The sequence below is a fragment of the Ostrinia furnacalis genome, unplaced genomic scaffold, assembly GCF_004193835.3.
Source record: "Ostrinia furnacalis isolate ACB-3 unplaced genomic scaffold, ASM419383v2 OfSCF1475, whole genome shotgun sequence".
NCBI classification, from domain to species: domain Eukaryota; kingdom Metazoa; phylum Arthropoda; class Insecta; order Lepidoptera; family Crambidae; genus Ostrinia; species Ostrinia furnacalis.
In genome coordinates, this window is record NW_021131714.1 from 232,994 (window position 1) to 347,831 (window position 114,838).

A 114,838-nucleotide genomic window follows, 5' to 3' on the forward strand; every position below is an offset into this window, starting at 1 on the left:
ATAGGTATCATAAAATGATAAAAAAGCGTACACAACAACGGACGCTTACAATGATTCAAAAAGGAAAATCAAAACAACAAAAATAAAAAAGAAAATTCAGCATAAAGTTATGAAAACTCATTCGTAATTTAAAAAAGAAGAAGAAAAGGAAGAAAGATGCGGTGGCCAGATTCTTTAAACATTAGCGACTTTTTTTGTTGAATAAACATTTTGAACAGATTATTTTTAGAACATCCCCGATGTTGTTTTGTTTATTATGGAAATGAGTAAGAATTTGACTTACAGAAGCAGGTCGCGATGGTAAGCAACAGCAGTGGCAGGACAACGCGCATCTTGGGCAGCCGGCAGGGTACTGATACCGACTTCCTACGGGTGTGAACGTCCGCGTATCGTGCGCCGGCGCACACTGGCTATCGGCCCGCAACCACCTCGATACGGGAACTGGGTTGAATTGTCAAATGTTTGTAATTAAAGATCATTGAGTTGATTAGCTGTGAGCTCTGTGTCGAACGTGAGGTCGAATGGAAATAGGCACCCTACCTATTCCTAAACCCAAATACATAATGAGACTAAAGTACGGGTGTACAATTAAAAGGATTTTGGTTTTGCTTTTCTACGTTTGAACATAACGGTATAAAATTGATACCTAGTTTAAAACACTAAAAACACGCTTTTAATTACTGCACTAAAAGACAATCGGTCACTGACCTATAATGTTTGAATACTTACCTTCACCAAACATCTTAAAGGTAGCAGGAAGGCTCTGGACGCCTTCATGCATGCATGCATGCTTCATGATTCATCAGTGGACGTCCTATGGCTGAGATGATGACTTACCTTTAAGACAAGCATTGGGACATAAAACTCAAGCACCATACATAACTACTCTCATACAACGTAGATAGGTTAACAAGTTGTACCGTAAAACCATGGTAAAACTAACATTAACTAGGTACAACAACTTTTATCTTTATCATTTTGGACATACATATTGTGTGGAAAGTCAGGCTTCTATTGAAGTAAATTGAACTTAAGTACCTACCTATTCTTGATAGAAAAATAATAATTAAATATCCTGTGGGCGTAGGGATAGATGAGCTCGGCTCTAAGTTACTAGGAAATTTAATATTAAAAATATTGAACCAGGACTCGTCGCATATTAAAACGTGATGCGCTGATGCAGAACCGATCATATACCGGGTGTAAGTTTAGCAAAAAATATAATTTTAATCACTATTCCAAGCTCGGTATCATTCATCAAGTCTCTTGTTTTGATAATGAAAAGAGATCGATAATTATTCCTTCATTTATTTTATAATTTACAGTCGCTATTGTATTTTTTTACAAAGTTGCAACTACATGTAAAGGTGGTTTACACTACATAAGAGTATTTCAACAATAAACATTTTTATTCTGGTATTCTCAAAATGTCTTATAACAATATGTATTTTTTATAGTCTGGATCATTATACTGGAATAAGTGTAATGTTCAGTTTTCACCGGGTTGATTGATGAAACACAAAACGCTGACCTACAGCGTTTCATAGTTCGAATACTCTGTTTAAGGTCTAGGTACCATTCTGTCATAGTCATATTACAGCCTGTATTACCAGCACATTTATTACCCACGTTCGCAGAAATCGTGATTACTCTCCCAACAAATTTAAAATATTATCTGCAATAGCAGCTGCACGTAGGTGGAAATTTAATTTAGCAGAACTTATTGATTTCAGAAGAAATGAATATGAAATTATCAATTCATGCAAATAAAATGAGATCTGCTAGTTGATGATTGAATATCCAGGAATAAAACTCATCAGTTATTCTGATATTGGAAATTTTTAAAAGAAACTTCAATAGAATTCATCTCGCCCACCTTTATTAATTTGTCTAAGATCGGAAAGTTTTACAGAAATGCCTTTGCTGTGTGTATTTATAAGCTAAATACTCGTAGTTTGAATAATATTTCCCGTTTTTGTAACATTTTAATAATTTTTTTTAGTTCATTGAGATCATGTCTCTAGGTCGCATAGTTTGCGAGAATTAAGCGAAAAGCCTAAAAATGAGACCTTCAAACCCCCTCTCCCCGCCGGCTCAAGGGTTTTATAATGGCGGGGACTTTTGATATGTTCACTTCCTAACTAGTAACAAAGGTAGGTACGAAGTCAAAAATTGTATTCCAAACATTTCTCTCTACACCGTAAAGCATTCATTGGCTAGCCTATATACCTTAAGCGTATATACGAGTAGATTCGCGATCGTTTTCACGTAGGCGTCAAAATAATAAATCTGAAGCAGAGCTTAGCGCAGGAAATGTACTTCCGTTCCAATTAAGGCGAGCATTTCCGCTGCAGCTTCTTAAGATACCTAGTCTTTCAAGCTTGATCGAACTTCGCATTTCTCCAGAAGGACACTTGTTTGAAAATAAAATAACGTAAGTAGTGCTTTTATTTATTATTCTTTCAGTAACTTGTTTTGTGTGTGGGCGGGGCACATAGCTCGTAGAGACGATGGCCGTTGGGGCAGGAAAGTTCTCGAGTGGCGACCACGGGCTGAAAGACGTAGCGTGGGCAGTCTCCTACTAGGTGGACCGACGATCTGGTAAAGGTCGCGGGAAGAGCCTGAATGCGGGCAGCGCAGGACCGTTCATTATGGAAAACCTTGGGGGAGGCCTTTGTCCAGCAGTAGACGTCATTTGGCTGAAATGATGATGATGATGATGATGAACTTGTTTTATGTTACTGCATGAAAAAATACAATTGGGGTATTAATAGGTCTGTACTTGTACTTATCTTTACGACCTCTATCAACCCTTAGTTCTTTACCCTAAGGTAATTAATCAATGCCCATCTTATCAAACTTACTTAATTAAGATTCTAACACTCTTCATAGTTCTCCCTTCATTATTAATCATGCGAAAATGTTTTGGTGTACCGTTCAACCACAACACGTCTAGGTTCCGTAGGTCCGCTCGTAAAAATCCTGCCTAAAACATTATTTTCAAGGCTCCAGGTATGTAATAATAAACTTTGATATGTCTAGAAAACTGACCTACGAGGTTATCAAAATAAGTGCTGTATACAATGACATGATACGGACTGCGTTCGCTTTCACCTGACCGCATCGTGACAAACCCTTTGGGTGTTATTTTATTATAACTTCATTGTGTTTCAAGTGTGGATACCAAAATTTTGGTTGCTAACGAGTTTCCGCTTTCCTTTGCGAGGAAAATTTTTCTTTGGCATACCGTTGGCTTACATAATTTAGGAGGTCGTTTTGTTAACCAAATATGTTTTTTTTAGTTTCTTGACCATAGAGAGAATAAGAGAGCAGATAGTTGTACGTAGTAATGAATTAATGTTTATGGAAAAATAAGGACAACCTACCTAACATGTATTTTTACATGTACGTACTTATATTTATTTACGAGTTTCTATCCGTGGCTTATTCATTTTGCCATCATAAAGACTGACCAAAAATAAAACAACGTATTCCAGTTTAACATTTATTAAATGTAATTATCACAAAAAACACCAAGCCGTCAACATGGTATAATATTTATCAAAAATAGATTTGGCATACAAAAATATAAATTGCTTAAAAACAAAATTAAAACATGCGAGCTATTGTTGGGCAATTATTTCCAAATTAACGGTTTCACGTAACACTGTTATAATAACTGGTTTTTCAATTAATAGGCAGGTCGGTGTAATTATAAGGAAGTGCTTTTGTATAAAAGGAAAATGCATTGGTTTGGCGTCCGGGAAAATAGCTGTTATACAGTTTTATTTGAGATGTATAAATATAGAAATAATTGAGAGTTATTTATGGCTGCTACTGTGGTAACCACACTAAGAGCAGGTACTTACTTTATTTTAATTACTATTTAAACAATATATTATGAAAATACTCTTTACGTAGATATTGCGTCACGAATTTGTCATGTACAAGTTTCATGATCGTGTGTGTATTAAGCCTTACATTCTGAATTTTACAGCAAAAATGCTTCGAATAGGTGTCTGAAAATACTTTTTCGAGCTTACTGCTCATGTTATAAAATCATTCATTATTAAAAATTTTAAGCTTTCAGGCCGATATCTTTCTTTCAAGTAAAAGGCAGTACATTCGATTTGGATTTTCCGGGTAATGACAAGGAATTGGGAGTTTAATTATCCTTATTTCCAACTTCAAGAGTACCTAAAATCACAGCAACGATGGAGTCGAATTACAGTCGAAATGTGGCAACATTGTACTTAAGTCTATTAATTATATTGTTTTTGACATGCTACCGCCTTAGACCATCTGAGGAGTGGTATAGAGATTCAAGAAGGGAGCTCCCTCTCCCTCTTGCAGCCAGTTCTCTGGAGAGTAGTTGTTGTCCTTCTTCTCTACCACGTGGAAGGTGTACCCGTGGCGGCTGTTGGGCGACTTGTTGTGGGCGCTCTTGTGGACAACATTACCATGGATGAGGATGCAGGTACCTGAAATAAATCCGCAATCAGGTTACATAGACATTTGAAGTTATAGTTGGTTCTGTTCTGGTCGACGCGCGTTTGTAGCGATACAGACGCGATATACACAAAAATCGAACCAAATCTATACAAATATCATGTTCGTAGGAAAAAAGCTTTAAAATACGCCGTGTTCTTGGAGTTAAGGTCTGAGTTATTTCAAGATTCAAAGGTTTATTTCAAAGATCATTTATTTTAAACCTTGAGACGTACTCGTATAACGTAACGTTATCCATACGAGAGGCACCTTGAAAAGTGACTTCGATTCCGATGAATAGGTACATGATATTCTTTCGAAGGACAGGTTGACTACAAAGTCACTTTGAATACAGTCTGTCTCTAGTAACGTGTCTGTAGGTCATCAATATAATTTAAGCAGGTACACTAAATTTCGTGCTCCGAACATTCGCTATGTTCTACTGAACTGTACCTACTTTTTGCATGCCGTGCACCTTACTTTAGTGCGACTTTGACATGTTTTCAGTTTCTGGTTTTGTTAGACTGTCAGAACTAATGCAGCAGCTGCAGCGAAAGGACATTGTCAGAAACCGCCTAAAAAACCGCCCAAAAACATTAACCCATCATAATTATTTTCTATTTTTTTTAATACATTAAGCACCCTTTCATTCTAATGGACACTTAAGCATTGAAAAATTAAATAAATAAGTCTTTTAACGTTTATTCTATAATACTATTACAACTTCCGGACGTTTTGGTGCGTGGCATGGTCTAAAACCTATCAAGTTCCATAATTTTTGCCGATAAAATCTGTACGAGGCATTACCGTACTTTATTGCTGGGAGTCCATGTATAGTGATGTTCCTGCGGCCATCATAGACAATAAAATATCGATTTTGAAAATAAAATAAATCGATTAAACTGCTTTGAAGACTAGATTTGCGTTAAAAGCTAAAAAGATATTGACAGTTTGACACTATTACAAGAAGATATCTAAAGTGTCCAACTGGTCGAAGGTCGTAAATAAAATAAAAATAATTAGGACCATAAACTGATATTCATGGTATCATAACTGTAAAAGTGTCAGAATCCGATGTTGAATCCAATGCCAGTTGAAGTGTGAGAAACATATATAATCAAATAGAATTAGTAGATACATTCAAACTTCTTGGCATTGTAATAGACACACACCTTAGCTGGAAAAAACACATAGAACATATTAAATCAAAACTATCCAAATTTACTTACGCTCTTTATGAAATAACTCACAGTACACACACAGAAGCAGCATTAGCAGCCTACTACGCCTACGCCTATTCTCAATTAAAGTATGGAATTATACTCTGGGGAAACAGTACAGATTTCATTGACCTCTTTATCATGCAAAAAAAATGCATCAGAATAATAGCTCAAATAGACAATACGCAATCATGTAAACCCTACTTCATTAAATACAACCTACTTACCTTACCATCGATATATATTTATGATACATGTATATTTACTTATAAGAATATTAATAATTTTACAAAAATCAAGGACACCCATAATAGAAATACCAGACATAAGGATAAACTTTACTTACCTCAATCAAGAATTAAAATGTTAAATACCAGCCCCTACTACATGTCAGTGAAACTATACAACAAACTTCCTGAACACATAAAAACCGAACCTAACATTAAACGCTTTTCTAAAGCTCTGAGACAATATTTAATACCTAAATGTTTCTACTCAATTAACGAATATCTAACAACTGACCACCGAAAATCTCTCTAGATACTTTAATTTGTAATCTGCTTTATTTGTTATTTTTTAGCATCGAAGTATGCAATTATGTTACTTCTCATAATATTATGTATAATGAATGTATATAGCCACCTACTCTGTTGCAATACCTCCTAGGTCACTAAGTCTTAAGCCCATGTTTATGTAATTTCCACCATTACAAAAATTGTCACTTAGTACGCAATAAAGATTTGAATTTGAATTTTGAATTTGAATACAGAGCTGAACCCGAGTGAAGCTGAACGGGTCATATCGCACCTTCGGTAGAACAAGGGCACAATTGCACTTTTTGCAATTTTACAGGAGAGCTATTTTAAGATTTTTATTGGATTTAATATGGTCTAGCTCTGATAATATTCCTGTAAAGTGGTCCTTACTTAAGGTGCGATATCACAAACTTTTCATTTACTTTTTTTATTGGTTAGAAAGAAAAACATTTATTTTTTTGAAAGAAAGAAAAACATTTATTTTGGTTCTAACTTAAAATATAACACACAGATAACAAAAAGCAAATACAAGTAGGTAGTTAGAACCTAAATTGGCCATCGCTCAGCATGTGTCATGCTCTGGAGTAGTAAATAAAACCCAGAACATGACGCTGTTATTCTGCGGTGGCCATTTTTGGAGAGCTGGAATACTCGCCTATAATTAATTATTAACAAACATGGTTAGCAAAAGTTAATAATAGTGTTTCAGAATTAGACATTATCGGTGTTACCATACACCCTAAGCAATGGTTATTTATAGTGTCAGAGTACGAGCCGGCAGTGAACGAGGTGGAGGTTCCGGTGCTGAACCGCGACCTGTGCAACCAGTGGCTGGAGCACCGCGACCTCAACGTCACCGCCGGCATGATCTGCGCCGGCTACCCCGAGGGCGGCAAAGACGCTTGCCAGGTACGATTGCCTTTTTAAACTTCTTCAGGCTTAGGATGCACGTCGCGATAAACTGCCCTTAATGTCGCCATTTTATCGATTTCATCATCATCTTCATTTCAGCCATAGTACGTCCACTGCTGAACATAGGCTTCCCCCAATCCCAACCCCTTTTATCGATTTACGCGATACATTTGAGTATAGGTACTGAGTTTTTTCCGGCGTTTCTTCTCAGCACTTGCCATATGTTTGTCTCGAAGCGCTGGTAGGGCCCAAAAGATAAGGAGACATGTAAAGTGCCCCATAAGGGCTACCTTTTCTTTTTTTATTATTTTCTATTGACGTTCATAAGTGCCACTTGTGGTCTAAACTGAATAAATATTTTTGATTGATTGATTGATTTTGACGTTAAATCATCGATAAGATTTAACCACCTCGCGGATTCTAGCACGGCTGGTCCGCAACGGCTTCGCCACGATAGTGCAGCGCGGTGGGGACCGAACCCGCGTTCCCCAGATCTCTATTCGGCCAGTCTGGCACCGACTTCATTGGCCTTAGGGCGCGTCATGGCGAGCTTGTGATGACACGATGCGACGGGCGCAAATAATAAGATTGCTTGCTTAAAAATCCCGGTTACTGCAACGGGTTCACCGCAATAGTGCAGCAGCAGCGGGGACCGAACCCTAGTTCCTCGGATCTGTATTCGGCCAATCCGACACCGACACTATTAGGCTATTGACGCTTCCTTAGGGCGCGTCCACACTTCATATTGCGCGGTTGTGACGACGGAACGTGCGAAGAATCAAACATGTGAAACCGCCTTTTGGCATCCAAAGTTTATAAATGTTTCTTCCTACTTCTACTAATAAATCCTTGTTATCCATTTAACCACTTTACCTGTGTATCACAAATAAATGATCATCAAAGTCTACCAAACACAATAAAAATGTAATAAATTTCTTATTTTTGCTAATAAATTTCAAACTATGCTACGATAAATCTTAGCTACATAGAAATTAAGATTAACAGACATAACTCTTATTTACAGAATCTACGAGAAGAGACCCAGTTGCTACGGCTACGCTATTGACTTTTATTAGGATTTCATTGTGTGGCGAACGACGGATTGTTCAGAAGGAAAACATTCCAATAAAAAGATATCCTTGCCTTAGCTACTACTTCCGTACATTCTTGTTACATCACAAAACTGTTCCACACATTGTTTACATGGATTGTGTAGATTTCCCAAATACGATGTAACATCTCTACCTAAACAACTGCCCCCGGAATACTCACGATATCGCTTCTGTGTATTTTGCGCTTATCTGCGGATATAACATTTTCGTTCGCTCGCGAGTTCGAATCCGGATGACTAGAGAGCCCCCATCCGGATTCGAACTCTGATTCCCACCTGACTTTCTGTTCCTTTATCAAACCACCGGGTCATTTGCCCACTTGGCGGTCTTCTAATCATTTGAGCTGCTCAGGGTTCAATAAGTCGCCACTAATAACCCTACAGCGATAAACGACTGACAGATGCCTCAATCTCGCGGAATCCAATATCGTCCCGCCGACAGTCGAGTGTTGACTCTACTGGGTATTAGGGCTGTCAATATTTGACTCTTGTTTCTTCTTCTTTATTATTTTCCCGTTGAAAATGAAATTATAGCGATGCTTTTGTTATTTACCCATTGTTTTGATTTTCCGTTTATCAAAGGAGTAACTCACTTTCATTTTTGCTGTTGTTACGAGAACAATACCTGATACGTATCTAATTTTATCTAAATTGAATTTTTTTCTTTCTTCATTTTGAAGGTGGAAAGTGTGTTACGCAAGTGATAACCGCCTGAAATTATTTCGTAAGATCTCCACGCCGATAGACAATGTAACTATTTTCCGATTCGTATTAATTAATTTGCTACGTGAATTCGATAACAAACTTAACTCTAGTGAGGCTACCTACAAGTCATTGTCTAATTTAAGGGCGCCTGTAACTTAATTAGTTTCACAAAAAGTTGCCATTTGAACTCATTGCGAACATTACAAAACTTTAATTAAAATGTTTAAAAGGATCAAAAATCTCCTTTCCCAGCCAGCTGTCAGACTCAGCCCTACCCTCACTTCGAGACTTTACAAAAAAAAACAAATAAACGACTTTGTACTACAAGTTACCACGACGTTCCTCGTTAATTACGGCTCAGATGAAGAAAGCGTCTCGTGTTGTGACTCGTCGATTAACAAATTATAAATTCCCTTCATAAAAGTAAAAGGCAGCGCTGTGATCGGCTTTGTTCTCTATTGTTCAAGTGACGCGGTGGAAGGCTTTGTTTCGATTTAATTTGTTGCTTTGCACAAAAAATACGTTATTATATTCCCATTTTGAACAATCTGCGCCGAAATTGAGGAAACGAAAGTTGCGAAGTCATTTTCGTTTGGCCGTCAAACTTGCTTGAACCGCATTTGTATAAAAACATTTTGACTGACGCGTAAATAAAGGGGGAACAAAGTTTGCTAGAGGGAATTTTGCAATCTTAATTTGATTAAATTCAAAGGTAAATCGTAATTATTACGAACCAACCTTAGCACGCTCCACTTTATTATTCGCATATTTTCGATTTTCCGTCTTTTGTTGGAACTAAATTGGTGAAGATAATAACATTGTTATTTCCATACAAAATCTACGGGAGAGCCGCATTTGATTGGTCATAAAAAGGATGTTTTCCGGTACGCGGCCTCCATTCCAGAACCTTGCTGCCCCATCAGCCGTCAGTTCTGCGTACTATATGCCCTGCCCATTGCCACTTCAGCTTGCTAATCCGTCGGGCTATGTCAGCAACTTTAGTTCGTTTACGGATTTCCTCACGGACGTCCACCTACAAGGTGGACTGACGACATCGTAAAGGTAGCAGGGAAGCGCTGAATGCAGGCTGCTACCAATCGATCAACGTGGAAAGCATTAGGGGAGGCCTATGTTCAGCAGTGGACGTCCTATGGCTGAAATGATGATGATGATGATGATGATGATGATGATGAAAAAGGATGTCAATGACTAGCGTTTCAAGTACCCTACTGTTGTTCCAGGGCGACTCGGGCGGGCCGTTGCTGTGCAAGGACCCGGACGATCCGTCGCGCTGGTTCGTGGGCGGCATCGTGTCGTGGGGCATCAAGTGCGCGCACCCGCGCCTGCCCGGCGTCTACGCCTACGTTCCCAAGTACATCCCCTGGATCACCGACCAGATCCGCGCCTACAACGACGACCACGCGCGCTCCGACGACGTCTGAGCGACATAACCACGACAATAAATGGCTACGTATTCACATATCACTCGTCTATCGTGTGAAGTAAAGAAGCTGTGATACTATGAAATTCTATATTCGATTGTATTGTATTAAAAGTTTATCGCGTCGGATCGAACGACTCGGCCGTTTATTTCGGACTCGGTCATATACAGAACTCTTTGATATGTACGTTTAAGCCGTTCGGTTAAGTGGTGTAGGGTTCTAAAAGCTTTAGCCTAATCTTTTAGGAGATTTTTATAATGGTCCTTGATTTTTTCATTTCTATTACGTGTTGTATGTTTAGTGTCATATACCGTAGGGGTTAAGTGTATATTTGTTTGATGTTTGGTGTTAGTAGTTTTAGGGGAAAGTGCTTTTATAGATTAATGCGACGTTTTGTTTGGATGCGGCCGCTAACCCTCGTCCAAAGGAATGTCGATGACGTAGCGTAAGCGTCTCTTCCCGCGTGACAATAACACTCGTAACAGCTTTAACGCTTATACAACTACTGTTACTTATTAGGACAGTCATGACAATAAAGTTTGGGAAAACTTTTTAGTATTACTCGATGTTAAAATAATGACAATGATCATCAATGTAAATAATGACAATAAAGTACCTACTTACTAATGATGATTGTAACTAAATAATACAATCCTAGAAACAAAGGACAATAAGTATTTAATTTTTTGACTGTATTTATATGAAAAAGTAGAGTAAGCTTTGTTAATGTAACTATACAATGACAATAATACTTACATCTTAGACCCATAAATGATCTCCCCAAAGTAGATAGGTAGTAACATTTTTTAAACCATGAAATTTTTGATGACTTGAAGGAAAAATTAGTAAAATAGCTTTAATAGATTATAAGGTTAACACTAGTTTTAACCTAGTCACGTGACAATACTTAGCGGTAGTTTGAACATACTTTGTCCAGCTACGAATATTATCTATCTCTGTTAATTTTGTAATTGTGTATTTTTTATTAAATATGGACTCAATTCAGAATTGAAAGATCAAACTTTCGTGATGGTAGATGAAAATTATACTTATATACTTTGGATGTTTTGTAGGTTATTCGATGCATTTACCATTTATGTTGAATAAATTGTCGCAATGAATATAGCAGAGGCTATGCTCAAACATAAATAAAGTATACAGTATATTAACATTATGTATACATAATAAATATATTTAGATAACACGAAAGTATGGTTGTTGACTTCTTATGAGTCTTCTTCTAACTCGAGCTTTCTGATAGTGTTATACATAGAACAAATTTTATATGAGAGCCTAGTTAATTTAACAAAAAATATAATTATATCAAAATCCGTATTATTTCAATATTACGTCAAATAATAAATATTTATAAATGGTAAGAAAAATCCAAGATTTTAAAATTTATTTATTGTTTTCTGTGTAAAACACTAATGGTGTATAACCCTGTTAATCTTCAAATGTTTAAGTACGTTTGTTTTTTTAATCCTTCTGAGTAGTGAATTTAGCGACTGAGATCGTATCATGTAATATATTATTATTATTATATTACATAGGAAATGGGAATGAAATCTCATGATATGATAAGTACTCACAATAACATGGAGAAAGCAAGAAATCATAGCCAAATTTTCATATTATACAATTTATATTTCCTAACTTAATTAAATGTTTATGTAAAAAATGCAAATGTTTAATTTTGAAGGACCGGCTTCATTTTATTTTTTTATGATGATTTTTTTTCTGGCTAAGATAGGCCGGTCGGAATAACTAAAATGTTTTAGACTCACACACAACGTAAAACGTCACTTTACGTCAAAAAGAGGCTACATTCTCATTTCCATAACCCTTAGATTGTATAAATAAGTTAAGCTACAGACGATAGAATAATTACGATAGTTAGACCATAGATGTGCGCTTTAGCGTTCTATGACTTATGATGTTTGTGATCACCCTCTTCCACTATCCTCCGATAACTCCACGTTGGGTTCAATTACATATCCATTTTTATAGATCCCATTTTGTATAATTTTAAAAATTATGTTCAAGTATAAAACTATATTGTTACAATTTTATTCTTTATCTACCTTTACGACGATAAGTATACTTTTTACTTTTTTTAGGTAATTTTTATTTTATTTTTTTCTGACAAGTGATAACCCGTCACTATATTTTATTAATTTTCTTTTAAAATATTGTAAATGATTATATTTAATTTATGTTTACACACACATATCAGTTTAGAAATAACCAGAGACAAATAAATCCTAAATTTTGCTATAATTTTAAAGTAGATAGCAAATGTAAAGGCTGATATTAAAAGGGATGAAAGGAGTCATCTGAGCGAAATTGAATGTATCGGGAGTCTGGACCCATCATTACGAAAAAGGCTTACACGAGTATAAGTATTGTTTCCAAATTATGAAATAGGTATGCTTTTATATTACTTTTTACAAAAGCTACTTCCCTATTCATTATTTGGAATAATCTTCGTAATTTTTTCCGGTACCAGTAACGATTTTTCACCATGAATCCGAGTTACAAAGTCCTTTTTGGAAATGACGGGTTCATTTGCGTTATTGCTAGACAATATTATTTATAATGTGATGTAAAGCCTCCTCCATATACACAGTCTACTATCCTATTTCCTATAGATTTATGAATATGTTTTCTGTAGTATCGCTTGCGTCGATTTTTAGAAACAGTATAGCTCTGTTATATGTTAACGACGATACCTAAAGATTTATAAATAACATGAAGAAATGCATTGGTATTTGGCTTTATATAGAACATGTGTAGCGAGTCTATGCATGTTCAATTCTTAATGTTTATATGTACATAGTAGATGTACATGTTACTATGTATTCGGAAACATGTGTAACGATGATGTATCACATAATATATCGTATACCGTATTTGTAGATATATACTAAATGCTGTTTGAGAAACTCTTATCATGTAGACAATGTTTCGTGTTCAGAGCATATCTTCTTCGAGTCGCCGCGAGTGGCTCTTGCTCATAGGATAGGGAGAATATTATAGTGTGTATTTGTAAAGAGGGAGTCATACGTCTAGTAATTGTAATTAGCGACAATAAATATTTTGATAATGTGACATGAATAATTCTAAAACTTTATACATTGTCGAAGTGACGCTTGATAATAGAGATTATTCGCTACATTCCATTTTAGTTTCGGTTTGGACGGTTTATTTACGAGCTCTAACGAATCCATTCATGATACGTTACAGGCAAAAATAATGGTTGTGTAATAATTATAATATGTATAGAACTAACTGTAGAAGGGATTCACTGCTTAGTGCTCGCATTAATGTACTGGCCCCTAATCGATGTTAACTGTTGTAGGAAAATCGCGTATTTATTGCATAGAATTAGATAAATATTTTTGTTCTTGAAATTCTAACCATATCTTGAACTTGAAGCATTCCAACTGATCGATTCTAAAAACTTTATAAATTGTTTTTATTTAATAGTTGGAAACAAAACTTTTATGAAATTAACTATTGTCTACAATTAACAGAGAAAAACAATTATAAAAAATATATTTTCAAATGTTAAGAAAGTTTTATATGATGTTATTTAAAATTACGGTCAATTTTCTGTCAACGATTTATAAGGTTAAAAAAATGCAATTATTTCTCAATTAAAAAACTATCCTATCAATTGGAAAATAGCATGTGTGTAGATTATGTTTAGGTAGCAGCCTGAACGGCCTTAGCAACGTCATAGTCATTACCAGAACTTGTATAATAAGTAAACCTATTTTATACAAGGGGAAAAAACGTTTAACCGCTAATAAAATATAAAAATGGCATGTAATTTTGAGAGGAATAAAGCCTGGTAATGACTAACTCTAAAATATTAATAAAATTGTGCATTAGAGACTCTACAGAGACTAAAACACTATTAGACAATATTGTATCGGACAATAAAATTATACAATGAAAATTAACTACCATATACGTTGAATTTATTGAAAATTTGTATTTTTCCAACATGTAGGCTTATGAAGATCTTCGTAGTTTAGCAAATTGTCGTTAAGGTTCCTGGTTACAGTAATAAACGAGCGAAATTAAGATAAACTTGACAATAAATCTTTAATTTTAATGAATTCATAATCATGTTATGATTTATTTTTGAAAAAAAAAACCCTGTAAATATTATAACATTGATTTTATACATGTCTTATGTAACCTATACACTCGTTTATTACATTAATCTACATAAAAATGTATAATGTAGACACGTAATAGATACGCACAAAGTATTCTGTACTTACTAATGCCACTAGGGTTTCCGTTCATATACAATAAAGAAAAGATAACTGTGGAGTATATTTATATGTCGATGTTATACGGTAGGTGGACTCTGTCGCTTAAGCCTGGTCTCATCGCGATTTTATATAACGTATATAAGCTGGAAATGGTGTGGTTTAGTTCGTGAACGTGTTACTTTGCGGATGTATTTTTTGTATGAAAATACATTTGAACAAAAATGTCTTCAAATATTTTTGTTATTTCAAATCGTTTACATTTCTCAGAAAAACCGCAAAGTCACGCGATATTTATTAACTCATATCGCCAATAAAGCTTATTTTCTGTAATTACTTTCTACAAGTTGTAAAAAAGCATATTTTTCTATCGACATTTTCCAAGTAGATTTTCGCCAACAACTGTTGGATGTGACATAATAAATGTTAAAGACAAATCAAAATCTCCGGTGAAATTCATTCCTACCTATTTATAATTCCAATAAATATAATAAATATCCTGGTTTTACGTCTAATTAGATCGTTTTAGTAAGGAAAAGCATACTGTATCATAATAAATGTATACCACTTTAAACGTATACAAAAAAAAGGTGTATAAAAATTACCTTGTTTGTTGATTGCGATATAAGTTCAACATCCAGCGGCTGTTGGCGTTCCTTTCGAATTCTGAATGTGTTGGTGTTAGTTTGGTATCGCCGCGGGCGGTGTGTGTCGCTTGTACCTTTGATTGTGTAGCTTTTCGTTCCTGAAGCTTGGAAATAAATGATACAATAACGCGTGACGTTTTCTTCCAACCCTATACAAAACAGACAAATATTATTCTCAGTAACACACACTACACCCGGTATGGCGGGTAAAAATTATTAGAAAAATATACAAAACTGAAAAAAACGCTTAAAATAACACAAACAAAATCACAAAAAAGGTATAAAAAGTATTTGGTATGGCGGTATTGAAACACGTTAATTATTGCATTAATATTTTACTAATGGATACAGTAGTTACATTAATCAACAATAGGTATAAATAACTAGGCGTTAACCGCTAACTAGTACAAGGGTGGGTACAACCTGTCGATGCTGGATTTATTGGTGGGCCGAAGTTAGTGGCTGCATAATACTCAATCGTAAACCGTAATAATCAATATACACTAATTTGAATACAGTCATAGCGAGCTACACCCTGTATTTCACTTGCAAAAAAAATATTTTGTTGATGAAAATTATTATCACTATTCAGGATTCAATATTTATGATGGTATTCTGAAAAGAAATTCGAGCAGTATAATTTAGTTACATTTCGGCCCACATCGTTGCGTTACAATCCGTACTTTAGTTCCGCCTAATGGACTCGAATGCGGTTAGTAATCGATCGAATGTCAAAAATTCGAAATTCTTATCAACTTCCAAACATTACGTTACATCGATGTGTCTCATTGATCTCTTCGTTATTTTAAGTAATTACCAATATAATGCATATTATTTAAGATAAATTCACTAACAAAGTTTAACAAATCCGGGTTTCAAACTGTAGGTCAATTCAAATCAATCGATGTGACTACATTAAAATCAGCAAAAAACCTGTAAAAAATTGTTATTCGCAAAATAAAGTTTCGAACATACCCCCAAAAAATTAATTTGAACTTGTGAAGCAGTACTGTATATGAGATATCATTTCGCATTGTCTACGGTGCGTCAGAACTATCCGTGTGAAGCCTGTGGGGTCGCGGTCAGATCATACACAACATTCACATTCAGTCTTGAGTATTTTCGCTAAATTGACTAATCGATTAACCAGCGTCCATTAATTAAGATTAATTCACTAGTAATTGCAATAGTCGATACTGGGAGACGTTTCTGTAGAGAATTTATAAACACGTGGCATTATAAAAGAAAAAATATATCAATTCAAAACCAAACACCGATTAGTTAAAAAATCAAAATCATAAATATTTATTCAGTTTAGACCACAAGTGGCACTTATTAACGTCAAAATGTTATTTACATAAATGGGTGTTACTATGTATAATATGTATGTATAAAAAAAAAATGTATACAGGGTGTTTCTTGTAAGGTGTCAAGCCGAAGGCAGGTGATAAGTGAGGACTAGACCTATCGATTTCACCCCCATGTATGTTCTACGATTTTTCTTAGTTTAGAAGTTATCGTTAATTTTGTGATTTTTTCAAATTTCAGGACCTAGTGGCTTAATTTTTTTTTATCTTTTTTTTGGGTTGACTTTTCTCAGATTTCTTTTTTTTGACAGATTCCCTATTAAGTGCAGATATTTGAAAAAAATAATCACCTTCCTATCTTTGATGCAAGATACAAAATTTTTGCTAGAAACATAAAAAATATGCTTTTAGCAGAACATTCTAAAATTTTCAATTGAAATGTATGAGAAAAAAAAAAGAATTTCCATAGGTCCAAAATAATTTTAAAAACTGCGCAGTTTTCTAAACTTTCATAATAACACAAAAAAACATGTACTTAATAGGCCATTATTTTCTGTAATCGCTCCACTAAAGTGGTAAGTCGGAGATTCCGTTACATGTTTTTGACTTTCTTAGGACTAAGTAATATTTGCAATCCCCTAAGTTTACGTTATGTAGAACACATTTAGAGACAGTAACTGATTACAGAAAATAATGGCCTATTAAGTACATGTTTTTTTGTGTTATTATGAAAGTTTAGAAAACTGCGCAGTTTTTAAAATTATTTTGGACCTATGGAAATTCTTTTTTTTTCTCATACATTTCAGTTGAAAATTTTAGAATGTTCTGCTAAAAGCATATTTTTTATGTTTCTAGCAAAAATTTTGTATCTTGCATCAAAGATAGGAAGGTGATTATTTTTTTCAAATATCTGCAACTAATAGGGAATCTGTAAAAAAAAAGAAATCTGAGAAAAGTCAACCCAAAAAAAAGATAAAAAAAAAATTAAGCCACTAGGTCATGAAATTTGAAAAAATCACAAAATTAACGATAACTTCTAAACTACGAAAAATCGTAGAACATACATGGGGGTGAAATCGATAGGTCTAGTCCTCACCTATCACCTGCCTTCGGCTTGACACCTTACAAGAAACACCCTGTATAAGTAGTGTATCCGTCAAGCTAGCACCCATAACACAAGCATTAAGTTGCTTACTTTGGGGCTAGCTGGCGCTGTGTGAAATTGTCCAAAGATTTATTTATTTATTTATTTATTTATTTATTTATTTATTTATTTATTTACATAAAAAAAGAAAAGGTAGCCCTTAAGGGGCACGTTAATTAATGTCATTACGTTATTATGAAGGAGTATTTAACTTATTTATAAATTCCTCCATCAAAAGATTTGTAATTTTTGTTGCTCGCCAAAATAACTAAATTATATGGCTAAAAGGCCAAACAAGGTATGTCAAAACAAGGTATTATTGTACATAATTCGTTGCATCATCGTATGAACTCTTCTCCCAATATCGACTAGTGTTAAACTTTACAAACACGTAACTAACATTTATAAATATGTCCAACGCAAATGCGAAATTCCGCGAACAACTACGGGATTTCTGTGGTCGTTTATTTTATATAATTAGGTATATTATAATTAATTGATATAATGCAACTATGTATACATACAAGTTATGTGCAAAATAAAGAGAAACCATTTTAAACGTACATAATTCGATTTTCATCGTTCATTCATAATTATATTTACCAATTATTTTGTTTATTTAAAGTTGATTTATTCACTACCCACATAATATAACGTTTATATTCTAGAAATAAAAAGTATATCGGTAAATACATATAAATACGTCATTCTGGTTATGTTCATGCATTGAAGAAATTGTTTATTATAATGTTTTTGATGCATGAACAATTGAAGGGTTCTCAAATACCATCAAATTCATATTTTCATCTTTCGTAGAAGTCAGGAAACTCTCTCTAAAAGAAATATTCAGTAGGACCAGCTCCCAAATGCTCTTCGTGTATGTTTTGTCTGTCCATCTCTCCCACACATATCGAGAAGAGGATGGTATGAGTGCTGTCATGGCAGAGATATACAGACGAAAAAGGAATTTAAGTTATTTTCTAACTTCTTTGTGTGACGGCAGCACAACTTAAGCACTGTGGCACCTTAACGTAGTTCAAATAAGTGCTTATTAACGACAACAATTAATAGTCTGATGTGCTGTCGAACGTCACATAGAATTTATAATAACATAACGATAGAATTGTGGCAGATAACAAGTTGAAGTCAACATGTCACGCTCTACAATTGTAATCCTTCGCAATAATTAATAATCAAAATCATGTTTGACATAACACAATTCTATTGCTATAATTTTCTAATAATTTGGAGCCGTCAAAAAGGCATGCAATATACTTCACAGGTAAACTCTAAAATAATATCGCCTACAGACATTTTCACAACTTTGTGTCGAGGGAAAGACCTCTCTCAAAACACACTAAAGAACTAACAACTAAAGTATAATAATATCTACGTAATATATAAGTTCCATAATATAATAAAAGATAATAATATCTATTTATATTCAAGCCATTTTGTATCGGGCAGATGGTTCAAGATAAAATATCAAATATGTGTTAACAAACAAATATATAACACAATTTTTTCGCATATATCCATAACGTATAGCAATATAATATAAGATCTATAATTTTCACTTAAAGTTAATGATATGACGCAAGCGCAAAGTTTATTTTCATAATATTTTATATAATTATATTACCGCAAATGTTAGACATGATGTAAACAATACTATTTGGTAGCGATAATATCAGTCCAGATTAGCCTCTGTAATTAAAATAATACTTTAATTGATAATCCATTTTTATCACATTACAAATGAGTAAAAGATTCATCTGAAGATTAAATCTTTGGTATTATTATTACTGGTGAGATTTCAGAAAAACGGGGAAAACGGATATTTCATAAGCATAATAAATCTATAGAAACCATAAAATTACATGAGATTAATTTTAAAAATATCAGCTTAAGTTAGGCCAAAGTAGCTCGCGTAATTATAAACTAAAAATAATAGAAGTCTTCATAATTTAGCAGCATAGATTAGCTAGAATCTTACGATAAGAGTTCTAAAAAAATCCTACATACAAAAAGTGAGCTTTATATTTTGAACATCGCATTATTGTAGAAAAACAACCGTTATTCCCATCATTTTTTTTTCGTTCCTTTATATTAAGATTACTTTCACATCATTCTACTCGAAGATAAGACTTCTCCTAATCACACGATTAAATATATTATTTGTCTGGCAATTTTAACACTCCTAACACACGTGACGATTCGATGAATGAGACTTTATGGGAATGAGTATTAGGTTTAAAGTTGAAAGTCCAAGCAAACCGTAAGATAGATCTTAAAGACGAGAGGGAATGTACAAGGAAGACGAAGGGTCAAATATGCCCAGAAGGCCTAAGATGCGCGCCGCGATAAGCGGTTATCACGCCATTTTATCGATTTTACCCATACATTTTGACGTCGATAAAAGTTATCACGGCGCGCATCTTAGGCCTACAGAGCGGGCGCACAAAACCGACCCCTATAACAATCGAGATAAAATTCAAAAATAGATCTGTAGAAGAAACAACAGTGGAGTCAAGTTAAAATCTAAAAGTCTTTCAACATTCGCTGTTTCAGTTACCAGATGAATTTAGGCGATATAATTAATTTTATTTTCAATTCAATATTAATTATTGAAATCAATAGTAAATATCATATAAAACTATAATAAAAGCAACACTGCATACAAGATAGTTTTTCGTAAATAAAAATCTCTTAGCGATTTTTAAAACCTGCTCAATTGACTCATAAGTGTTATCAATTGACTGACCGAAGGGTATACACGCTGCCACACCGCGGCACATACTGCCCACGCCACTAGAAGCCGCCTGAAGTAGGAGCTAAGTATTATACGGGCCGCCACTGTCACTGTCGACAAATGAAAATTTGTCACTTTATAGGCCTGATTTTGCCATTGGCTAATAGGGAATATGCATTAAAACATATTGTTTAACAACTTTAAGAACGAAGGCTACTACAACATCAAATAAATGTATTTATACCTCATAAGCCGTCTCAATTTAAAGCCTTCATACATGAACACGCTCGAATCACCTTCCATCACTAAATTGATAAAAAACAAATGCATATTCCCTTCTAACGTGGTCGCCACTACCATTACACCGCTTACCACTTGTGGCTCCATATTAATCGAGCTAGTGGCCCACCGTAGGCAATACTTGGCCTACACTGGTAGTCCTACTTAAAACAAACAAGTGTGCGGCACTACTAAAGGCGAGTGGGCGTGGCCTAATCTAGCGGCCATTGTGGTCAAACATGGCCGCCACTAGCAGAGTAAATACAAATGAGTAGGTTATCTTCATAGAAACGCACCGGACGCGCGCGCCAATACGTATGCGGCGCGCACGCACACACTGACAAAATTTAGCGTGAATTAGCGGGGAGCCAGTCGTGGTTGCGCCGAATTTTGTCAGTGTGTGCGTGCGCGCCGCATACGTATTNGCGTGAATTAGCGGGGAGCCAGTCGTGGTTGCGCCGAATTTTGTCAGTGTGTGCGTGCGCGCCGCATACGTATTGGCGCGCTCACATACAAACCGCGCTCGGTGCGTTTCTATGAAGATGACCTACTCATTTGTATTTACTCTGCCACTAGCGGGCGCGGCACTAGAGGAGGGCGGGCTTACGGCGCTAGTTGGACTGCTGGATGGACGCGAGGAAGGCGGGGTCCACCGACGCCACCTTGGCCGTGAGGAATGCGTGCATGCAGAACAGCAGGCTCTGCAGGATCTGGCACTCCAGCTCCTGGAATGTTCAAATCAATCGGTCTTAGCTAAATCATTATTTTAGGAAGAGTTTATAAGTGGCAATGATTCTTGCACGAGTGACGAATAAACAACAGGTATAATAAACGACATAAAACAGCTTTAAACTATTGAAATAAATAAATTATCTAAAGCTTGGTCCGTAAGCACGTAGAATCCCGTCCAATGCCATACCAGGCTTTATCAAGTTATTTTAGCTACAACATTATGGCTGAAAACAACGAAGAATCATTTCAAACAGTTATAATCGTTATTATTTATGAATAAAAGCGTGTGTTTACCTTAGTTTCGATAAGTTTCGTCTCCGCGTCCTGGAAGTGGAGTTTCAATTTCGACTTCCCGTCATCACTTGAGCCTCGTAGTTGGGAAAACCTGCAAAAAGGTATCATTATAGTAAATAAATAAAAAAGTAAGAAAAGGTTAATCTAAAACATGTTTTAAGAAATTACACAATGGCTGGCAACAGACTGTCTTTTATTTTCCAATCCAAATACATATCCAAAAAACAGTTACACAGTACAGCGCTAGTGTACTTATTTTGGTACACATTCTAACATTTTCATGTGCTATGCAAGCTAGCCCCATTATAGATCACAGTCCGGGTGATCAAGGGACACTTTTTCCCATCACTGCAAACCCTGTGGAACTAGAATCGACAGCATAACCAATGGCAGGTAGCAAGTACAGAGAAAGTCGAACCACAACGAAATAAATCAAAAGAAAATTCAGGAAAACATCGTTTATTACAATAAAACATATATTTTTAGGACATCGAGTAGAGAATAATAAAACTTAAGCAAAGCTTAAAATTAAATAAAAAAAAAGATTTTATTTTATTTTCTTTTATTTATTTAACAATATTTCCATAGCATTTAATTGTACATAAATGTGCAGGAAGATACTAGTTGAACATAATCAGAATCATCATTTATTTGCTTTAAATGTGGTACAGAAGATGGATACATAAACCCAAAAAAAAAACCCAAAAAAGAAAAAAAACCTAATAAAAAGGATAAGAAAAAGAAAGTCAAAGTCAAAGTTTTTTATTTGGTACTTAGGCCCTTTCCAGGGCGCTTATAAACGTCCCAAATAGCTTGCCCTACCACCACTCCGGGAGAGAAGAAGTGGCGGAAGAAACTCGGTCACCTTTGTAAAAAAAAGGAAAAGAAAATAGGACACGTTCAAATTAATATAAAAGTCACTTCCAGTGCAGCTGCAAATCGGATAATAGATGACAAAATGATATTAACAGAGTAGATAGTAATAGTACTTCTCCTAATCACACAATAAACGGTTCAGAGTTTGACTGGCAGACCGCTGTGTTATTGTGGTGAACCCACTCGTAATACCTTATCACGATTATTGAATATATAGATATATAAATAGTTTATTTGCAAACAATTTTAACACACACATTATGTATAATTGAAACATAACAAAAAGAAGCAACTAAACAGCAGGAGACAAAGATGATAAGCACGTAAACCAAAACAAAAATAGCGTTTAAAAATGTTCCCTGCGTCAGATGTGTGCCGCAGCGATATAAAAATCAAAGAGCTCAGTGTAAATATTGCTCGCAAAAGAGCAGAACACTGATTTTCAGCTCTTGCTACAGAAAGAAACGCACGTGAACGGAATTCATTAGTTTAAAAAGTATGTCTATAATTTTATAGGACGTGAGTGAGGTGAAATTAGAATAATATTTAAGAGTGTAAAAAGAAGAATAATATATAAATTCTTGATTGCATAAATAATTCAAATTGATGTTTACCTGTAAGACCAGACAGGGGGCGCGCCGGGCGTGCCCTCGCTAAGCGAGAAGCCGCCCGTCCAGTCCAGCGTGAGGCCAGCCGCGCGCCCGCCGTGCACCACTGTGAATGTCTTTTTCTGGAACAAACATTATTCATTATTTATTATTAGTTATTGGCCTGTAAAGATAGTATAAGTTGGTCAAAATAAATAAATAAAAAAATCACGAAAAATAGATCTTAAATCTTATCCATGGATGGTTCAAGGTCACCAGTATCGCTTGGAGTTCAGGGTGATCAAAGTGGAATAGACATGGAAGGCCAAAATAAGATAAGTAAGTTAAAAGAATATTAGAAGAACAACTTTCATAAACAAAAAAAGATACATACTATAGGTTTTTTTACAAAAATAAAGTAGAATATTTGAAGAGTAATATTTAGATAAATAAATATTTACACAAAAAATAAATTATGCAATTTTTATCCCTTTTTGTTCCCTCTCTTTCCCTTCAGTCAAAAATCTTGCCATAAAAATATCATTTTAAAACGGAGTACTCAATACTCCATGCTACTACTAATCTGCTTTAAAAAAGTCATTGGGCATAGTTGTCATTGCCGTTTATGACAGAAAAGTCAAGTGATTTCTCTCAAAAATAAACGATACAAAACTATTACGATTGGACTATCTAAAACATTGAGAAAATCTTATATCCAGAAGAGTAGCGTAGCAGCAGTTGATAAATGTTTCGCGACATATCCCAGGACATGGACCCCGAGTGCCGGCACGTGTGCATGCTGTCGCAGCAGCCGCGCTTCCTCGACCTGCCGCCCACCGTGGGCTGCCTGCGCTACCTGCTGTGCCAGGTCGGTGCTGGTCTAGTAGGCTTCGCAATACCTACAAAAGGCAGATGTTGATGCAACATGCACCTATAGTCTGGTCCGTGAGCACGTAGAATTTTGTCCAATGACCCCAAGCTACCCATCCTTATCGCTCGCGCGTAATTATATTTCTATCGGGCTCGCACACTCACTGCGGGCGCCCGTCGCACAGTCGCAACAGCAATATAATTACGCGCGAGCGATAAGGATGGGTAGCTTGGGGTCATTGGACGAAATTGTACGTGCTCGGTGACCGGGATTTACAAATAAACCACAACTTGTGAAGACTACGACTACACTGTCAAGAGTGTAACGACTGAGAAAAGGGAGAAGTTGTTGCTACCCAGTTTACGGCGAAGTATAGTCTGAACTGTGTCAGTGATCCGAGCATTGTTTTCATAATACACGAGCGCGCGTCGTTCAACAACAACCTGATGCTAAAGGCTAAAGTATTATAGGAGTAATTAAAGGAGCGAAAAGTTCCTATAGTTCTCAATATCAGACCCATAATACAGCTCAATTCAAAAAAGACTACATCAATATTTATCTAGAAATTCTATTAAAAGCGTAGGCGCACACTGCTTGTCACGACTTCGCGACTTTGTCGCTAAATATGAAATTATAAGAATAGGCGTCAAGTCGCCGAGCTATAGTTCCAAAATACTTAACTGTCCTATCCATGACATTGACAGCGGGGCGCCACCGTCAATACCGGATCGCTGGTTCCGATTTTTGCCATGTTGGAAACCATATAGTTGAACGATGGTAGCGCCCCCCTGTCATTGAGTTTGGTGGGACAGTTCAGCTTGGGTCATCTATATCGCTGTCGCGTGTCACCCAGTCTGCGTATGGTGTAAATACTATCACATGCTCCCCAGATGCGCGAGCTCATGCTCCCGTGCGAGTGGCACCACGGCACGTTCAAGTTCATTCGCAGCAAGAAGAGCCTGCAGCAGGAGCGCGGCCGCCAGGTGGCGCTGGGCCACTGGCTGCTGTGGCACCCCTACAGTCCCATCAAGTACTACTGGGACTGCATGCAGCTCATCGTCTCCTATATACTCTTCCTGTATATACCCTTGCAAGTGTTCTATCACTGTGAGTTCTACGCTTTTATAGAAGTTAAGGTCAATAGCTTAAGGCTACAAACGCACTAGCGGTTAACTAAAAAGCAGCTAGCCTCCCCCGCGATTAACCGCTAGTGCGTAAGAGCGCTAAGGCAATCTTATGATGTGAGAACTGGTCCAGTTGTCAGACTTTTTTTTAGATACTGCGTGTGATGAAAGAGAGCCACAATGATTGATAGCAATGACAGCTTGGAATTATACCAGATATACCAGAGGCAAATGGCTGATTTGAACAACACTCCCCAAGCACACACTAACACAGCACGGAATAAAATTAAATGGTTTCCAGGTCCAAATCCCTACGACCCGATCATCCTGTTCTACGATGGGCTGGCATTTCTGGACATCTTCAGCAAGTTCATCACTGGCTACTGTCACGAGGACGGGAAGAAGGTCACGTTGGAGCGCAAGGAGATCGCCCGGTTGTACTTGAAAGGGATGTTCATATTCGACTTCTTAGCAGCTCTGCCACTACAATGCATCAAGATCTTTGACGACTGCAAGTATTCAACGCACACGATGTGGTTTGTCTTCAAACTTTTCAGGTGTGTGATAATTTTGTCAATTCAGCCAATGTCAATAATAACTTTTGTGAAAATGTGGAATCTTCTGATTTGTTTCATCTGGATTCCGTTGCAGCCTGATGTCCATGCGTAAGCAATGGCAGAACTTCTACAAACAAATGGGCTTGTCGTACGTGGCGTCTGTGGGTATTACTGTGTTCATGCGCGGCGTGCTGTTCTTCCACTGGATGACGTACCTCCTCTACCAGATCCCTTCGTTCTGCGCTCACTACTACAAAGACAATCTAGACTCGATATCCTGGTTCAAACGGCTCCACGTCACCGATAGTGCATCTACGACGGTGTTTCAGAAGTACATGTCAAATCTGTACTTAATCTGTGGCCTGTGCAACGGATCGAGTCATTACAGCCCGATGGCCGACTTTCTCATACCAGAAATGCTTGTCAACTCGGCTATGGGAATAGTCGGACTGATGTTCTTGACGTACTCATTTGCGACGTTACTACGATTGGCGATATACGGAAGATTCGAAGTACTGCTTTACAATGGCAGGCTGAAAGAGCTGACCGATTACATGGTATTCAAAGGTCTCCCGAAAACTCTGCAGCGGAAAATCCAGCTGTTCATTAACTACAAATTCTATGAACACTATTTCAATGAGCAAGCGATTATGAACACTGTCAACGAGCAAATAAAGCAGGATATAAATATGCACTGCTGTAAAAAATTGGTGATGAATGTACCGATTTTCCAAGATATGCCGATAGCACTGATCAATACGATTGTGTTTAGCTTGACGCAAGCACTGTACATGCCAGGAGAGGTAGGCATCTATCAGTCAGTATAATCGAACTTACATAGTTAGTTGATATGAATAAAAATCAATATTGTTTATTTTACAGACAATAATTAAATGTGATCAATCCGGGCAATCGATCTACTTGATATATTCAGGAACTGTAGCTGTTATCAACTCTACAGGAAGAGAAGTATGTTGTTGTATATTTGCCAATAAAAGAAAGGAGTTATAAAACATTAATTAAATTACAATTTACAGGTAGCTCATCTTCGCGACGGATCGTACTTTGGTGAGGCGGCGCTGTTGGACCCCGGAGTTCTACGCACTGTTACGATTATAGCCCTCGAGATTACGGAAATGTACAAGTTAGTGAAAGTTCCACTTTAAAATTAAAGCCCGGTCTGCGAGCACGAAGAATCCTCCCTTATCGCTCGCGCGTAATTATATTGCTGTCGCGACGGGCGCCCGCAGTGAGTGTGCGAGCGCGACAGCAACATAATTACTAGATGGGTAGCTTGGGGTCATTGGACAAAATTCTACGTGCTCGCAGATCAGACTATAATAAACTATCATGTAAGCTTGACTAGACATATGCAATACGAACGTCATGTTCACGCAGAACTTCGCTAATCAACTGACTTTACTTACACAACTTAAGCAATGATAGAACATAGGGTATTTCTTGTGGTGTCAAGCAGGTGTGAGATGGATGTCCATCTGTACATGACCCCCATTTCTAAAGATTATTTAATTAATAGATAATTAAAAATTATAATTTTTTCAGGCTCAGCACGAAAGACTTCCAAACGTGTCTGCAACCATACCCGCACCTCAAACGTCGCCTGGAGGAATCCAGCACCAAGCACAAGCGGAAAGGAAGACGCAGAGAGTAATTTGTTAGAAGCATTAGCTCAGTATAAACAGATGCAATAAACAGTAATGTAAGCCAAATTATTTTTAATTTGTCTACACACATAACCAAAACACAAAAACGTAGGCCAAAAAAATTATTTTAGGCAGGGCACATAGTACGCAAAACTGACGGCCGATGGGGCAGCAAGGTTCTGGAGTGGAGGCCGCGTACCGGAAAACGTAGCGTGGGACGTCCACCCATAAGGTGGACCGACGACATCATGAAGGTAGTAGAAAGGCGCTAGACGCAGGCCGCTACCAACCGGGCAACATGGAAAGCATTGAGGGAGGCCTGTTCAGTAGTGGACGTCCTATGGATGAGATGATGATGATGATGATGATGAGACTAAAGCCGGCAATACATGGACAGCTCGAGCAGTTAGTCATTGATCAACATACACGGACCGCTCTTGCAGTCAAAAGTCAACAGCTTGCAGCTGCCTGTGATAACTGCTCGAGCAGTTGGTATTAACTGCTCAACAAATCACAAGCGCGCGCGCCGTGGAATGAAGAAAGTGGGCTGAGTAACTGCGCGAGAGCTGTCGACAGCTTGAGCAGTCAGTGTATGGCTGGTGACTGCTTGACCGCACGATGAAAATTCACCGTGCTGTCGACCGCCCGAATCAGTTGCAACTGCTCGAGCGGTTCGTGTATGTGCGTCCATAGAACTCTGCAGTTCACTGTGCAGTCGCAGCTTGAAGCTGTCGACCCTGACTGCTTCAAGCGGTCCGTGTATTGCCGGCCTAAGTAACAGTATTGTAGACTAGCGACTAGTGATGTAAAATGAAAAAAAAAACAAATTAATTTTTTTTTTTTCAGTTTTTGAAAAAAACATGAAAAAAAGCTTAGCACCGTTGTTTTTGTTGTTTTTTTTTACTGCCTTATATTTTAGGCCTGAACATACTCGTTTCGGCATACTCAGGTATTTTAGTTGGTAATCACACTCGAAAAGAACACTCGAATAGCAGAATAACTAAATAATTTGATATTGAACTTTCTCCGTCCGTCACACACCCCAACTGCGCTAAGCCAACTACGTTCAAATAAACATAAACCTAAAGGGGGATTTCTCCGTGTTAAATGTAATTGATTTGGGTATTTCCCTTTCGTTGATGTAAAAATGTTGCCAATATATTCATGAAATCTTAGTACCACCAGGCCTGTTCATCTAGTTTACATCGAAAACAAAACACGCACGATGGCCCACCTACAGGATACTATTCGACAAGGCCTCACATACGAGCGAACATTGACTCACGCACGCGTATTTTTGTGTATGATGGAAGAAAATAAAGAAAATGGTGTACTAAATACTGTGCAGTATTTAACTGCCTAAATAATAATAAAAACACAGAATGTACTTTTCTAAGTTGCCTCAAGACACTGAGAGGTAAATAAGTAGTTAATATTATTCATGATAATTCATGCTAAATCATGTATTTCCTCCGCCATTTTCCGCAGTTTGGCACCTCACGTCACATAATTTTACCGAAGTCAGCCCTATAGCTTCGGCGCCGTGCCGATCACTGACGTTTGTCAACAAAATGGTGCTTGACTCTTGAGACAGGCTAACACACCATATTGTTAATGACATTGGGCATACATTATTTTAAATACCTTCGCGAAGTAAAACTTCTGTACGTAGTACTTATTATTATTCTGTGGTACCACTCAACCAGAAAAGTATAGCAGAGTTAAAAATAAACCGAAAACTATTATCTATGTATTCTTAAGTTATTCGTCTTAAAAGTTTTGGATTTCGTACTCTTGAAAAAAAACATGGTCCAGAAAAAAACATTTTTTTTTAAAGATAAGGAGACATGTAAAGTGCACCATAAGGGCTACCTTTTCTTTTTTTATTATTTTCTATTGACGTTCATAAGTGCCACTTGTGGTCTAAACTGAAGAAATATTTTTGATTTTGATTTTTTGATTTTGAGGTTTTTTTTTCACACCAGAAAAAAATCCGTTTTTTTGCAACACTACTAGCGACTCACCCCGAGGCGCACGACGGCGTTGACGATGTTGGCGGTCCAGGCGGCCTCCACGCGCAGCAGGTCCTGGCGCGTCTCGGCGCTGAAGTAGCGCGGGCCCGCGCCGCCCGGGCCTACGCCGGGGCCCACGCCGGGGCCCGCGCCGGGCCCAGCGCCGCTCTGCACCAGGAAGCAGTGCTGGCGCCAGTCCACCGTCTCGCTCTCCTTGACCGTGCGGAACATCGTCTGGTACACCTTCAGCACCTCCGGGCACTTGGTCAGCTCCGTGATGTTCATCTGGAAGATTTGTTTACGGTTAATGTTTGATTCATCAAACTAAAGCCCGGTCCGTGAGCACGTAGAATTTTGTCCAATGACCCCTAGCTACCCATCCTTATCGCTCGCGCGTAATTATATTGCTGTCGCAACTGTGCGACTGGCACCCGCAGTGAGTGTGCGAGCGCGATAGCAACATAATTACGCGCGAGCGATAAGGATGGGTAGCTAGGGGTCATTGGACAAAATTCTACGTGCTCCCGGACCAGACTATAGTAGCAAAGCTGATGGTGGGCTGGCTACATCACCAGAGAGCCTGTTGCAAAGTACTGATGGAACCTTGGGGCGAGAAACACCCATAGAATGGATCGAATTTTGACAGGACTAAAAGATGGCTTCAACTGACCCGCGTAATTAAAAAAGCTGAAATGAAGCATCAGCAGAATTCGAATATAATAAATTCTTATATCTAATATCTTTGAGATTTCCTCAAGAAGGATATTTTAAGCATCTAGTCTGGTCCGGGAGCACGTAGAATTTTGTCCAATGACTCCAAGCTACCCATCCTTATCGCTCGCGCGTAATTATATTGCTGTCGCGACTGTGCGACTAGCACCCGCAGTGAGTGTGCGAGCGTGACAGCAACATAATTACGCGTGAGCGATAAGGATGAGACTATACTTTATCTAAACAAATTCTCGTTTCGAACCGTGACGTCACGCTCGTGCACACTCACCGGCGGCGTGTCGAACAGCATGACGTCGGTGCCCTTGAGCACGAGGAACTTGGGCCGGTAGGTCTGCCAGGGCTGCGCCGCCGACACCACACCTTCGTGCACCCAGCCCATGTATTCAATGCGCTCGCCCGCTGGTAGCGCACGGTTGAACAGCTTCATCTGAAAACAATGTTGCTAGTTGAAACAAAAATTATACATGATCATATCAAAAAGGCGACCGTATTTTATTTCATTTTGTAAAATTTAATTTATCTTACCTAAGAATTAATTCAGCAAAATATACCTTTATGTTTATTATACTTAATACTTGCTATGCCCTTACAGGGTGCATGTGATGTACTACCCTACCATTTACCAACTGTCAAACCACACATGTAATGCAATAAATGATTTGATTTGACCATTATCAGTATGTCGGCGGATACAAGTACTTCAGACGGAACAAAATAGGATCACCCCCACTCTTCATCGTCAGAAGTGAAGGGAGAAATACGCGAAAGTCAGACGTCCACAAACAGTCTGGCCAGCGTGCAGCCCTTTCGCTGCAAAATACTCCTATTTGCCTGTGATAAATAAGAGAGGTTCGGCGGTAGAGACTAAATGACCTGATGATGATAACGTCAGTATCGAACTGCCGATTCAAGTCAACAGTCCTATCCACGTCGTCCGCTGGACTATGTCCACCCACAAGATGGAGGACGGAAAAAAAGGTTGCAGGAGGGCGCTAGATGCAGGCAGCTACCAACTCACCAATCTGGAAACCATTGGAGGAGACCTGTGTACAGCAGTAGACATCCTGTGGTCGAAATGATAATGATGATGTTTATGAAGGATTACTACTACATACCTGTAGGTTCGTCAGGCCCACGATGTTGTCTGAAATGCTCTTGAGCCAATGCGACAACGACGCGGGGTCTTCCGCGTGAATCACGCCCGTCGTCTGGTGAGGCCGTGCGCCTCTCACCTGCCAAGCAAACATAGTATTAATTTGTGTTGTAACAAAGTTCAAATTAATTTATTCATGCGGTTAGTTCGGATGCTTACCTCAAAAGCACCAGGTCTTAGCTTATCAGTTCCTAAAACGTATCGCGTCACGTATCCCATCATGAGGGGAACTGCAAAAAAGAATACATTGGAGTTTTAAAAAGACAATGAACCAAACAAAGATAACGGCGATGCTTAAAGATCAAGCTCTGTCATTGACCGTTTCATACAGTTCAATAAAATCATGAATCGCAAATGAAGATGCAGCCGTTAAAATTTATTGTTAGAGCTAAAGCACTCCCAAAGGAAATTCAATCCCTATCTATATAACTTTTATGACACCGCCTTTAACTCTGAAATGGCAGACGATGAGGTACTTAAGNCACTCAATAATCAAATCAATAAATAATTATAAAAAAATATATAAATAAACATAAGTTATAAGTTGCACTTTCACATCGACAATAGAAAATATATCATTTTACTGAAACAAAAAAGTACATCTATTAAAACAAAAAGGAGTAATCTAGTTAAACTCTGATTTTTAATTCGACGGAATTTTGACATTTCAGAAGTGTTGTCAACATTGAAACATTCCCACTAAGAATGGAGAGCATTTTCACAAATTAAAAAATAATCCTTTCTTGAATTGAAGGTTTCACTTAAAAAACTAAGGCTTAAAAATGTACTGATCATTTCAAAATGGTTATTTGAATTTTTATTATCATATTATGGAAGTTACAAAAAAAAATGGGAAATTATTTTTCTATTACTGGAATCCCTGCCCAATAATCCATGGGTTACAAACCTTTTTTTATGAAAATCCTTTTGTTAATAAAATCTTAGCTTCATAAAATAATCAATTTAACAAGATACCAATTTTATAATCCAAGTTGATTATGATGAGGACAATGATGATTGATGATCAATACATATTTTCGTTTATGTTAATATGTTGTTTTACTGTGTTAAAAACACGTTTTTTTTCTATTTAATCTCTAAAATGTACATAATAATTAGTGTACATTGAATTCACAATAGAAACAATAGTTCATTCTTGTAAGTTGTACTTGATGAAATTTTATTTAATATTATTTATTATTAACTCTAAGCAAAAAAGGCTTATTACATCTGAATTGTCAAAAAATGACAGCTGTCAGAATTCCGTCGAATTAAAAATCGGACTTTAGTTATGACAATAAAAATCATAACATAGATCACTCTAATCCTGAAAAAAAAACTATATGAAAGTAATCTAATTATGAACAAAATTATGTCCTAATTTAGATCAATCCACTTCATTAGATAAAAAACTAAAAAGAAGTAATATGATTATGACTAAAAACAAAGTCATAATGTAGATCACTCCAAACCTGAAAAAAAATGCTTCGATATCAAAGGTCAAAGGTCTTTCTAGAGCATAAATTAATTAAATCCCTCATTTTACAATCACTGGGAAATTTCGGGAGACAAACAGTGTTTTGATAGACAAAATCTCAATGTTTCCCTGACTTTCCAGGTGACCCCTCTATTTCACTGACTTTCCCTGACTGCTATGAGCTTCCCTGACTTTTCCCTGACTTTCCCTGACTTTCCAGAATGTGGACACCCTGATGATGTGTGATGCGTGGCTGTATGCACGGAACAACGTTTAGGGAGTTGTTTACCTTTCATCATCACCTCATCAACATGAAATGATGACTACAAGATACAAATACTTGAATGATTTAAGAATAAAATAATATGAAAAACTTAACACGTGGCTATAAACATTTCACTTCAGACCCACGATACCCCGGGCCTACATACAACGAATAATTAGTACCAGGGCAACATAACCATAAAGGAGCTATTTTATGATACATGTTTATATCTCGGGTCTACCAAGAAGAATTTGATATAGCTCCTTTATGATTATGTTGCCCTGGTACTTTAATACATACTCTTTTGAAAATATTTAATAGCCTTTGTTACCCAGAAAATTATTTGGATTTTAATAGTGAAATAATAATATATGTTATCAAATCTGTCCAGTAGTTTTGGAACCTATTCAGTACAAACAAACAATCAAATATTATTTCCTCTTTATAATGTTAATATTATATAAATTATAATTATAGATAATCGTTTTACAGTTAATGGTAGCGCGGCACTATTGGTGGTGTAAAGGGGATTCAAAAATACCCTTTGCACCACCAGTGGTGCAGGCCGGTGGTGCAAAGGGTACAAAAGGGTTCCGCACGACCAATCTGTATGAACTTCTAGGGAGTGTTTTAGAATAATGCGGTCCGGAGCAACCGCTCGCTCCTTAGCAGTTCCATACAGATCGGCTGTGCGGAGCGATCCGCACTGACAGTCCGCGTGACACTAAAACTAGCCTAAAGTAATGAGCAGCGTAGTGTGTGTGGCGCAGACGTAAATGCGACGGGTTTCCACAAACCCGCGTTGAACGTCCGGAGCGGGTGCCCGCTTCGTGCACCCGCGTAAGTTTTAGCGTATACCCAAAATTCAACGATTATTGGAGTCATTACTGGTGTTAAAGCCTGGTCCGTGAGCACGTAGAATCCCGTCCAATGACCCCAAGCTACCCATCCCTATCGCTCGCGCGGGCGCCCGTCGCACAGTCGTGACAGCAACATAATTACGCGCGAGCGATAGGGATGGCTAGCTTGGGGTCATTGGACGGGATTCTACGTGCTCACGGACCAGGCTTTAGATGATAATAGGGGTTGTTACTTACCTGACACCACGTCCACCCACTCCTTGACCACGGGCGCGCCGCTGGGCGGGCGGTCGGACGCCACGGAAGGCGGGCGCGAGCCTCGTGTGGAGCCCGCCGCGCTGCCCGGCCGGCTGTCTTCATCGCCCCATGCGCTCTGGTGATAGAATAACCCCTTTAATATGCCACATCGGTGGGCTGGAGATCCTGACTATACAGGAGGGGACAACCCACCACCACCCATGGCCATACCAACCTCGCGGTTATACTGGCCGAATCGCGGGAGGTGTGAGCGGAATTGCGGCTGCCTAGGGCAAATTGCACTCCACCGCGCCACACTTCTCGACTCCCTACAAGTTATTTTATCTTCGTCCTTGTCCCTTTTATTCAGTTCTCCCCCTTCTGGGGCCTGACGATCACACCGCGGGTGACACCCTCTGGTGCGGTGCAGCACTAGCGGTCCTCCTCCTATGCCAGCCGTACGCGAATTCTCGCAGCCGGGCGAAGTTCGCCTCGCGAGGAGACGAGATCGGAGTACCAGGTGGGTTCGGGTCTCTCGGGCACGATTCCCTGAAGCAGAACTTGGCGTAGGTCTTCGTACAAAGGGCAGGATAACAGGACGTGGTGCCTGTCCTCTTCGCGTTCCCCACATTCGCATTCCGCGGCGGTCCGGAGACGCATATCGCACAGGCGCTTTTTAAAGCACCCATGCCCCGTAAGTATCTGGGAAGTAACATAATCTGGTACGACCCAGCGCATGCCGAGTCTCCCAGCCACGTCGGGGATACAACAGGGGAGTTTATGTCACATCGGCTGTGTGCTAAAGTACACAGCACAGAGCGTCTTAGGCGCGACATTACAGTATTTTGATCAGACAACCGCGCTACAAATGTTACACACGCTTACGCATTTAGGGCTACAGCGCGTACATCCGATACGAATCCATCAAAATCATTGTATTTCGTTTCTTCTGGACCGAAATTTGCGAATTCAGATCGGTTGCAGTGGACAATCGCTCCACTCTTACGAATATAAAAATTCAGTATTTTCACTTCAGCAAAACTCTTGTCAATCACTATAACGACACTATTATGGAAGCAATAAACTATTGAGTATTAAGTACTATGATAGTTCGACTTACCCGCACGAGTAGCAAAAATGTTACACAAAAGCTTGAATTCGAAACAAAATCATGATCGCAAACCTCAAATATTTTCACTTTAGCAAAATTTTACTTCATTTAAAACTAAATCGACATGAAAAGACACACCCGCGCACCCTGATACTTTTCGCTACTTCATACCCGCACAATAAAATAAAAAATGGCGACACAAGAGGTATCAATTCGAAATTCAAAATTAATTCCCGACATGATCACAATCTTAAGCTTTAACTAAAACAAAACACGATCATATTTTATGCCAGCACAAACAATTTTTATTCCAAATTCAAAATCCGCTTCTTACCTGCCAGCCGCCATTGGTTTGTTCGACGCTGCGTTCCGAATTGCAGTTGGCGTCCACAGGCTTGTTATGTAACGAGGGATGATCGTCGCCTGTGCTGCTATCCGTGTCCGAGGCACCGTCCGCTAACAATAAAATGCGTAATTTGTAAAATAATATCGTTTGGTAACCGCCATTGCACTGCGCACAAGCAACGTAAATGATCCAAGTATAAGCCAATAGTTTTTTGTTCGTTACGTTCCGAATCACGGTGTAGTTGAATTTACTTAATGATATTTTCATTTACATTTTAATTTCGAATTTTAGACAAAAATGCGTTATGATGTAACCTGCATTAGATTAAAATAAGTTAAAATTAAGTATTGTAATTGCCTTACCTATAATACTTTTTTACGAGCAATGAAAATGATAATCCGAGAGATGGCGTCTAGAAAAAATCTATGACAAAACTGCCGCCATAGTTTTTGTTCGTTACGTTCCGAATCACGTAGTGGATGAATTTTATTATGATATTTTTTTCTATGGCAAAACTACCGCCTAAACTTGTTGTCCGTTACGTTCCGATTCACGGTGTAGATGAATTTAAGTATGATATTTTTATGTCCTACCACAGAATAAGTAATAGTACAGGTACAGAAGGATTACTCCGCAAGACGATTTAAATAAATGCGAGTCTTGCTGCGACGCAATACAGTGGAATTCAGCTCGCACAGCACTACGTACCTACAATTTTATTCACCTACAAGTTTTGTCTCTTTCCATCGCGTGCCTCTGAACTCTTCTTACGCTGTTAGGGTTGCTGTCTAGTGAAAAAAATAATTAATCTACTTATATGTCATGAGGTACGTACCTCATGACACATATGTATGTAAGTACGCATTCATTATGTAAAACCTTGGGAGAGGCCTTTGTCCAGCAGTGGACGTCATTTGGCTGAAACGAACGAACGCATTCTGAGCAGTAGTCATGGTAGGTTAGGTTCCTATACTATCCTAAGAATTATTGATTACCTACATGTCCAACATACCTTTCAGCATCTTTGGGAAGCGAAAAAAAAAATCCGGTAGATTTCTTTTCGAATTTAAACACCCGAACGCCGCACAATATTTCTTTCTCTTTATGTCCATTTTTAAATAATACTTCGATCATAGAATTAGGTACTACAACGCACGCCAGCGTCCTGACGGGCGCGCGCATGACACTCGACTGATATAATACCCGCCGGCGGGGCGCTTCGCTGTAGGTAATTATCGGATGTACCGCGCGGAGTGAGCCAGGCCTGGTCCTACTACGTTTTAATTTCAACAAAATTCGAAAGATGGCGACTAAAAAAATCTATGGCAAAACTACCGACAAAAGTTTTTGTTCGTTACGTTCCGATTCACGGTGTACATGAATTAAGTATGTCATTTTTATATCCTACTACGTTTTTTATTTCGACCGAGAAATGGTGTCTAGAAAAATCTATGGCAAAACTACCGCCAATAGTTTGTTCGTTACGGTCCGATTCACGTTGAAGGTGAATTTACGTAGTATGACATTTTTATCTACAGTTTTATTTCTACAAAATTGTTTTATGATTTATAGAGATTGCAAAAGATTAAAATATGATAAAATTAGGGCCTTGTTCCCTTTTTGCAGGGACTGTTTTTTGCAGGATCCCGTTTAGTAGTATACCACGTGTTTTAATATTGACGCTCACACGAACATCTCGCAAAAAACTAATCCATTCGAATTTGTAATTCTAATTTCAAACACAAGACAATCCAGTTTTGCGGGTTCCTACATTACTGGATCCTGCAAAACTGGATTGCCGTGGGAACGAGATCCGTGTTTGATGATAAGTACAGAACAAGAAGCTAACACATAATGTAATTGTATGCCATTTTATTTTACCACCAACATTTTATTAACAGTCAGAGGCATAATGATACCCTACGCGGTACGTCTGCTGGCAATTTTCTCAGCATTGTTCGCACGCAGTATTCGACATCATAAATGTAGCAGGAAGGCGCTGGACACAGGCCGCTACCAACCGGGCAACATGGAAAGCATTGGGAGAGGCTTGTATTCAGCAGTGGACGTCTTATGGCTGAGGTGATGATGATGATGAGTATTCGCCATTAAGGAAATCATTGGGAGAGGCCTACTATGTTCTCCAGTAGACGTCCTATGGCTGAGATGATGATGATTATGATGATGATTATGATGATGATGATGAGTATTCGCCATTATGGAAATCATTGGGGGAGGCCTATGTTCAGCAATGGACGTCCTATGGCTGAAATGATGATGATGATGATTATTCGCCATTATGGAAATCATTGAGGGAGGCCTATGTTCATCAGTGGACATCCTATGGCTGAAATGATGATGATGAGTATTCGCACTTAGTTTATGGAAATCATTGAGGGAGGCCTATGTTCATCAGTGGACATGCTATGGCTGAAATGATGATGATGAGTATTCGCACTTATGGACATCATTGGGGGAGGCCTATGTTCAGCAGTGGACGTCCTATGGCTGACATGGTGATGATGATTGGCCTTACCTTGCTTCTGTAGGAAGGGCGTGGCGGCACGGTAGTGCTTGACGGTGAGCACGACGATGTCGCCCGCGTTGCGGAGAATGTTCACCGCGTCGTCGTGCTTGCACGCTGTTATGTACTCGCCGTTTACTGGAAATATGTGCACTTTAGAGCCCAGTCTTTGACGATATAAGATGAATTGATGTTTACTTTTTTATCAAAATACCCAAGTATTCTAATTGAAACCGTTAGTACTTGTTCAGGGAGCGGGGTGAGGTGCGTATTCTCCGTTTACAAAGAGGACAGAAGCACGGCCATAGCATTGTTTTTTTTGTCAAAAAGTTATTCGTCTAAAGAAGATAGTTGACCGGATCACCTGTAGAATGAAAAACATAAAAACAGAATGCCCTGCGTCTTCTAAAACTGACTAAGTTATTAACCTTTTCATAAACATTACATCTTACACGAGAGAAAACGAAATAATCCATACTTATAAAATAGTAAAGCCCACCCCAATTCCCGTGATAATCACTTTTTAATCTATTTACACATCGAACACAAACACCCCGTTCCGTCCACAGCTAATGAATAAATAAACACACGACTTTGAAGAAATAAACATGTGATACGAATTCCCACAAACCCATCTAATATTAATCGTAAAGTACCCTACGTAAGTAAAAATAAACAAGAATGCCAAATTAGACTGTTCGGAGTAAAGCTAAGGCCGCATTCCCACTATGCCGGACCGGATTTGCCACATGAGTGTTCACATTACACCGGATCCCACAAGAAAATAGGACAGCCAAGTCAGAAGTTTGTCAAAAAATGCGAGCCGAGTGACGCGAGGGTAGCACAGGCTGGGCGAGCGGGGGACCTATGCCGGACAAACTCGTTCACATGTAGAGTAGAGGCTCCTTAAGAGCAAAATGACAATTTGTAAGAACTATTTATTAGTCTAAACAAATAAAGAAATTTTGACTTGACTTTGACTTCACACTGCTCCAGACCGGAGCCTGCGGACCGGAGAGTATTGAACCGGCAGTGGTTCTGCCGGAACTTCGCAGTGACAAAACACTCGGTAAAAATGCCGGGCCCGGTAAAAATGCCGGATCCGAGATAATTTGAATAGATTAATATAAATTGTAGCTTCAATCCGGCAGATTTGCCGGTCCGGTGCAGTGGGAACCGGGCCTAAAGCTCCACGCATTCAGGTCAGCTGCATTTTTAATCGAGGGCCACTAAAGGGCTCAACACTCTCCCCTTTCAACAACTTTCTCATCAGCTTTATGAGCAAAACGTTAAAACGTGAAAGAAAATGTTTTCTGCGTCTGTTTTGCTTATTTTGGATTACTGGCATGAATGAAATAGGTAAGGTTTTACTAAACACAACGTCTACTTTAGTAAACTTTTTTGTTATTACACACGCGCATCGCCACAGGACAGAAATAATAGCACGGAGCTACAAAAGAAAGCAGCCGGTATAATTAATCATTAGAAACTAAACTAAGTGCATACCACAAGTGCAATGTGCATATTTATTTAAATCGGTACTACAAAGAACATAAACACAGCAGCGTTTCTCACTCTGGCTGCACACTGGCTGCGTGAAATGTGTGTCCAATAGCCATTGTGAGAATCCTGTTTCCCATACGCGATTTAATTATGTGGACTAAAGGAATCACATAATAAGCGTGAGAGAAAATCGCTTCATACGCGAATCAGTTTTTACTACAGGATTCATATCTACGATTTGCGTTTCATATTTTCTGACCGAATCACTCAAAGCAAAATGCTCATGAACAGTAAGCTAACTAGCTACACACGATAATTCTAAAACGTTAGGGACTTACATACACTACACTAATCTCATACAAAACTATTTTTAATCCAGCTGCATTTTCTCTCTTTTTTCTGCAATGTCGAAATAATTCTACTACACCTATTTTCATCATAAGGCCCACCACTGAATGAGCTATAAAACTTTCATTTGGTCTTTAAATAGCGCCACTGTTTTGTAATGCGGCTCGTGCATGTATCTGGTATTTAAACTTGAATTAGTTACATTAACCGTTGAGGATTCCACGGCCATGAAGTCATTCGGTTTGGAGAAAGAATGTCTGTAATCGTATGTTGCATTTTGAAGCATGTGTTTTGAATTTGTTAAGTTTTAGGTCCAAGAACAAACACTACAATGTCGTTTGTCATATTTAATCTGAAACTTTTAACTTTATATACCTACTCAACCATTTTAAAAGTTAGTCCTTTAAGTTTTATAGTTTTATCCCGTGGATGGGATAAGCGGTCGCATGAGACCGCGGTAACAATTGATTGCTATTGTGTCTCGATTCTCTGGTACTTGAAGGGCTACAGGTCTCGTTTTACAAGATTGTAGTCATTTACTTAGTAGCATCATTATACCTATTTGAACAAGTATCAATTGGGTCGCATTTAAACAAATATTATCGTACATAATAACAACTTGCCCTAGCTCCAGAGTTCATCGTTAACTGTGAGTTAGCTTCTGGATTAGGCCGCTAGACAATTTGCATCGCTAACTGCCCGTCTAATTGCCCCGGATATTACTGAAACAATTAGTCTCTGGCGGGAGATACGGTTGCACAACGGTGGTCTGGTTAAAGTTGTGTTTCGTTGCATTTTAAGTATTCATGTATGTAAGTTGGAATTCATGTGATGACGACTGCATATTCTCTTTTTTCAAATGCGTGTTATGCATGGTATTCATCGTAAAATGCGATAATACCATACAAAGTAAGTTAGTTCATGGACTAATGCTAGACAATCAGCAGAAAATATAGAAAAAGATCGACGAAGTTTTAGTGAATGAGTCATTGGATTAGAAACCTTGAATTTTTAACTGCATCTACATCTGTGTATCAGTAGGAACAATTTGCAGCCCTTTGAAAAGCCCTCTATTCACTTATGTATGTCAAAGTAGAACGACTAAACTGGTCAGGGGTATAATGGATCTTGCCTGAGGACACGAATGCATATGTGAGTGTTAAAAACGGTGGAGACTCCACCGTGGAGTGGACTGTATGTTATAGATAGGCCTGCCGGTGGTGATATTATGCTAGAAGCAAGGAAACACTCCAAAACAGGGCCAAAACAGGGCCAAAACAGTATATTGCTCAAGACAATACCACTAGAACACAAGAGTGTAGAAAAGCAACTTCCAAATCTAAAAAACAATATTAAAAAAAACCATAAACAATATCAAAAAGAGGATTGCTGGCCAAACTGCCAGCAACAGTGAGAATATTTACTATTCTACGCTTACCTTTGATAACAGCGTCGCCCACGAACAGCTGGCCCGTCTGGTCGGCCGCCTGGTCCTTGTATATCTTGGAGATGAGGATGGGCAGCTTGTGCTCCGCGCCGCCCTTGATGCTGAGCCCCAGCCCGCCCACCTTCTGCCGCGTTATTTGGACCATACGCTCCTGGAAGGGAATGGGCTAGATTAACAACGTTACAAACAGCAGGGCAACTACGAAACGCTGTTTAAATAGTTTCGCGTCCATCTGTTACCGTGAAGGGGATGGCAACATTCGAAACTTCGGTTAAGGTTTTTCGGAGTACCCCCTTTGGTCTTACCTACTCTTAGACGAAAATGGTATCTTGGGCAATATCAAAATCAAATCAAATGAAAAAATTGGAATATGGCATAGCGACAGCTTACATCATGCAAGGGACACACTAATAATATCAAACTCATATTGTCTATTAGCTGCACCCATCCAATATTGGTCCATCATAAGTCTCACAGCGCGTGAGCATAAAGGCGGCTGCAGTACGACCACGCATACAGTGCATGGACGCGCTGCAATGAGGGCATTCGCGATTGAAAAATCCGCCAGATGGCAATACGTAGACGCGAGGTCCAAATGCTGCGTGATTGGTGGATTTTGACATATCTGTCAATGCCATGTCAAAAATTTGGACAAACATTTGGACATCACGCCTACGTATTGCCATCTGGCGGATTTTTCAATCGCGAAAACCCTCATTGGCAGATGTCGTCGCGCAACTGTACATTTGAAGCATGCAAGCCATAGGTAGGTACTCACAGCACACTGCTTACTTTCATCACCTGATCGCGCCATTTGGACAACGCACCGCCTGAGCCAGTTGCACGCGATTGATTCCTGGATGCCTGGATTTCGTGGCTGCCACTAGAACAGTGGTTCTTAACCTTTAAGTCACGAGGGACCATTTTACCAAATTTCTGTCTTGTCAGGGACCACTTTTTTATTTTCAAAATCCTATGAAAGGGGAGGTCGATTTCTCGCCCACTGTGCGCCATTTGCGATGTGTTGACTCGACTCATCACGTCACGTCACTTGTTTATTACGATGTCTTCGTGGACCACTTGGAATGCCTCCAGGGACCACCGGTTAAGAAGTCCGCGGAAGACCAGTGGTCCGCGGACCACCGGTTAAGAACCACTGCACTAGAAAGTGAGAGTGAGTCCAACTAGAGATGCAGTCAGCTGCACCGGTGCCTGCCTGCACTCACCCTGGCGTGCGGCACGCTCTTGTCGCGCGCCGGCGCGGGCACGCAGGCCTCGCGCTGCACGCACACGGCGTCCATGGTGAGCACGAGGCGTGCGGCGCGCGGCCGCGACTTGCCGTCCGACACCTGCACCATGCCGGTGCGGATCTGAAACGCATGCCATGTTACAACCCTGTAAATAAGGCTTTAGAATCGCGCTGACCGCTCGCTGATCGTCGGCGCTGACAGATCAATATGTATGTAATTGAAGGGAACGTTCCTGAGTGACGCTGATCGTTCGGCGCTGACGGTCAGCGTGCGTTACGTGATTCTAAAACCAGCCTAAAGGCTCTCCCTCACCTGGAGCATTCGGATGTGTAACATTTCAAATTCCAATTTAAGAATTACATTACAATACTGCATGACCGGTCATAGTGAAAATTGTTTGTCCGGCAGTGGAAATCATTTGGCTGACAAACAATAAAAAAAAACTGCATCCCTAACTTGACAAGCATTTGCCTGTTTAAAAATTCAATGCTCAGATCTCGTCCCTCCCTAATGTCATGCTTGAATCTGTAACATTACAGGTTGTTACTGTAGCGCTGATGTAAGGTAATGTTACATTACAGGCAAATGGTCCTAGGTGAAGGAGAAACTTAAGCACCAATGGAATTTTCTGAGATATCATATCTAGGCTCTAGCCAATGAATTTCAGAACAAAAAGCAGTAGTTTCAAGAATACCAGAGTTAACAATCACTTTGTCATTAAATAAGTAACATCCCCTGGATTAACGCAGATAAAAGCTGCAGTCTTAGGCCGCTTGTAAACATCCGTTTATGGTCCGTCGTCCGGTGAAAAAACGGATATGTACAAACGGCCTTAGTCGGCACACTCTTTAAGGCCTCAAGGCAAAACTCAAATAACCCTTGACCTAACTTTTATGTGTTGCTCCTTTACTATTTAGAGTTACTGTATTTGCACTTCAATTATTGAGTCTGTAAATGTAAAAATCTAACCATGTCGAACTTTGGATCAAATCACTAAATCGTTCAAAATTAACTTTTTATGTTTCTACAACTTTCCATCCAACCAGGGCAGTAACAAAGCACAGCAAATAATAATTTTTGATTTGAGTAGTCATTTTACGTTTGCATCCACTCATTGATCAGTTTATCAAGTATCAAAAATATTACAAACAAAGTAAAATCAATGTTCTGATTTTAATGATTAACACATAAAAGACTTAAATATAAATACCTGATAATTAAAAGGGTAATAATATTTGGTTTTGTTTTATTTATGTTACCCTTCAACTACTAAACCAACAACTCCTAAATAAACAACTAAGGCTAATAACTTTCCGCTGTTATTTAAGTGGTATGAAATTTATATGAATTTAGACTTACTTTTTCATCTTTTTTGTCCTCAATAGGCGTCATCATTTTGGAATTCACACACCATAACGAAAACAACTATTTGCACAGGTTTTATAACATCAAACAGTATCTTTTCATTACGTCTAACAAGTCCAGTCTCATTTTTGTTACACTTCACTGCCACTCCATTACTACCGCAAACTCATCTCTCGTGATTGGGACTCTGTCTTCTAATGAGTTTATTAAATATTTACGAGTAACTTATTACAAATACGAAATACAGGTCACTGGCATGACGATAAATCAATATAGGTGAATGGCATCAAAACAATCTTCTTATCGCTGTGATTTTCCTTTTGTCACCGTTCAAATCTATTTCACTACACACATTAAGCACGAATATATCATTTTTGTGATGATTTAGTGGAAACATTTATTAAAACACTTTGCAATCATCGAATAAAGACAAACAAACGACATTTCACCCTCAGAGAAGGAACGACACTAGTGTTGTAGTACTGTTGTGGCCCGTTGTGGGTGCAGTTTCGATTTTCGACTCGAGTGTGTTTGCATGTTCATTCGATTTAATAAACAGTGCTATCGGCTATCTATCCTGAAATTCAGTGGACAACTATTTTTTATACACTATTTAAAACTTACAGTTTTTTATCAGATAAATTATCTGAATTATTCCTAACCCTGCCAGCTATTTTTCGACTGGGTTCACTACAAAATCAGTTAAGTAGATCTAGACAAAAATGCCATTTTTTAATCGAATTGAAAATAGACCCAATACACTGAACTGTCCCACCCGTGACATTGACAGGTGGCGCCACCGTCAATACTGGATCGCTGTTTCCGATTTTTGCCAAGTTGGTGGCGCCACCATCGTTCAACTACCTATACTTACCCCCTTACTAATAAAACTTACACGCTTGTTGAACAGTGTTTTAACGTGACGTTTAGTATGGAAATAACATTTTAAAACAGTGTTCAACAACTGTATAACTTTTTATTAGTAAGGGGGTTATTAGTTCCCAACGTGGGAAAGATCGTAACCAGCGATCCGGTATTGACGGTGGCGCCCCCCTGCCAATGTCACGGGTGGGATGGGTCAGTGTAGTCCATCTATACTTGAACCCTAGCTAGATTTTTTGAATCATTTTCTAATTATTAACACCACTCACTAACACACACGCCGCCAACATGGGGCTACATCATTATAACTTAGTATCTAAGGGGGCCTGGGTGAATTCCAGTTTGTTCACCTGGGTTAAGAAAGTGGAATTTTTAGTGTCCTCTTTTCACCTCGGAACCATTTCACTCAGGTGAAATGATTCGACTAAAGCGGTTGCCTTTGTTCACCTAGGAATTAATTCATTCAAATGAACAGATGAGAATACCTGGGTGCTTTAATTCCTAGGTGAACAAAGGCGACCGCTTTAAGGCCGGGTAGCAGAGAAAATGGCGAAAATGAGGTTTTCATTTTTCATTTTTGAGGTACTAAACAGTAAAATTAAAGGCTAAGATTTTTATTGGGCATAGTTGAGGATATTTTCTAGGGCTATTAACGGATGGAAACACGATTTGATGAAGTTGACTCGATAGAATAAATTCCCAAAGTTACCTCTATTCGTTTTCTATTTATGGTTTTATTTTTAAAATAAGCGATTTGAGATTCTAAATCTTTTACTAAACTAAAGCTCAGAAATAACTTGAGGGCTTTTAACGGATGAAATTTTTATATTGCGTCTTATTTAGTTACAATGTTAAAAAATGTGGAAAAATCGTCCATGACGGCTTGGACAATCTCAATCAGTCGCGCGGTGGCGCTTATAGATGACCCACGCTGAACTGTCCCGCCAAACTCAATGACAGGGGGGCGCTACCATCGTTCAACTATAATATGGTTTCCAACATGGCAAAAATCTGAACCAGCGATCCGGTATTGACGGTGACGCCCCACTGTCAATGTCATCGACAGGACAGTCCAGTATAGATGACCCACGCTGAACTGTCCCGCCAAACTCAATGACAGGGGGGCGCTACCATCGTTCAACTTTATGGTTTCCAACATGGCAAAAATCGGAACCAGCGATTCGGTATTGACGGTGGCGCCCCGCTGTCAATGTCATCGATAGGACAGTTCAGTATTTTGGAACTATACGGAGGATGGACGCGTGTCAGTTTTTTGGCCGTGACAGTTCGCGATTTGTCAATATTTTTGACAATGATGACTTTGATGAGTCACAGTATAATAATATCAGTGTTACTGGAGAAAGCTTAAATTTTTGATAATTAAGAATTATCAATTTTGTCTACCTATTGAAATTTAAATCGTTCGCATCTTTTTAAACGAAGACTCTACTCATGATACATAGTACATTCCTCAAATATGAGACAAAACCAATGTTACATTTTAATAGTACCTACATACAATCGTCTTACACTCTTTAGAAGAGCACACTGACACAAATAAATAATAAAAAATACTGTCTAAGGTCTGTAGATAAAGGTCTAAGCTGTCATCATCATCATCAACAGCCCTTTACAGTCCACTGCTGGACTATGAGCCTCCTCCACTATAGTGGAGGGTTTTGCCATAATCTCCACGCTAATACGCATAACGCATAGTCTAAGCTGTAAGATAGAAGAATCTTCTAGCCAAAAAGATGGCAGATGCAGCAGATGTTAACGGATTTAAAACTGGAGTTCATATGACTCCTTGTAGACTTTAGCAGAAATACCAAGCCTTAAACAACTCAATTCACCTAGAAAATGAGACACTAGGTGAAATTGTTCAGAGGTGAATGAGGACACTAAAAATTTCACTATCTTCACTTAGGTGAACAAAGTGGAATAATCCGAACATTCGATCCTTCTTCGTCTACCACGTGAATAGCGAGAACTAGTATCGAACATTGGCTTTTTTTCATGGGGTCTGGGTATTTTAAATAGGCAAACTTCATACCACAACACACATCTTTATTTTCTCCTTCACCCTAATTAATAATTTCATTATTACACAACATGTATATAGAAAGATTTTATACAATAGTGTATAATTAATAGCTAATTAACTATATTAATCAACAATACAGTAAAAAGAATTATGAATCACTTAATTATTAAGTTGGCAGTCTATTTTAATGATATGTATATTTTGCAGTTTGGAACAGCCGTTAACATTATTTATCTATTAATTAATATTATCTTATCCACAAAAGTAATAAGTTCATAATTTTTGTAGAAAAGTTTCGCTCAAAGCTTCTTTATAATTTTCTTACAAAAACATGCACTTAATGTATTGTAGAATTAAAATTGCTTGCTGGGAGATTATTTCAAATGACTACACTTTTTCCATATTTTTCATTTAATTATAAAAATAACTAAAGAGTATTATTTGGACGCTCAGAGCCAATTAATTGTAGTGCCATTTGATGACCCTCATAACACAACAAAAATCAACGTCTATAGCTTAACAATCTCGCAGCAAGCGGTACGCTATTTTTAAGCTTATTTTTGCTAATATTTACAATTGCATGTTAATCTTTTAAAAATCTAAACTGTCACAGATTAACAGTAAAATAAATAGCAATTTTTATTAATGTAAATAACAATATTTTGTAACATCAATGGGGTAGTCACGATCAGTTTCGTGAAAAATAACATCATGCCATCGATTCATTGAAATTGTACGATAAACACGATGAAAACAATGATTGAGCATTGTAAGAAATACATCATTTTATTTGAGTAGTTAAGTATGTAAGTATATAAATCTTAGAATCGTTATGAAAATCAAAATCAAGTTATCGCAGACTATAAGTTTCTTACTTTATAATGGACCATGGAATGTTAAACGTGGATAGTACATTCCCGACGTTCTTGTTCTTTTCTTTGTTGGTATCTGTAAGTAGAATAAATATTATGAATGTATATTATATAAGGCATTGAAAGTCTGCATAATATTTTCATCTTCAGTACCTACATAATACTTTCAAAATTGTGAAAAAAATAAGAGTAAGTTTAATGAGAGATTACAAAGATAATTTTTGAACTTACAATAAATACGTTTTTTTTTAAAAACACTAGAAAAATGAACCATAATAACGATATTGATTTGATATAGACTTTAATCAATAGTTTAACATATAGAAAATGTATACATACTTATCGATTAATGACGATATATCTGCGGCAATGGGGGCAAAGCTTCCTGAAAGCCCATCGCTCCCGTTTGGGCCTCCACTGTTAGACATAAATTAATTATCATAACATTGCATTAATGTAGATAGTTCTACAAAAAGTAGTGAAGCTTAGCTAGCGTGATGGTTTTTCAAGTAAAGCCATATCTCTGGGTATTATGCTAATCTAATCGACGTAGGTACACATCCTGCCTACCTACTTATAAAAAGGCTGAGAATACACAAGGCTAAACAAAATTCGGTTGTTACATTTTACGAAAAACTTTAAGCTGATTAGTATCTTTTTAGTAATGTTCTTGCATGCATGCATAACACAACTGATACTATCAACAATTTAAACGTAAGTATTCTTTTGTTGCGATGTAATTACTCAAAAATCTGTTTAAAAATAACGATCGTATAATAAAAGAGTCAACTACTTTCTATGACTATTTCAGCAGCTATCGCAATCGTCAGTGTGCTTGTGTTGCGGAGGTGCGTGGAGGCGGAGTGAGCGGGGGAAGTACCTGGGTTCTACCTGCTGGTGGTGCGCGCGCTGCGCCGCCCGCTGCCGTACGTGCTGCCGCACGGGGAGCCGCCGGACCCTGACAATATCAATTTAATATTTTCAGAAAAAAGTTTGGTACAGAAAATGCAATTTAATCATAATTAATCCATAACAACATTATTTCAAACTAAATACTGAATATCAACCCCCTTACTAATAAAAAGTTACACAGTTGTTGAACACTGTTTTAAAATTATATTTCCATACTAACCGTCACTTCAACGAGCGTGTAAGTTTTATTAGTAAGGAGGTAATCATTTAAATTCGATCATCGATTTACTTTTAAATACGTGCACATCACTAAAATCAATGTGTCAAAATTCAGAAACGCGGGAAATCTTTGCTAATTTTTAAAGTTTGCACAATATTTCCGCGGGAATGGAAAAGTTACTAAAAGATGTACTAATTTAAAATAATTTATAATAACAAAACATAAAAGTGACGTGTGTATGTAAACTGAAGCGTAGGTTTGTAGATGTAAGAATAGTATTCGTATGAAATCTATGAGATTTTAGGCATAGTAAAAATGTACGAGAACGGTCCAGCAACCGCGCGATTATCGCTGTATCTCAGTGCCGGATTAACTACCAGAGCCCCGATTACGGTAACTTTTAACGTCTACAATCCAGACACGCTTCATCGACGCTGCGATACGATTGGTCGTTCAACAGCGTACGTCAGCTGTTTTGACCAATCGTATCGCAGAATCAGAAACGCGTCTGGATTGTAGACGTTATAAAAGTTACCGTAATCGGGGCTCTGATGCTCTACTAACTAGGCATCGGTGGCGCCATCTTTGAGTGCAAATGAGATAGTCCTCCTATCGCTTCAGCGCTCACCAGTTGGCGCTGCTGTCTTCGCCACCCTACTCTAAGTACAGGGGCGCCAAGTGGTGAGCGTTATAACTATAGCCCTAATTCGCTTATGGGTTAATCCGGCACTGCGTGTCTGAATTGCTGACCTGTATTATTACATTACTGATAAAGGCTGTCTCCATACAATTGACAGCTAATTTTGTGTGCCAATTTGAACGATTATCCCGAGATTGACCGTACAATGTATGGAGTAAACGAATAAGAATATCACTAATTTTATTATAGTTCCATGGACAATCGTATCTGCCTACAGGCCTACAGCGCTAAAATGGCGAAACTCAAATAGGCACAAAAATATTATGACAGCAGCCAGTCCAGTGTGTAATAATAAAAGTTAGTGGAACCAGGCCTTACTACTTTTTAGTGATAATTAGGGCCTTACCACACTGGCGAATTGCAAGCGTTTAAACGCGAAAAACCGCGAACGCGGCGAAGACAATGCGGCGCATGCAATCCGCCAGTGTGGCATTTCACAATGGGATGTTCCGATATGCACTGCTCAGCGCTCCACCTACACTAAAGCCCGGTCTCTGAGCACGTAGAATTTTGTCCAATGACCCCAAGCTACCCATCCTTATCGCTCGCGCGTAATTATGTTCTTGTCGCGCTCGCACACTCACTGCGGGCGCCCGTCACACAGTCGCGACAGCAATAATTACGCGCGAGCGATAAGGATGGGTAACTTGGGGTCATTGGACAAAATTCTACGTGCTCACAGACCGGGCTTTAGTTGAGGCACTGGGCAGTGGTATCGGAGCATACGCAGTACCTTTGGTGGTGGTGTTGGCGGCGGAGTCGCTGTTGTCGTCGGAGTCGGTGTGGGCGTCGCGCCAGGCGCCGGCGGGCGCGCGCAGGCGGTGGCGCGCCTCCACTGTCGAGCATTTAGACAGGCTCGACTCGTCTGCGGCGGAAACGGCCTCGTTGGCACGTGTCAAACTGAGGCTTGCCAATTGGGTGCGGGGGAATTTTGATAGGGACTTAATTTACTACTGTTAGGACACATCTGCTGTAGTTTCAGCCGCTTAAAATCTTGCACGATATACCTACTTATGCTGCAGAAATAGATGCTAGATTCTCTTCTCCACATATTTAACGAATTTAGAGCTGTACTTTCAGCAGATGTCTCGCTACAGAGCGTATTGGTTGGGCCTTTTATATCCATTAATATCATAGATTATCTACTTGAAATCTGTTTACGAGTTCAATCTTTATTTATTTTATAATATTTAAAGTCAATTCTGTCTCAGGCATCCGCAAAGGAATTGTTTCCCACCACTGCACCTCTTATATAGCCAGGAGGATCTACAGTTTGGCCTCCAATGAAACTCAACCAGTGAAGGTTGAGCAGTTCCGGGGGATTGCTTATTATAGTACAGTCTATTGTATGCCATTCGAAGAACATCATGGATGCAATAAGTACTCCACCTATGATGATAATAAAGAAGTGATTTGACTTTATCTAAAGTTCGGTCGCCGAGCAGATAAAATTTCGTCCAATGACCCCAAGCTACCCATCCTTATCGCTCGCGCGTAATCATATTGCTCGCACACTCACTGTAGTCGCCCGTAGCACAGTCGCGACAGCAATATTTACGCGCGAGCGATAAGGATTGGTAAGATTAGGGTCATTGGACGAAATTTTATGTGCTTGGAGACCGGACTTTAGAACGTGAATTATTGTGGTCATTCGTGAAGGCTTTGTCGTGTGTCGCTTGTGTTACCGTAGCGGTAGTTGCAGCGCGCCAGCGTACATGAAACCCAACCAGTGAAGGTTTGTGTTATGTCGCGTGTTACCGTAGCGGTAGTGGTCGCAGGCGCCACAGTAGATAAATCAAACAGTACGGAAGCTTCATACAAACGCTCGAAATCAGACTCACGCACACAGACGCACGCTTTACACGAGCTCTAAGCGAACCTCGCAGTCCATCCGTCGCGAGTGTCGCGCGCGTTGTTTTTTTTAATAATAAGTAATTTTATTGCATGCACTGTCCGCTGTATTTTTAAAAAACATGCCACGAGTGTATTGCGTAGTTTATGGCTGCTTGAACTCGGCATCTTCAAAACCAGAACTTCATTTTTTAAACTTCGTAATACCTAATTCTGAATTGTAAAAATGATTAAATATTACTTTTTAAATAAAGTGCTTACATCTGATTTTGTAATAGTTCTTTTTAAATTACGTAATTACGCTTTTTAACAATTTATGTGTTCTATTTGATAAAGTAATTTGCTCCGCGCGCTTTTGTACCTACTAAGTGATGAAATTTGAAATGAGGCAATAGCTATGTGAAAGTAAGTATCCGGGTATTTTATTTATGAGAATAGAATATCTTCTACCGGCCTCTAATAGTAGATAGACTTAATCAATTTATTCGATTATGTATTCGATCATTATAGAACCTAATTAACGTTTTATTTTTTTGTTAACTATTAGTCAATTAATTTATTCCATTAGGTATTTGATAATTAAAAAACCTAAATAAACGTTTTAATAAATAAGTAAGTCAGAACCTTATTAATTTTATAAAGATTAAGAGTGCCAACCCTAACACTCAATTGAAGTGTAGGTATTTAACTCGCCGAAAGGGCTAAGTTTCCGTACTGCTTTAGCTCATATATCTACTGTGCAGGCGCGGTGCGGCGCATGTTATGTCACGTGTTACCGTTAGAGATGGGTAGTGGGTAAAAACCCATTTCTCCCGATTGGGTTAAAACTGGGTGATTTGGGTAAGAACCCGGTTTTTACCCATTATTACCAATTCTGGTGGGTGAAAACAAAAATAGCTTTTTTTTTAAAGTGAGAAGTGGTATTTGTTGCTAAGGGGGCGTTCTAGTGTTACGTAATGCAATCTGGGGGGAGAGGAGGTCTTGAAAAACGTTACAATGCGTTACAGTGGCGGAAGGGCGGTTCGATTTCAAGTTTTTAAGCAGAAATACTTTGTAGTTGGTGTTGTTATTTGTAACTTTATACCGTAATGTCATCAAAGAGAGAGTTTGGCATCTTTGGCATCCCCCATATTTGTTTTCACCCGGTGTAAACACCCACGGGTGGAATGAAACGGGTTTTTATTGGGTTTTTACCCTCATGTGGGTTTTGCCCGGGTGGTTACCCATCTCTAGTTACCGTAGCGGTAGTGGTCGCAGGCGCGGTGGCGGCGGCGGTGCGGCGGCGCGGCGTCGAGCTCGCGGCGCGCCAGCGTGCGAAGCTGCAGCGCGTGCGCCGCCGACGCGCCGAACGTCGCGTACGGGCTGATCTCGTACAGCTCTGCGAAGAACGCGACATGATTAGCAATGTTACTAAAGCCCGGTCGCCGAGCACGTAGAATTTCGTCTAATGACCCCAAGCTACCCACCCTTATCGCTCGCGCATATTGCTCTCGCGCACAGTCGCGACAGCAATATAATTACGCGCGAGCGATAAGGATGGGTAACTTCGGGTCATTGGACGAAATTCTACGTACTCGACGACCGGGCTATAACACCTTGCACCTGTGTGAGTAATAGACAAGGTCCAAAATGTCGTTCTATGCTGAGCAACCCGCTCGGGCCCAGATCTTGTATAGTATTGCTGCAAGGGACACGAGATGGTTAAGGTGTTTGAAAGTTAATTGGCACAATTTATTATAGACAAACAATTTTAACGGTTACCATAAGTGCTATTCATACAGGCCCGTTTCCACGGCAATCCAGTTTAGCGGAATCCAGTAATGCAGAATTCCGCAGAACTGGACTGTCATCTGAACACACATGTACGAATTTAATATTGTAATTCTAAATCCAAACGATTCGGTTTTGTGGGACAATGCAAACGGGATGTTCATATTAACAAACAGGAGCCTGCAAAAAATGGGATGACTACAAGGGAATTGCACTTTAATATTCCGAGCGGAACGTAGAACGTCCAATCACTAGGTGGAACGACGACCTTATAAATCGGATTGTTACAGTTCAATAATTCAATATAATTTTACTATTTATTAATGAGTAATGCCTTCTAAGAATATGATTACCTGAAGAGTCGTCGTTTGACTTTTCATTGCCATTTATTGACGACGAGGAGTAAAGTTTCTGTCCTTCTCTTAGTTTCTCCCTCTCTGCTTCGTTGCTTTCGCTTAGTTTTCTATTTTCTCTCTCATACAGCTCATTCTCGACACAAATGAACCTGTAAAATGCGAAATAGTTTTTAAGAAACAATTTAATTTACAATAATCTTCATCTACTTGTCGACAACAAATCTACAGTGAAAGCCCAAAGAACTCCGCTACAAGAGTGGCGTTATCTACTGATAATGCTACTGCATTAATTAAATTTTCATGTGTTCAGTTGTTTGTAAGACATCATGTGCTTCTTCGACTGGGAAACACAACCACACTTGCATTCCAAGTTTGAACTATCTAAGAATCCCCACTTGAACGGATTGTCCATACTGCCGACCTGCTTTCAAAGTCTATTTAAACAGGATCTGCGCCGTGACAAAATCTTGTCGATGATTTTAGACGACAAACGTATGGGCTTATCGCGTAAAATCGATAAAATGTTATCGCGGCGCGCATCCTAGGCCTACGAATTACGGGTGTATCCCACTATTTCCATTACGAATTTCTATTGATGGAAATACTGGGACAGGTTCTCTCACTATTTCAATGCTGGGCTGGGGCGGTACTTGACGGCAACGCGACGACAAAAAAAAACCGCTACATCACTTCCCGTGTTTAATTTATCAATAAAAAATGATCAATTTCTCAATATTTCTAAAAAAATGTATACAAAGCCGCCATAAATATTAGAGTCTGTGTACACGATGCCGCCGTTTGAGCGGCGTTCGTCTAAGCGCCCTTATTTTGTTGCAATGGAAATAATGGGAATTAATTTGGAAAAAAAATGTTTCACTATTTCTACTGCAGTGGAAAATGGAAATTTAGTGGGATACACCCCCAATGAGGGCTATCGTTTTAGCGCTCACCAGTTAGCGCCACTGTAGAGTAAGGTCCTGTCACTTGCTAGTAGCGAAGACAGTGGCACCAACTGGTGAGCGCTAAAGTGGTAGGAGGACTATCGCATTTGCACTCATCAAGATGGCGCCACTGTAGAGTAAGGTGCTGTCAATCGCCAGGGGTGCCAACTGTTAAGTATAAAAACGATAGCCCTCATTATGTAGCACGTACTTGGCCCGTCCGTGCACGAGGCAGGTGGCGAGCGCCAGCAGCGCGAACAGCGCCAGAGCCGCCGCCGCGCACGCCAGCACCACCGCGCGCGTCCGGCCCGTAGCCGCGCCCGCCAGCGGCGACGACGGCTTCAGCGGCGGGATGCGCCCTGGAATGCACGGTTTAAAATGGTAATCAAAATCTATATGTCACCATAACATTGTGAATTTAATCTGACGTAGTTAGATTACAATCTAACCTAACCTAACCTAACCCACTGTTAGTTTACAATCTCACGCGTTATATTATAAACTGACGAAGTTCACAATTTCGCGTTGACATATACATATAAAACTCAAAGGTTACTGACTGACTGACTGACTGAGTGATCTATCAACGCACAGCCCAAACCACTGGACGGATCGGGCTGAAATTTGCCATGCAAGTAGATTTTATGACATAGGCATCCCGCTAAGAAAGGATTTTATGAAACTCCACCCCTAAGGGGGTAAAACGGAATCCACGCATCCGAAGCCGCGGGCGGCCGCTAATTTTAAATAAACAACTTGAAAAAATCGAACTGCCTAAGGCGGGAATCGAACCCACGATCTTTCGCTTGCCGGGCGACTGCTGTAATAAAAAAATAACCAAATAAAATATTAAAAATACTCGCCGACTCGTGACCCCTTATTTCTGATTTGAAGATCACGTAAAAAAACACCGAACAGCCCTTTCCACAGTATGCTGTACAACTTTGAGCTTCTATAAAAGGCCTATAGTGAGAGGCCACATTTCAGAGCCATATTAATATGTCATCACTGGTAACACAAGTACCAGAAAACGCAGCGTGTGACGTCCACCCACAAGGTAGACCGACAACCTCTAAAGGTAGCGAAAAGGTTTTAACCGCCTCTGTGGTCTAGTGGTAAGACCACCTGCTTCAGACGCAGAGGTCCCGGGTTCGATTCCCAGTGGGGGCAGATTTTTCTGTTCGGTTTGGTTGGTGGTAGGGCTTGTTCTAAGTCCGCCTGGCTAGCTACCACCATCTTACCTAAGTCTATCGCCATAACAACAATGTTAACAGCATTGTTGTGTTCCGGCAGTTAGAGGTAAGATAGCCAGTTCCTCCGTGGTTGAGGATTCCAGGTGAAGCTCGCTTCCACCTTCGGCCTGATCGTCACTTACCATCAGGTGAGATACAGGCCAAGAGCTTCCTCGTTGTGNGGCATCAGCTCGCCGACACGTGGCTCGCACTCGTGCTGACGTCACACGTCTCGCTCACCTCCCGCCAGCGTGTAGGTGTCGGCGTAGAGCGTGACGCGCTCGGCGCCCGCGTCGCTGTAGGCCTCCACCGACAGCTCGTACCACGTGGCCGGCATCAGCTCGCCGACACGTGGCTCGCACTCGTGCTGACGTCACACGTCTCGCTCACCTCCCGCCAGCGTGTAGGTGTCGGCGTAGAGCGTGACGCGCTCGGCGCCCGCGTCGCTGTAGGCCTCCACCGACAGCTCGTACCACGTGGCCGGCATCAGCTCGCCGACACGTGGCTCGCACTCGTGCTGACGTCACACGTCTCGCTCACCTCCCGCCAGCGTGTAGGTGTCGGCGTAGAGCGTGACGCGCTCGGCGCCCGCGTCGCTGTAGGCCTCCACCGACAGCTCGTACCACGTGGCCGGCATCAGCTCGCCGACACGTGGCTCGCACTCGTGCTGACGTCACACGTCTCGCTCACCTCCCGCCAGCGTGTAGGTGTCGGCGTAGAGCGTGACGCGCTCGGCGCCCGCGTCGCTGTAGGCCTCCACCGACAGCTCGTACCACGTGGCCGGCATCAGCTCGCCGACACGTGGCTCGCACTCGTGCTGACGTCACACGTCTCGCTCACCTCCCGCCAGCGTGTAGGTGTCGGCGTAGAGCGTGACGCGCTCGGCGCCCGCGTCGCTGTAGGCCTCCACCGACAGCTCGTACCACGTGGCCGGCATCAGCTCGCCGACACGTGGCTCGCACTCGTGCTGACGTCACACGTCTCGCTCACCTCCCGCCAGCGTGTAGGTGTCGGCGTAGAGCGTGACGCGCTCGGCGCCCGCGTCGCTGTAGGCCTCCACCGACAGCTCGTACCACGTGGCCGGCATCAGCTCGCCGACACGTGGCTCGCACTCGTGCTGACGTCACACGTCTCGCTCACCTCCCGCCAGCGTGTAGGTGTCGGCGTAGAGCGTGACGCGCTCGGCGCCCGCGTCGCTGTAGGCCTCCACCGACAGCTCGTACCACGTGGCCGGCATCAGCTCGCCGATCACGTGGCTCGCCGAACTTAGCTCGTCGCCGACCTGGAACACAACAAGTTAAGTGCTATTCAGAGATTCTGCCAATTCGAAATAGCTTCATTCCCCTTGAAGCCGGAAAGACTCTCAAGAGCGAGTGTAGCCTGGAGCCACGAACTTTTCAATAAATTACCACAAACTGTTGTAGAATTGCCCATTCATAAATTTAAAGCACATATCAAAAGCACCTTAATGAAAAAGGGCTACTATAAAGTTGATGATTATATAAAAGATAAAAATGTTTGGAATGTTTAACTACCTAGCTCGCATCAATACTTATGACTATAATATTTTGTATATTTTAAAGACTGTAAACCCTTGAAAAGGAGGCTGACCATAGTGACTGAGTTTCTTGCTCTGCATCTTCTCAGCACTGGCCCATTTATTGTCCCGAAGCAGTGGTAGGGTTAATATTGGGACGTGTAAAAGTGCTTTCTAAAAGCCTATTTGCAAAAATAAATGAATTTTTAATTTTATGAACGAATGTCCAATTTTAGGAAAAAAATAACTCGCGGATTCGTGTCAATGAAAGCGAAAGACACCGTCGGGTTTTAGTAGGTAGACCTCGCCCTTCTGGCAAGGAGAATTCCACGTACGTAACCCATTGATTGTACCGATTGGCCAGCATTTCCCCACGGAAAATAGGGAAGGCTTGGTTTTTACCAAAGGGCTGGGTTTAGCTCGAAAAAATACATAAACTTTTTTGAGAGCAAATTAAGACTCCCCGCAGGTAACAGGCACCTGCCCAGAGTGCCCAGAGGGAAAGAGGGGCCTGTAGAATAAAAAGCAAGGTGTTCTACTATCCGGTAGGTGCTTTATAATAGGTTGACTTACTTTGATCCAATGCTCGGTCCCTGCTCTCCTGTAGGACACCCGGAAGCCGAGGATGGGACAGCCGCCGTCCCGCCACGCGTAGAAGTTGATCTTGATCGCTGTTGAGTTCATGTGGATGTGGTCCTCTGGTTTCGGGGGTTTTGGTCCTGGAAAAGGAAATTGTTACAACTGTAAAATTATCGAGGACTGGTAAGGTAACGTCATCTAGTAAAATTATTAAACAACTCTGAATTGTTAGTAGTATGTAATAACGCCCTCTATAGCTTTATGTTGTGTAAAAAAATGTAATCTACAGTAATCTGTGACTCTGTGACTGTTGACTCTCGGCAATTTATGAATCTAAATGACGAAAATGATATCAGTTATATGAGAGTGGAGGAGAGAGGGGTGGAAGCCAATGAGGGCTATCGTTTTAGCGCTCACCAGTTGGCGCCACTGTAGAGTAAGGTCCTGTCACTTGCTAGTCGCGAAGACAGTGGCGCCAACTTGTGAGCGCTAAAGTGGTAGGAGGACTATTGCATTTGCACTCATCAAGATGGCGCCACTGTAGACTAAGGTCCTGTCAATAGCCAGGGGTGCCAACTGTTAAGTATAAAAACGATAGCCCTCATTAGTACCGGAAAGCGCAGCATAGGACGTCCAAGGTAGCGATCTTATAAAGGTAGCAGGAAGGCGTTAGATGCAGGCCGCTGCCAATCAGTCACTATGGAAATCATGGGGGCGGCCTATGTTCAGCAGTGGACGTCCTATGGCTGAAATGATGATAATGATGATGATATGAAAAATAGGTCTTCTTAGTTAAGAAAAAGGTAAAGTTCAAATTCAAGAATAATTAGAAAATCCACTCACTGCCTCCTCTAGTGGTAGCGGTGAGCACGTCGCTGGGCGGCCCGATGGAAATCTTGTTCTTCGCCTGGATCTTGGCGTTGTAGGTGGAGCCGCACTTCAGCATGTCCAAGGTGTACGACGTCACTTCCGGCGACAGCTCCACCGTGTGCCAGTCCGTCTCTGCCGCTTGCTTGTAGTGGAGGAGGTAGCCTGGAAGAGGTGACAAGCTAAATGTTAATAGCAGATTAGAGTCAAATGACGAAATGATTAAGGCCTTCAAGACACGAGTGAAAAGGCATCGTCTGGTCAAGCTCGCTCCATCATTGATCGCATCTGCACCCACAGTGTAAGATTGTTATTAAAAGCAAGCCCTAACTACTGAAAATCTATTTTAAGTAAGTCTTCCTCTTTTTTTTCTTATTTTACTAACTGGCAATGTGTCTGTCCCAAGATTTAATCTTAGCCTCTCTGTTATCTATGCAGGTACTTTAGTTCTATGGATCACCTAATTTGTGATTAGATCATGTAAAAAAACTTTGAGTACAGCTTGCTTTATCTCCATCACCCTACTGATCACCTTGTTTGTAGTTTGGTTCCAAAATACGGTTTTTCCTTTTTAAAACTTAGTACTGCCAGTGCAGCTTGGCGCTGGAGGCGGTGTGTGTACCGAGTATAGGGTCGGCGGCTAGGGGCGCGCGCTGCCAGTGCAGCTTGGCGCTGGAGGCGGTGTGTGTACCGAGTATAGGGTCGGCGGCGTCGGGCGCGCGCTGCCAGTGCAGCTTGGCGCTGGAGGCGGTGTGTGTACCGAGTATAGGGTCGGCGGCTAGGGGCGCGCGCTGCCAGTGCAGCTTGGCGCTGGAGGCGGTGTGTGTACCGAGTATAGGGTCGGCGGCTAGGGGCGCGCGCTGCCAGTGCAGCTTGGCGCTGGAGGCGGTGTGTACTGTACCGAGTATAGGGTCGGCGGCTAGGGGCGCGCGCTGCCAGTGCAGCTTGGCGCTGGAGGCGGTGGTGTACTGCAGCGAGAGCGCGGGCGGCGCGGGCGGCCGCACCAGCACCACCGAGTACACGATGGAGTCCTCGCCGATCGAGTTGGAAGCTGTGCACGTGAAGTTCCCAGAGGATTGCTCGTTCACTTCTGCGGGAGGAAAAATGAAAGAATGTTGTAAAAGAAACTCAACCAGCGTTTGATTTTGCAAAATTTAATGCAACCTATTGGAAAGTGAATTAAAGATTCTCTGGATGTACGAAAGGATCAACTGAAGGAGGGAATTGGGGGACGCCGTGAAGTTGGAGTGGCTCGCTTTCGAGCAAGATAGCTTGAGACGGAGCTACGGGCGAATACCCACGTTAGAACAACAACTTGCGGTTCCGTTTTATTGGGCTCCAGTGGACATTGTCGAGCTGATGTGAGTAGGCCCCGTCCTTCGGCATTTAGTGAAAAAGCTTTGTAGGAGAGAATTCTAGTCAGTCTTCGAGCTATTCGAGACATGTGACTAGCTTACTAGCCGCTTTTTTCAATGCTAAATAAGTCCAGGAGGACTATACCTACCCTACATCCTCCAGTACGTGTTTGTCGCTCAAGAACATTCCTCTTCTGCTAATATCATAAATCTCAAAATAATTCACTGGGTAGCAGTGGGATCATTACGAGTAGATCTTGTTTACACTAGAGCTGAGGGCTACATCAAACGTCGTCACTAGCGAGCGCGTTAAAAGTATAATTTATGAAGATGTTAGTTCTTGAAAGTTTCCGCTAGGTGTGCTGTACAATCCGTCATACATTTAATGTCACTTTTCATCGAATGCGTTTGACGTAGAATCTCCTAAACTCAGACTAATGCGAACAGCTAGGGACTGGAATTCGCTGCCTGCTGCTGTCTTTTCCGAAGACTATAATCCGGATCTTTTCAAGGCGAGAGTGAATAGGCACTTACAGGGCAGATATGTACCATCCTAGACTGCATCCCATTTAACACCAGGTGTGATTGAGTACCAGCCTTGTCTATACTTATAATAAATCTGTAGAGATGTCTATTCTGTACATGAAATATATTTTCAAAATAACTATCAGGGGGTGATTTGTGATCGATACTGATGCCAAAAATGCAATCAGTAAATTTTTTGTCTGTCTGTCTGTATGTTCCTTATAGAAACAAAAACTACTCGACGGATTTTAACGAAACTTGGTACAATTATTCTTCATACTCCTGGGCAGGTTATAGTATACTTAGGAATTCCCACGGGATCGGGAATAAGCGGGAAAATCCTTTTGTATGAAAAATCTAAACCGCTTAAGTTAGATGCTTGAAATTTGGTATTCAGGTATCTTAGTAAACTAAAAGCTTAGTTACAACAGGATATTGCAAAATTCCCACGGGAACGGGAGTTAGCGGGAAAAAATAATAGTAATTAAGGTCATAATATACGCATCATGTGTTAAACCATCTTAAAATGATTCATCTTAAAATGATCCATATATGAACTGTATTATGTATGTGACTTTGTTGGTGTACCTAATAAATAAATAAATAAATAAAAAACATTTGTATGAAAAAATCTAAACCGTGTCAGATAAATGAAGGGGGTAAAACGGGATCCACGCGTACGAAGTCGCGGGCGGCCGCAAAACTACGCTCCCTGATCGTCACCAATGTGCCTACCTCGTATGTGCAAGTGTCCGCTGTGCGTGACTTGGTAGTAGGCGTGGTGCGTGACGGGCGCGCGCGCGTGCGCCCACGCAACTGCACGCCAGTAGCGCCGCCCGCCCTGCTCCCACGGCTAGGCGGCGCCCGAACGACGCGATGCGTGCTGGGACTAGGGTTGCCAGATGGAAACTTACCAAATCCGGGACAATCCTACTAGGACAACGGTGTTGGGACTTGGCCATAGTAAAAGTATCTTGGTTTCTCAAATGATTTAATTTGTATTTCAAAAGAAAAATGCCATTTATTTTCAAATACACACTTTTATTAAATAAGTAATGTACGTCAACGTACATATAATAGGACTCGCAGGCAGGCCAGCCGTGTCATTTGTTATTACATATTAGTTTATTTTGACACAAAACTATTAGGTTTTCGGAAATCCGGGACTATATGTCTAATTACTGGACACAGGACAAGACGCAAAATTCCGGGACAATCCCGGATTTCCCGGGCATCTGGCAACCATAGCTGGGACTGATAGATCAAGAGTAGACTGTCATCACCTACCTCGTATGTGCAGGTGCCCGCTGTGCGTGACCTGGTAGTAGGCGTGGTGCGTGACGGGCGCGCGCGCGTGCGCCCAGCGCGACCGCGGCGGAGGTGCGCCCACGCAACTGCACGCTAGGAGCGCCGCGCGCCCTGCTCCCACGGCTAGGCGGCGCCCGAACGACGCGATGCGCGCTGGAACTGAGAACAACGTTATGTAAATACTGTGATTGATTTAACTCTTCCCCCCGGACCGCGATAGCGTTTGGACGTGTCCACCGTGCCGTTTATTTCTACAAATTAAAGTTTTCTAAAAATTAAAAATGTGTTCTGTGTGGGTTTGAACCCGGATCTCCGGACTCGGCGCGGACTGATTGTGCGCTGAGCTAACAGACGACACCAACGCAGCGACGAAATTAAGCACCGAGTGATACTTACTACGACATCAGAAACGTGCTACGCGCCGCGCTACGAGCTACGAAGGACTACGGTTTGTGTGTATGGCTACGAATTTATTGGCGGTGTAGTGTTGTGTGAGGGATTTTGAGTCTTACTGGCTGAGAATTGGAAGCTGTTTGACTGTGTTACTATGCCCAACTTACGTCGTTCTCCCCCTCCTGTCACATTGGCGCTGTCTGGCTCGCGGTCTGAGTCAGACTTGTTGCAGAGCAGCAGTGAAGATACCAACATTACTACGCGGTCTAAACGCCAGAAAATGGACTCTTCGCCTGATAAGTCAGGTGCCGATTGGGCATCTCAGAACACCGGCGACTTAAGAGCTGATGTACTCAATATGCTATCTAGCTGGAAAAAGGATCAGGAACGGCAGCTGAGTGAATGGAAGAGTCACCTTGATTGTACGCTGTCAAAGTTGGTAACGGAGGTATCCCACTTAAAGAAGGAGTGCCAAGACATAAAAAAAGCGAATTTAGACTTAGAAAAGGGAATGGCGTTTATAAATCAAAGTTTCGAGGAGACTGTTAATAGGATATCTGATATAGAAAAAGAGAGGAGCGCCAATGGCGAGGCAATTAGAGGCTTACAAGCTAGATAGAGGATATCCATTTCCAAAATAGACAATCTACCATTGAAATTCGAAACGTTCCACTTACTGCGAATGAGGAACACAAGGATCTGCTGGCGATAGTGTCAGGCATCGGCAAGGCTTTGGAAATAAATGTGGACCCAGCAAACATTCGAGACATTTATCGCATTCCTGGTAAATCTGGCATTGCTAGGCCCATTGTCGCAGATTTTGGATGTGTACATGCAAGAAACGAGCTCTTGGCCAAGGTCCGCCAGTTCAATAAGGGAAAGCCAGTTCCAGATAAGCTCAACACGCAAACAATTGGTCTGCTGGGTGCTAAACAACCCATATATGTTGATGAATATCTTCCACCATCACAGAGAAAGCTGTTGTTTGATGCTCGCCAACTTGCCAAAAAACACAACTTTTCTTGCTGGCACTCACATGGAAAAATACTCTTGCGTATGGATCCTTCTGCTAGACCAATCGTCATCAAGACTGAAAAGTGTTTGTCTGAAGCCATGAAAAAAATATGACTAGTAACACTTTATATATTATTTAAGTTTTTCTATTGTCTCCCGAGTTTTGTCTTTAATTTAATAACTTTTTTAGCAATGGTTATAATGCTTTGTATTTTTTATATTCTGTCGTAATACTTTGATTGCCGTGTCATTTGTTTTGTTTGTCCGTAGAACTCATACACTCAGTTACACTCACTCACAATCATACAACTTTCTCTTTGAATCTCCAATTGCAGTGCTATGCGAAGTCATCTTCTTTCTAAAATGTGACAATTTTGAGTCATCGTTGCTGAAACAGTATAGTAAAGTTCGATAATACACGTCAGATAATAGACAGTATTGGCAGTTTTAATATATCTCAATCCTATAGCTGTGAACCAGAGCAATGTTTGTCCTTTATAAAAAACCCCAGGTCATATCGTACAATATTCCATCAAAACATCCGAAGCATCAATCATAATTTTAGTGATTTATGTGTTCTGCTACATCGTACAAGTTTGGACTGCGACGTTATCGTACTAACCGAGTGCTGGCTATCTGAGGAAAATCGTTTGCCAACCCTGAATGGGTATAGCAATTACAGTACTACCGATAATTACAACCAGAATGACGGATTAATTGTGATGGTTAAAAAATATCTATCATGTCAAGTTCAAGAGCCACTTGTATTAGAAGCAAACTGTTTAACAATCAAACTGAATCCAGATACTATAATAATAGCCATTTATCGACCTCATTGTTTCAAAAATACAGATAATTTTATTAATTCTCTTCAATCACTAATATCCAAATTTTCATCTTTCAAAAATGTCATAGTGGTGGGGGATATAAATATTAATCTGTTAGATCCGGCTTCACCCTCCACGACAAATTATATAGAAAGCCTTGCTTATCACGGTCTTTTGCCTGCTTATGATCTTCCAACTCGTGCTGGCAACTGTATCGACCACGTTATACTTAGGTCTAAGGCAACATCAATATCCCTGGTGCTAGACTCTACTGTAACGGACCACAACGCAGTACTTTTTTGTTTAGAACAATGTGGTTCAAATCCATCCAAAATTAACAGGTTTAGACCAAAAATAGATTATGACGGTATTCTGCAAGAATGTAAATTGATTGACTTCTCGGATGTATACAGGGTGACTGGAACTGAACCCGCCATAGCTAATACACGTATAGAGGAGGTCATTTGCTAATTACACTAGTTTACAAGGTTTTTTACCCAGAGATGAAACTGATATGTATCGGTAGAGTTATTAACCCTTACTTAAAAACTGAACTTAGAAAAAATTTAGGACGTCAAATTTTGTAAATATTGATTATATTAATTTTTATCATTTTTATACATTTATCTCTAAAAACAATCAAAAATGAGTCGTGTTACTCCTTCTTTTATACTGATTAGTATCAGTTTCCTTTATTATAGACGAACAGCAATCCGCTAACATATTTTTATTCCAAATTCCTTGGTATCTTCCCTCAAAAACCTTCAAATCCTGGTGAAAACTTTCACCATGCTCAACACTCACGCTTCCCAGATTCTCAGGAAAAAAATCCAGGTGAGAATGTAAAAAATGAATTTTTAACGACTTATTCACACCCATTCTTTGGCAATTCCTCAATAATTTGGAAACAATTTCTGCATAATTCTCAGAAAAAATTATAGTTTCCCAGGAAACTTTTCACTACTGCTTTAAATTAATACCAAGCATCTTTCCCTTATTGGAATTGCTGGGTAATGACGGATAAAGAACTCCTTCAGATTGTAGCACAGGTTTTGTGACTGATGCAACATCAGGATATTGTATGTTCTTGGTTTTTGTTGTTAAAACCTGTAGCTTCAGTGAGGCAGAAGTAACAGTCATTAGTGTGATTTGTTGGTTCTCTCCATAACATTTAGGTGCCTAATGGTATATGTTTTCTTTTTCCTGCAGCCTAGTGCAATAATATACTTCTTAAATTTTCGCACACTACACCAGGAACCCATTTTTTATCAGGTTTGTTACCGAGATTTGAAAGTAATAGAAATAGGCCCGTTTTACGGCCTCAGTGATTGTTCTCTTTTTTTTTTGACAATATAATTTGACCACAAACTTAGCAAAAGTTATTTGGGCTTAATTTACACTGCCTTGGTGACATTTTAAAACAAGTGAAAATGTTAAAATAATACTTAAACGCAATTAAAATAAAGTACAAACTCCGACACGGCTAACAAGACAGCTTACTTAGGTTAATGTGGATATCTCAAAAACTAGACGTGATAAAAATATGAGACATATATTTTTGTAATAAGGGGGCTGGTAGAAAACACATCCAATATGAATTATCTTTGGGTAAAAGAAAATCTTTTTTTTTGTAAACTAGTGTTATTGAACCTTACTTTCTACAGCTAAAGTTTTATAGTTTAGGAGATATGTCAATTTTTATACTTTTTTCAGATTTTTCCGAAATTTGACCTAAAAACTGCTTCAATTTTTTTTTCTCGCGTGATTTCAACAGTTTTTTTTATTTGTAATTAATATCGAATATGTCTTTATTCAAATAAAATAAATTTCTGATCCAAATAATGATTGAATAGCTAGTTACGAGCCGCCAAAGTCTAACAAAAGTACAAACCACTATAAAAAATTCTACTTCGAATTCGATTGAAACAAAAATTAATGGTGATAATGAATCCATTGGCAATCGCCAATGATCTTAAAAATATCTCTAGCTTCTCTTCTTTCCAATGATATATCACACGTTGTAATTAGATATTGAAATTTGTCAAAAATTCAAAGTTTATAGAAGAAAATGGAGTAATAATACAAAAATTATCCATGTTACAGGAAATGTATGAAATCCGTCATTGTATACAATTCCTAGGAATTGTGTATAAGTCCTAAAATCACCCGGAAATGTGTGATGTAAATTATATTAGACACATTTCCTAGGAAAATTACACATTTCCTAAACAGAAAACGGAAATGTAATTAAGATTTCAATGAATACGCGTGGACATGCGGTGCGAGGGGAGGATATTGAATCATCCGATTACGCGGGGTCTCTATCGAATCGCCAAATTTTTTGTACGCACACAAATTTTAAGCGTAAATTTTTTTTACACAAAATTATTTTTATTACGCCCCTTTTTTTTCGAAACTTAAATGGCGCTACCGCGCCGCGGCAACTGTGTATGTGTAAGGTCGCAAGTCTAACCTAACCTAACCGAGATTTTGTTATCCAGCTACAGGAGTACTAAAACCTTCATGCCAATAATAGTTTAATAAAAGAGATGATAAAATTAAGGATTTCCAATACTTCAGCGTAATATGCGTGATGCCGAAAGAAGGTATGCCAATAAATTTTAGGCAAATATTTTTTTAGGCCAAAGTATAATAGCGCGAAAGCAACTGTCAGGCTAAACAATAATAATTGTGAGTTAAAAGTACCTATCGGCCAATGTGGTTTGGCTAAATGAAATTTTAGGCGTAGGTACCGAGGGGCACTCGATCACGCGACCGAGCTTGTGCCGCTTAGTTTTATACATTTCCTAATACAATATTGGAATTCTATAAAATTCCTAGGAAAAGTATACATTTCCTCGGATATGTGCGTATTAAAAAATCTCTGAAGCATTATTTTATACATTTCCTAAATAGCTTCGGAATTGTATACATTTCCTAGGAATAGTATACAATTCCTAGAATTCATACATTTCCTGTAACATCCATACAAAGTTTACTTTGAATTTTTTTAAACTCTTTTCATCATAATTTAATTATTGTTTTTAAATTCATTTTTAAAAAAACACAAAAATAGTTTAAATGAAATATTATCACAAACTTATAAAAGGTACAGGAATTTCTGCAACGATTTGCTCAAAAGGGTTAAACTAGAATATGATAGGCAACAAATTAATTCAGCTAAAGGTAACAATAAACTACTATGGAATACTATTAAGAATATTGCTAATCTACGTAATAAGACTCATTCAAACGATGAACTGCTGGCTAACAGTGAGAACAATCTTCAAACGTTGAATAATATCAATACCTTTTTTGCAACTATTGGATCAGAACTGTATTATAAAATCCCTAAAAACATAACTCCTCTACCTTCATGTTCTGCAGGTCCTAAAGACTCCTTTGCCCTGTACGAAACAACTTTGAGCGAAGTTGAGAGTATAATATTGGCACTGAAATCTGATTGCTCTCCGGGCTGGGATGGCCTGACGTCTGGGGTTATAAGGTGCGTTAGATCTNTCGCGCCGCAACAAACCCAAGCAAGCTGAACCTACCCGAAATAACACAAACCGGTAACCCTCCGATAATTGCAATCCATACTCCCGTAAAGCACAATAATATCGCAATTGAAATCTAAATGCGAAACCGATCCGACGTTAAAATTAATGTCAGTTGGAGTTTACACGTCATTAACTCGAGTGGTTAAGTTGTTCGCGTAAACGGAACGGGTTTGTATGTATTTGATGTACGGCTCTATACAGGGATTCTGGTATGTCGAATAAAATAAAATATACGGGGCTTAAAACGGGAGAAAAATACTGTATTAGACCGAATTGAGAACCTCCTCCTTTTTCCATGTCTGTTAGAAAGTGAAATAAGCCCAAGTTACCAAATTATTATTATTTTTTAAATTAGGAGAAATATTTAAAATTATGTTCATTAAATCATTTGATTTTGACTTTATTTTGAATTTCGATTTTAAACATTTTTCCTAATTTTGAAAAATTTGCTGATAACAAGGCAAGTAGGTAATAAATAATAACATTTTAGAATTTTCACTTATTATTTCTTGCCTTTAAAAAATTGTGCAAAGTATTAAAAATTAATGTGAAAAAAAAAGGAAATGCATAATTCTGTTTTCAATAAAAGTCCCTAAAGTGCAGCAAATAAGGTAAAAAGTTACATAATGGCCATAAGCATGTTGCAAACAAGCCCAAACAGCAAAACACTAATTAGTTCACATAACACGCCACTACAAAGTCAATAGCGCTAGTGCTTCAAACGAGTTGCGTTTGTTGGCAGTAATGTATGTGTATCGATATTAGGTAATAGTTGACCTAGAAAACTATTCGCGATTCGATGTTGGGAAAAGTTTGGAAATAGAGCTAACGAAAAAACTGACTACCAAAAAGGGATAGTTTTATAATGGCCATTGAGATCAATTGAGAGGCATAAAACTACATTCCCAAACCACCATTCTTTATCCCAATCTTAACTACTAGCTTTTTACAAATCGCTTTGATAGACACATGGCCTCTCTAGATAATAGTTATACATAAATTTTAAATAGTTTCTGTCTGCTGCTTCAGCTGCATGGATTTCGATCTGCTACATTATGATTTTGTCTCATACCTGAGATTGAAATAAATTAGGTATAATATTTTCCACAAGTTATTTTGGGATATAAAAGGTACCAACTTACATCTCTAATTTCACTTTCTTCGAGTTGTTTTTGGAACAGAACGTAGCTATTAATTTCAATTAATTAATTTGCCGTTTGAAACAAAACACAACTGTTCCATTCTTCAAATGTCGACTTGACTCTATCTCTAAGGGCGCGATAGTTCCACCGTGGCACGGTAGTTCCAGCACTATCAAGTTAAACGGTACAATCGCATCGGACGTATCGTTAGCGAACAATTCAGCCTGTAATTAGTCCGTGGTATCGTATCTGTTTGATTGCTGTAGGCAGGCCTAGCCAGTTTACATAGGCTTCCTTAGATCTGGCTAGGAGTTGGAGTATGTGCCATGTTGGGAGACCGTATGAATGAGACACGGGTTGTAGTTGTTTAGTTGGTTAGTTTGTTTCCAATCACATGGTTATTCACATTTTTCTGCATACGTTGATACATATTATAATAACAAAATCTTCTTACTTGACTAGGCGACCTTGGCCTGTAACTGCTGCGTCGCAAATTTTCACGGTCATGGCACAATCATTATTTCAATTGCACATGTTATAGCTGTGTTAGCACATTTTCCATTGTTTGGTCTTGAATTTTGCTGATGTTGTAGTTGACTGTTGAACTGCTGAGACTTCATTATTTTTGAATTCTCTAATATTTTAATTTGTGCCATCTCCGTCAGGTTCATCTTCTTCGTCGGGGTCACCAATTTGTGGCATCTCCGTCAGGTTTATCTTCTTCGTCGGGGTCACCAATTTGTGCCATGTTGGGAGACCGTATGAATGAGACACGGGTTGTAGTTAGTCTCTGATATTAATCTGTTTATTAATGTGAACTGCGCGACTATTTATACGATATAGAATTGCCATAACTTTATAATGCGAACAGCTAGGGACTGGAATTCGCTGCCTGCTGCTGTATTTCCTGAACACTATAATCCGGGCGTTTTCAAGGCGAGAGTGAATAGGCACTTACAGGGCAGATATGTACCATCCTAGACTGCATCTCACTTAACACCAGGTGCAATGAGGATCATTTCGATTTTTAGCTGTGAATGCAGATTTATAGGGCTAAGAAATCCTTAATACACAGTGCAAAAATTTTTGTTCTACGACAAAAATTGACGAAGTTATGGCCAAATTACTAAAAAAGTTCACTGACCGCCCGGCGCGGGGACGATGACGTCATTATATCCGATCCGAACGCTGCCGGCGTACTGCGTGGATAGAAAATATTTTTTTCTAGCCAAATTATCAGTTTTAGAGAAAAACTTGTAATGACATTTATTCATCAGAATAAAGTAAGCTATCGATAGGTAATTTTTAAAAATGGAAATTGTGAAAAATAACGCAAAAAATCCATACGCTCATACGATTCAATGGCACGCAGAGACGCGATTGGGGTCTCCGCGGTGGTATATTTGGCGATTTATTCAAATAAAGTGTACATAAGTGTTGTTAGAGTCATATCTTCTTCCAAGTAAAATATAAAAATGTATAAGTATTAATTTATTTACTTCTAACAATAAGGTATAACTTCTAACAATATGACATTGCTATGAAAATCNATTTTGGATGTAAATAGTTATGTTTAGTGAGTGTAGTTCGAGTTTTTATTTCTAATTTGTTTATGTCTGTTTTTGTCCATTTTATTATTCCAAAAGAGTAAGTTAGAATTGGTACTGCAAATGTATTAATCGCCTTGATTAAGTTTTTGGAGTAGAGTTGCTTTTTACAGATTAAATTTATGCGTCGGAAATATTCTTGTGTAAGATCTTTCTTAATTTTGATATGGTGAATCCCTTTATCTTGCTGAATACCTAGATATTTATAAGTGTCGTTTGAGTCCATTAGCTGAAAACTATGAATTTCATTGGTGTTCAAGGAACATTTAACTTTACCCCTAACAATCCTCAGTGTTCTACATTTATCCAGTCCAAATGTCATATTAATATCTTTACTAAAAGTTTCTGTGATCTCAATAAGTTTTTTCATGGCCTGTTCTGATTTAGAGAAAAGCTTAATGTCGTCCATGTACATTAGGTGGGTTACTGAAGTAGATTCGTTGAGTTTATATCCGTTGCAGGAGTCATTATCGAGAAGGGTGGATAAGGGGTTAAGTGCGAGGCAAAACCATAAAGGGCTCAAGGAGTCACCTTGAAAGATACCATTTCTGATTGGAATTTCCTCTGTTCTAATTTGGTTAAGGATAAGTGATGTTTTCCAGTCAGCCATGGTATTTTCCAAGAAAGTAATTATGGTTGGGTTTACTTTATAAATTTGTAATACGCGTATCAACCAGGAATGTGGAACACTATCGAAAGCTTTTTTGTAATCGATGTAGGTAACGTTAATATTTCTTTTATGTTTATGTGCATGTTTGAGAATAATAGAATCGATAACCAGTTGCTCCTTACACCCAAGATGATTTCGCCTGCACCCTTTTTGTGCTTCAGCCAGAATATTGTTGTTTTCAATATGCGCGTTAAGTTTATTAGTTATACATGAAGTGATTAGCTTGTAAAGTGTAGGTAGGCATGTGATAGGACGGTATTGTGACGGATCTATTGTGTTTTTACTTTTGGGTAACATATAGGTAACACCCTTTGTTAGAAATTGTGGCAAGTTAGCGTTTCCCTGTATAACGTCAGTTATTACTCTTCCTAAAGTGTCGTGCAATATGTAGAATTTTTTCAACCAGAAGCAATGCAAACCATCTACCCCGGCCGCCTTCCAATTTTTCATTTTACTTGTGACATTCTGTATATCGTCTTGATCTATGTTATTGAATTCCATCTCATTAATATTTTGCCATTTAATCTCTTCGTCTTTAATCCATTGCGCTTGATAGTTGTAGTTACTGTGTTTTTCCCATATATCTGCCCAGTAGTTTTGGAGATCTTCAGTTGTGGGTGCTTCTTTGTCTGTTTGTTCTAAGTTAGCTTCATTCTGTCCCAAGTTTCTGTAAAATATTCGTTCGTTTTTTGTAAATAGTTTATTGTCTTCCTTACGATTCAGTGCTTTTTTATACCGTCTTAACCTCTGTGATTTTAGTGATAACTTTTGTTTTAGCGTGTCCAAAAATTCTTCCGGTCTTCTATTATTTCTTTCATGAGTAGAGTGTATTTGGTTCTTTCTAAATATTGCTTCTACTGAGTTACGGAGCCTATTAGATACGTTATTGTTTGAAATATATTGAGTTACCCTGGCAATATCTTTCCTAAGCTTCTCTATGTCATTTTCTAATCTGGTTTGCCAAGCCGGTTTTTTATGGATTTTAGTAGTAGAGCGTCTGTTTAGGTGATGAGGTTCAATATTGTAGCCTAACTGTTTACAAATTACTAATGCACTGCAATATATTAATGTATGGACTTGGTCTATGTCTGTTTCTTCTGAGATAAAGCTTTTTAAAATTTTGGTATTAAATAGGTCTAATAAACGATACAGGTATTTGTTTTCGCGTAACTTCGGAAGCCTGGGTCTCGTTACAGGGTCGATTCCTGAGTATTCAGCGAGTGCGGTATGAAGCATTTCCGTCACTGTCTGAATATACGTATCAGATAAATCATCTGATACTGTACGTGTGTTTGATGACGAAGGATTGGTTGATGTTTGTGTTGAGTCCTGCGTTAGTATGGGAAAAGACTGTGGCTGTGACTGTGATAGAAGTGAGTTTAAGGGAAGGTTGTCTTCAAAGCTGGAGTCATGTGTATTAGGTGATAATGTGTTCTGGTTCATTCCACTGGAGTGAAAGGTAGTCTCTTCTTCCTGTTTTAACTATTCTGCTACTTCTTTCTTTATGTTTTCTATAACGGAATCTGGCAATAATTTATTTCGAAGTATCACCCTACGCTGGTCTGCAATTCTCTGACTTGATATATTCAGTTCTGGGTATTGGAGATTGAAACGTTCAAACAAGTTCTTGCAGTACATTGTGCGGTCTTTTTCAAGTTTTGTAATGTAGTAATATGTGCGTATGATAAATGTATTAATCTCATCATTCCATCTCATACGCACTCTAGGTTTTCCAGCCTTGGTGGTCGCAGGCATAATGGCTGGTGCCTCCTGCGAAACATCCTCGGTTGGGCTAGCAGTTGGATTGGTGCTATTTGAAAGTTGGGTGAACTCACATTGTTCGGGCTCCCCGCGCAAGGCAGGTCCCCCGGCAGAGGGCCGTCCACCTAAACCCCCGCCACCGATGGCTCGTATGCTGTGGCGCCCAGCATCGGCTCCAGGCGCGCCCCGGCGATCGCCCCCGGGAAGCGGCATTAAACGTTTACTCATACTTCTTAACTCCATCTTGATGGGTTTGCCCTTGCCTTGTTGGTCACCCGCATGGTTAATTCATTGCGAGTGTCCGCCCCCCACGTGGCTACAGTTGGTCGAGCTCGGACGAAAGGTTGGACTATGGGGGCTTATTATTATTATTATTATTATAATAAATAAATAAAACTCATTTTCTTGATGTTGTTTTGTATCGCATGTTGTGTATTAGCCTATAATTGTTGTTGCATTGTAACTTTGTTCATAATTGTCATTTTTAAGTGTACATGTTGTTATGTAACAATGTTGGTAGACCTAATAAATAAATAAATAAAACATTTCATTTTTATTATTTTTTTCAAAACTTAGCTTAGCAATTCTTAGTGTTCTACTTCCCCAGGGCACCATTCGCGACTACTAACAATATTAGCACCAACAGTATGCATTGCAATGGATTTTATTACACCGGAACTTGACGGAATATGTGAAGCTGGTCGAGCTGCTGTGAATGATGAATACGAATAAAACTCAAGAACAGACAGCGAGCCAGCCAGAAACTGAATAAACCAAATTGAATGCATTAAGCTGTCAACAGCACATTACGATTCCCTCAAAAACAAACCCAAATGCTACTCACTCCTGGAGCTGGGTCCCTGGCCCACCACGAGCGTGGACTCGCCCTCGCCGGAGCCGGTGGTGGCGGACACCCAGAACTCGTACAGCTGGCTCTCCAGCAGGTTGCAGCTTGAACATCAGCTCCAGCTGCGGCTGCTCGTCCATTGTAACTAGGTACTCACTCCTGGAGCTGGGTCCCTGGCCCACCACGAGCGTGGACTCGCCCTCGCCGGAGCCGGTGGTGGCGGACACCCAGAACTCGTACAGCTGGCTCTCCAGCAGGTTGCAGCTTGAACATCAGCTCCAGCTGCGGCTGCTCGTCCATTGTAACTAGGTACTCACTCCTGGAGCTGGGTCCCTGGCCCACCACGAGCGTGGACTCGCCCTCGCCGGAGCCGGTGGTGGCGGACACCCAGAACTCGTACAGCTGGCTCTCCAGCAGGTTGCAGCTTGAACATCAGCTCCAGCTGCGGCTGCTCGTCCATTGTAACTAGGTACTCACTCCTGGAGCTGGGTCCCTGGCCCACCACGAGCGTGGACTCGCCCTCGCCGGAGCCGGTGGTGGCGGACACCCAGAACTCGTACAGCTGGCTCTCCAGCAGGTTGCAGCTTGAACATCAGCTCCAGCTGCGGCTGCTCGTCCATTGTAACTAGGTACTCACTCCTGGAGCTGGGTCCCTGGCCCACCACGAGCGTGGACTCGCCCTCGCCGGAGCCGGTGGTGGCGGACACCCAGAACTCGTACAGCTGGCTCTCCAGCAGGTTGCAGCTTGAACATCAGCTCCAGCTGCGGCTGCTCGTCCATTGTAACTAGGTACTCACTCCTGGAGCTGGGTCCCTGGCCCACCACGAGCGTGGACTCGCCCTCGCCGGAGCCGGTGGTGGCGGACACCCAGAACTCGTACAGCTGGCTCTCCAGCAGGTTGCGCACCTTGAACATCAGTTCCAGCTCAGGCTTCTTGTCTGCGGACACTGTGAAGCTAGAGTGTTTGCCTAACCTGGAAAATGCGAAACAACGTATTATTCTCAGAACTTCATACAAGTATTAAAATACCTGCGTTTAAGCATCTGAAATGTCTCAACAATGTGAACATAGGCTTACCCAGAGGAAAAGGGGCAAAGGGGGACAGTAACGCTCTGGTTATGCCTCCGGTCCGGATCAGAAGTTATAGTGCTTCAATATAAGTTACGCTAGAATGCATCGGGCGTTATTGCAAAGAACGAAATTGAAATTCTAATTCAGAAAATTCTGGTCGGATTTTGTATCTATGATAATGACGAGTAAATAACAATTTTCCTTTACATTTCATTAAAATATGAGGACTTACCGTCCCGCCTCTCTATAGTACACCGTGTAGTGCGATATGATGCCGTTGGGATACAGCGGTGGCAGCCAGCTCACCAGTACTGTGTCACTGGAGAACGCCAGAGCCTTGATTTTCTCTGGAGCTGATGGCACTGTAAGGCAGATAAAGAAAAGTTGAAATAGATAACAGATACGCCAATGGCCTTGCCTCTTGCGCCGGCACCGTCTTTGTCGTGCAGATGCGCCAACGGGTACTAAACTGAGCGAATGAGTTGTCACCCCCTGATGCTTGGCACCCGGGGCGGACCACCCCTACCGCCTCCCCTTATGCCGCCATTGATCCTAAACAGCATCTCACTTAACATCAGGTGCAAATGCGGTCAAATATCTGACTTGTTTTGCATTAAATAAAAAAGCAAGGTGCATGTAATAAAATCTGTAAATTCGAGCATTTACTTAGTTACTTATTTTTCATCATCATCATCATTTCAGCCACAAGACGTCCAATGCTGAACAAAGGCCTCATAGGCGTTGAAATTGTGCATCGTTTTAGATGCTTTTTATCCATTTGTGTCTAAAGCCTGGTCCGTAAGCACGTAGAATTTTGTCCAATGACCCCAAGCTACCCATCCGCTGTTGTTGCTGTCGCGCTCGCACACTCACTGCGGGCGCCCGTCGCACAGTCGCGACAGCAATATAATTACGCGCGAGCGATAAGGATGGGTAGCTTGGGGTCATTGGACAAAATTCTACGTGCTCACGGACCAGGCTTTAGCAATAAATCGTTTACCGTCCTCCTCGGTCGTGCAGTACACGGGCGGGCTGCGGCGGCCGTCGCCGGCGCCGGTGTAGGCGAGCAGCTGTATGGAGTAGTTGGTGTATTTTCGCAGCGTGTGCAGATACGTGTCCGTTGTCGTCACGCGCTTGATCTCGCCCACGTCCGCTGTGGGCAGGAAATATGACGTCAGTGATTTGTCCACGGCGCGTAGCAATAGCAAACTGGACGCGTGTGTCTTTGAACGCTGTACAATGACGAATATCTACGCTACGCGTCTAAAGCCCGGTCCGTGAGCACGTAGAATTTTGTCCAATGACCCCAAGCTACCACCCATCCTTATCGCTCGCGCGTTTATTATATTGCTGTCGCGACTGTGCGACTGGCACCCGCAGTGAGTGTGCGAGTAGCTTGGGGTCATTGGACAAAATTCTACGTGCTCACGGACCAGACTATACACAGGATTAGCGAGAGGTCCGTAACCAGAGTTCAGCTCGTGGTATTTAGTAAAAAGCAGCCTGTATCTATTTACAATAACCCTACCCTAGTCCGGAATTGTACCCCCAGAGTACCCGTCTCCTCTTATCTCATAGTCAATGATACCAGAGTAAATACAAATGAGTAGGTCATCTTCATAGAAACGCACGGGCGCGGTTTGTATGTGAGCGCGCCAACACGTATGCGGCGCGCACGCACACACTGACAAAATTTAGCGGGGATTAGTTAATTAGATAATTTAGATTTTGTCAGTGTGTGTGTGCGCGCCGCATACGTATATTGGCGCGCTCACATACAAACCGCGCTCGGTGCGTTTCTGTGAAGATGACCTACTCATTTGTATTTACTCTGATGATACTCACCGTGGTCGTTAGTGAGCGGCGAGTAGATGACCTTGTACCCCTGGATGAGGCCGCCGTGCTGGCCGGCGGGCGGCGGCGCCCACGACACCTTGATGCTTGACGACGATAATGGCGAGCAGCTGACTCGCAACGGGTGCGACTCGGGCACTGCACACGGACAAACATTTTATTATCAGTATTAGATTTCAGACATCAGAATGTATTAATTGAAGGCTACTGCGTGCGAGACAAATGCTAAGGGACAGCAATGACCATGATCTTCTGAATTGGTAGCAAAGTGACACAACGCCATAATATTAGCGTGAAAGAAGGAGACCAACAAGCGCGTGGGCCAAGTTTTCCAAAATTATTTTGATGATTAAGTCACTTTTGCTTAAAGAGGATAGTGTGGTAGACGGTGTACTGCGAATGAATGTTTGTTACTGTTGTTGTATTTACGATAGTACGTTAAGCTAAACACTGTCAGGTCTTATGTAGTTGTATAGGAGCGAGTTTGCAACAAAAGTCTGATGTACTGTCTGTAATGTTCATGCAGCTACTTAATTGTCGTAGAAAGCCTTTTACGTGGATGTCATAAGAAGCGACTAATCGACAAATAATACAAGCCCTTATCCGTCTGGCCAACGAGGAAAGTGAAAGCCAGATCCTCTACTTTCCTCTGGTAAATTTTTCTGCTGTGAAAATTATCTAATGGTGCAAAGAAATAAAGCCATAAATTAAATCTGAAGAAGTATTATCTCAGAAAGTATTCAAACTTACCTCCTTCCAGCGTGGTGGCGGTGACGGGCGCGGAGGCGGGCCCGGCGGCGACGCCGTTGAAGGCGCGCACGCGCACCTCGTAGCGCGTGAACTTGCGCAGCGCCGACAGGCTGAGCTCAGTGGCTGACCAGCCGTTCACTGTCAGCGTTCTGGAAAACAAAACAGGTAAGTTAATCGATATGAATTCACAGACACTTAATATTACACTGTTGAATTGTTTTTAAATCAAAATTATCTTTATTTGTTTAGACTAATTAAATTAGTACTTACAAATCGTCAAATGCTCTTAAGGAGCCTATACATGTCACATTCTTTTTTTGCCCTACCAGCGCTTTGAGACAAACATTTGGCAAGTGCTGAGAAGAAGCGCCGCAACAAACTCTAATCTCTAAATCGGAATTTAAAGAATTGGACCCACAGGAAATTAATCAGAAAAACATAGGAGGAGTTTGAAGATAAGGTTCAACTTCCTTCCAATGCAAAGCGGAGGACAGGAGACAAAACAAAGGTACCACAAACAGTAAGGATCAAATATGTGAATCTTTCTTATAAGCCTGATTAGAGGCATAACGGGTTCAACCATATTAAATTACTAATTTTCTGTCAATCACCAGTCGAATCGACACGTGCAGCTCACCCGCTCCGTGCCACCCAGCCGAGCTGCATGTTTACCTGGTGGTGTTAGGCAGCGGCATGCCCTCCGAGCCGATCTCAGTACAGGCTACGGAGTATTTGAGCAGCTCACCGTGCAAGGCGTTGCACGCCGCCTACTCAACATGTGCAGCTCGCCTGTACCACCCGCCAGCTCCTAATGTATCGACTCAATGGACAAACCAGCTGAGCTGCATACTGCATAATTACCTGGTAGTGTTAAGCAGTAGCATGCCCCCCGGGCCTATCTCACAGTATTACGTATTAGTATAGGGCATGTACTGATACGCTCCCAGCAGCTAACCGCGCCAGTCGCTGGCGGCCGCCACAACACTTGCAGTTTTCTCGGCACCTTTTAATGTATAATCATCATCATCATCTCAGCCGTAGGACGTCCTGTGCTAAATATCCCACAATAATTTCCATTTTGCCCGATTGTTAGCGTCCAGCGCCTACCTTTAAGATGTCGTCGGTCCACCTTGTGGGTGGATGTCCCATGCTGCGTTTTCCGGTACACGGCGTTAATGTATAGATTCAATTTATATACTCAGCTGAGCTGCATGTTACCTGGTGGTGTTCGGCAGCGGCATGCCCCCCGGGCCGACCTCGGTGCAGGCCACGGAGTATCCCAGTAACTCTCCGTGCCAGGCGTCGCCACGCCACGTCCGCTCCGTGCCACCCAGCCGAGCTGATGTTACCTGGTGGTGTTCGGCAGCGGCATGCCCCCCGGGCCGACCTCGGTGCAGGCCACGGAGTATCCCAGTAACTCTCCGTGCCAGGCGTCGCCACGCCACGTCCGCTCCGTGCCACCCAGCCGAGCTGATGTTACCTGGTGGTGTTCGGCAGCGGCATGCCCCCCGGGCCGACCTCGGTGCAGGCCACGGAGTATCCCAGTAACTCTCCGTGCCAGGCGTCGCGCGCCGGCGGCCGCCACGACACGTGTAGCTCGCCCGCTCCACCTGCTACCACCTGCACCGATGTTGGAGCCTCGGAGGGCGCTGGAAACGTAGCCAAAGAATGGTTAATGTTAAGCATAGAATGCTCTAAATATCGTGACACAAAGGTACAGGGTCTGCACCTTGGAGGGATGGAAAAGCGACCAGACTAGAATAATTCGTTCGTTCGTTCGTTTCAGCCGAAAGACGTCCACTGCTGGACAAAGGCCTCCCCCAAGGATTTCCACAAAGACCGGTCCTGCGCCGCTTGCATCCAGGTACCTCCCGCGACCTTCACCAGATCGTCGGTCCACCTAGTAGGAGGCCTGCCCACGCTACGTCTTCCAGCTCGTGGTCGCCACTCAAGAACTTTCCTGCCCCAGCGGCCATCAGCTAGAATAATTACTTAATCACTATTTACCCTACGGAACGGATTTTCGAATTTTCGCTCGCTGGGGCCATGATGGGGTCAATGAAGTCCGACGTTTAATAATACGATGTAGAGACTCAAAAACAACTATATAAAATCCTTTATTTATGTTTATAATGTAACGATTTAACAAAAAAAAAACAATCGACGAAAATTTCAAAAAATAAAATTTTTACCTGGCCTGGTAGGAAAGTGCAGTGTCGGACAAAATTGACCGCGTTGGCGTTCAATGTGTTAAGAGATAAAAGTTCGTACGGGGAGAAAAGCAAGCGAAGTCGAAAGTACAGCGGAGTAGGGACAGGTTTCTCTGTAATTTTGGAGTGGCCATAAAATGACGACATTGAAAACAAAATTTCGGTTGTTTTTGTTTTGATGAAAAGCAAGAGATTGATTGGTCCCATTAATTCCCATGCATTCTTTGCTACATTATCATTAAGAGGAAGTATTACTGCCTTGTTTTACCGCCAGAGCGCTGCCTATTTCGCTACTACGCACCCCTTATTTCGTTTATAGAAATTCTTATGCCCGTTTTCACCATCAATCCCTAATGTTTAAGTGACCCCTATGGTAACACTTATAAGGTATTTTTCTTTCATATGGGTCTATCTATCTTTAGGTCATGATTGAACCTGAGATAACCTAAAGGACAGTGAATGTTACCTTCTTCCTGCGTCTTGACGACGACGGGCTCGGTGTAGGCGCTGCGGTCGATGTGGTTGACGGCGGCCACGCGGATCATGTAGGCTGTGTGCGGCCGCAGCCCGCTCAGGAACGCCTCGTAGTGGATGTCGCCCTTCTTAGTTAGCCTGGGAAGGAAATAAAAAATAATTATGACAATATACAAAGATTGTAGTAACACGGTTTGGAGATATGGTGCTGGAGACGGATGCTGGGAATATCGTGGACCGAGTTTCGTACCAATGGCTCCATAATAAAAGAACTCGGCATCAGACAGCGCCTATCAACCACGGTTCAGTCACGCATTTTAACCTTCTTCGGCCATGTTTCTCGGCGCAGTAATGACTCCATAGAGCATCTCGTAGTGTAGGGAAAAGTTGAGGGCACCAGACCACGTGGTAGATCACCAATGAGATGGACGGACCAGATCAAGGCCGCAACTAAGTGCTTGGTTAGCGAAAGTACCCGGAAAGCTGCAGTCCGCGAGGAATGGCGCCGTATTACGAGGGACATCACTCTGAATCGTGATTTACAATGATGACCAGGACCACTCTGACAAGAGGGTACCGACTGAGAAAAAGAAGTAACATGGTCCATTGTGGAAATACTTAAGAAAGGTCTTAGTCAAGCTATGGATGTCCTTTGGCTGAAACGAAAAAAGTACGAATGAACTTCGATAAAAAATATAGTGACCCTTCGGATTATTGTCTTGCCTTGGGAAAGTTTTACCTTTTAAGTATCTTAAGATAGTCGAAGAGTAGTAAGAATATTGAGGGTTGTAATGCGGCGACAGCCCAGCAGAAGCGTCGAGTTGTCATCGAAGCCCTGGCTCCCCACAGCCTCGTGACTAAAGCCCGGTCCGTGAGCACGTAGAATTTTGTCCAATGACCCCTAGCTACCCATCCTTATCGCTCGCGCGTAATTATATTGCTGTCGCGACTGTGCGACTGGCACCCGCAGTGAGTGTGCGAGCGCGACAGCAACATAATTACGCGCGAGCGATAAGGATGGGTAGCTAGGGGTCATTGGACAAAATTCTACGTGCTCACGGACCAGACTATACACGAATTCTTCTGATCACGCTAACTATAACGTGATTAGAAGCGGCCTGCACTCACGTGACGGGCGCCTGCACGCCGGCGCGGAGGGACACGTTGTGCGTGACGGCGGCGTCCCACTGCGCGGCGCGGACGGCGCCCTGCGGGACAGCGCCAGCCCTGGCATGTAGCGTGACAGCAGCGGCCTGCACTCACGTGACGGGCGCCTGCACGCCGGCGCGGAGGGACACGTTGTGCGTGACGGCGGCGTCCCACTGCGCGGCGCGGACGGCGCCCTGCGGGACAGCGCCAGCCCTGGCATGTAGCGTGACAGCAGCGGCCTGCACTCACGTGACGGGCGCCTGCACGCCGGCGCGGAGGGACACGTTGTGCGTGACGGCGGCGTCCCACTGCGCGGCGCGGACGGCGCCCTGCGGGACAGCGCCAGCCCTGGCATGTAGCGTGACAGCAGCGGCCTGCACTCACGTGACGGGCGCCTGCACGCCGGCGCGGAGGGACACGTTGTGCGTGACGGCGGCGTCCCACTGCGCGGCGCGGACGGCGCCCTGCGGGACAGCGCCAGCCCTGGCATGTAGCGTGACAGCAGCGGCCTGCACTCACGTGACGGGCGCCTGCACGCCGGCGCGGAGGGACACGTTGTGCGTGACGGCGGCGTCCCACTGCGCGGCGCGGACGGCGCCCTGCGGGACAGCGCCAGCCCTGGCATGTAGCGTGACAGCAGCGGCCTGCACTCACGTGACGGGCGCCTGCACGCCGGCGCGGAGGGACACGTTGTGCGTGACGGCGGCGTCCCACTGCGCGGCGCGGACGGCGGCGCGGACGGCGCCCTGCGGGACAGCGCCAGCCCTGGCATGTAGCGTGACAGCAGCGGCCTGCACTCACGTGACGGGCGCCTGCACGCCGGCGCGGAGGGACACGTTGTGCGTGACGGCGGCGTCCCACTGCGCGGCGCGGACGGCGTCTTAAAACTACACGTAATAAGCGTATTAAGTGCTTCGTAAACGCATTCAGTTAATTAGGAAAAATGATTTTAGTGATTTTTGTTTTTATTTTTTTTCTCAATTATATCTTAATATATGCAAACATTTTTAAGTGCAAGATATAGTCTGATATTTAGTCTAATTGCATAAAAAAAATCAACTTTAAATTCCGTGATATATTTGAGGAAAATCAAATTGAAAATATGCGCAATATAGAATTGTAAATTTCCCATCACTTTTTAATAGCAATATTTCTTTTGGATGTTTAAATATCATCAGCTCGATTGTACCAAATTATTGTATTGACATTCGATTTACATAGGTTTCAAATCGATGAGAAAATTATTAAAGGTAGGATAAATTTCGACTTCCTAGATTAGTTTACATACTTTTTTAGTTAGTTACTTACATACAACTTAAGTTAATATAAGAGTGTTAAAAAAGAAAAATAACTCGACTTGAGAACCTCCTCCTTTTTTTGAAGTCGGTTAAAAACAATGTGAATGTGACTTTTTAGAACCTTCAACACTATGCACATAACAGGCGGGATTTGAAACTTTTTAGACATGAATTATTCCTTCCAAAATTGTCGACCCTAGACTCGTAAAAATTTTATTAAGACGTTTTATGTTTTTTCTCAAATATATCACGGAGTTTAAAGCTGATTTTATTAATACAATTAGATTAAATATCAGACTATATCTTGCAATTCAAAATGTTTGCATATATTAAGGTATAATTGAGAAAAAAAATAAAAACAAAAATCACTAAAATCATTTTTCCTAATTAACTGAATGCGTTTACGAAGCACTTAATACGCTTATTACGTGTAGTTTTAAGAGCTCTATGAAGTATTGTAACAATTCTGAATTAAATGTTATTAGTTAACGAGTGAGAATATTTTTGCATAATTTTGAAGTAAAAAAATAGGTGACTTTGAATTTTTATAACGCGAAAACTACGTGGAATTTTCAAACGGGAGTTTTACTATCATGTTTGTATAACTGAGCTCTATACGTTTCATCAAATCAATGAGAATGTCCGTTTATACAGTCCCATAACACACTGTGCGGCGGCGTCCCACTGCGCGGCGCGGATGGCGCCCTGCGGGACAGCGCCAGCCCTGGCATGTAGCGTGACAGCAGCGGCCTGCACTCACGTGACGGGCGCCTGCACGCCGGCGCGGAGGGACACGTTGTGCGTGACGGCGGCGTCCCACTGCGCGGCGCGGACGGCGCCCTGCGGGACAGCGCCAGCCCTGGCATGTAGCGTGACAGCAGCGGCCTGCACTCACGTGACGGGCGCCTGCACGCCGGCGCGGAGGGACACGTTGTGCGTGACGGCGGCGTCCCACTGCGCGGCGCGGACGGCGCCCTGCGGGACAGCGCCAGCCCTGGCATGTAGCGTGACAGCAGCGGCCTGCACTCACGTGACGGGCGCCTGCACGCCGGCGCGGAGGGACACGTTGTGCGTGACGGCGGCGTCCCACTGCGCGGCGCGGACGGCGCCCTGCGGGACAGCGCCAGCCCTGGCATGTAGCGTGACAGCAGCGGCCTGCACTCACGTGACGGGCGCCTGCACGCCGGCGCGGAGGGACACGTTGTGCGTGACGGCGGCGTCCCACTGCGCGGCGCGGACGGCGCCCTGCGGGACAGCGCCAGCCCTGGCATGTAGCGTGACAGCAGCGGCCTGCACTCACGTGACGGGCGCCTGCACGCCGGCGCGGAGGGACACGTTGTGCGTGACGGCGGCGTCCCACTGCGCGGCGCGGACGGCGCCCTGCGGGACAGCGCCAGCCCTGGCATGTAGCGTGACAGCAGCGGCCTGCACTCACGTGACGGGCGCCTGCACGCCGGCGCGGAGGGACACGTTGTGCGTGACGGCGGCGTCCCACTGCGCGGCGCGGACGGCGCCCTGCGGGACAGCGCCAGCCCTGGCATGTAGCGTGACAGCAGCGGCCTGCACTCACGTGACGGGCGCCTGCACGCCGGCGCGGAGGGACACGTTGTGCGTGACGGCGGCGTCCCACTGCGCGGCGCGGACGGCGCCCTGCGGGACAGCGCCAGCCCTGGCATGTAGCGTGACAGCAGCGGCCTGCACTCACGTGACGGGCGCCTGCACGCCGGCGCGGAGGGACACGTTGTGCGTGACGGCGGCGTCCCACTGCGCGGCGCGGACGGCGCCCTGCGGGACAGCGCCAGCCCTGGCATGTAGCGTGACAGCAGCGGCCTGCACTCACGTGACGGGCGCCTGCACGCCGGCGCGGAGGGACACGTTGTGCGTGACGGCGGCGTCCCACTGCGCGGCGCGGACGGCGCCCTGCGGGACAGCGCCAGCCCTGGCATGTAGCGTGACAGCAGCGGCCTGCACTCACGTGACGGGCGCCTGCACGCCGGCGCGGAGGGACACGTTGTGCGTGACGGCGGCGTCCCACTGCGCGGCGCGGATGGCGCCCTGCGGCGACAGCGGGCAGTGCTGCAGCGAGTAGCCCAGCAGCGGGGAGTTGCCGTCGAAGCCCTGGCTCCACGACAGCCGCACGCCCCGCGACAGGATCTCCGTCACTGACAGCGAGTGGGGCGTGTCTGGCTTCTCTGTGGAGAGCGAATAGAGAATGTATGACTAAATAGAAGAAATGCAGTCTTCTTCTTTTCGTGTTCGGGTTGACACTGTGTAGGTTTGTTGTCGACACGAAAAGAAGGAATGCAGTGTGAGGAAAGGAAACCACAGAGGGGTATCCGATCCAAATTCGTTAAAATACTGAACTAGAACATGAAATAGACATAGGATCGACGCATCTAAGCAACTGCTTTTTATCCTGTGGATTATAATCATGTGACTTGGTGATTAGTAAGCTACCATTCGGAATGCAATCTGAGGGGAATTGTATAAAGCAATCGTAATTATTTGACAGTTCATAACGTACGATAAAGTCAGCTAAACAAAGCGTTTGACAGAATAAATCGTACGTTATGAACTGTCGATTGCTTTACGATTACGATTGCTTTACACAATTCCACCTCTGGCTAGTGTTTAAAACATTGTCTGCTTCATACCGTCCTACATGTAACAAAATTAAGATGAAGGTTAGAGAAAGCAAAACCTTTGCAGACTTCTGCACATTTCTGATTTCTGAAGACCTAGATTTCTGTGTCGTCTTTAGTGTTCTATCTTATATCAATTTTTATCACCTGGGCCAGGCACGGCCTAGGCCTAGGATGCGCGCCGCGACAAGCGGTTATCACGCCATTTTATTGATTTTGCCCATACATTTTGACGTCGATAAGAGTATATCAGGGTGCGCATCCCAGTCTGGCAGAACAGCCTTATATATTGTGTGCAGACTCACCTTGGACGGAAAGGTAAATGTAATGGTCGCTGTGGCCGTACGCGTTGACGGCCTGGCACTTGTACACGCCCGAGTCGAGGCGCTCGGCGCGGCTGATGTACAGCTGGGACCTTAAACCACTATCAGTCTTTGCTTCGGAGATACTTAGCCTGCGGACGGGGGACAACGTGTAAGATATGGAACATTCAAATGATATTATAGGGGAGAGTTCGGTATATTGTACCGCCGGGTAAATTGTACCACCCTTATATTTCGTAAAGTATTTATTGAATGTCTGTAATTGCAACACTCAGCGATACACAACTAAAATCAATTAATATCGGCCATGTGGTTTTTGCCGTGACAACAAACACGTGTGTTTTATTTTGAAAAGTATTTTTTCATTGTTTTCAAGTAACTTTTGACAATACATGTTAAGTTTGTAATTTTCTTAAATTTAATCACAGGGTGTTTCTAATATATTATTTAGAAGCGTAAATTAGTGTGGATTACAATAAATTATTTGAAACATTTTTGGGTATTTATAAGCTATATTTTTTACCGATTTTTTAAAAGCACTATCACCTAGTCGGCTAAATTGTACCACATCAAGTTGTATGGAACTTTACCAAAGGATTTTGATTTTTTTTTTAGTAAATCATATTTTGAAGTTATAATAGCGTAGGTAGTTATGTTTGACTAACAATAAATTAAAGCAAAAGACTGGCAAAGTAGATTAGGTACAAGTGTGCGTTACGATAATTGAAATTACAAAACTTGTACTCAAAATCGTGATAACGTGTAAAACAATATCGATTGTCTATGTTATTAACTACTGTTCCTTTTCGTTTCCTAATTTGTTAAGAATGTATCATATAATATTTTGCCATAGTATAGACTTGAAATTTATTGAAATCCAATTTAGTAACCCTGTGGTACAAATTATCGAACCGGTTGGCTAAATTGGACCGAAGCTCTGAACTCGTACTTTGTTGATTTGTGCTAAATATACAACAATCATGTTAATTAATACTTATGAAATAGTAAGTTGAATAATGTATCTTTTATTATATACCATGGACATTAGCAAAAACAAAAGAAAACTATGTGTAAAATGGGATTGAAAAAAACTGGTCCAAATTAGCGGACTCTCCCTTACATCAAATTCTTATACAGGTAAAAATGGCTGATAAATTAATTTAATGAGGGCTGCTGTCTTATTGAATTAGATTGAGATCTGCAGGAAAACCAAAGTGACCGACATAGCCCGTAGAATGGCTAAAATCAAGTGGCAGTGGGTGGGACACATACTCGTATACTGCATACTGATGGCGTTGGGGCAGAAATGTTGTCTGGGGCTAAAAAACGGGCTGAAAGACGTAGTGTGACACTAGGTGGGACAACAATCTAGTGAGGGTCGTGGGTAGCACCTGGATATGGGTAGCGCAGGACCGCTCATCGTGGAAGTCCTTGGAGGCGGCTTTTGTCCAGCAGTGGACGACAATAATTGGCTGAAACGACGAGGGCTGCCGAATTTGCGCTCAACAGTTGGCGTCACAGCGTCACTGTAACCTTTCTCTAGTGGCTAAGATAGTGGCGCCAACTGGTGAACGTTGTACTGGTGTACAAAGACTATCGTTTTGAACTTACTAGGATGGCGCCACTGTAGAATAAAATCTTGTCACTCGTTAGTGGCGCCAACTAGTGAATATAAATACGATAGCCCTCATTAACTTTAGATGGATAGTCTAGAGGTGAGCCAGTCAGATGTGATTAGCTGCGTCTACACCAGGTGCATGGGGCTCGCGAGCCAAGCTTGTCATCTTGCTCACTCAAGAGCAGGGTAAGCAGGACCAGAGTAAATACAAATGAGTAGGTCATCTTCATAGAAACGCACCGAGCGCGGTTTGTATGTGAGCGCGCCAATACGTATGCGGCGCGCACGCACACGCTGACAAAATTTAGCGTGGATTAGCGGGGAGTTGCGCCGAATTTTGTCAGTGTAAATAAATAAATAAATAAATATCCTTGGACATTTCACAGTGCGCCTCTAGTCCCAAACTAAGCAAAGCTTGTACTATGGGTACTAGACGACGGGATAAACATACTTAAATACTTTTTTTTTTGTAAATACATACATATTATACATAGAAAACACCCAGACCCGTCACATAAATTAAAATTCATCATTTCAATTTCTGCCCGGGCGGGAATCGAACCCGGGACCTCTCTGCATAGTAGTCCGTTCTGAACCACTACACCAAAGGGCCGACAACAAGTGTGTGCGTGCGCGCCGCATACGTATTGGCGCGCTCACATACAAACTGCGCACGGTGCGTTTCTGAGAAGATGGCCTACTCATTTGTATTTACTCTGGCAGGACGTCAAGCGTGCTTCGCGAGTCCATGCGCCGTGTGAGCACAGCGTCAGGCCTGGCTCACTCCGCGCGGTACATCCGATAATTAACTACAGCGAAGCGCCCCGCCGGCGGGTATTATATCAGTCGAGTGTCACGCGCGCGCCCGTCAGGACGCTGGCGTGCGTTGTAGTATGATTATAATTCTATGATCGAAGTATTATTGCAAAATGGACATAAAGAGAAAGAAATATTATTGTGCGGCGTTCGGGTGTTTAAATTCGAAAAGAAATCTATTGGATTTATCTCTTTTTTCGCTTCCCAAAGATGCTGAAAGGTATGTTGGCCATGTAGGTAATCAATAATTCTTAGGATAGTATAGGAACCTAACCTACCATGACTACTGCTCGGAATGTGTTCGTTCGTTTCAGCAAATTAATGACGTCCACTGCTGGACAAAGGCCTCTCGCAAGGTTTTCCATAATGAATGCGTATTTACCTACATACCTACGTACCTCATCTACACTAATAATATAAAGAGGAAAACTTTGTTTGTTTGTTTGGTTGTAATGAATAGGCTCAAAAACTACTGGACCGTTTTTAAAAATTCTTTCCCAATTCGAAAGCTACATTATCCACGAGTAACATAGGCTAAATTTTATTTTGGAAAAAAGAGGGTTCCGTAAAATATGTAGATAATGTAGTCCACGCGCGCGCAGTCGCGGGCGGAAAGCTAGTTACAAATATGTATATTAATTATTTTTTTACTAGACACTACTAGACAGCAACCCTAACAGCGTAAGAAGAGTTCAGAGGCACGCGATAGAAAGAGACAAAACTTGTAGGTGAATAAAATTGTAGGTACGTAGTGCTGTGCGAGCTGAATTCCACTTTATCGCGTCGTAGCAAGACTCGCATTTATTTAAATCGTCTTGCGGAGTAATCCTTCTGTACCTGTACTATTACTTATTCTGTGACAGCGTTTACCTATAAGAGTTAAGATCTAGATGGTTCATGTTGTGCGCCCACGTGACGCGGATGGGGCCGTCGCCGCGCACGTCGCACGCCAGCGTGGCGGCCGCGCCGCGCCGCGCCGTCATGTTGTGCGACGTCAGCTCGAAGCGGGCCGGCTCTGGGAATAGGAGGTGTTAATATTAGTACATCGGATTTAGGTGCCAAGTGGATTTATTAGGTGATGAGAAGAAGATACCAACCAAATTCATAAAATCTGAATAAACAACAAATATGTATGGCAGATTTTTCTAATTAAAAAGAAAAGAACAAGATATCACCATAGGTGAGCGCGCTCTAGCACTTAATCTTCTTTATCCTTTATATTACGAACACGAAGTTAGGTGAAGCTATCTAATATAATTTTAAGCTCGTAGGTATATGTGGGTTAAAAAACTAAGAACAATGTACTAGGTACAAATGAACAAACACTCGGAGGACAAAGGAAGTATCTGGATGTGGGTGGCAACGTAGAACCGATTGTCGTAGAAATGGCGTCGTGTCTTTCGGTTGAAAAGGAACAAACAATCAAATTATAGGGGTGTTTTTGTGATTGTGATCTTTCCTTTTTTCTGTGGTAAATTTGAGAGGGTCGTACAGTTTTTGAATAAAGAAAAATACTTCTCTTTTTCTTTATTCAAAAAACCACAGCTCTTTATAATATTAATACAAACAGGTATTTTTTATAGTTTTTACAGCCAATAATAATATATTAATAATATAATGACCTGACGACAACGCCACAAACTTAGCTTCCACTTCCACTCACCATTGACAGCGACGGTGATAGTCTTGGTGAGCGCAGTGCCCACGCCGTTCTCACTCCTGCACATGTAGTGGCCCTCGTCGTATGGCAGCGCCGCGTCGATCCACAGTGTGCCGTTCGCCACGAACTGGAAGCGCCCGCCCAGGTTCACGAGCGGGATGAAGTCAGACGATGACGGGCCTGGAGATAAGAGCATGAACTGTAGAAGTAGCCTTCTCTCAAACGTCTTCACTAGCGAGCGAGTTAAAAAAATATATTATGAAGATTTTAGTTCATGAAAGTTTCCGCTAGGGGCACTGTACAATCCGTCATACATACAGTGTGAGTCACGTTAAAGTGCACTTATGAAAATAGATGAAACTAGACCTATTTTTATAGACAAAAAAAGAGGTAAAAAAATGATTGAGATTTTTTTTGAATTTTTTATAGAATTTTTTTTTCTTCCAATTACTTATTGTACAAAAACGTAATAACTTTTAAACTAAGCGGTATATCCTGATAAAATAAAAACAGTAATAATGCTAAATAACAGGCAATACTAAAAAAAATACATAGGTAACATACACAAAAAAGGCCTACAAATAATAAAAAATGATACTTTTTGAAAAATTTGCTTTTAATTTCGTGTTTTTTTGGTTATTTCTCCAAAAAATGCCCCTATAACCGGTGGTTTTTATTACTCTGTATTATTCTCTATCGTATTACCTACGTAAAACCGTTTTTTTTTATAAAAAAATTAAAAAAAATCTCATAAATTTTTTGACCTCTTTTTTGTCGATAAACATAGGTCTAGTTTCATTTATCTATTTTCATATGTGCACTTTAACGTGACTCACACTGTATATTGACACTTTTTTACGCAGTCGACATCGAATCATCATCATCATCATCATTTCAGCCATAGGACGTCCACTGCTGAACATGGGCCTCCCCCAATGATTTCCACAATGGCCGCTTGATGGCGGCCTACATCCAGCGCCTTCCCGCTACCTTTATGAGGTCGTCGGTCCACCTTGTGGGTGGACGTCCTACGCTGCGCTTTCCGGTACGTGGTCTCCACTCCAGAACCTTGCTGCCCATCGGCCGTCAGTTCTGCGACATCGAATGCGTTTGACATAAACTCACACTACGCCCCCTGATAGAAATAAAGGTAAGGTATAGCGTATGTTAAAGCAATGGAGGAGCAGTGCGAAAGGGTGTGTTTTTTTGCGTCAAGTCAACAGTGAGACTTTTGATGTGCTTCAGACATGTATGCCATGACACTCTATTTTCCAGATTAATCACCCCTCCAATAGGAACCGTTTCAGTTACACGCTATACTACTTGTAGCTGTTTGAAGTGCCACCACTAAAGTTGCTTATCTTCCTTCATAGAAAAAAATCAAAATAATGTTTTGGAAGTTGTCTTTACCTCTCTGTTTCATCCAGGTGACTTGTGGCGTGGGTGAGCCCGTAGTCTGGCAATGCAGAGCAAGAGGCTCTCCAGCCAAAACGGCTTCGTCCTTCGGTTCCATCACCCACTTGGGAGATACTGCAGCATGAAAGTAATTCCAAATGTTATAAAATGAACAAGGAATGTTCGAACTTAGTTATTTAGTTAAAATTTTGCGGGAGAATGCTCATAAGCCAAAGTTTAGATTCACATAAAATACAAATCGGTTTTCTTCTTGGTTTCTTGGTAACATGAACATTCTCCTTTACTCTAATGCTACAAACTAAAATAAATCTTACTTAATGTTTTTTTACGGTTACCTGATCCTGGCAGCATTTAGGTAGTTAGGTTTGGTTGGAACGTTTTTTAAGTTACAAATAGTGCACTTTTATTTATTATGAATATTTTGATATTTTATTTATTTTTATATCTTATTGAAATACATTACGATTATATTTAAAAGTGTCAAAAGTTCTTTAAAAATGTGTAAACAATTACCCATTTCAATAGCCATCTAAAATCCAACGCTGAGCAAAACAAAAATAATTAACTGTGAGATACTTTATAAAAGCCTTCCTGAAATACATTTAGATAAAAATAGAAATTTATAAAGGTGTAATCAAAAGAAGCGACGGTGGATGGATCTTTGTGAACTGGAGTTTTGACAAATATAGGGAACAAGAACGATATTTGAGATATCAATGCACAAAAACTCTCCAGACATAGGCGGTGACAATAGACCAGTGCTCGATTAGATTTTCAAACATTAGGGGATCATAGTGCAGGTGCAAGCGTGATCGGTGCGGTTCTGGTGCGAATGCTCGTGAGTGCTCGGTGCGTGTGCTCGGGTGGTAGTATTGTACCTTTGACCACCAGCTCGGCGGTATAGTTAACTTTGGCGGCCGAGTTGGACGCCACGCACGTGTAGAGGCCGCTGTGGCGGGCGGACACCTCTTTGAAAACGAGGTTGCTGAAAAAATCGGCGCCCCGCTCTTCCACCTATGTAACCAAAGCTCACTTCGGTGAGTGTTCAATGCACAGACCTTCGACTGAAGCGTCTTTAGGAATATAGTATACATTATTTTTTGATGTTAACATTTTTCATTTGGACGATAAGGGTCGATCACAGGCAAGTAAACCTACAGTTTTATTGTAGGTGCCTTCAAAGTTTTAAGTGAACTCTAAAAAATTTCCCTGTCCCTGTTTTTTTAACCCTTTTTAAACCATACATTTTTTGGTGCGATTCGCAATTTTTTCACTAATCTGCTTAGAGCTCTTTCAAATTAGACGTTTTGAGACGGACGTTTGTCGTCCGTTTGCAGGAACGCACATCGAAAATTGTATAACCGGACTGGTGTAACGAGTAAAGTAATCCACCGTGTAATGTAATGGAAATAGTACGGACAGCACTTTACATGCTCGTAGTGCCGTCCACACGTAGAATTCTTGATAGGTACATTACATTACAAGTAATCAAGATTAAATATTGTTTTTTATCCTAATAAATAAATAAAAATATCTTATATTACACCCGTCTGCACTCGCCTTATGAAAACTGCGTTGGAATAAAAATGACAAACAATTACCTTAGATTAGACAATTACTAACAGAGTGTCAAGTCTTGCAAACGGACGACTCCGTCTCAAAACATCTAATGTGAAAGAGCCCCTATTCTTATTTGTAATAAAGTGTATATCTCTGTACCTGCAGGGCGGAAGGGATGGGCGCGTTGTCCTTGAGCCAGGTGAAGTGGACCGGCATGTCGCCCGACGTCACGCTGCAGCTGACCTGAGCGCGCTTGCCTTCCTGCAGGTTGGCCGAGAACGAGAACGGCTCGATTTCGGGGGGATCTGGAAACAAATTAATCTCGTAGAAACTAGATTTTATATTTTTTTTACTTGTTTTGTAGGTTTGTCTTCTTTTTATTTTTTTAGTAGGTTTTAAGTTGTTTTAGAGGTCGTGAAAATCATGTGAAATTTATACTATGGTACGCAGCGCCTCTTTAATAGCAATAATTATTTCGCAACCAATCACCCAAGCATAATTACTTTACTGCGAGTTTTTCTGTCTGCATTGACTTTGTTAGGCTTCGAATGTTTGTGCTAGCAATGCTAATTGAGTCAGAAGCAGAAAGCTTGATCTTTTAGTGGATCACCATAACACCAACCATATATTTTATTCGACGACGATGGGGTGATCGCTCCGGGTGCCAACCCATGCTACGCCGCCACTGCAGCAAGGTTCTGGAGTGGAGGCCGCGTGCGGAAAACGCAGCGTGGGACGTCCACCCACAAGGTGTACATCATCATAAAGTACTTGACTAGTCAGTATAAAATGAAACAAAGTGAAGTCTCACTGCTAACAACGAGCTGCAAGTCCCTCCGTGCGATCTCTCCGTGGGATCCCATGACGGCGCAGCTGTAGGAGCCGGCGTGCGACGGCTCCACGCGCGCCAGCCGCAGCGCGCCGTCGCCGCTGCCGTCCCACTCCACCGGGCTGCCGTCCCGCTCCCACTTCACTGACCTGAGCATTCAAAGTGATGATGTCATCATCATAACTGATACCAAGAGTGAAATAACGGAATCGAAATCTAGTAAAGAAGCTTTTTCTCTTCATGATAGTTAAGAGCCACAGTACGAGTACACATGCTATACTATTAGCATCGGCGATCGGTGATTCTGCCGTTTTTGATGCGATCCGATGCTGCATCGATACAGTCTAGACTACATCTCACTTAACACCAGGTGCGACTGCGGTCAAATACCTACCTGCCTTGTCACATACAAAAAAAAGTCGCAAAATCTACGATCGCCGATGCTAAAAGTAGCATTTCTGCTGTGGCCCCAAATTCACCTACATTTTGAAGACCTAAGACAATGACAAATTAATTTTATTCACAGTTCGGTCATTTTTTCTTGAAAAAAAAAGCCTTTTACAATTAAATAAGTATACTTTTCACTTACGTGATGGGATAGCCAGAGTAGGGACAATACAGGATAAGCTCACGTCCAGCGACTGCTCGTATGGGTCCAATCGATCTGACGTATGGTGGCCCTGCAATATCAAGCAAACTGATTTAAATAAAGATATAATACTAATTTCCAATCAAATCTTAACAGCGCACAAATACACGTCCCAAATATAGCTTGCTTTACCACCACTTCAGGATAACATATTTTATGGGCTGGTGCTAAAAAGAAGTATCATGTGGTTCTAGCAGAGTAAATTATGATCACACTACTTACTCTCCTCGTTAGTATTGACAAATATGTGAACATCAGGCCTCCTTAACTGGCCAGAGTGTGGGCCAAATCCTTCATTTGGCTTAGGTTTGTGCTCATGTAGTACTAAATAACTTGATATTGATGGTGAGTGTAGTAATATGACAGTCACCGTAGATGTTGAGCCGCGAGGTGTGCGCGGCCTCGCCCAGCGAGTTGGCGGCGCGGCAGGTGTAGAGCCCGCCGTCCTCCGAGCGCACCGCCGAGTGTTCAGGTAGCTCACCACGTCGTGGCCTTGGTGGCTCGCTGCTCTAGCTGTATCAAGTGTAGGGCGCTAGTCACCGTAGATGTTGAGCCGCGAGGTGTGCGCGGCCTCGCCCAGCGAGTTGGCGGCGCGGCAGGTGTAGAGCCCGCCGTCCTCCGAGCGCACCGCCGAGATGTTCAGGTAGCTCACCACGTCCGTGGCCTTGGTGGCGAACTGCTCCACGCTGTATCTATTCAAAAATACAATTAGTGTGTCACTAAGTAAGAAATACCAAAATTTTTAAATAAAAAAGTAAGTGTTCTTCCACTAGGTGAATCGACGATCTGGTGATGGTCGCGGAAAGCACCTGGACGCAAGCAACGCAGGCCTATCATTGAGAAAATCCTTGCTGAACAAAACTTGCTGAAAATAAACTATGACATTAATCAACAAACAAAACAAAGTTAGTGCAACATTAAAAGTAAAGTATGCTATGCGTAAGCATAGCTACAACTTTCTAAACATTTAATTACAGCCATGTTTACGTTGGAAATCATTGAATACTTATTTATTTTTAACATTCCGCTGCTGCAGTTCCATTAAAGTTTAGAGGTAGATAGGTACTTATTCCTAGAAACAATTTTCACCTCTTCTTTGATGTTTATCGAAACCTAATTGGAAAAGATTCGCGGAAAATGTTTTCCAATGTTTCCGTCTAGCAAACCTCATTAACAAGTAAGGTAAATAAGAAAATTCAATTGCAAAAAATACATTTTTTAGTTTCTGCTGACCTGTGACCCCTGGCGATGGTGTTCAATGGCTGCCCGTCTAGCAGCCAGGAGAAGTGCGGAGGCGGCGAGCCGACTGCGGAGCACTTGAGGGTCACCACCTGCCCCGGCCTGAGGACCTGCTCTATGAACGTGTACTGGAGTTCGGGCGCTGTGTCTGTTGAGGAAGAAATATTTGACTTAGATCACAAGACAGACTGAAGAGATGAAGATACCTAATTAAATAAATGGTTCATATTAAGATTCTATCAAAGAAAATAAATACCTAGTTGCTATAGAACGTTGTAAAAATTACTAATTAAGGCATTGGGGGCCGCCTATGTTCAGCAGTGGACGTCCTATGGCTGAGATGATTATGATGATCTTGTAAAAACATAAGCCCTTGATAAAATGAGCTGAAGAATTAGTGATTTTCAAAAACTCGTTGATACTTGATATTTATTTCCTATAGAAACTTGATTTTTAATGATTTTCGTCATTTTGGTACCATAGCGCATGTGAGATATATGATGATGCTATTTTTAGTGTCCGCTGTAGGACCACTTTTCTGAGTTACCTACTGGGGGCAAAGGAGGAAATCTTACCTCCTAGCCTTAATTCAGCGCTGGCCTGCGCCGAGTCCCTCTCATTCCTGGCCATGCATTGGTACACGCCCTTGTCGGCCCTATGCACGGCGCTGATGACGAGCTGCTACCCGTTGTTGATGACGCGCACCCTGCCACCAGCCACGCCGGCTCCGAGCGGAATGCCATTGTGGAGCCACTCGAGCCGCGGCGCCGGCCAGCCGCCCAATGTGCAGTTGATGGTGGCTGTGAGATATAAAGAAGTGTTGCTCTCGAATCTTACCTCCGAGCCTTAGTTCAGCGCTGGCCTGCGCCGAGTCCCTCTCATTCCTGGCCATGCACTGGTACACTCCTTTATCAGCTCTATGCACGGCACTGATGACGAGCTGCTCCCCGTTGTTGATGACGCGCACCCTGCCACCAGCGACGCCGGCTCCGAGCGGAATGCCATTGTGGAGCCACTCGAGCCGCGGCGCCGGCCAGCCACCCCACGTGCAGTTGATGGTGGCTGTACCGCCGCTGTTCACCACCTGAGGATATTGGAGAGGTGGTAGAGACCAATGGAGTAGGACGATAATGAGGATGGTTTACGAAGAATATTGTCTTAGCAAACAAATAAGTATTGAATAGTACGAGACGACGCATGCAATGCTTAACAGTTTACATCGCTCTACACAAGACGATAATTTCTTGATACAATTTTAAACTAATTACAACTGGGATGTACCTACAATAACATTTCATATTCCTGACAGATTTAGGTAATGAGGCGGCAAACACTTGATAATGTTAAGATGCTACATCACCGGAGCATTCACAGGTAATGTAACATATCGAAAACATTAAAGTTAAAGGAATTCAGTATTTTCTTTGCATAGAATTTACGGACTCCATCAGCAAGACGAATGAGTGTTTATTAAAGTATAATTCAGCGCTAAATCAAGTGATTACGTGGTGTAGAAGGGGCGGAGCGCCATTTGCATGAAACATTGCACGACACTGCAAGTATAATGTGCAAGTTGTTATAATTCCATTAACGGTGCTACTCGTATATTGATACGATGTTTAGTTTAAACAGGGAGTAGTTAAAAGTGCTTCAATTCAATAGCATGATCTGAAGGCACAGTTGACTGGGGTTTGCGAAGCGTTTAGGCGTTTTGTTGGCGCCTGTCAGTATTTGCAGGCTGAAATTCAGATTGCAGAAATTAATTATTTTAAAAAGTTGTTCCATTTCTTTTAATGCATTCGCTTGTAACACGTAACGTAGTAATGCAATACAAAGTGTTGGAATTTTTCCTCATTATAAAACTTTCTTGTGACAATATTTTCTTTTTAAAACTTACTGAATCGTTGAAAGACTTTACGTACTTAAGTATTTCCTTTGCGGACTCTTTCCCGTCGCGTTCATCGTTTGAGGATTCCAGATCTAAGTCTGGATCTGCAGATATGGCATTTATTTGCAGATATTATTTACCAGACACTATTTTTAGAGTTAGCAAATTTAGCAATGATTTGAAATGAAATTTCAGTGGTTTTGTAACTAAAATGGAATGGAGGATTGAACTAAAATGGATCGCTGAAATTGAGTTTTAATGGCTCCGATGCACAGAAGATAAATAAAGGGTGCGCNCCTTACGTTTCATTCGCGAAGAACGTACTTCTGTACGTAGTATTTATTATTATTCTATGGTATGAGTCAAAATATTATGGTAATTAATTGGTAACTCTATTATGTGTTATAGAATGCTGTTTGTTTTCCTAACAATAAAATAAAAAATAAATAAAATAATGTTTAGGGATAAAAGTGTTATGATAAAAAACAGTAGGAGTTTAAATATATTTACATAAATGATATTATTAATTACAATTTTCGGAAACATGAGTGTTATGAACATCGCCGGTAGCACTACAAATAGTATGAATGAAAACTTTAGGATGAAAAATTTTAGGAAGAGTGATCATTCGGATTTAAAATCGTTAGGAAGAACAATTTCGGGTAAATAACTTTAGGTGAGCCAATATGGACCCATAAATAAATAACTTGACATTTTATAATCTATTGCTGCTTTCATAAAGTAACAGGTAGCTACGTACGACCTACGTCAGCCTCCCGTACTTAATTAGCGTTAAAAACACTTTCCACCAATTTATGTATAATATAATGCGAAAATGCATCCTGTTACTAGTCTACACACGTGTATAGCACGGTTTGGTAAATAATTCGCGGTGGTCGCCGCAGTTTGTTCCGCGCCGCACATTGCTCGCGTGAGTAGCTGCCGTAATTGTTAATAAATTAACTTCATTAACGACTTGAAACAGTGCAAACTTTAATTAAAATGGCAAATAAGTTACAGAAATCTGATAAATTAATGTAGCTTAATCTTTTTTGTGCTTAAATCTGATACTTATTGCACATAGCATTAAATATAAAAATTCATGAAATTTTAAAAGTCCATACAATTTTGGCAGGAACACAGCATTCAAAAGGAAAAAAGTGTAGACAAAAATAAATAAATCTGCGTAATAGAGCAATAACGGAGTCAGAACAAAGCGTTTTGATTATGCTGCGCAAACAACGGCATGAAAACTATAAATAAAGCGAATAAAGTGCAAAATAAAATATTTCCATTACTCATGAAACTATTTAAGTGTGGCAACACAACGCACTCTCATATTTCAACCTGTATTGCGGCAGTTAAAAATGAATGTTGCTCGTCAAACAAAGTTTTGGAGTTCCACACTTTATTTTTAGTACGATACTAGCTTTCCGCCCGCGGCTTCGCCCGCGTGGAATTTTGTCTGTCACAGAAAAACTTTATCGCGCGCGTCCCTGTTTCAAAAACCGGGATAAAAACTATCCTATGTTCTTTCCCGGGACTCAAACTATCTCTATGCCAAATTTCATCAAAATCGGTTGCGAGGTTTAAGCGGGAAAGCGTAACAGACAGACAGACAGACAGACAGACAGAGTTACTTTCGCATTTATAATATTAGTTGGGATTGCAACGCTAAAAATATTGGTAAAGTCGGTCTATTGACATAGCTATTGATGTTTAATTAAATGTAGAGTCAAAGCCATTTTTTTTTTCTTTGAACATTGAGAAGATTTTTTCTATATTTCAGAAAAATATTGTTTTTAGTTTTGCAGAAGCTCATCTCGAAGTCACATTTTTGCATTGTGCATTCAAACAATTTTTCTAAGAGAGTAATTAGCTTATAAAATCTATGGATTAGCTTATAAATACTTTTCCGAATTCGAGTCTGTAAACATAACGGCGGATTAACGCGCCTGCGAATTATCGGGATTTATTTGCGCGCGCGCTGTAATTAAATGTTCGAAGGCGGGTAAATAACGATCCGGCTGTTTGCTCTATACTACACGAAACGAAAGCTAATGGATTGCAGTTTGACGGCTTGATAAAACAAACTGACTGATGGAAAAAGTAGGTATCGGATTCTAGGTAAATAGTTTTTTGTATGGAATGGAAAATAGGATGGCTATACTCTACAAATTCTACGGTTTTACTCCGCTCTACCCCGAAAAAATCGCCCATTATGGGGTAGCCTTTGGTAGGTAAATGAAGAATATTGGTAGGTATTACTGGTATTATTATTAGTATTGTAAGAGTTTACTCTCTTTTATGAATAATCCTGAAAACTTAAATATAAAATGTCACATTAGCAGTTAGGTATATTCTAATTTAGCAAAGCCTGTAAGTAATGACAGCTAGAACTACAGAATATTAACAATTAACCCTCCTCCCCAATATAGAATTTCCAAGTTGTCTATTGTCATGAAATAGAATGAAAGACCTTCAGAAGCAGGTCACTAGCAGATAGAAATCCGATTTATTTGCCGAATCCAAAGGCTAGTTAGTCTAATACACGCCGCATGTGGCCCAAACCGGATTTACAATCAACCAAAGAGTTTTCCTTTACAAATCTCAATGTTGCGCCGCACAAAGTGTCCTTACGAACAAAAACGTGTGTGACGGAGCGACGGACAGAGCCGAGTAAAAAATCTCGTTACTCGAAAACGGTTGGGGACATTTGAAACAATCTTATTTGCGATTCTCCTAAAAGGGCCCCGCTAACTAGGGGGACGCGGCAGGGTTGCGACCTCGTTAAAACAGCGGTAGAAAAGCTTTCGTTTTAATCCTTTTGGTCAAAAATAGGACGTTTTGTAAACCATAATGTCATCTTTATGTAAGAGAAGTAAAGCAATGTTGTATTTTTGAAAGACGTATTACACTTTTTATCACTGAAATGTTGGTGTATTTTGTGGTGATCTTTCATCCCAAATGAGTGGTTTTTGAGGCTACAATATCCCTTTGTGATGCATCAAATCAATTGCACGATAAACCTGAAAATGCGCATTTTTTTACCATGCTTGCCTCAACCAGTCTCTAACTGTATCTAAACGTGTAGGTCATTATATTGTACCTGCTTACTGACAATAGAGATGCACATTGCACAGCCCTAGCTGCTAAGGCATGTTGCATCATCCCTTCCAATCTGAAACAATCAAGGAGGGTCGCGTCGGACCTCCGTTGGCCTCAAGTTAAGCTTATTGTTGGTAAGCTAATACTTACGGGACTCTCGCAATGACTTTCATTTGAATAGTTTGTCCTAAACAAAGAAAAGAGCCACTATTGTTTACTATAAAGTAGGTAGGTATTTAAAGTTCATCATATTTAAAATATTCGAAAAGATTGCTCGTAACGCTGTATTGTAAAACAACGTCCAAAACATATCAAGTCTCACTGAAGTAAAGATTATGCTTCATATAGTAGAGATACTAGAGGTTCATACATTCTGTCTACATGCAGTCACGCGTTTTCAAACGCGCGAGTATTAAGTATTAACGCGTCATCAGAATCAGCTCTTAAACTCTTTTGAAACTCAATCGTAGATTAAGTTTAAATATTTAAACTCAACACTGCCCTGAATCTGTTCTTAGAGATTAATATTTAAGCACAATTCCGTACATGGGTCTTTCTAAGCATCCCCAACTAGTTGGTACATAAATAAAAACACCTCCAAGTTGCACAATATTTCAGTGTGTACACTGTTGATAAACTTGCGCCATACTTTAAAACTTGGCTGGAAGTAAATCCGTACTTTTCTACGAACAAAACAATTAGCTAATAAATCATACCAAACATTCAAATATACAACGCTTCCAAACTTTAAGTTTAAAAGAAAGTACATACATTAAGCATTCAGCTTGATATCAATCATTTAGAAACATAATTGAACCAATTTACAGACCTACCGTTATTTGGAACTGAAAACTTAATTGTACCTATTAACTTGAATACAAAAAAGCTTACGACTTCATCGAAGCAAATGAAATTGGTCTGAAAGTGTAAAATATTAACAATGTTATAATCGAATGAAGCAATTTAAAATTACCCTGTAATTTCACAATGAAGTCAAAATATATGTTATTGCGTAAATAATAGTGATATCGCAATATTGTAGTCTCCCTGGACGTCATCCCACGGGCCTCGGAGTGCAATGAACTGAGTGACGTCATTGTAGTGATGTGCGTCATCATACTCGTAGGTGGCATAATTTACGTTATCTATTCGAGAACTATGCATAATTAGGTGGTAAGTATAACTTATTTACACTTAATTTAGGTCACCTGATAATCATTATTATCCTAACACTCGTAAATATTATATTAAGATTGACATCTTATTTAGCGATTCCAGCAAAATTAATATCATTGTCGAATAAAAATTTTAAAAAGCTGATTTTAATCTAAATAAATAAAATAATTTCAGATTTACTAAGCCGTAGTGTCTTATATTATTCCCAATTTTGACGGATCTGAGAGTCATGCTCCCACGTCCCTGATTTGAAGAGGACGTGTATTTTTGTCAAATTACTTACCGGATCGAAAACTGACAGAAGGTAAATACGCCCGTATTCATAATTACTATAAGGTCTCACAGTGCGCGTGGACGCACAGGGTGTCACATGAACCAATTACAGAGCTCTATTCAACGCTGTGCGTTCACTTAAGCAAGCATCTTTTTTATGTGATAGGAGGCAAACGAGCAGACGGATCAGATCGTTTCTGAATACGGGCGTTAGGTATAAACTAGAGATGAAACGGATAGTTGTTTGGCCGGATACCGGATACCGGATATCCGGCCAGCTGCTAGGCCGGATAGCCGGATATCCAGCGGCCGGATAGTTGGCCCATTGTCTCATTGCATGTCGTGACGAGCTTATCGCCGCACAGAGGTGCTTCGAACGCGATAGACTAGACTAGTCACACTTTTCGAAAATCTAATTCGTACGAACAGAATATCAGATTTTGCCACTTGTCTAGGGGGCAGATCAATTCGGGCGATTTCGGTTGCCATCGTGAGTTTGTGATTGAATAGCGAAAATTAAATTAGTTGCTGCATAATCTGACTAAACTGCATCATGTCGTCAGACCATCAGTGAAATAAAAAGTAAAAAAACTAAAACCCAAGTACGACAAAAAACGACGCTGAAAAAGTATAAAATAAGATTTTCAGAATACTGAACTGAACAAAGTTGCTAATGTAGTTGCATAGTAATTTTCATGTTTGGAAAACCGCAGTCACACGTTGTCAAAGTGCTACGGTAGGTAGGTATATGTAACGTGTGACTACGCCTATTTTGTGAAACCCCATAAAGCCTATAGGTAACCAGCGGACAATTAAGACGCTTCTAATGATATGTCATTTGTCGAATTCTGATAAGTAGTTTAGAAGTTACGAGGGAACACATGAACATACATACATACATACATAGCCTGTCAAAATCATAACCCTCCTTTTGCTTTGCCGTAGTCGGGTAAAAAAAGATCGCCTAGGTATTTGGCAATATTTTGACATTAACAGGTATTTACTATTTATGTATTCGTCATTAGAGTGAAAATAGTCCAGAAAAAAAATAGTTTTTTGAAAGGCCTTAATATGGCTTTTTTGTAACTTTTTGGACTTTAAATAAAAACCGTCATTATTAAAGCCATTTTATTGATATTTACCTCAAAGATTTATGTATTTCATTTTATTAATAGGAAATTGTCGTAGTTTTTTAATATCCGGTATCCGGCCGGATAGTAAATTTAGGCCGGATATCCGGCCTACCGGATAGTTACCGGATATCCGTTTCATCTCTAGTATAAACCCAGGAATACACATTAATTGAAAATCGAGCAGTGTTCATAATATTATCCGGTGTAATCCTACTGTCGAGGACTTCCAACCACATCAAAGGTCGAGCCCAGTCAGATGCACGTTAAAGTTTCCTCATTCAATATTAATTGGCCAGTAATGAGGATCATTTCGATTTTTAGCTGTGAATGCAGATTTATAGGGCTAAGAAACCCTTAATACACAGTGCAAAAATTTTTGTTCTACGACAAAAATTGACGAAGTTATGGCCAAATTACTAAAAAAGTTCACTGACCGCCCGGCGCGGGGACGATGACGTCATTATATCCGATCCGAACGCTGCCGGCGTACTGCGTGGATAGAAAATATTTTTTTCTAGCCAAATTATCAGTTTTAGAGAAAAACTTGTAATGACATTTATTCATCAGAATAAAGTAAGCTATCGATAGGTAATTTTTAAAAATGGAAATTGTGAAAAATAACGCAAAAAATCCATACGCTCATACGATTCAATGGCACGCAGAGACGCGATTGGGGTCTCCGCGGTGGTATATTTGGCGATTTATTCAAATAAAGTGTCCTGCGAGTTTATGTTTGTCTTGATGTGTCAGTTTTATCATTAGCTAATTTACTACCTAGATTGTATAAATTAACTTTTACCATTAGTACCTACTAGTAGATAACTCCATAATTAATCATAGAGCTGTCCCACTAACCTTTTATCAAATCTACCTTAACAAACCGAATTGCATTTAAGTATATCTAGAGTAAACATAAATAACTTGTATGATTTTTGCAACATTGAGCGTGACCCAGTTTATTATTTTTGTTTACGCAGACACTGTATGTTGGATGTTTTTAATAAAGTTTGTAGAACAAGCAATATTATGTAGCACATTGTATTGATTTTAAATCTTAAATGTAACTTGTGTAGATTTTAATTTTTAATTATATATTATTATGTATAAATATTAGATTATATACATATTTTGCTAGAAATAGTTCTATTAATAAAGTAATGTAAGCCTTTTTTTGCCTGAGATACAGGAATTATAATTCTTAGTTCAGGCACGTATGTACTTTTACCTATTATAGTTTAATATTAGCCTATTGTTAAAAACTGTCAATAAGTTATTCAATAAAGAAATTTATTTATTTATTTATTTATTTATTTATATTATCAACTTTTTCAATTATTACGGATTAATCTGCCTGTTTTTTATCCTTTGCTCTGAATTTTTTTAAATTATATTGTTCAATGGATTATACTCATATTTGCATAAATAATTATTTAGCTCAGAGTTTGAAAAATCAAATAGTGATAAAAAAAATATGTTATTCATTCATGTTATATGTACAGCTAAGTTACTCAATTAATGTTTGCCAACACACTACGTATTCCCGGATAGTATAGAATAGTATAATATTATACTATTATGCTACATCAGTATAAATGGTAATCTAAATCTAATCATGTGGGCAGTTTCTGAAATGCATGATGACGTCATTACAGAGCTCATTGCGTTATTATACAGTCCATTATATTTGTACTATGTGAGTTAGTAACTATTTAATCTCTTTGTATGTGACGGAGTGCACAGCTAAACTACTAGGTACTTATACTCGTAAAAGTAAAAGTTTCCTAAGTAATATGTAATCTGTACTGTACTCTACAAAATTGCTTATTTACCTATGAGTTAATTAAATTATCAATCGTTATCTATCCCTAATCCATGGGACGACGACTATACGGACGTATGGTACCTGTATTTCCCTTTCTTGCATGTTACATTGTGTAGACACGTTACGGGTCTGCATAAAGCTATGAAATGTCGCGGAAAAGAGCGTTAAGTGACGGCGCCATGTTGAAAAGGCTCGCGTGAGCTCAAAACAGCTGTATTTGAGCTGCTGAATGCCGTAAGTTTGCTGGACGCATCAAAAGCACGTGTGACTGTGGTAAACATATACCTAAATATTAAGTATACATGGGTATTTTATTTTACATTGGATCGCATTTAGACGAGGTTTTATTTGCAGATAATTTTGTTTGATCATTAAATAAATATGGAGCAAATAAACTTAGGTCTGAGTATTTCGGTAAACAATTCTGATTTATTCTCACTTTCATCTTGAACAAGGGTATGTTCAGCTGCTCATCGGCCAAATTTTAATGAGGCCCTTTATGAAGAAGTAATAATGTTCGAGCATAACGATTAATGATCAAACAGTGTAAAATTATTTTGTCTAGATTGTTTATTGTTTTGAGTACACTAAGAACATTCTAAACTACAATTTTCTGATTGTCTGAAAATATGAAAATTTGATTGAACATTACAGGCATAAAGTACTTAGGTACTTATAATACTTAGGTACGTATAATAATCTCATCGTCATTAGGTAATTTAATAGCCACTGCAGGTCGAACCTCTCTTATTTACCAGAGGCAAATGTAGGATTTGGCCTACAATTTCTACTATTTTGGAAGGCCTGACGTTTGCATATTTCTCCCTTAATGTAGTCGCCTATTACAACATCCACGGGAAGAGTGGAGGCTGTCTTATTCTACTCTGCTGGAATCACATGGCTAATAAATGACTCCTCTTACAAAGGTGTTACCAATTAGGTCATAATAGGGATGTTTCCTGGGTAAAAAAGCAAGAGTTTTAATTATTATTCCGTCAGTTAGTTTATTAAAAACTACTCGACACGTATTTTTTCACTTTTTAAAACTAATGAAAATGTAAAGAGATAAAGCGTGCCAAAGTTCTAAAGAAAAGGCTCGTGACGTCAGTGAGTGCGTAAAAGTGCAGCACTTTTTGACGTCGCGCGGAACTTCAGAGCAGCTATAACTTTGTAATTATTTGTTTGATTGACAATTAAAAATATACGTGTCCAATATTATTTATAGTAAAATTGACGGACTAAAAAAAGGACATCATCCACGTTTCATATATTTTTGGTCCAAAATCAAAAGTGCCGGCCAACAAAAAAAAGTGCTGTATTCTGACAGAATATGTCTGCCTTAGCATTTGTTACTATGGCACCAAAGCCGTGGCTCCACTGTGCGTCGAGTATTTGAGATCTAAAAGTCATCGATATTCATACATTTTTTGTTCAAAATCAAAAGTGTCGGCCAATAAAAAAAAGTGTTGTATTCTGACAGAATACGTCCGCCTTAGCATTTGTTACTATGGCACCAAAGCTGTAGCACCACTGTGCGTCGTAGTATTAATTATCAAAGTCAGTCGTTTCATATATTTTTAGAACTCAAATACTACGATGCACAGTGGTGCTACGGCTTTGGTGCCATAGTAATAAATGCTAAGGCAGACGTATTCTATCAGAATACAGCACTTTTATTTTTTGGCCGGCACTTTTGATTTTGGACCAAAATGGATGATGTCCTTTGTTTAGGAAACTAGCCTATTGTTACCTGCGTGTGCGGCTGCGCGTGCGCCGTGAGATGCGCGCGCACGGCGAGGTGCAGGCGCAGCGTGACGTGCCCGTGCGCGTTGGCGGCGCGGCACGCCCAGCGGCCGCCGTCCGCCGCCTCAGCGCGCCGCACGCCCAGAGCGTCCGCCGCGCGGCTGTAGCGCCCGCCGCCCTCGCCGTCGCGCACCTCGCGTAGCACGCCGCCGCCGGTCTCGCGGTACCACCTGACAAACACCATCATCATCATTCAAGTGAAATAATTATTATTACTGACGGGACTGCTACCATGTATTTTTTTTAGTAGATAGGTAGATATTTATTTGCATCACCATAATGTAACATAATAACCGATATTTCGGCACTGTTGCAAGCGCCATGGTCGCTTAGCAATAATTGCATAGCGCAACAGTGCCGAAATATCGGAAACTCAAAATTAAGGTACATGGTAGCAATCCCGTCAGTAATAATAATAATTTTAATTACCATGAAAGTTTAAAACAATATATCATTTAAGTGAAATCGGCAGTGGGGGACGGCTAATGTTACTGCACCAGACAGTCTGTCAACAGACAGAGATGGCGGGAGATCGTGCGGAGAGTTTTATCCACCTCTACAACCGATGTGAACAACGCCTTAACGTGACCGCGACCGCTCTGCCAAGAGCGAAACGAATAAGAAGAATCATTATTATTAGTCCATAGCTGGACATAGCCTCCTCTAATTTACACGGTCTTTGGCTTGTCGCATGTAATTTCTACTTTGACTTTGACGTCCACTGCTGGACAAAGGCCTCAAGGATTTCCACAATGACCGATTCTGCGCCGCCCGCATCCAGGCATTTCCGTAGACCTTCACCAGATCGTCACCAAATGATGCCTGTGAGGTGCTGTGAACATGGAAAAAAAAAAAATTTCTGTGAGGTGTAGACACCTCACAGAACATTTTCCATGTTCTGTGGTCTACTTAGTGGAAAGCCTGCCTACATTACGTCTTCCGGCCCTTGGCCGCCACTTGAGGACTTTTTTGCCCCAGAAATTACCATCATCAAATAGCAGTCCATAGCTGTACACGACCTCTCGTACACGCCAATTTAAACAGTCTTTGGCTTGTCGCATGTAAACTTTTCGTAAACACGTGCCAGAATTCCATATCTTTGGGGTATCATAACTCTGCTAGCGATTTTTCGTTGAAAAATGAAATGTTTTTTCGAGCAGCTTCTAATATTCATCACTATCGTAATCTTAGCCTGCAGCTTAGCGTTTAGTTAGTTCAAAAACTACTGATCCGACAGTTTTGTAAATAAATCCTGTCATGACTTTTATAGGAAAGGGCTAGCGTGCTCAAATCCCGCTTACCAAGCTACGAATTACAAGATTAACAAAAGGCGTTTCCGGAGCCCGGAACTGTCAGGGCGCAACACCCTCGACACAATAAAAAGGATGTGGCTGTTCGCTCGAGGGGCATTCGACAGCTCAATGGGCGGTCAAACAAAAGGTTTGAATTAATAACCGCCTGGATTTAATTCAAGCATGAATGCGAAGGAGTTAAGTGCAGCGTACGAGTACACTTCAGCGAAAGCGCTATTGATTGGATTTTTTTTCTATTTCATATTCTGACATATCGGTAACGTAATCGCGTGACATACTTACATTACTGCATGTAATTTTGGTATGATGTTATTTGATGATGGAATCTATGTAAATATAAATTGTTCGAAATATACGAATTGGGGTTTAAAAGTGAATCTAAGTTAAAACTCTGAGGTAATTTTGCCAGGTATTAGTATAAGAGACAGGCCGGCAAAAAGTTAATTACTCAATTAACCTGAATTCAATATCATCCGCCTTTTCTCGGTAAAGAGAGCCGAAGGCTTTGGGCATTTTTAGAATATCTTTTCGTTATTATGATTGTAAATCGGGTAAGTAGTTACCGCACACAGCAGCGGGTAGTATTTACATTATAAAGGTACTATTACCACATTAGTACTACTAAATACCTGTAATTGAGGTCATATACGTATCATGTGTTAATTATATCATGCATCAATATAAAGTAAATATAGCTGCCAAGTTTCTAGGACAACGTAGAAAAAAATGTTTTCTGAAAATCATAAATTATATTGAATAATTCCTAAATTACTGCAGCAATAACCATTTATTTTTGCATAAAGGTAGACGTTATAGTGATAGGTAAATTTATTTACAAAATTCTGACTTAATGTAATTTTTTTAGAAAATATGCTTCTAAAACTGTTTTTTTTTTATTAAATCCCAAAATCGAATATTTCTTCGAAACTAAACAAATACAACTACTAGTTCCTTCATCAATTTTATACATAATAGTAATATCTAACGATTGAATTAATAAAACAGGGATGTCCGCTTCTAAGCCAAAATAAAACACTGTGCACTGTGTAGGTTTGTTGTCGAAACAAAAAGAAGAAGAAGAAGTACTACCAAAGGGATATTATAATTAACTTGAAAAAATCGAACTGCCGAAGGTGGGAGTAATTTCTTTTTCAAGTTATTTATAATGTAGTTTGAGATGCGACTCTAAAGGCTAAGGTTGGGTTGCACCATCTTACTTTGACTCTAACAAACGTCAAAAGTCTGTCAAAATCCATAGTAAGATGGTGCAACTCAGCCTAAGAAAATTTAATAACTACAAAGGGATATGAAAAAATCACATTAACAGTGAGTACATATTTTTTATTTCGTAATCACTTAGCTTTCGTACGCCCTAAGTCCTAGGTACTCGCGCGGTTGCCAGGACACGGCACGTGCCGGCGGGGCACCAATAGAGAGCAAGATCCACGGATCCTTGGCAAGTAGGGCTTCGCAAATATCAATATTAGTTGCGATACTATTTTAAGCTTTCGTCCTCATTTTATTGAGATAAATATAGGTACTGAGAGATACGAGATACGAGGGAGAGAGATACTCGGATAACAGCACAGTTTCTAAACTGACTGTGGCATACATTATTGTACTTTTAATAAGGAAGTGTAGGTATGGTGTCCTATGAGTGCTGTCGACTGGACATAATATTTTTATTGATTTTAAAAACTAAAATAACATTTCTCTACAGAGTGGAAGTACCTATGACGAACACAAGCATTTACCCGGAACAACGGAAGTGTAATTTCCAATAGGATTTAATAAAATAATGTTTTTAAAATGTAATAAATTTGGCAAGTACAAAGTAATAGCTGTAAGAGTACTTTAATTTAAAAAGCTCATAAATGTATATAAAACATTTACATTCATAACATTCTTAATTAACAATAACTCGATATTCAATACCGTTGCCATTAATTTTATAGTACCGAATATTGAATACATTCAGACTGAAGTTAAATTCACCGTAATCACTCTGTTATGTGACGTTATTAACATCTGTCCTATTAAATTATGTATTTGTGTCAAGCCAAGGTTCTAGAATGGGTGTGTGTATTAGCGCCGCGAGTTCCCGGAAGGGTAGTGTCTAGTTTCAAAGGAGCTTTGTGCTGACAGCGAGACCTAACTAAATTTACTAACAATTAACTCGTATTTGAATTTATTGTAACCGATTTATAAGTTAACACTTAAATTATTCGATATTCTTTTTGTTGTCAATTAAGATGGTTTTCATATGCCTGTAATAAAACATGAAGTCTAACAGCAGCAGTAAATATTCCAAAATTATGATTTTATAGGGATAAGCTTTTAGGCCACGTCAATATCACAAATCCGTGAGCTTTTATTGATTCATTCCTCATCATTAAAATACATGAGGGATCGTTATTTTTGAACCCGAATCAAATCACGTCAGATGTTTATTTACCCTTATTTTCTGATCCGCACTGAATGATGGCTACGGTACGGTTTTTCCTGCTAGTATTTTTGGACAAGATTATTCGATTGGCCACCTTAGGGGCAATCTATGTAAAGTAGGACTATCAGCTTGGACCGACCTACATACTCGTACATACAAACGGCTATTCGAAGTCGTTATCTACTTCTACAGCCGTTTCTGTGCCGCTCTACGCAATAACCTTTCGGCGAGTTCGCTTCGATATGGCTGAACCCAATAGAATTTTACTACTTAACCGACTGTTAACGGTGTCCATGGCCGAACATTCGTTGCTATCACTCAATGATCATCACTTACCATCAGGTGAGGTACAGGCCAAGAGCTTCCTCGTTGTGTATAAAAAAAAATGAAGGTCGCAAGTCCGGTCATTTGGGCGGATTTTATTGAAAACTAGCTTTCCGCCCGCGGCTTCGCCCGCGTGGAATTTTGTCTGTCACAGAAAAACTTTATCGCGCGCGTCCCTGTTTCAAAAACCGGGATAAAAACTATCCTATGTTCTTTCCCGGGACTCAAACTATCTCTATGCCAAATTTCATCAAAATCGGTTGCGAGGTTTAAGCGGGAAAGCGTAACAGACAGACAGACAGACAGACAGACAGACAGAGTTACTTTCGCATTTATAATATTAGTTGGGATGGGATTCTTGACAGGATTTGTTTGTGATTTTTTTTTACAGTGAACTTTATTATTTACACAAGCTTTTGCTTAAATTAGAGCTAAAGAATTACTAATAAAAGAGCTAAAGAAGAAAATATTTTTTTTTGTATCTTATCGACTTGAAATCATGCAAATTGCGATCGGTTACGTATGTGCAATATTAATATGTAATTAACTAAGAGACAACCAACGTTAGGAATCTGAAGAGGTTTAGGTAGAGTTAATTGGTAGAGGGTTCGGCTCGGCTCCGACTACTCGGAATCTCCGATAATTGTATGAACAGTTTGAGCAATGGATTGTTTCTGGGACCATTTGTTTAGAAAATCTATTTAGTTTCTAGACGTTTCGTTGTATTTTAGATAAAAAAATATTTTATAAAAAAACAAAGAACTCTTTGAAATATTTACTCGGCGGATTATTTTTAAACTGATGTTGTGAATTCTGAACCTTCACGCTATGAATTTTCAATAACCATTTTTTTATAAAAGCAACAAAAAATGAATTACAAACAGAAAAACAGACTGACTTAAAAAGAATTGAGCTCAATACAAAAAGCTTGCCTACATCAAAAATTGCTTTTCAGCAGTGAGTTATTTTTGAACAACAAAAACATTTCGGTTACGGCTAACTGGTGCAGCGTGGCATGTGGTTTGTGGTCAGGCATAAACTAGGGCTTGTCCTGGGGCGGTCCTGCGGGCGCGTGCATTATGGTAATCTGCGCCAATCACGCGCGGCGGCGTGTGGCCTTTGATCTCAGGCGGGTGACGTACACTCAGCTTGAACTTACGCACAAACATTATACTCGTAGTGAGGTCTCACAGTGCGCGTGAAAGCATAGGGTGACACACGAATCAATCACAGAACTCTATTCAACGATGTGCGTTCGATTTACTGGTTCTTCAGCTGTTCTGAATGTCAGCCGCTTTGTGTCATCCACTAAAGGTCATTTTTAACTGTGATACGTACCCAGACCCAGATTTAAAAAGTTTGATGGTTAAATTAACAATTTAAACCAAAATAGGTACATTAAATGTACGAGTACAAAGTGAAGTCAGCATAGTGCTAATTGTATTGAAAAGTTAGTTTAGAGATTAGGCAAATATTGTTATTTTTAATGTTAAATTTTACTACTTTTCTAATTTGTGTTAGTTGTCAATTTCTAGACCTGACTGTACACTGTGTGTGAGTTTGTGGACATAGACACGTGCGACGTAGGTAGTATAGAATAAGTAGCCATGTGATGTCCGTGGGAAAAGTGTACTGATGCACGCGGCTGGTGGCCGCTGGACGAGGGTAGTGTGGATTTGACAAGCTGATTAACGTTCGGTGGTGCTTGCCCGGACTTGTTTGAGTGTGGAACACTTATTTTTGGGTTATTTGTACCTATACTAAAGCCCGGTCCGTGAGCACGTAGAATTTTGTCCAATGACCCCTAGCTACCCATCCTTATCGCTCGCGCGTAATTATATTGCTGTCGCGACTGTGCGACTGGCACCCGCAGTGAGTTTGCGAGCGCGATAACAACATAATTACGCGCAAGCGATATGGATGGGTAGCTTGGGGTCATTGGACAAAATTCTACGTGCTCACGGACCAGACTATAGCTATAATACTATTATGTCCCAATGTTTTTCAATATGAGAAAAGTATTTACATTGTGGCTAACTTTTTCTTCTTTGCCTAGCCCATTCCCATTTTATTTGGAGTCGGCCCTCCGTATCTTGCGTCTACATGCCAGTGGCGTAGCTTGGGGGGGGGCAGGGGGGGCNCCAGTGGCGTAGCTTGGGGGGGGGCAGGGGGGGCCATGGCCCCGGGCGGCATATGAAAGGGGGCGGCGGATAAGAAAAAAAACATTGCATGAACAAGAAAAAAAAGGTCGACTATGTCTACGTTGAGACTAACAAATCTAGCTATACTGGCAATTGAAAATGAGATACAATTTGATATCGACGATTGTGTAAAAGATTTTGCTTTGAAAAAAGCACGAAGAGTAAATTTTTAATCTATTTTTTTAAGTAATAGCACAGAATAATAATAAGTACTACGTACAGAAGTTTTACTTCGCGAAGATATTTAAAAAAATGTATGCTCAATGTCATTAACAATATGGTGTAATTTAGCCTGTCTCAAGAGTCAAGCACCATTTTGTTGACAAACGTCAGTGATCGGCACTGCGCCGAAGCTATAGGGCTGACTTCGGTAAAACGATGTGACGTGAAATGCCAAACTGCGTACAATGGCGGAGGAAATACATGATTTAGCATGAATTATCAAGAACAATATTACCTAACTACTTATTTACCTCTCAGTGTCTTGAGGCAACTTAAAAAAGTACATGTGTTTTTATTATTATTTACTCAGTTAAATACTGCACAGTATTTAGCACACCATTTTCTTTATTTTCTTCCATCATACACAAGAATACGCGTGATAACGCATGCGTGAGTCAATGTTCGCTCGTATGTGAGGCCTTGTCAAATAGTATCCTGTAGGTGGGCCATCGCGCGTGTTTTGTTTTCGATGTAAACTCGCGGAGATGAATAGGCCTGGTAATAGTAACAAAAATATTTAAGGAGCTTACTTACCCCTCTAAAACTCTTGCGCCACAGATAATCTTTCGTGATTTCTCTTGTTACAAACCGAAATAAAAAAGTGGTTTGTAAATAGTTAAAGCCATATCTAAGCTACTTTTAACCCTTAACTGGTATCGTGGGGGCCGCCCGGCCCCCATACTATGTTTGCTTCCAGCAAGTATGTTTTACCCATATACTTGAATTAATGTTCATAAATGGTATATATCAGGCTAGTTCTACGTAATCGTTTAGTTTTTACTTTATATTAACCTTCTTACGTGTGTACCACAAGAGATTACATAATAACTAGTAAGAACTTTTTACGTAATATTTTTTTTACGTTACAAATATCCATGTAACCCATCGTTTCGAACGTTTTAACCAAAAATATTAATATTTTAATTAATCCATAGTATGTGAACTTCATAATAAATAAAGTTTTATAGTAATATTTTATAAAAAATAATTAGCATTTCATAACAATAAAAATGTAAATTTTATGATGTATTATCAGACCGATTGTATTTATTTTATCATAGCAGCTGGATTAACCAGGTCCTACAACATCTTCATCTTCACTCTATGCAGAAATAACTTGAGAATCAGAATCAATTTCCTCAACGACCGAAAAATGGTTACGTGTCTTCACAATGACCTATATTTTTTTAATCACTATATCCTTCTTCTGGCATGCTAATTTGGAATCAAAAACTTCGTTCTTGGGTATCTTCGATTGTTTTATTACTTAAAAGTCATGGCATCTTGAATCAATACCGAAAAAATAAAAAACATATAAAAATTACCATGAAAAAAAACTAACGTAACTGGTATTGTGGGGGCCGCGCGGACCCCAACACGTGCACAACTTCGTCCTAGTGAATGATGCAGTACTGAAACACCTGCACCAGACGTGAGTAGTGCCGTTATGAGAATACCAAAAATATTGGCTGCCCAAGATGCGTAGCTTCTTAGAAATCAAAGAAAATGTCATGCGTGGGGGCCGCGCGGCCCCCACGATACCAGTTAAGGGTTAAAACCGTGTATTTATTATATTCTGCAAATTCGAAATTCAAAATTAGCTAGCTAAAATGGTAACTTTTAGCAGTAATTAAA

At 40.7% G+C, this 114,838-nt stretch overlaps 3 protein-coding genes across 4 annotated transcripts in view; 1 reads left to right on the forward strand and 2 right to left on the reverse strand.

The window, feature by feature from the left end:
* The window catches only part of Corin (corin serine peptidase), a 95,149-nt gene extending 83,414 nt beyond the window's left edge, over nt 1-11,735 (forward strand). Inside the window, exons 15-16 of one of the 2 annotated variants that reach the window (XM_028304675.1) lie at nt 7,005-7,153; nt 10,214-11,735. In XM_028304675.1, the coding sequence (XP_028160476.1) occupies nt 7,005-7,153; nt 10,214-10,414 (350 nt within the window). In that variant the 3' untranslated portion in view covers nt 10,415-11,735. The remainder of the gene's footprint in view (nt 1-7,004; nt 7,154-10,213) is intronic. The other variant, XM_028304676.1, reaches the window with a different exon arrangement.
* A 6,601-nt stretch (nt 11,736-18,336) lies between these two features.
* On the reverse strand, nt 18,337-44,194 carry Syn2 (Syntrophin-like 2). The gene is made up of 14 exons (XM_028304678.1): nt 44,159-44,194; nt 42,776-42,919; nt 41,541-41,700; nt 38,264-38,389; nt 35,716-35,837; nt 34,271-34,406; nt 31,591-31,661; nt 31,394-31,510; nt 30,547-30,705; nt 29,559-29,831; nt 23,346-23,461; nt 21,856-21,946; nt 21,437-21,554; nt 18,337-20,660 (listed from the first exon to the last, which is right to left on the reverse strand). Exons 1-13 carry the CDS (start codon nt 44,192-44,194, stop codon nt 21,441-21,443), a joined length of 1,665 nt encoding a protein of 554 aa, XP_028160479.1. The 3' UTR covers nt 18,337-20,660; nt 21,437-21,440.
* Nucleotides 44,195-47,775: 3,581 nt separating this feature from the next.
* Nucleotides 47,776-106,887, reverse strand: Dscam3 (Down syndrome cell adhesion molecule 3). Its single transcript, XM_028304674.1, has 32 exons — nt 106,645-106,887; nt 96,332-96,578; nt 95,489-95,642; nt 94,796-94,947; nt 94,196-94,286; nt 93,589-93,755; nt 92,937-93,082; nt 92,096-92,231; nt 91,212-91,331; nt 89,805-89,981; nt 89,012-89,156; nt 85,690-85,838; nt 84,718-84,934; nt 80,288-80,433; nt 79,092-79,260; nt 77,612-77,760; nt 76,853-76,999; nt 76,008-76,160; nt 75,240-75,369; nt 74,734-74,909; nt 62,095-62,274; nt 59,550-60,017; nt 58,904-59,092; nt 58,055-58,200; nt 57,085-57,226; nt 54,924-55,071; nt 53,769-53,920; nt 52,883-53,023; nt 50,528-50,659; nt 48,854-48,920; nt 48,302-48,379; nt 47,776-48,038 (listed from the first exon to the last, which is right to left on the reverse strand). The coding sequence occupies exons 1-32, from the start codon at nt 106,885-106,887 to the stop codon at nt 47,987-47,989; spliced, it is 5,109 nt and encodes a 1,702-aa protein (XP_028160475.1). The 3' UTR covers nt 47,776-47,986.
* Nucleotides 106,888-114,838: the final 7,951 nt, after the last annotated feature.

Coding starts and splice junctions, on each gene's coding strand:
- Syn2 (XM_028304678.1), bottom strand. CDS start 44,194: ATGATGACGCCTATTGAGGACAAAAAAGATGAAAAA. Junction 42,920..44,158: donor AGGACAAAAAAGATGAAAAA/GTAAGTCTAAAT, acceptor CATGCGTTTCAG/ATCCGCACCGGCATGGTGCA. Junction 38,390..41,540: donor GGGCGACGCTGTTATCAAAG/GTAAGCGTAGAA, acceptor ACATATTTCCAG/TAAACGGCGAGTACATAACA.
- Dscam3 (XM_028304674.1), bottom strand. CDS start 106,887: ATGATGATGGTGTTTGTCAGGTGGTACCGCGAGACCGGCGGCGGCGTG. Junction 62,275..74,733: donor CCAGGGACCCAGCTCCAGGA/GTGAGTACCTAG, acceptor CGTTGTTCTCAG/TTCCAGCGCGCATCGCGTCG. Junction 57,227..58,054: donor GGACCGAGCATTGGATCAAA/GTAAGTCAACCT, acceptor GTTGTGTTCCAG/GTCGGCGACGAGCTAAGTTC.